The 144,179-nt window shown below is 44.5% G+C and overlaps 3 protein-coding genes, 1 long non-coding RNA gene and 1 pseudogene across 7 annotated transcripts in view; 2 read left to right on the forward strand and 3 right to left on the reverse strand.

Annotated features, from left to right (window-relative positions):
* Positions 1 to 8,525: 8,525 nt before the first annotated feature.
* LOC309370984 (polycystin family receptor for egg jelly pseudogene) lies at positions 8,526 to 16,447 on the reverse strand (annotated as a pseudogene). Its single transcript has one exon. The product of its transcript is annotated as a polycystin family receptor for egg jelly pseudogene (transcript).
* Positions 16,448 to 19,981: 3,534 nt separating this feature from the next.
* On the forward strand, positions 19,982 to 50,451 carry TTC38 (tetratricopeptide repeat domain 38). The gene is made up of 14 exons (XM_081913343.1): positions 19,982 to 20,045; positions 21,235 to 21,312; positions 26,838 to 26,919; positions 28,123 to 28,294; positions 31,554 to 31,727; positions 33,044 to 33,119; positions 33,951 to 34,070; positions 37,782 to 37,841; positions 39,963 to 40,001; positions 41,406 to 41,487; positions 42,366 to 42,531; positions 45,498 to 45,657; positions 47,011 to 47,084; positions 50,049 to 50,451. Exons 1-14 carry the CDS (start codon positions 20,022 to 20,024, stop codon positions 50,140 to 50,142), a joined length of 1,401 nt encoding a protein of 466 aa, XP_081769469.1. The 5' UTR covers positions 19,982 to 20,021; the 3' UTR covers positions 50,143 to 50,451.
* Positions 50,452 to 60,728: 10,277 nt separating this feature from the next.
* On the reverse strand, positions 60,729 to 89,633 carry LOC309370987 (protein mono-ADP-ribosyltransferase PARP12-like; the record flags this gene model as incomplete). Of its 2 annotated transcripts, none has more annotated exons than XM_081913298.1 (13): positions 60,729 to 62,058; positions 66,937 to 67,088; positions 68,233 to 68,363; positions 68,742 to 68,829; positions 70,021 to 70,114; positions 70,453 to 70,573; positions 72,342 to 72,513; positions 75,977 to 76,100; positions 77,901 to 78,002; positions 80,677 to 80,799; positions 80,913 to 81,165; positions 84,151 to 84,283; positions 89,353 to 89,633. In XM_081913298.1, 13 exons carry the CDS (start codon positions 89,631 to 89,633, stop codon positions 61,544 to 61,546), a joined length of 2,289 nt encoding a protein of 762 aa, XP_081769424.1. In that variant the 3' UTR covers positions 60,729 to 61,543. The 2 variants fall into 2 exon arrangements, with proteins under 2 accessions (XP_081769424.1, XP_081769423.1); XM_081913297.1 differs by lacking the exon at positions 89,353 to 89,633 and adding an exon at positions 86,937 to 87,373.
* A 35,538-nt stretch (positions 89,634 to 125,171) lies between these two features.
* Positions 125,172 to 129,283, reverse strand: LOC309371025. Its single transcript, XR_014168791.1, has 2 exons — positions 126,814 to 129,283; positions 125,172 to 125,637 (listed from the first exon to the last, which is right to left on the reverse strand). It is a non-coding gene; the product is annotated as an uncharacterized lncRNA (long non-coding RNA).
* Positions 129,284 to 134,094: 4,811 nt separating this feature from the next.
* ETV6 (ETS variant transcription factor 6) overlaps positions 134,095 to 144,179 on the forward strand; it is a 134,069-nt gene continuing 123,984 nt past the window's right edge. Inside the window, exon 1 of one of the 2 annotated variants that reach the window (XM_081913351.1) lies at positions 134,095 to 134,665. In XM_081913351.1, the coding sequence (XP_081769477.1) occupies positions 134,633 to 134,665 (33 nt within the window). In that variant the 5' untranslated portion in view covers positions 134,095 to 134,632. The remainder of the gene's footprint in view (positions 134,666 to 144,179) is intronic. The other variant, XM_081913350.1, reaches the window with a different exon arrangement.

Raw genomic sequence — 144,179 nt, forward strand, 5'->3', positions numbered from 1 at the left:
CTCCTTTCCCCCTTCACCTCCCCCTCCTTCAAGTTGAATTTATGTCATGCACATTCATGATACTATTAGAGGTCACTATTAGAATAAGTAAGTGGTAAAAATGGTGATATTTAAAACATGTATACCTCAGCTTTCCACAGGAATGGAATTCAAAGGCAGTTTACAAAAATGAACAGCCTATAATGAAATCTCAAAAATAAGGAATTAAAATACAGAACAAATGGCTTACAAATACACTGTCTGGGATAGGCCAGATTTACAGAAGCCCAAGGAATACATAGATAAACCACAAACTAAACAACTCTGCATATAGTTTACAAAACCTCATTAACAGTAATATACAGCATTCCAACAGTACTATACAGCATTTCAAGTCCATAAGAGAAACTCTCTGTGTGTAGACTTGTGCTGGTGCACTTCCAATGGAACTCTAACAACGAGATACTGTACCCAGATTTCAATCTCTGTTTCATGAATCTGTATATTACTATTAACGAGTTTTTGTAAACTATATACTGTACAGAGTTACAGTGGTACCTCGGGTTACATACACTTCAGTGGTACCTCGGGTTACATACACGCTTCAAGTTACAAACTCCGCTAACCCAAAAATATTACCTCGGGTTAAGAACTTTGCTTCAGGATGAGAACAGAAATCGCGCAGCAGCAGCAGCGGGAGGCCCCATTAGCTAAAGTGGTGCTTCAGGTCAAGAACAGTTTCAGGTTAAGAATGGACCTCTGGAACAAATTAAGCACGTAACCAGAGGTACCACTGTATTTAGTGTGAGATTTACAGAAGCCACTGTGGCTTCTGTTTGAAATCAAGGGTGTCTTGCTTCCGCTGTCTTGCCGCTGCCTCCTCCAATGTGGCAGCCATGAGAGCTGCCGCGGCCTCCATGGCGGCCTCCACTGCACTCCTGGAAGCGGGCACAGCACATCTAGAAGCACACTTCTGGAAATGCATGCTCCACTTCCAGCAGCCACGGTGAGGCCGCAGTGAGGCCAAGGAGACCGCAAAGAGGCTGAGGAGGCTGAGGTGATGTGGGGACAGGGGGACAGCATGATGCGGGAAAGGGGATGCCCCAGATTTGGGTGAGAAAATGTTGGAGGGTATGGCGGTGGAGAGGTGCAAGTGGAGGTTTAAACCTCACAATCCTGGTGCACTTAGGGTGAGTGCATACGTGACAGACTATGGCTATGTACATAACAGAGTATTAGAGCACATAGACAGATCCGATTTTTGCATGTGCACATTTGTGAATGCCTTCAGTTGAACTCTATCTCAATATTTCCAATCCACACTAGTGGGTAGTGCCTGATGGAATGTATTCACACTGTATGTCTCCCCATCCCCTCAGTTACTACTTCCCTATCCTCCCAGAGGGTTCTATGGGATGTTAGGTGAAAAACAGTGCCTCTAGTGGGGGGGCATGTTGTGCTCCTTCTGGGGTAGTTTGTCCGCCCTTGGTCCCCACTCTGTGGCTCTTAGAAGCTCTCAGCATGTGACAGCGTCCACACCCCAGGAAACAGCCTGACTGCCAGCTAAACCAGGTGAGGGCAGCCTGTGGGCCTCACCTGCATGCGAAGACAGGCTCCGGCAGATTGAGCAGACGAGGCCAATTGTGGGTCCAATAGTCAAGAAGGCAGCTTCTGCACATGCTAGAGAGGGAAGTGTGAGGCTGGTCAACCAAGTAAGATAGCCCGTCTAGGAGAAGGAAAACTGATCGTAAACAACCGCTGCTTTGCAGAATATCTTCAGGGGAAGAAAAGGCTAAGGAATAAAGCCTACACGAACTAGGAGTGAAGTTCCTAAGATGGTTGGATGGCACCTTGTAGACCTCCTTTCAGCAACACCTGCAGCCAAGCTGGTGCTAAACGCATTGCTCTGCTTTCTTTTGGACCATATCACCGAGGCCGAGAAGGAGGTCTTGTCTGGGCCACCCAGGACCTCCATATGCACTGCTCAAGCCACTTTGGTGCTGTTGATGCAGCAAAACATGGGAGGCAGCAGTTATGAGTTATTGATCTCTGCAGCCACAGCAAATGCTGTGATTCTTCAACAGTTTGACTTTGCCCCCAGTGGCGCACTCCACTGTCTCTTCAGACAGACGGATGGCAACAACAACAAAATCCTCTGAGAGTTCTGGAAACCCAAGGTCCCTTGTGGGCATGTGCACAAATATTTGTTTGCCTGGGCATTTAGCCATTCATTCATTTATGAGATACAAGTTTTCTGATATGCCAGACTTGGAACAAAATAGCCAGTTGTCTTTTTTAAAAGTGTGATCCTGTGCTCAGTCTCACCAGCAGCTCACCAGGAATGCCTCACCATTGAAAGTAGGAGAGTGTGGTGATAAAATGGCACCCACCCAAACATCCCTGAACATGTTAGAAAAACCTACCTGTGATGGGATAATGAGCTGCTTGTGCGTAAAAGCTTGATCCCTCCTGGCTTTGGCTGGTCAGCCAGCCTGAGTCACTAACGGAGCTCCCAAAGCATGACTCCGTTAGTCGCTGGTAGAATCCGACAGTGGGCGTCTACGGAACTTACTCCAACATAAAAGCTGTTTGACGGACATGCGCCTCCTGGACTCTCTGCGTGACAGTTTCCAGCGAAGGGTGGGAACTCCTAAAGGGGCCCTTGTTACCTCCTCACTGTTCTCACTGGAAGTATCCCATAGCCTCCCCTCCGACTCCCTTTCCGTTGGAACTCCTGCTCTCCCCCTGCTGGTTCCCTCTTCTGCTGCAGAGTCTCTCCTATGCTCCTGGAGCCTTTCCACCACCAGTCCTTCCGATGGCAGTTCCCTGACATCCACCTCCCCCCTAGGGCCCCCTTCACCCCCTCCCGCCTCCTCTCCCACTGGCGGTGAGGGCGGAAAGCCCCTGAAGGAACTCTCCTCGTCGTCCGAGGATTCAAACATTTCTAGCCACGGCGTACCGTCTCTTTCTCCGTCTTCCTCTTCTTCGTCGGAGTCGGTTTCTTCACCCACCCCTGACTCTGGGAACCCTTCAAACTCCCCTTCCTCATCGGTGGTCCCAAAGTGTTCCCTTCTAAATCGAGCCACGGGTTGCGGGTTTTTTGGGAAACGCTGATGAAATGTTTCTATTAAAACCTCGTCATTGACTACCTCTGCTGGTACCCAAGTATTTTCCGACTCTACTTCCCCCTCCCATTCTACCAGATATTCCACCTGATTCCCCTTCCACCTGGAATCAATGATTCCTGCCACGTTCATGTCGCGTTCTCTCTCTTCTATTACGGGCGTTTGGGTGACCTCTTTCTCACGCTCCCCCCACTCACGTCCCTCTCGGTGCGGCGACAGTAATGACCTGTGAAATACTGGGTGCAACTTCATATGACTGGGCAGTCTGAGTTTGAATGCTACTGGGTTGACCTGCTGTATGACCTCAAAGGGTCCCAATCTTTTGGGTCTCAATTTCTTACTCCCTCCCTTGAACGGTAGTCCTTGGGTGGATAGCCACACCCGGTCTCCCACCCTTATAGTTTCACCTTCCCTCCTATTTCCGTCTGCTTGCTTCTTATATTCTTCCTTGGCTTTCTCTAAGTTAAGTTGAAGCTGACGGTGTATTGCTTCCATCTCTTCAACAAAATGTTCCGCCGCCGGCACGCTCCACCTCTCCCCTCCTCCTGGAAATGCCCGGGGATGACACCCATAATTTGCCAGAAAGGGACTCATCCCTGTGGACACGTTCTCCGCGTTGTTGTAGGCAAATTCTGCCAGAGGTAACTTATCTACCCAATCATTTTCTCTGTCTTTTACATAACACCTCAGGTATTGTTGTAAAATCCCGTTTGGCCTTTCCGCTTGCCCATTCGTTTCTGGGTGCCGGGCAGTTGAAAAATTGATTTCTACGTGCAGTAAGCTCATAAGTTTCCTCCAGAACCTGGAAGTAAACTGCTTCCCTCTGTCGCTGACCACCCTCAAGGGGGCGCCATGCAACCTGAAAATATGCTCTACAAACAACTTGGCGGTTTCCTCCGCTGTGACCGCATGTGAAAAGGCTATAAAATGACACATCTTAGTTAATAGATCTACCACCACCATGACAGCTGTTTTGCCCTTGGATTTTGGCAGGTCCATCATAAAATCTATGGATACTGCCTCCCATGGCCTTTCTGGTGTGGGTAAGGGTTGTAATAGCCCCGCTGGCGCCACCCTCTCCCCTTTTGCTCGCTGGCACCTGTCGCAACCCCTGACATATTCCCGTACATCCTCCCTCACCTTAGGCCACCAAAACTCCCTGGTAACCAACCACATGGTTTTGTGCTGTCCAAAATGCCCCGCGGTGGGGCTGTCATGCAACTGCTTGAGTACTCTGCCCCTCAGTTCCCCATCGGGTATGTACAGTGCCCCTTTGTAATACAACGCCCCGTTCTTTTCTTCAAACCCCCCTGTGTTCTCCTCTGTCCTCCTGAGTTCTCTGAGTTTCTCTTGAGCGTAATCATCGTTCTCCGTACCCTCTAACAGTTCTCTCTGCCCCACCAATGCCGCCCCACACACCCAGCGGTCTTCAGGGATTACATGCCTTGCCTCAGGCGCTCCCTCCCCCTCTAAGTACTCAGGTTTCCTGGAAAGAGCGTCCGCCCTTATGTTCTCGGAGCCTGGCACGTAACGAATCTCAAAGTGGAATTTGGAGAACTCCTGGGCCCATCTTACTTGTCTCTGGTTCAGCACTCGGGCTGTTCTCCAGTATTCCAGATTTTTGTGGTCAGTTCGGACTTGAATCTTGTGCTGCGCCCCAATCAGCAAGTGCCGCCATCTCCGGAATGCTTCATGAATGGCGAGCAGTTCTCGGTCGTATACTGTGTAGTTCCTCTCGGATTTGTTCAACTTCCGCGAGAAGAATGCACACGGTCTCCATTCAGACGTATCTTTTCCCGGCTGGAGAAGCACGGCTCCCACCGCTCGGTCTGACGCGTCAGTCTCCACTCTCATTGGTTGCTGTAGATCTACATGCAAAAGTTGCTCTTCCGACGCAAACACCTGCTTTAAGTGTTCGAACGCCCGCTGCGCTTCTTCCGTCCAAACAAATTTTTTCTTGCTGCTAAGACAATCCGTGATGGGCGCTGTTAAATGGGCAAAGTTTTTGATGAACTTCCTATAGAAGTTTCCAAAGCCCAGGAATCTTTGCACGTCCTTCTTGGTCTTTGGTGTTTTCCACTCCAGTACCGCTTGAACCTTGCTGGGATCCATGGCCAATCCCTTGTCAGACAACCGGTACCCCAGGAATTCCACCTCCCTGGTATGAAACTGACACTTCTCCAGTTTCACCCACAGCCGATTTTCTCGCAGTTTGCTCAGTACTTCTCTTACATCTCGCACATGCTGCTCCTCATTCTCTGAATACACCAGGACGTCATCTAAGAACGCTGCGCAGTTCTTGTAGAGCAATGGCCCCAGGACGTGATTCATGAATGATTGAAAACAGACCGAGCCCGCTTGTAATCCGAAAGGCATAACCAAGTACTCAAAAGCCCCCAAGGGGGTGAACATAGTGGTCTTCCACTCATCCCCCTTTCTCACACGTATCAAGTTATATGCCCCCCTAAGGTCCAGTTTGGTAAAATTTCTCCCTTTTCTCACCCGTGTCAGAATGTCATCAATTCTAGGCATAGGGAAAGTCACTGGTTCTGGCACTGCATTTAGGGCTCTGAAATCACATACAAGCCTGGGTTTACCCGTGTTTTTTTTGTCCACAAAGAACACTGGGCTGCCCCCCACCGCGCGTGACTCTCTTATGAAACCTCGCTTAAGGTTCTCGTCAATAAACTCCCTTAACTCCTGCATCTCACTGTCTGACATTGCATACAGCTTGCCCACTGGCAATTGTGCTCCTGGGAGTAAGTTAATTTGACAGTCAAAGGGTCTGTGCGGGGGCAGTTTATCTGCTTCCTTTTCGCTAAAGACGTCAATCAAGTCAGCGTATTGTGGTGGCACCTTCCCCTTGTCCATCACTTCCATCCCTGCTAGAGTGGCCCTGGCCCCTGCCTGTGCCTCTCCCTCCTTGCAGTGTTCTAGGCAATGTGCTGATCCAAAGGAAACCACTCTCTGATGCCAGCCTACTAGCGGGTCGTGTAGTGCCAGCCAGCTCATTCCCAAAATAATAGGAGCTCCTCCCAAGGTGGCTACGTTAAACGCTATCAGTTCTGTGAGTCTTGCCACCCTCATTATCATTGGTACAGTCTGTTGGCTCACTTCTCCTCCCAACAGTTCCCTCCCATCAATCGTGGTAACCTGCAAAGGCTTACTTAATGGGATAGTCTGTATCTGGTGTTCGGCTGCAAACTCCTTACTCATGAAATTACAGGAGCTGCCTGAATCCAATAGCGCTTTTATCTTTAGTGGGTGTCCGTTTGACAGTTCCAGCAACACCTCTATCACAAGCGCTGGTCTTGGAGGTTCCGGCGTGGGCACATTCACTGCTCCCTGGCCTGGCTGCTGTGCCCTGATGTTGGCAGCCAAGCGTTGGCTTTTACTTGCTCCTGAATTTCTTCTTCCTCCTTCCCCCCAACAGTTCCCGCCATCCCTTGCCATTCCTTCCTTTGCGGACAGACTCTGGCAAAGTGACCTGGCTGTTGGCAGAGATAACATCTCTTGGCACTCTTTTCCTCCTTCTTCCACCCTTCACTGTTGTTTGAAACTGCGCGCGCGCGCGCTGTTCCAAGTTCCATCGGCTCTGCTGGCGGGAAAGGCTGCTCCGGAATCTCTGGAATGCGGAAGTCCTTCCAACGTTCCCCCTTTCCTTCCCGCTTTTCCAAAGCTCTTGCCTCCTGGCGTGCTCCTATGGACAGCGCAGATTTAGTCAGCTGGTCCATAGACTCCGCCCTAAGCGCCCGGGAAAGTTCATCTTTCACTGCCGGAGAGAGCCCTTCTTCAAACAGCATTTGAATGGGTTCACTCGCTAGATTCCACCCCAGTCTATGTATCAGCATGGTGAACTCAGTCCAGTACTCACGTACAGATCGGCTCCCCTGTTTACACGCCATTAACTGCCTGCGCACCACTCCCTGCTCAATCTCGCTGGAAAACATCAGGTCCATGGCGCGAAAAAACTTCATCGTGTCCTTTAAGATTTCATTGTTGGCTGCCATCAGGGGTCTAACCCAGTCCTTCGCCCCTCCCTCTAGATGGCCAATAACGTACGCCACTCTAGAGTTCTCATCGGGGAAGTCATCAAACAGTAGATTGAGAGCATATTGCATCTCTGTTCTAAAGGCTTGATAGTTCCTGGGATCCCCCCCAAATTTCTGCACCAATCCAGGCACCTTTCTGGCAAGTGGGGTGGTTTTCCCCTTATCCGCATCTTGAGCCCTCCTCTCCTCAAGCTTCGCCGTTTGCAACGCGAGCTGGACCTCCAACGCCCTGTACCTTTCTTCCAGGCTTGGACCCGCTCCAGCTCCAGCTCCTCCGGTTCCGGCTGGTTCGCTCATGATGCCCTCTGCTTGCACAAGCTGCTTTCAAAGTCTGTCGGATTGCTGTGATGGGATAATGAGCTGTTGTGCGTAAAAGCTTGATCCCTCCTGGCTTTGGCTTGTCAGCCAGCCTGAGTCACTAACGGAGCTCCCAAAGCATGACTCCGTTAGTCGCTGGTAGAATCCGACAGTGGGCGTCTACGGAACTTACTCCAACATAAAAGCTGTTTGACGGACATGCGCCTCCTGGACTCTCTGCGTGACAGTTTCCGGCGAAGGGTGGGAACTCCTAAAGGGGCCCTTGTTACCTCCTCACTGTTCTCACTGGAAGTATCCCATAGCCTCCCCTCCGACTCCCCTTCCGCTGGAACTCCTGCTCTCCCCCTGCTGGTTCCCTCTTCTGCTGCAGAGTCTCTCCTATGCTCCTGGAGCCTTTCCACCACCGGTCCTTCCGATGGCAGTTCCCTGACACTACCCATACAATGTGCTACAGTACAAACCAGTTGGGTAACATTCGATTCTATGCTGGATTTTTTCCCCTTACCACATTTCCCACAAATTGGAAGAATTCAAATTAAAGGGGGGGGCGGGGTAAAAGTGCAGTTTGCCACTTGGATGAGGACAATCTCATTTGGAGAATCCTTAAAAAATGAAAATATTGGATAGATCAAATCCACTTTAAAATGCCTTGTGTACATAGCCTGTGTGTGTATCTTTATGCATGTGGGGCTGAGTGCAGGAGGAGGAGGCTTTGTGATATGATCGACAGACAGACAGACAGACCTTCTGAGTGGACAAAAGCGGTGCGTGTATATGTGTGTGTGTGAGAGAGAGAGAGAGTGACTGAGTGGAAAAGGTGAGCTTAGCCTCGCCCCCCCCTCCCTTGGCACATGGCATCTGACCCACCCCTACAGGCTCTGCTTGGGATGACTGGCCTATTAAAGGACATTGAACTAAATATCCTTTTCCTAATTTTGTATAAGAGTTCATACGTACTTGAAACCCAAGGAGAATCAATTTTAAATTATGAGACAACCATCTGAAGTGGAAATAATTATGAAGGAAGAGAATGGAAACTGTGGAGATCAGCTTGGGATAGAAATATTATGCAATTTATTCACCGTTTACTCTGTCTTTCTCAAACAGAAAGGTAAACAATTTTCTTGCCATTTACTTGCCTGCTTCTCAAGCCGCACACATAGTCATCCTTGACCACAGATCTTCCAAATATTACAGTGCTGACATGATCACTGTCACTTGTGGGTGGTGTCTGACGGGTGATGGAAAACCAAATACTTTGTATCTTCAGAACCACAAAGTTTATTGCTTCTGCTTCATCAGAATGTTGTTCATAAGTAGGTTGTTTCATTGAGTTATAAGTAGAGATTATTAGGGCTCTCCATAAATTGATGAAAATAAACATCATTGTAAACATACATGAAGCCTGAAAAAATATCCCTAGCCACAGGTTGGATGAAAAACTAGCCAGTTTAACTGCTCCAAAACAATATGAAACTACAGTCTGGAGGGAAAGAATCCAAGTATGAAAACTCCACTCACTTTGGCCAAATGTTAGGTACCCAAATGATGTGAATACAGAAAAGTATACGGCCGCAAACAGAGTCAAATTAACAAACTCAGGAAAAGCTACTGACATTGTTTTTTCTGCAAGGCGCACATTGTACAAGAATCTGAAATATCGGTATGGTTTCAAAATCAGAAGGAAGACCAAAAAACCTGAAATCATCATGTAGAGTTGATCGATTTGGGAAACTACATGGAAGGGAACAAATTGTTCTGGATTAAGTAGATGAAATTCCAACAATGTAAATGCCAGCTTAAATTTCAGTGCAATTAACAACAGAAAAAACATAGAGGTTGTCTTTATTGCAAAGTTATTTACGTTAGTTGCTGTTTGAAGATAACCTATCCTTTCTTGACGTAGCATGTTAAATTCATCAGCAAGATAAAAGGCAAGAATATACACTATAACTCCATACACAACCCTCTTAGAGGTGGGTTCATACTGGAAAATAGAGAGTTTATAAGAATGAACTACCAAACTTGAATTAACGACACCTACATCAGTAGTCTCAAATACGATAGAAATGCTGCAGAATAGATCCACATCGGGATTAAAAGTTGTTAACTCAAAAATCACTGCCCAGGTCCGATTATCAAGCCAGTTGTTTCTTTGCAGATCATCCATCCTCATTGTTGTATTGGGTCGTTGCTCTCCAGGAAAAAAATAAAAGGAATATCCTCCAGGCCCGTATGAATCTACAACACCATATGATTTATATTCCCATTGGTCAATGTCTGACTGGTATGTAAATCCTTGAAAACTGCTGGAGTGCTTGGAAGTTGGTTGATCGGTTGGGATTGTCCATGACCCAAGATAGTTACTTTGATCTTCTGGATCACTGTTATATTTATAGCGGCAGTGGCTTTCACTAATCATATGACCTTGTGCAAAGTTGCGAGCAGGGAAACATTCCTTTTCAGTATTCTTCGCTCTTACTTGCCTCATTCTGGGCAAACCAAGAATTTTAGACCAAGATTCTGAAACATAGGTAGGGTGGTAGTCATTATGTATTAAGGGCAGAAAGACGTTGCTCGTCCACATGTAAATATGCTCCAGCTTATTTACATCTGATAAACCAAACGAGAATTGATTATATATAGCTTTATTGTAATAAAAAGTGGTGGTGGGTTCTGCGGAAAATGCAGCAATGAAAACACAGGATGAATAGACAAGGTGAATTACAATGTCCTTTACAAACACAAATGCTAAGTGTTGAGCCCTTACTCTTTTCCTCAAGACTATGACTTCATCCTCTGTTAAAGGTTCATATTCCTTGCTGTGTCTAAGTTTGGAAAGATCATGGTGAAGCTTTCTCAGATCTTTCTCATCCACACTTGATTGGATCAGCTTCATATTCTGGTACTGTTCTGTGCTTATCCAGGGGATGTTTTTACAGTATTTGAGACTTATAGTACTCATAGCAGATATGAGAGACAACTTCATGGTTTGCAGCAAAAACACACTCTCAAAAAATGATGTCATGGATGCTATAAACCACTCCATTGATGTTGTATAGCCATAGGTCAAACCATATAATATAATGAAAGATGAAGAAACTCCAGATATGAGAAAGACCAGTGTCCAAGAGACATATCTGCACCACCATGAAAAGCGTGGCATTTTATTAAAGAACATGAACTCTGGGTGCAGCTCCTCTTTTTCGAAAGCAGTACTTGTGTCCTTGTCTGCTGCATTATTGTTGCTAGCATTGCTTTCTGATAGTGGCAGGTGCTGGTCTTTCCCATTTGAAGATGCTGATTTGCCTTCTTTCTCAAGGGTTTCAGGCATAAGAGAGGGGCTTCTTCTTGACCCATCTCTCGTGTTATGCAGCAAAGGCTTTTCCTCGGAATATGTAAACAAGATTTGTATGGTCAGTTGTAAAGGAATAGAAAACAAAGCGCTCACAAATCCAATATACATGGATTTCAGATACCGTAGTTGCACTGAAAGAATCTCCCGATCGTCTGCACCGCTGAAGAACATGATGTTGAATAGCAAATTACACAGCATTATTACTAAGCAACAAGATACCCTTTGCACCCTTGTGAAAGAACCGGTGACAACCTGAGAAAATATTGAGAGCCATATATGATTGTCTTCCAAGTCCTTGGCAAAGCTTATCCAGAAGTAATCCATTTTATCTAAACTTGATTTTAGGTTTTTAGCAACAACTGATCGTTCTATTTTGCCATCAGCCTTGCCAAGACCTAACCAGTTTCTACATATAAACAGCCAAGATTTTTTAGTGTGCATATTTTGCACTTTGATTCTGCTTAAGAACCAGTTAGGGGAGGACCCCCCTGTATTGTGCCAGACATGAAGAGAAAGAAGGTCCCCTAAATCATATTTAGTAGTTAGGAGAAATGTGTCAACAGCTGCACGAAAGAGAGTTGGAAACTGTGGGTGTTTCAAGTGATGTACATCACTGACACCATTTTTACCTATCAATTCAAGAAAAACATCTGCTGTGGTTCCTGATCCCAAGCGACTTCCTGTGTATACAGTGACCACATAGCGCACTTTATGGTAGGGGTCATTGTCAGGTAAAACTAGTATTTTGTTTTTTCTTTTCAAATCAGCTTTATCTTTGATCATGGCCCAGGTAGTACACAAGATGTAGCCTGAAAAAATGAAAAACACAGCCAGCATTGTCACTGGGTTTGTGTCAAAGTCTGCTGAGAGGACCTTGTTTATATCCAAAGGATTAGGGTACAAAATGAAGCTGCCAGCTACAAATCTGACAGCATGAGAAGCCTCCTGTGATTGGCGTCTACTTCTTGTTGTGCTATGGGCTTTTGCTTCACAGATGCAGTGTATCTTGGACCAGGTGGTCTGAGAGCCCAGACGGCACAATCCTTCTTTCCACTGTTTCTGGATGCCATCCATACCTAGACAATTGGGTGTATAAACAGCAATGCGAACAATCTTTCTGGTTTGTCCTCTCACAATTGGGTGTGATTGTAGTACAACTGAAATGTTCCACTTGCTTGCTTTACTGCCTTGGAGTGGAGACTGAAGCAATGACTGAGGAAGACAAAGTATGCGCACAGCCTTAAATGCACAGTTAGTGATGCCAGGATTCATTTCACGTGGTGCTGGAGGTTTGTCATGGAAAACAATATAAGAAGCTATTGGAGAATGGCTGACATTGAGTCCCAGATAGATAGATATGTTGAAAGTAACTTCCATATTGCACAAAATCTGGATAAATACATACTTGAAGTTTCCTTTGACTTCAATACTAAATCCACCAGTTGTTTTGGAAAGCTTTTTATCTGGCCCAATTGTCAGATTAAATGTTGCAAAGTCCTTATTTTTCCTTGCCATGATAACTTCCACCACCTCGGGGGTAATCCCCAAGTTATCACCATTAGCTTTGACTCCTACCATTTTGAATCCAGTCACTACTGTATGAATATCTGCTGCCTCTGCCATCCAAGGGAAGGGATTCTCTTCAAACATATAATGCACTGTGGAAACCACAGCATCTGCTGGTAACTCAATGTGGTTCTCCTGCTTCAGCTGAGGATAAAAGTAGTTCTTGCATTGTCTTCCCTTAGAGAAAGTCCTAGAAACCTCCCACTTTTCACCTTTCCATAAGTGAATTGACCAGTTTTTAGCTTCCATATTAGTTTCATGTTCCCCAGGGACTTTACCTTGTAAGATGAGGTCAGCTAATATTCCTGTCACAGAAATTATTTCTTTAATTGCATTGACATTGACATTTCTATGGTTTAAGAGAGAAGCACTCAACACATTGGACAAGCCAGTAAATATACCATTGCCAAGGACTTCTGCTTCCTGAGACCCTAGATCTTTGTCCCTGAGCCTTTTCAGAGCTTCAGTGGCCTCTTTTAGTGTTCTGACCGCAAACAGTTGTGCTTTCCTATTAACTTCATTAGCATCCTGTGTCACTTGACAAATACTTGAGACCGTTTGGGCTATCATCTGTATTTCAGTCAAAGGAATCACTGCAGACACATTAAGGAGGATTTCCCGCAAATCACTTTTAGAGCCTTGACTGGTTGGCAAAGTCTCAATATTATTTAATACAGAGGCCACCATATAGGTAAGAAAGCCTATATTAAAGTAATCTTTAGTTTCAAGGAAAAAGGACATAGGGCCACTTTGCCCACTGATTAAACCATACAGTTCACGGAGAAGAACAGTTGGTTTACTTCTTGGATCATAAACATTTGCTTCCAAAGTTACTTCAGAAAATACTCCATAGGCATCATATACTTGAACATATATGTCTAAGGCATACTTTTTAGATGGAATACCAGCAGGGAGAAATGATGGAGGGGTTTTTTGCTGATGACCAATATACACTATTATTCCAAATGTATTATTTTGCGCAGAAGATATTGCAGTCATTTTTGTTAGATCTGAATGTGCTATCACTTTGTATGTAAGAGGTCCATTTTTTTCTTCAAATCCAGTACACTGGACAATGAATTTTGTACGGAATGCTATGCCTTCCCTTGGATAAATGATACATTTTCCAGTCTGAGGTGGAGAGCTAACATAAAATGAATGCCTATAAACAGCTGATTGTTTTCCCTTTGTGCTTACTTTCAGGCTAAGAGTATAGAATTTGTCTTCCATGTATCTGAATGCCAATGAATTTATATGCATGTATGGCTTTGATCTCCCAGTTGTAGTTTTGGAAGCCCAATCAAAATGTATTTCCTTAGAGTCTGCTGAAAGAAGTGACCAAAGGTAGACTGTTTGACTAGTTTTTGCACAATTTAGACATCTTGCGGACAGAATGAATCGCTCTGTTACTTTGATGGTTTTCCCACAATTTTCTAAACAAGTGGCGTCCAGTATTGGTACAGAACCAGGCAGCACATGAACTGTTTGGAATGCATGGGCTGATTTGTGCTGCTTCAGAATTACTAGAATAAAATAATATTTTGTGTTTGCCTGAAATGTATTAGGTTCTACTTTTTGAACTGGAGCACTTGAATGTGTCCAACGTATATCTACTTGATTTGGACAGCATTTTCCCTCTGGGCTCAACCTCATTGTTGAATAGTCCGATTCCCGTTTGGTGCAATACCAATTAAAGGTGATTCCTTCAAGGGGGTTGGCTGAATAAGGATCAAAAGAAGCAGACGCATCCAAAGTCCAATGATCAGAAACACCAACTGTCCGGAACAAACCACCAGCTATGATTGCTACCAGGTCATTTTCTAGAATTTGGAGAAATACTGAATCTGACTCCATGATTTTTATATTATATGCAGGAAGGTACACTGTCATGGTCATATTTACATGATGAAAGCCATAAAATAAGACATTTCTAGGTATATGAAATATGATTCCACTTGTATTTATCTCATCAGGGAGCTTAAGAGGATTTGGCCAGTCTGGAATAGAATATGCAGCTTCAAGGCTATAGATTTTCCACAGTATATCTATATTTGCACTTGTCCTGCACTGTGCCTTTGCAGTTGCTTGCAAGGTAATTGCTGACTCTCTCTTATAATGTATGATTGGATCAGAGAAATCGGGTTTATGGATTATAGCTGTCAGTTCATGACAGTAACTTTGCTGACAGGCCACTGTTGGGTGTAGGACCTTTGACGCAAAAGTATTGATACTGGCTTTTAAAACAGCACGTGCAAGTCCACTTTTGCTGCAATTCACTTTGGCTACAAAGCCCATGTATTGTGAAGGTCGGATAGATAAAACAGAGGGAGGGAGAAAATGGGCAGCATCTTTGACACCGTTACTGTAAGAATAAGTGCTGTTCCAAAGGAGGTACTCTTTCCTGGAATCAAAAAGTTGAAGGTCAAAGGCCCACTCACACTGCAGCAGTGGATGTTGCACGGGAATAAACCACACAATATAGACCAAACTTTTGTCAGGAGAATGTCCATTGAAAACGTGAACTTCAATATCTTTTTCTCCTAGAGACCTGAACAAAGTCCCTTTCCGATTCAGATACACATGAATGCTGAACTTGGACAATTGCAGCTGCATGAATTCAACAATGATCAGGTAACAGAGGCTCTGCTCTTCGTAAAAGATATAGTGGGAGCTGTAGCCCTTCCTAGTGGTAGGAGGAGTGCTGTCTTCCTGTGTAGAATAGTACAATCCCAGTGTGTGGCTAAAAATGTAGATGCCTCTTCTAGTTTTCTGTGGATTGAGTGTGAGATAAGTTGCGGCTCCAGTGCTTGCTCTGAAAATCAAAGTCTCATTAAAGAAATCAAGTTTTCCTGCCAGCTTTTCAGGCATCTTCTCATTAGTACGAAAATAGACACTGGCCACCACTTTCTCCCTGGAATTTTGTGGCTTGCGAACAGCACAGAAATCACTTTGCAGAGCAAAAGGATTATAACTGTAGGAGTCAGACCATTCCTCCATACCCTGCACATCCACCAGTGTGTAAGCTGTTATTTTGGAGCTGAGGGGTTGGAGAGTCCATGAAAGATTGAGGGTCCTGTGAGGAAGGCTGAGCAGTGTGGAGGAGGTGCTGAACACATGGAGCAGAGTAGGCTGCACATAGAAGCTCAGGCTACGTCCAAGTGGAGGCCCATTCTCAATATGGAGTGAAGCGGTGTAGAATCCACGGAGGTGGTAGCGCACAGTTATGTAGTAGCTGTAATATGATGTACATGCTTGGTGCATTTCTGCATGAGGATAAACAGTAGATGCAAGTGGCTCGCTATAGAGGTTGCTGGGGATGAGGAGGTCTTCAGGAACACCCCCTTGACTCTTGAAGCGGTAACTCCAGGTGGAACTCTTGAGGCGTGCACACCAACCCAGCTGCACTGGTTGCCACTCATGAATAGGTAAAGTACGTGGCGAGAGGAGGAAAAGACGGACATCCTGCCTGGAAATTTCAATTGTTAGGTTCTTATGAGCACATGTGGCTACATGGCACGAAAGGGATACACACTGCACTGTGACACGAATAAAAGCCCATGGTGGATGGAGGCCTCCCCGAGTCAGAGCTGCACCTAACACCAGGTCACCTGACCAGCGATGTGTATTCTTTACCAAGATGGAGTCCTGGTACCACTGACAGTGAGGAGGGGGTACGGTGTCCAGCTTTTCCTCCTTGATCTCTGAAGGCAGACTTTGGGCTCTTGAATACTTCAGGTCAATTCTCTCATCCCAGAAGCATGAAACACGAAGTTCATTGTCATGCTTCTGATAGACACGGTGTTGTGGGTTTGAGCAGGTGACCAACAGTGGGGGTGGTAGAAAACGAAAGGGTACAGCTGTTGCATACTGAGAAGAGTAACAGAAGAGGAAGACAAGAAGAAGCATCTTTGGTCTGATGGTTCAGGAGCAGCAGCTGACTGCCAGCATCAACAGTTCCACACACAATAATTGTTTTAATTCTAGAATCTTTTACCTGTTGCCCCAAGCAACTAAGGTTCACATGCAATACAGAAGTAACATTTCTTTATATATATATAAAGTTGATCCTGATCTTTTTAAATATAAAGCAATGATTATGTTTGTGCTGTACAAATGAATAAAAGGTTATGTATATTTACTTGAATAAATTGCTGGCTGTTTGCATTTTAGAAATTCCATAGGCTATTATTTTGCCTTCATTTATTTGAAAGTAGCATGCAGTAATATTGCTAGACTCCCACTGGGTCAGAAATTATAAACAGTAAATATAGTTGCCTATTTCCTATACATCAGTACAGTGGTACCTCGGGTTAAATACTTAATTTGTTCCGGAGGTCCGTTCTTAACCTGAAACTGTTCTTAACCTGAAGCGCCACTTTAGCTAATAAGGCCTCCTGCTGCTGCTACGCCGCAGGAGCACGATTTCTGTTCTCATCCTGAAGCAAAGTTCTTAACCTGAAGCGTATGTAACCTGAAGCGTATGTAGCCTGAGGTACCACTGTATAGGTTAAAATTACCTAGAAAATATAGACACTTGTTAGCATCAGCAAGAATATATATTGACATTTTTAAATTTAATTTTTATATGAATGATATGGTTAAAGTTTTAGATGAGTTGAAATTTGCTCCTGTTGCTATTTTGTATCAAAAGTTGTTATTACTGATGTATTTCTTTTATCCATGATTTGATTATGGATGAGGAAGCTGAGTTGGTTTGCATTATCAAGACCTGTCTGGATGAGCATGGTGGAGATGGTCTCACCCTTCTCACCCTGCTTTGCCCACCTGGGTATTCATTGGAGCAATGGGCACACTTTGGGGTCAGATAGAATTTACTGTAGTCTATAGGAATTATTTCTCTCCAGGCTTTGCCCTGCTTGAATGGAGACCTAGAGGGCTTGTGCCTGGTACTGGACAGTTGGTACAGATTAAGGATTCTGCCTCACTGCCCAGCAGTCTCCCTGCCTGAGCTGACAGAGATAGTCTTGGAGGTGGAATTGAGGACTCCAAAACTGTTGGTTCCATTAATTCTGGGGCGGCTCAGGACCTTATGGCTGCTATGTTGAAGTCCTGGCTGATTTGTGGAATACACAAATGCCCTTGGGCCATGATAACTCCTACATGCCTTCTCCTGCTTTACCTTCTTCGTTTTCTTCTTTGATCACTTGTAGCAGAGTAAGATTGTCTTCCATGAACACAGTATTAACAGTGAGTCCGTTATGGGGTTTTGGAAGATGCCTGTGCATGAATCAGATCAGTGCCTGCTGACCACTACACAGTCTTTGCAGTAAGGCTCTGTTACGATAGCATGCTGCAGCTTTCATTTGCCTTCACAGCCATTGTAACATGTCACTTATCTTCTGCCTATTTTGCCATTGAGGACTTCCTGGATCATTCTTTGTCTAGTGCAGGGATAGGCAACCTAAGGCCCTGGGGCCAGATGCGGCCCAATCACCTTCTAAATCTGGCCCGCAGATGGTCCGGGAATCAGTGTGTTTGTAAATGAGTAGAATGTGTCCTTTTATTTAAAATGCATCTCTGGGTTATTTGTGGAGCATAGGAATTCGTTCATTCCCCCCCCAAAAAATAGTCCGCCCCCCCAAGGTCTGAGGGACAGTGGACTAGCCCATGGCTGAAATAGGTTGCTGACCCCTTTTCTAACTCCTTCCCCTTGACCTTACCGCCTTGGGTGACCCTACCAGGAGTACAAGACTCCAGACGGCTTCGCTCACAAGAGTCATAGGAACATTCAAGCCCACTCCCCATGACAAGGTGATGATCCTGCTTTATAGAGCCCATCTGGCTTCTTGCTATACATCAGAGCTAGGGAAATTAAACAAGTTGAGGGACATGAAATATACTCGGAGTTGAGAGTGGATTTCGTGCTCTTTATTCAGCTCATAGTGGTGAGGAGGAATGAAAGTTCCCCCCAAAATCCGCTTCATATACATTATTTACACAATGGGCTGCACGTGATTGGCTAATTCCAGGATTCTCCTGTAGGCCAATCAGGTTGTGGATTCACTTCCACCTGGAGCTGGATTGGGTGGCTCCTGCGGACCAATCAGACTGCTGCATTCTGAATCCTATTGTTCTAGGACTGATCAGACTGCTGCATTTTGGATCCTATTGTTCTAGGACCAATCAGACTGCTGCATTTTGGATCCTATTGTTCTAGGACCAATCAGACTGCTGCATTTTGGATCCTATTGTTCTAGGACTGATCAGACTGCTGCATTTTGGATCCTATTGTTCTAGGACCAATCAGACTGCTGCATTTTGGATCCTATTCAACTCAGTACATAACAGGACAGATGTAAACAGGGCTTTTTTCAGCCGGAATATGCCAGAGCTCAGTTCCAGCAACTCTCAGGCAGCGTTCAAAATTAGCTGGGTGCCAGCCCTTTGTGAGGAAATGGAGGTGTCCAGGCGCCAGGTCAGTGCCCAATGTCTCCACCTGGCCAGGCTGGTGTGGCTGCAATGACATGCCAGTCCGCTGGTGTGCACAGCACCAAAAGACTCACTCCTGCTCCCCAGCTGAAAGAGCCCCCGTCCCGCTCCTGCTTGCCCGCCAGCAGCCTCAGGCAGCCCCACTCTGCAAGCCACAGATGGGGTGGCTTTGCACGCTGGGCCTTGCAGACTTCGCCCCCCCCCCCCGTCACACGTCAGGTTCTGTGCACTTGGCTAGCGCCGCCTGTTCCGTCTTGGGGGGGGTGCGAGTGGGAAGAAAGAGGTAGCTCACCTGCCCCCGTGCCGGCGAAGGAAGCCTCAGGAAGGAGCCCCAAGGAAAGAGAGATGGGCTGGCTCATCGGGGGAGCTGAGCGGCAGGCCTGCAAAGCGCTGGGCTGAAAGCGCCTCAGCTCCCCTGGGGAGAGCCGAGGTGGTTTATAGCCAAACCATGATGTTTGGCTGATGATACATTGGGATGTTGAAAACCTAACATTGCCTAACCCCCCCACCCCCAGCCCCCAGTTATGCATTGGCAGCAAGTCACACGGGCATCACACAATTCTCACAGCTTTATAGTTTCACCCTCAAAAGGCCACCAAGTTATGGGCCACCGTATTCCTTCCCATACTCCGATGGGGGTCTGACCTTGAAATCCAGACGGGTCAGGGAGAGGATGAAGGCCTTTGCGACTCTGCGACAGAATCGCAGGCCATTGCTACAAAAGAAGCTTCCCTAACACCATTTATGAGGTCCTTATTTCCATCAGAGCGAAGCCTGAGAGGAAGCCATGAGCTCGTCCCCCCCCCCCGCCCCAGGAATGCTGAGAGGTTCACGTGTATGCGCCACACGCGCACACCTACAGTCTCGGCACACTTAAGAAATTAAAGTGGCCCAAATCTAAATGCTTTCCGTTTAAGACACGGGTAATAAAATATGCACTTCCTCTAAAAATAAAAAATTGCGCATCCTCGCAAGCCACGCAGAACCCGTCAGCTCTCCCGCCGCCTCCCCGCCGCCCCAGGGTCCGGCCAGCGCCAGCTCCTTCCTCCGGCAAAGCCCCGCTTTCGAGAGGGAGTCGCGAGGGGGCGCCGCAACCTCGCCTTCCGCTACTCCGCGTTGGCTTCTGCTTTCCGGATTCGGGGCGGAGAGCGAAGCGTCTCTCTCGGCGGGAACATGGCGCATCTCCGCGACTGCAAGGTGAGTCGCGCGGCTCCCAAGCCATTTCAGTTCCGGGGTGAGCAATGGGGGCGAAGGCGCGGAGAGGGACCGGGGGAAACGGAGAAGGTTGCAGCGCGACTTGGTGGCCAGGGTCCCGCTGCGCTTGCTCGAGAGAAAGGGCGGAGGGCGCGTGGAAATGGAAAACTTTTAGCAGCAGCCCTTTGAAAATGCTTTCTTTGATGCGACTCAGAAGCAAGTCCTGTTGAATTCAACGGTGCTTACTCCCAGGGAAATGGGCCAGGATCGCAGCCTTAATCTGCTCAATGCAGTAGTGATTTTGAATCTTTCTAAGTTGTATAATCTACGTTCAGAAACATAAAGGTTTTACAATGCAGCTACTAACTAAAAAGGCAGAGATAAAACACAACATACTGGAAAATTAAACAGTGGTAAAAGTCCGTGGACATAAAATGTCTTTGTGTTTGGTCATAATTTCTTCCTCAAACCTGCAGAGACAACAGGATAATTGCATGAACCTTGTAAAAGGGCATTTTCACTTGAGGCTCAAAGCTCAAAGGTTCTCTTGTCATCCGGTTATACATTGACCGAAATGCTCACTTACACATTTCCTTCTCATGATGACACTGTAATAGCAGAAGAGAGGTTTTAGAGGCTCTGTGGGAAAATGCACTGTTGAACCTTAATACGGTCAATGTTCTTAAACTCCCAAGTCAGCATTGCTTTGGTGGGCGTGATGGTGGGCAGGCCTTCTTCCAGCCCAGCCCCATCTTCTGCCTCTTGCCCCTGGGCCCTTTCTCTGCCAGCTGGTGCCTGAGTTTGCTTCTTTCCTCCTCCCTCCCTGTCCCTTTCCCCTTGGCTGCGGCGCTTGTGGGATTGTACGCCTGCAGGACGAAGCGGTCTTGTTTTAACTGATTGTATTCAAGTTCCTCTGGGAGCCTTTTTCTGGCTGAAGAGCAAGGGTACAAATGCTCTAAATTATTTTTTTATTTATTAAATTTCAATACCACTCTTCATCTGAAGAGGACAGTTAACAATTCATGTATTTATTAAACTGCTTTGAGATTTTACTACACTCAAGTAGTATATAAAATTTAAGTATGTGTGTGTGTAAAAAATTTTAAGTGTTTTTCTGTTATGACTTCAGAGTTTCCAGAATGTTGATATTTCTACATCAGAGATAAAGTAAGCCGTGTCTTATGCCTTCCAGGCCTGGCAGGATGCGGGACTTGTTCTTTCAACCACAAGTAATGAGGCCTGTAAAATGTATGATGCTGCCCTGACTCAGGTAGGAATGAAGAAGAGATTATGGCACATAAAAACAATATTTATTCTAATGGATTACCTTTTGTAAATATTAGATACGTTTTCCCATATATTTTGGAGGGGTGAAATAAGAAAATTGCAATTACAAAGGGGCTGTGTTAGTCTTTCAGGTGTGAACGGAGCATTCATATCAATAAAGGGAAAATAAAGATCCCCTTTAATGATAAAATTCCCTTTAGTTTGCTTTTGCTATGCTCTCAAAAAGAATGAAGAAAGGTGAAGGCAATGGCTGTTTGATAAATGAATATTTTTATTACATTTACATACCACCTTAATCTTCCGAGGAACTCAAGGTGGAGCACCTGGTTCCCCTCCCCATTTCATCCTCTCTCTCTCTTTTTTTTATAATAATATTTATTAAAAAAATTTGTTTAAGCAGTAAAAGACATATAGAGTAACATATAATTTTCCAATATCCACATTTCATTCTCCTCATTGGACTTCCTCGCGACTCTCGTTCCTGCATTCCAAACTCTTAAATTTTACCAGCAATTTATTAACTTGTTTCAATTCTTATAGTATCATTTTCCAATATTAAATTTCAAATTTTAGAAAATTTAGATCACAATTCTAAAGACTTAGTTTTAACATAATATTTATCCAAAATTTGTCTTTTCTTTTAATAGCATTTAGATTCTTATTCCTTTTGACTAGTTTGTTGGTACCATGTTGTTGCTAATCTTACATCTTTCTTAACATTCATACAATTTGCAATATTTTTGTAGATAGTCCTTAAATTTCTTCCAGTCCTCCTCCACCAGTTCTTCTCCCAGGTCTCAGATTCTGTCAGTCATTTCCGCCAGTTCCATATAGTCCATCAGTTGCATCTGCCATTCTTCCAGTGTGGGCAAATCTTGGGTTTTCCAGTATTTAGCAATAAGTATCCTTGCTGCTGTTGTAGCATACATAAAAAAAGTTCGATCTTTCTTTTGCACCCTCTGGCCGACAATGCCCACAAGAAAGGCCTCTGGTTTCTTAGGGAAGGTATACTTAAATATCTTCTTCAGCTCATTATATATCATTTCCCAGAAAGCCTTAACTCTAGGGCAGGTCCACCAGAGGTGAAAGAACGTTCCTTCAGTTTCTTTACATTTCCAACATTTATTATCTGACAAATGGTATATCTTTGCAAGCTTGACTGGGGTCATGTACCACCTGTATATCATTTTCATAATATTTTCTTCCAAGGCATTACATGCCGTGAATCTCAGACCGGTGGTCCATAACTTTTCCCAGTCAGCAAACATGATATTGTGCCCAATGTCCTGTGCCCATTTTATCATAGCTGATTTGACCGTTTCATCTTGTGTGTTCCATTTTAGCAGCAAGTTATACATTCTAGAAAGTATCTTAGAACTGGGTTCTAACAGTTCTGTTTCTAACTTTGATTTTTCCACCTGGAATCCTATATTTTTGTCCAACTTAAATACTTCTTTAATCTGAGCATAATGTAACCAATCTCGCACTTTACCCTTTAGTTTCTCCAAACTCTGCAACCTCCAGTTATCTTTTTCTATTATTTCCCAATATTTCGGCCATTTGGCCTCCATATTGAGTCTTTTCGGGGCCTTAGCTTCCATTGGTGATAACCACCTTGGAGTCTTATTTTCCAATAAGTCTTTATATTTTGTCCAGACATTGAACACTGCTTTTCTGACAACATGGTTCTTGAAAGCCTTATGTATTTTAACCTTGTCATACCACAGATATGCATGCCATCCAAAAGCATTGTTAAATCCTTCCAAATCTAAAACATCCGTGTTTTCAAGAAGCAGCCAGTCCTTCAACCAGCAGAAAGCTGCTGATTCATAGTACAACTTTAAGTCTGGCAGGGCAAAGCCCCCTCTTTCTTTAGCATCAGTTAATATCTTAAACTTAATTCTGGGCTTTTTGCCCTGCCAGACAAATTTAGAGATATCTCTCTGCCACCTCCCAAAACACTCCATTTTATCCACAATCTGCAAAGTTTGAAACAAAAACAGCATTTTTGGCAATACATTCATCTTAATAGCAGCAATACGTCCTGACAAGGAAAGTTTCAGTCTTGACCAGACTTCTAGATCCCTTTTAATTTCAGACCAGCATTTTTCATAGTTATCTTTAAATAAATTCATGTTCTTCGCTGTTATGTTTACCCCTAGGTATTTTACTTTTTTAACCACGTTTAATTCTGTCTCTTTCTGAAACCTTTCTGATTCTAAAGAGGTCAATTTTTTTTCCAAAACCTTGGTTTTTTGCTTGTTAAGTTTAAATCCCGCCACCCGACCAAACTCATAAATCAGTTGCAATACCCTTTTGGTACTTGGCTCTGGCTCCTGTAAGGTCAATACTAGGTCATCTGCAAATGCTTTAAGTTTATACTGTTTCGCTCTGACCTGAATACCTTCCACCAACCGGTCCCATTTCATCCTCTCAACTACCCTGGGAGATGGCAGCTGGGCCTGGTCACCCAGGGAGCTGCATGACTAGCTGGGGATTTCCACCCTGGTCTCCCAGGTTCTGGATGAGTGGAGTGAGCAGGAGCATTGCAGTCCTCAGCTCTTTAAGGCTCTATATTTCAAAACCAACACTTTGAATTCAGCACAGAAACTAACTGGCAGCCAGTGCAGTCAAGCCAGGATTGGCATTCTATGCTCAAACCATCTTGCTCTGGTGAGCAACCTAACCCCCAAATTCTGCACCACCTGAAGTTTCTGAACCCTCTTCAGAGACAGTCCCAGTTTTCCTCCACTTGCATTCAGGCCTTGCTGTAGCTTGTCTCATTGTCCTAAGTTCTGGAGTATACCAAGGAGCCAAGCAGGCTCTGTGAAATGAGAGAAGTTGCTCATGAACTATAATGTCAGCAGCCTGAGCCATTCAGATGTTCCAGAGGTTGGTCAGGACTTTGACAAGAGAACCAGTCATAGTAACTGGAAAATCCCCCAGAATCACCTTGAAACCCACTGGATCCATCCGTCTCCAAGGGCAGACCATCCTAATAAGCCCCCTGGCTCTGCAGAGGAGAAAAGGTGCTGAAAAGACAGTGATCTGACCTTGACAAGGAACTGATCCTCCACTTTCAGATCAAATTATTATTATTGTTATTGTTATTATTAATTTATTTATACCCCTCCCATCTTGCTGGGTTTACCCAGCCACTCTGGGCGGCTTCCAATAGAATATTAAAAACACAATCAAACATCAAACATTAAAAACTTCTCTGAACTGGGCTGCCTTCAGATGTTATCTAAAAGTCAGGCAGTTGTTTATTTCCTTGACATCTCATGGGAGGGCGCCACTACTGAGAAGGCCCTCTGCCTGTTTCCCTATAACCTCACTTCTCGCAGTGAGGGAACCGCCAGAAGGCCCTCAGCGCTGGACTTCAGTGTACGGAATGGACGATGGGGGTGGAGACGCTCCTTCGGGTATAAAAACATTCCTGACCGGTTGAGAAATCGAGGTTCAGTGTGTGGCCTGCCACATGCAATGCACCAATGACATGTTGAACCAGCCCCATGATGGTCGTGGCAGCCATGAAGTCCTAAGCCACCCCAGAGACAGTAGCTTCAGTATGGCTGTTGGAAGTCCCCCAAAACCAGCAGTCTGGGAGTGCTCAATGTTATGTTGTGGGTGAACATATCAGACGACACAGCGATTCTTCAAACAGCTCTTGTTTATTCATAGGCCAGAACAGAACTGAACTGAACTGTTCAGCCAGCCTGCTTATATAGAGGTCCACTAGAATGCAACAGTAATCATTTTCTGTAACTATCCAATCACTGAACGTCACTTTCAATCCCTTATTTGCATATGTGGACCTGAGTGAAAACTATCTACAGTATCCCCCTGCTGGCCTAGGGTGAAAACTTCAGTACATAACACTCAACACTGCCTTTAAAACCATCTCTGTCAGCTCAGGCAGGGAGGCTGCTTGGCAGCGAGGCAGGTGGTAAACCAGCAGAATCCCCTTTTCTGTCCTGGTTGTCCAGTGCCAGGAACACACACTCTAGATTTCCCACCAAGTGTAAAAACAGCCTGGAGACAGAGGGAGAGAAAAATCTCTGGACCACAGTATCTCCTCCTCCCCAACACTCAAATCTGTCCTGATGCTGCTGCCCTAAGTACCCAGGTGGGGACAGCTGGGTGAGATCAACTCTGCTCTGTTCACCCGTCCAGGCTCAGTGATGCAGACCAGATGGGCTTCCTCATCCACAATCAGGTCATGGGTGAGGGAGGTCTTACTCCGAGCCAGCCTGGCATTCATCAAGAGACCCAAGGGTTGGCTGATAGGACAACCACCATTCCCCAGCTTGGAGGAGGAGCTGGCACGTGGCACAGTCACTTAACTTTGTCTTTTATTCTGTATGTATGCCAAGCACCTTATTTGAAAATGTAGGGTAAACATACTTAAATGAAACAAGAGGAGTCGTGGACATTTGTCCACCCCAACATAAATTTACATTTTTAGCCGTTTCTATTTTATCTGTAAAGGGACGCAGGTGGCGCTGTGGGTTAAAGCCTCAGCGCCTAGGACTTGACGATCAAAAGGTCGGGGGTTCGAATCCCTGCGGCGGGGTGCGCTCCCGCTGCTCGGTCCCAGCGCCTGCCAACCTAGCAGTTCGAAAGCACCTCTGGGTGCAAGTAGATAAATAGGGACCGCTTACCAGCGGGAAGGTAAATGGCGTTTCCGCGTGCGGCTCTGGCTCGCCAGAGCAGCGATGTCACGCTGGCCACGTGACCCGGAAGTGTCTCCGGACAGCGCTGGCCCCTGGCCTCTTAAGTGAGATGGACGCACAACCCCAGAGTCTGTCAAGACTGGCCCGTACGGGCAGGGGTACCTTTACCTTTACCTATTTTATCTGTAAGCTGCCTTGAGTCTAGGAAAAAGGCAGGATATAAACAAATGTAATAATACTAATAACTGCCTGTGCCACTTCCCCTCACCCAGCCTGCCCCACCTCCCACACCACACCTCCCCCTACCCTGAACCACGGCAATTGGGGGACCTCCCTGCTCTCCCCAACACGAGATCTCTCATTCAATAAAAAGAAACAACAACACACCCACCACACACATTAAAAAGAGTTAAAACAATTGAAGCAGCAAAGCTTCCATGTGCAGCAACAGGACATGCTGCAGTCAAGTCAGGAACAATCTTTTTGCCCTTCTTGCTTTGCAGGGAAATGCAGTGCTCAGCCCCCCCCCCCGCCCCCCACCCCCAGTAGTATCTTAGTTCCCGGAATCATGAACTCAACTCAGGAATAATTGGACTCATCTGTCCCAGAGACTGGAATAACAGAATTAAAGTTGGTTAGTAGTTCTGAATTCTGTATACTGGAACTAAGAAAATCACCTTAAGAATATTCCCATGGATTGCCACATGAGCTAGTAGCGGAAATATATTAAATTTGTTTTCTGCTTAATGTAAGATTCGCTTGCATGAGATGATGAAAATAAACTTATCTCTTCTTGAATTATTAACCAGTGTATTGTTTGTATTTGTTACAGTATGTGACCTGGAAAAATGATAATAGTTTAGGGGGCCTTGAAGGAACTTTCTCAAAACTACAGGCAGCTGACCCTAATTTTTGTAAGTAACAAAACGACTTCAGTGCATCTTTGTGTGCCCTAACGTTGTTTCCTTGTAGAAAATGTGAAGAATTGGCCAAAAAAGTGTGTGTGAGAGAGAGGTCGGAGGGGAGAGGGAGGGAGGGAGGGAGGGAGGTGCAATGCTTATTTTCTTTGGGACCATAATGGTTGAACTCAGACCCACTCTGGCCCCTGGGCTCACCTGCCTACCCATCCTCTCTCCTTCAGAAACTTATGCATTCCGCTTTTAGTTACCTGAGATTTGTCATTTCATCTGAACAGAAAAACGTCTCTTAACACTATATATGGTTACTTTAAAATAAACTTGCATTGTATGCCATGATTTGAATCTAGATTGGCCAGTTTCTCACCATAGTCGGATCTTAAGTTTTGTTTTTCTTTAAAAAAAAGAAAAGCTAATGTTTCTAGTATTCATGGGTTCAAATATATGGTGAAAAATACTTTGGATGTGATTCTTGGAGGTAAATGGATAGGACTTTTTTTTTTTACCTGGCCTGCTTCTCTGTCTTGACATCAGGCAGGTTCCCTTGCTTTACTCTTTTTGGAACCTGTCGAAAACATTTCTGTTTATGCAAGCCTATCCACATATGTAAAAGTTGAGGTTAAAACACATCTTTTAAACCTCTTGTTGATTTGAACTATCTTTTTTATTTAAATACCTGTTTTAACAGTCTTTTATGGATATTTTTAATGTTTTGTTTTTATTCTTTGTAAACCACATAGAGGTTCATTACAATTAGGCTGTCTGTATAGTTGAGAAAATAAAGAAATATGTTTGAGGAACAACCTATTATATAACTAAAAGATGACTATAGCTTTTATTTGTTGAGGGCCCCATTTTCTTGGGCAATCTTTTGAGGGCTGCATACCCGAGCTCAAAGCAACTGGGAGCGCTCCCTTCTCGCTTTCTTCCTCTCTCCCTCTTTCTGCCACCCCTTTCTCTCCCTGCCCACCAAGGAGATGCCAGTGGACACACAGATCACTCCTGTAATAAGTCTGAATTAATAATTTCCAGAGGGCTTGCCACCCTTTCTCATTCCATCACTCCATCAGTTTTGACCTTCTCCCCACTCCTCTCCTTCCAGGCTCCTCCTAATCTCCATGAAATTAGGTAAAGGACTGCAGGTTTTGTCCACTGATATAACCTTTTCCATAAAGTTTTTACTTCTGACTTTATCTGCAGTAATGGGTCATGTGATTTCTAATGGTTTGGTTCTGATTGGTACTGGGAGTTCCCCTCGACTTGACAGAAAACTAGATGGTGCAATAAAGAAAATGGTGGCACTGTCACAGTCTCAGCCATTGACTGAACGAGAGAAATTACATGTTTCTGCATTGGAGCTCTTTGCTAATGGGTAAGTCCTTGGTTTTGAGGCAGTGATGTTGGAAAGCTTTTTTGCCTTTTCTGTAAAAACTAGCTCTCAAAATCTGCAGAACAAGCAGTTTATTTTCATTTTCTCAGGGGCAATGTCTGTTGTAAAAAACTTGATTTGGTGTACCTGCCAATGCTATTTTTCTAGAAAAGGAGGTGCTGGAACTCACCATGAACACCTCCCTCATTCTCTTGCAATGACATTGGCGCCCACCTGAGAGGTGCCGGAACTGAGTTCTGGCTGAAAAAAAGCCCTGGTACCTGCCCTCCCTACTTTCCTTTAAAACATTTCTGATTTTGCTTTTTTTCCTTTGCCAAACAATAACTTTGCAACATCTACCCTTGGACCTAAGGCATAATGTTATATATATATATATATATATATATATATATATATATATATGTGCTTTCGTAGATTTTCACGGGTACAGGAATGCAGGTTTTGGTGTCCTCGGGTGTCTTCCCGTGTAAAAGTTGGGGTGTCTAGGCGACGTTTCGACGAGGTCTCACTCGTCATCTTCAGGCTGGTGCTTTCGGCTTCTTGTTACTGGAACAGAGCTCTGTTCCAGTAACAAGAAGCCGAAAGCACCAGCCTGAAGATGACGAGTGAGACCTCGTCGAAACGTCGCCTAGACACCCCAACTTTTACACGGGAAGACACCCGAGGACACCAAAACCTGCATATATATATATATATATATATATAAATTTTCCACATTTTTAAACAAACAAACAAACAAACAAACACAAATAAAAACTGAACTTAGTCCAATATTAATATCATAGTTAAATGACTTCCTCAAATTCCCTTGACTGAATTTCATTATATATCATTGTAATGCTTTTCCAAGACAGTTTCTCATAAAATTTACTTACTCCTTAACATCTTTGTCTCTTTTCATCTTCACTTTAAACATATTGTTGTATAATTTCACATATTTAAGTCCTTAGCCTATCTGTTATTTTGCAAGTATTTCTATTTAATTTATCTAAGCATATTTCGATAAATAGTCTTTAAATTTCTTCCATTCTTCCTGATGTTCCTCCTCCTTCTGGTCACTGATTCTTCCGGTCAGGTCGGCTAGCTCCGAAAAGTCCATCTTCATTTGCCATTCCTCCACTGTTGGTATTTCTTGTGTTTTCCAATTTTTGGCTAATAAATTTCAAGCTGCAGTTGTGGCATACAAAAACAGTCTAGCGTCTTTTTTGGGCAATTCCAAGCCTATTATTCCAAGAAGAAAGGCCTCTGGTTTCTTAACAAATGTATATTTCAACATTGTTTTCAACTCATTGTAAATCTTCTCCCAGAAGTCTTTTACCTTGGGACAGGTCCACCGCATATTGTAAAAGGTACCCTCCTTTTCTTTACATTTCCAGCATAGATTTTCACTATTGTGATAAATCTTTGCTAACTTTACAGGAGTCAAGTACCATCTATACATCATTTTCATTATATTTTCCTTTAACATTGTACATGCAGTGAACTTGACCCCTTTCCTCCACAACCTTTCCCAATCTTCAAACATTATGTTATGTCCCACATCTCTTGCCTAATCTATCATCACGGATTTAACTTGTTCATCCTTTGTATGCCACTCCAACAATAAATTATACATGTTAGACAAATTTTTAACAGCTTCGTTTCCAATTTAGTTTTTTCCAAAGCAAAACCATTTTTCTTATCTATTTTGTACAATTCATTAATCTGGTGATAATGTAACCAATTTATTTTATCTTTGATTTGGTCAAATGGTTTTAATTTAAATACTTCATTATCTTTCAATAACAAATCTGAATATCTCAACCACTTGGATTCCATATTTGACTTTTTCTGGGCCTTTGCCTCCATTGGCGAAAGCCATCTGGGAGTTTTCCTTTCTGGAAGATCTTTGTATTTAATCCAAACATTATATAGATATTTTCTATTCACATGATTTTTAAAAGCCATTATGGGCCTTTACCTTGTCATACCATAGACATGCATGCCATCCAAACACATTGTCAAATCCCTCCAAATCTAAAACATCAGTGTCCTCTAGTTGTATTCATTCCTTAATCCAGCAAAAAGCTGCTCCTTCAAAATAGATTTTCAAATCTATTTTCTCTTTCTCTTTCTTTCAAGTCCGTTAGTAATTTATATTTGATTCTGAGTTTTTCCCCCTGCCAGATAAATCTAGATAGTGCTTTTTGCCATTCTTTGAAACACTTCACATTATCAATAACTGGTAGGGCTTGAAACAGAAACAACATCTTTGGCAATACATTCATCTTAACTACAGATATCCTGCCCATTAATGACAATTTCAAACTCGACCAAATCTCCAAATCTCTCTTAATTTCATTCCATAATTTCTCATAGTTATCTTTATATAGATTCAAGTTTTTCACCGACAAATTGACCCCCAGATACTTAGCTTTTTTCACAAAGACTAAGGCCATTTTTTCTTGTAATAACTTCCTTTCCTCATTGTCCATAAGGCATAATGTTATAATGCTATTTGGTAGCCCTATATAATGAGTGAAATAACAGATGATGTTTCAAATTGAGTTCTTAAACAAAAAATATATTTTCAAGGGTCTAACCTGCTTCTAGCTTATTGTTGTTAATTGTATGGAATCTCTTCCACAAATGGTAGCTCTCAACACTTAGTGCCAATAGTTTTAGTTGTTCCCTTCAGACACAGAAGGATTAGAAACAGTTCCTTTGGGCTACTTCTTTTAACATATAGCTCTTAAAATTAAGTCATACCTGTGCTACTTGTGTCCCACGAGGACATACACAGCCCTCCAGCCACCCATAGGAGCCTGCTGGCAACTCCCCCCCCCCCCGGCACCTGGCTGGCTGCCCTAGGTGGTTAGTGGCCTGGGTCATAAGCTGTGCAGGCTTGAGTAAGCAAATAGTACTTCAGAAAAGAAAGTCACAAGTAATCAGTAATTAAATATGGGAGATCTCATTCACATTATTTTAGCAGCATTGTACATCTTATATATAAGAATACGGGTCTACAGTATGAAAAAGTCTTGCACACAAACCCACAAAAGTTACCAGTGGTGCAAACAACTTTTAATAACCCTCTTGTCCAAACAAGGTTATAATCTGTTGGCTAAAAGGGCGGGGGGTATACATTATTTATTGCAGCATTTCTTCCTGGTTATCTGTGCAAAATAGGCACTGACTAAGTGAATGGATATTTATACACCTTGAAGGGTATTTATATGCCTTGGGTTTTCCCCCTGTGTAGGCAGCTCCCAAAAGCTTGTGATACCTGGGATCAAATCCTGCAGAATCACCCAACTGACCTGTTAGCCCTCAAATTTGCACATGACACTTATTTCTACTTGGGACATCAAACCCAGATGAGAGACTCCATTGCTCGAGTCTATCCTTATTGGACACCAGACATTCCTCTTAGTAGGTAAGATCATTTAGCTTCTGCTGCACTCTCTGATTCTACTGCATGCTCAAATTCAAGAACCTCAGATAAGAAATATTATCAGATCTTGCAGTCCAACTTATTTGTTTATTATTTTAAAACATGTTTACCCTACTCTTCAGCCAAAAAAGGTGTCCAGATCGGTCTACAAGTGTATGATCTAAAAGTACATGTAAATCAACACATCTGGATTTTAGAGAAAGATTCATATTAAGAAGCTCAATTTTCAGAATAACTGTTTCCCCCCCTAGTACTAATATTCTTAAGCAAGTGAGACCTGTGACAAACTGGAGGGCTCCCATTCACTGTTCCCATCAGTCAGCTGCATCCTCCTCCATGGTAAACAATTCCATCCCCCATGGTTTTGTAAACCCCACCTGACAACTCTTAATCTGCATTCTGATCCCACATAATCCTTTCCTCATTGAGCTGTTTCCCCGCCTAAAGTGGTTGTTGTTTGAGGTAAACACAAATACAAACAGTTCCCTGAGCCTTACTCATACCTCCCTCTTGTGTGTGGTTGGTGCTGTTTGCCTACATAATGGTTGGCACTTGCCTTTGAACTTCAGAAATGGAGGGGAAGATTCTAGAAAGAGGATCTGAGGCTGAGAGAATAGAAGGCTTGTGTGTAAGGTGCCTGGCAGGCATTGTCAGTCTCCATGCAGCTCCTTGGCCAGTCGGATGCAACACGGAGGCCTTGGGACTGGAGAAGGACCTACATGCAAATGTCATTCATCCTAAGGAAGTAGAGGGCACCCAGCAGCTCTTTAAAGGCCAGTGTCAGCATCCAGCCCAGGTTCCAGCAGGGAAGAGGAGGACCATGAGAAGAGACGAGGAACCCAGGAGAGCAAGGAGACAGATATGAGGGGAGAAGGCATATGGAAGGGTCTGTGGCTGTTAACTGCAGAGAAGAGAGGAAAGACTGTCAGGAAAATAAACTATATAAAGAACCAAACAGAATAGGTGTCCTGTGATAAAAGGATGCGACCAAGTAAGGGACATCCTCAAGGGTCCTCTGAGAACAAGAGACCACCTGGGGTTCTGATGAACCCGGGACCAGAGGAGGGATGCAGCTGACACGCTTTACAGACTGAAGTGAAATTTGGACACATGCTCTCATGTCTTAAGAATAAAGTGTCGATTTCCTGAATGTACTAATTTCTAGTGAGAACCTGTTGCAAATGCTAGTTCTTAATGTAGTTTCATCAAGTAAAATTCTCTTTTTTATTTTAAGGTATTTATCAAGGTGCTATTAAGTAATCTCTCATTGACTGTCAGTTTTTACCTTTTCTGTTTAGCTACTTAAAAGGCATGTACTCCTTTGGACTGATGGAAACCAATTTCTTTGATCGTGCTGAGAAGCTTGCCTATGAGGTAAAAAATAAAAAGGCTGAAATATGGGGTGTTCAAGTTATTTTTTGTGTAGGTGAGTGAGAGAGGTAATTGGTGGTAAACTGGGTGGTTATTAGGGCGGTTCATAAAAAACGTTTTTTAAAAAATGCCTGCTCCAAAGATCTTATCTTACTACACTAGGGATTATATAGCTATATCTGAAATTTCATGCATATCAGTTAATATCTTCACCCTCCTCCACAAAAATAGCTGTTTATTTGGCCATTTCCCTATGTCGTGAAGGCTGAAATTTCAATTCAGTGCAGCAGGGTCAAGGTATTAAGTGATATGCATGAAATTTCAGATACAGCTATATAATCCCTAGTGTAGTAAGATAAGACCTTTGGAGCAGGCATTTTTTTTAAAAAAAAAGTTTTTTATGAACCGCCCTAGTAGTTCTAGTAGTTCTGCCAGTCTGGCCCATCAAGAGCTAAAAGGAATAGTTTTTTGGCCTCTTTTGAGATTTCCTGGCTTCCCCAGTTTATACTGCCAGGAAAAGGCACAGCTTGGGAGATATTGCAGACAATATTTTCATTTCCTTATCTCACGCAACCTCGTTTTGCTATTCTGATGTACTCAGTTTAAGTGACTTCCTCATAGGTGTCAACGGACTCTTCCAGAAACATTCTAGAATCCTTTTCACCTGCTCCTCGTTGTGGTGTACTAGTCTAATATTCTTCAGTTGCAGCTGGAATGACCTTTCCACCATGTTACTCAGCCAAGAGGAAACCAAGCCAAGTGTTATTTATGCTTTTCTAGCAACAGAGCACATTAGCTAACAAGTACAATTTTTTCCTCTTAACCTTTTGTTAGGCTTTAGCTATCAACCAAACAGATGCATGGTCTGTCCACACCATAGCTCACGTGAACGAAATGAAGGCGGATCTGAAGAGTGGGCTGTCATTTATGAAGCAAACTGAAAACAACTGGAAGGTAAAATATATTGCTTTCTGAGGTGGTTGCTCACACACTCTCACCCTGAAAGGCCTGCTCCATGGCACGTTCTTCCGCATAGCAAGTTATCTTCCTATATACATAAAAATGTAAGGCTGCCATCATGCAGTCCAGGTTGTAGCACAGTGGTACCTCAGGTTACAGACGCTTCAGCTTACAGACTCCGCTAACCCAGAAATAGTACCTCGGGTTAAGAACTTTTCTTCAGGATGAGAACAGAAATCGTGTGGCGGTGCAGCAGCAGGAGGAGGCCCCATTAGCTAAAGCGGTGCTTCAGGTTAAGAACAGTTTCAGGTTAAGAACGAACCTCCAGAACGAATTAAGTTCTTAACCCGAGGTACCACTATATTTGTGGTCCCTTGCCACAATCCTGGATTTGCATTAAGTCTGCATGGGAGAAGGGAGTAAAAGAGAAGGCATGTTTAAAATGGCGGAATAAAACAACAATAACGGTTTGAATCAAGCAGAGATTTGAATAAAGGAAACAAAGAGCAGCGAAGTGGTGATTTTAAACAATGGCAGAGGCCATTGTAAAGGGAACAGGGTTGTGTGCACAGCAGTTTCAAACAAGGTCTGTGGTGCTGTTCTGTATTTCTGAGCTGTTTACTGCCTTGAGATCTTCAGACGAAGGGCGGTATACAAATTTAATTAATAAATCATGATGATGATGATCCGAAGAAGGGACCTGGGGAAAGGTCTTGTGGCGATCACACAGGGTTCCCGGACGTTTGACGGTCTATTGATCCCTGGGCCACCACTGTGATTGCTTCTCCGCTGCCACCAACCCGTTTCTCTCGGGTACACACGGAGTACAGACAGTTGTTAACATCAAACCAAATAAACAAGTTTATTTTATAAGCATGAACAAGTTTATGATTTCAGATAATTTTCCTTGTCAGTTTCTTAATCTTAGTTTCTTTACTGGCCTATACCTTCCTAATAACTTCTAAGTGATTATCCCAACTGTCTATCTGACTCCTCGTAACAGATTCTCTCACTCTCTCACATCAAACTATCCCAACCCACAGACTTATCCTCGCTCGCTCTTCTCTAACACCCAACTGACTCCTTAACAACACTAACTCTAACTCCTCCCCCTGGGTTCCCACTTGCCAATCGCTTCACACTCATTTAACCCTTTCCTTAGGACCCTAGGAGGGCAAACGCCACAGGTCTGTTTTGTTCGCTTCAAATATTCCATAGTACCTTCGTACAATCTGGTTTTTCACTCCTGGTACCATGTGTTGTCTTCCACATGAAGTTCCAGATTCAGTGTAGTAATTAGAGATAGTTGATTAACAAGTTACTGAACTTGACTGAACTTGATCTTCTTCAACTGAATAGGTTAATTGACAGGCTTGCTCTTAAAAATCTATTCATCTTGAAAATACAGTAGCTTGTATAAGTGTGTTGTATGTGTGTTTGTGCAAAAGAGGCTGCATGGAGAAGGCATGGAAATAAGGGAGATCTGTGTGCAAGGGAGAGTTTGGGAAAAAGGAGGACGGAGGAAGTAGGAAATAGGGGGTGAAGGTGATAGTGCTTTGTGTGCTTAGTTATTGCATGTGGTGGGGGGGAAACTCTAGGTGATTAATGGGAATGGCATGGGGGGTGTAAATGGAGCAAGCCGGAGCACAGCCACTAGTGTATAAATATCAGCACATCTGGTGAGGCTACGCTTTGGGTGCCTTGTCATTCTGAGGTAAGTCAGAGACAAAAGGGCCGTTCAGATTGTAATTTGGGGTGCTCACATGTATCTTTTGAAAAGATGGCCAAAACCTTTCAATTTCAGAGAACTTCTGGGAAACCTGGTTAGTTTCCCTGTTCTTATACCTTGTTTGAAATGGGGCATTGTGTTGGAACATGTTTTTCATGGAATTTTTAATTCAAACTTTCCTATGGATTTACACTTTTAATAAGGAATTAAGCACCACATGTTTTGAGAACTGTTGTAGTCAAGAATTCTACTCATATTGATCCAGAGCAGCTTCCAATATATAGTTAACAGAGTAAAATTTTAAACACATTGCAGTTTTGATTCCCAAAAATATATACCGGGGGCAATTGTGTTTCATCCAGCAGAGTTTTGCTGCTGCCGAAGGCAGATGAGCATAATGGTCGCAAATCCAACACATTCAGGATTGGCACTGCCCATGGGAAATCCAGCTGCAGCAGACTTAACTTAAACTTACAATAACTTATAATAAGACTAAAACATTAACACTAAGCATACTATATACAGAACATCACACCAAAAGAAAAGAAAGATAAAGTGAAACCAGGCTCCTTCTGGCCTCGAGCAGGACCTTGAGTGAAAGAGATAACAGAAGCAGTTTAAACCAGCTGTTCAGCTTCTCTGAAGGAATAACCTAAACATCAGGAATCTTCTTCCTCTTTCTAGGCAGAATAGAACATGGGTAGGCAACCTAAGGCCGGGGGCCGGATGCAGCCCAATCACCTTCTCAATCCGTCCTGTGGACGGTCCAGGAATCAGCGTGTTTTTACATGAGTAGAATGTGTCCTTTTATTTAAAATGCATCTCTGGGTTATTTGTGGGGCATAGGAATTCTTTCTTTCTTTTTCAAAATATAGTCCAGCCCCACACAAGGTCTGAGGGACAGTGGACCGGCCCCCTGCTGAAAATATTTGCTGGCCCCTGGAATAGAAGCTTGCTTGTCAGCTAGAAACTTCCAGCTTGTATCACACAGAGAAGCTTCCAGAACTCCCTTGATCTGGAATCGATTAGAATGGGATCAATACTTTCTTCACCAAACAGTTCAATACTTTCTTCACCCAAAAATGCAAACTGACATGCTGAAGGTATTCATAGACAAGGCAGTATTCTCTCAACCTCAGTCCTTTCCATCAGTCACATGAAAATGGGCCTACCCTACAGGGGTGTAGGAGTGCCTGGCGTGCTCTGGTCCAGGGGGTCACGAAGAGTCGGACACGACTAAACAACAACACAGGGTTAGTGGAAAGATTATGGTTGCAGGAGGTCTGGTAGAGGTCCCCAGCTCCTCAGTGGGCCAGGCTGAGCCCCTGAGCATCTAAGCTGACTGTCCTTATTGCGCAGTTTCCTGTGGCAGCTCAGGACCTTGAGTCCCTTCTGTGTTTGCAGTTCTATGATTCTAGTTTGTTAATCCTTATTTCATATTCTCAGGTCACTGTGTTTGCCAGGTTCCAGTTCTAAGAATGAGATGCTTTATTTAAATTAGCTATTTGTTCCCAAATATAGGAAAGTTTTTTTCCTCTGGCAAGCTTTAATGTTTTGCTCTCAAAACCTAATTTTGATCATCATATTGGAGCTCTCTATTTTTTTCATTACAGTGGTACCTCGGGTTAAGTACTTAATTCGTTCCGGAGGTCCGTTCTTAACCTGAAACAGTTCTTAACCTGAAGCACCACTTTAGCTAATGGGGCCTCCTGCTGCCGCTGCGCTGCTGCTGCACAATTTCTGTTCTCATCCTGAAGGAAAGTTCTTAACCCGAGGTACTATTTCTGGGTTAGCGGAGTCTGTAACCTGAAGTGTATGTACCCCGAGGTACCATTGTACTAGCCATGTCTAAATGCTAGAGTTTCCCTTAGATAATCTATGATTAATTTCTGATGTTAACATTCTGTAACTTTTTAATGGTAGACCATTAAAAAACTATGTTTAACATTTATTCATCATTCTTTCATCTTTTCCAGGATAGCGACATGCTTGCTTGCCATAACTACTGGCACTGGGCTTTGTATTTTATTGAAAAGGTATGTGGATGCTTCTATAACTGTATTGAGTCTGCAAGAAAATCATTTCAATGCATTTCATTTGCTGCTATCCTTTCACCTTTCATCCTTTGACTACCCTTCCACTTAAGTTCCTTATCTCATTTTAGTTTCCTTAATATATTTGTTTCTCACATTCACACAAAAATAGTTACGGACAGAGAGCATTGACATTTTTCTTCGTATTGGATACCTGACTTGAAGTTTTCTCATACTTGGGAACAAGTACACTACCGCCTCATATTTTGCACTCTCTCATCACCTCTAACCAGTGCAGGAATGTGATAAATTATTCTTTACAGCTGGGAAAACCCGATAGTGATCCATGGTGAGGTCAAAATATTTGCTAGGGTCTTTAAATTCTTTTCTGCCCTGAATGCTCTGCAGAATGACAGGGTGCCTCTTGTTTCTGTCTACAGTTAGAGACTTTAATTACCGTATTTTTCGCACCATAGGACGCACTTTTTCCCCTCCAAAAATGAAGGGGAAATGTGTGTGCGTCCTATGGTGCGAATGCAGGCTTTCGCTGAAGCCTGGAGAGTGAGAGGGGTCGGTGCGCACCGACCCCTCACGCTCTCCAGGCTTCGCGGACCTCTTCGCAAGGAGCGGGAGCACTCCGGCTCCTTGCGGGGAGTTGCCAGCATGCCGAAGCCTGCGCGCGCTGAGCTCAGCGCGCCCAGGCTTCGCGGACCTCTCCGCAAGGAGCCGGAGCGCTCCGGCTCCTTGCGGGGAGTTGCCAGCATGCCGAAGCCTGCGCGCGCTGAGCTCAGCGCGCCCAGGCTTCGCGGACCTCTCCGCAAGGAGCCGGAGCGCTCCGGCTCCTTGCGGGGAGTTGCCAGCATGCCGAAGCCTGCGCGCGCTGAGCTCAGCGCGCCCAGGCTTCGCGGACCTCTCCGCAAGGAGCCGGAGCGCTCCGGCTCCTTGCGGGGAGTTGCCAGCATGGCGAAGCCTGCGCGCGCTGAGCTCAGCGCGCCCAGGCTTCGCGGACCTCTCCACAAGCAGCGGGAGTGCTCCCACGGCTTGCAGAGAGCTGCCTGTTTGCGGGCTGGGGTCGGGGGAAGCTCGAGCTTCCCCCGCCCCAGCCCCGCGCCTGGGGGGGGGAAATAATTTTTTTCCCTTTATTTCCCCCCCAAAAAATGGGTGCGCCCTATGGTCCGGTGCGCCCTATGGTGCGAAAAATACGGTAGTAAGAAGCAGTGAATTTGATCTCTAGGCCAACTTCCTTTCCATTTAAGTGCTCAAAGCAATGTATAATTATTTTATGAACATACAGAACTCCTTTGAATACAGTAAAACCAATGGCAACACAGCATGATAACATGTGATAGCCCATTTCTATAGTAAGGTTGTGTCTGCCTGCAAGTCACTTGCAATTATATTCGCTAAAATCAGCTGAATGAGGGTTTAGAAAATGAAGTGCTTCCATACCATTCTGCAGCACTGCTCAGGCTAAATAGGCATGAACCTTCAGTAGATGCCATGGGGAGCCCCATTAGAATAACACATAAAGAAGCAACTTGTGGGTATGCCTATAGATCATGGTATGGCTTTTCCTCTCCATGGGGAGCTGCACTCCCTTGGGGATAATCTACTCCCAGGGACTGCATTCTGGTGGCGGACAGTACCTTGGGTTGTATACCTCAACACCGAAGCAGCTGTTTCCCTGGGGGCAAAGGGTGGTGACTTTGTAGCCACTGTGCAGGGCCCCCACCCACCAACAAAACTACATTTTCTTTTACCTGCACATTTAAAACATGTTTCAGTTTGTCAGAAATCTGATACAGTAGTACCTCGGGTTAAGTACTTAATTTGTTCCGGAGGTTCGTCCTTAACCTGAAACTGTTCTTAACCTGAAGCACCACTTTAGCTAATGGGGCCTCCCGCTGCTGCCGCACGATTTCTGTTCTCATCCTGAAGCAAAGTTCTTAACCCGAGGTACTATATCTGGGATAGCGAAGTCTGTAACCTGAAGCGTATGTAACCCAAGGTACCACTGTAGTCTAATTTATTGATCCCAATGCATGGTAATTACAGAAGTTACAATATGATGAGTTGACTGTTTGCAAATGCACGAATAAAATGAAATCCTCCTTGGTCTTGTAGGGTGACTACGAGGCTGCTTTGACAATTTATGACACTCATGTAAGTATGAGCAGCATACTTAACGGACACATGAAACCATATTTGTGCCTTTCCTTCTGCTGTATATAGGCTGGCATTTTCACTCCCCATTAAAATAACTATAATTTCAGCACCAGGAAGAACATATTTTCTCAGAACTAAGTCCTGGCTTCAAGGGGAATTACACTCTGTTAGGTGTGTATAGGATTGCAGGCTCATGCTTGATTTTACAACATTAGCCAGATACAACATAATAGATGCAGATTTGATAATCCAACCTACTTTGTTGCAGAATTTGAGCCAATTTGGTACATTTTTTAAAAAGTGTTTTAGCTCAGAATATACATAGCTCTGCTTTACAACCTTGATTTTGTAAGATGAAAGCGTAGTTCAAGTGTTTGGGGGGTTGGATAGTTCATCTGCTTTGAACTCTCTTGAGTTTGCACTAAAACGTTGTTTCTGATAGTTGAGATGCACTCTTTTTTCTTCTGAAGTAAATTTGGAAGTACTCTTCATTGTTCCATTAGAAAGGTTTTCCCTGGGAGTATGTAACAGAAGGAAATAACTCCTTGTAGAAATTATTGCTCTGGACATTCATTCTGATTGAAAGAAGGCAAACTCAAGGTAGCAATTTACACAGAGGTACAACTGTTGAGTCTCCTCTGTGGGCAGGAAATGTTCTGTCTCGATTGGGAAGGTTAGCTTTCAGGCAGGGATTTTGCAGAATTGCAGGTTCCCTTCAGAGGCTCCTCTGTGGGGCCTTGGGCTCACAGAATCCTTTTCATTATTTAATTCATCTCTCACATGAGACTTCCCATTGTTACATGGGGCATTCCTATGGCCAGGTCACAATTTGGGCATTAATTGCACTATGGGTTGCTAAAGGAGGTGTGTTGCTGCCACATCCTAGCTTCCTGATACACATTGGCCCGGCAATCTGAGAAGTAGCTTTTCTATAGTTCTGTGTATGTGAAATAGAAAGTACCTTGTATCTTTATCAACACCCACGTCTTTCTTCCTATCATAAAATAGCATTTGTTGGGCTATTTCAGTCTTCCAAAGAAACATGTAACTTCTATTAATTCTGTTAATTTTTATATGTGGTTTTGGATCAACAAGAACAGCAAAGGTATGTGGTGCTCTCTCTCCCAATGAGACTTTCTAATCAGTTTTGTGAAAGAACATTCCCTTATTGAATTAGAAGAACTGGAGATGGAGAAGCAGCAGCAAAAAAGAGTCTGCGTAAAGAGAAGGAGGAGGACCAAACTCTTCTGACATGGATGCTGCTCAGAGGTTCACAAGGGGATAGAGGAAGTGCAAAGTGCAAGATAGCTGTCTCCTAAAGCACGGCTTAAGGAGAATATTAGAAATCTTAAATCTGGACTGTGAGGCCAATCCAAATTCTGAATGCTTTGCGGTTTACAGATTGCTCCCAGGTGCCAGTTGAGTGGAACCATGCTGGATGTTGTTGACAATTGCTCCATGCTGTATCGGCTTCAGTTAGAAGGTAAAAGAGAAACTCTGAAGAGGCTGTGCTCTTGCCTATTTAGGCTGGCAACAGTTTTCTTTTTATTTTATGCATTTGAATCTCTTTGCTCTACCTTTAACTCCCTTCCCTGGCTAAACAGAAGAAGGACTGAAAAAGAGCTGGCCTGATCAATACTGTGCATGAGCTACTATAGCAAATCTCACAGTTTTCTTGGCTACTTTTCTCTGCCCCTCCCTCCCTCTCTTTTGTTTTGTTTCAACGTATTGGGTACCCAGACCAACTGAATTGGGTTAGAGGCAGCTTCCAGTCAACAATGACTGAGACATGAATCCATATAGCCAGTAAAGGACCCTCCAGACATTGTTTTTATTGCATATGCCTAGTGATTTGTGTTCAGGACAGTCATATGTGATTCCACTTTCAAGACGTGCACCTGCAGATCTCTTGGGGCCATCATGCTCCTTCATATCCAATCCTGCATCGTCCTGCTGAAATCCCATAATTTTTCATACAACAAATATTCTGAGAGTTGTTGTTTTTTGTACTACTTTTGTTTTGTTGTGCTATAGTCCTCCAGACAGCAATAATGTGGAAGCATTGCAGAACAAATTAAAGCAGCCACTATTATCATGTCAAAAACATGTTACAGAATAATCTCAAAATCAAATACCACTCTGGAGAAGTCCTAAATGCTTATGCATGAGTATTATATTATAAAGTACATATAAAAAAGTGTTTTGCACTCAATGGCTTTGCAGCAAAAGCTATGCATCTTTACTCCAAAGTATGTCCCACTATTTCCAGTGGGGTCTCCTCTGAAGTAAATGTGCATGGCCATTTTTTAATATTCTAAGCTGCTTTTTAAAAAACGTGTTAACTTTTCTCCTTTCTCCTAGGTCTGAAGGTTGGTGACAGGTGGAAAGCAGTAAACCAGCTGACAAAAAAACATGCCAAAGATCACATCCTGGTTTTCAATGATGCTCATATTCTGATGTCTTCATTAGGGGCCCAGGACCACAAAACTACTGATGAACTCTTAGCAACTCTTCATGAAGTCGCCCAGTAAGCAGCAAACAGTTTTATGAATAGGCAATTTTTTCTTCTTAGCTTTTGCCCCCTTTCAGGGGACTGGGTGGGCACTGAATGCCATGTGAAATCCCCTTCTTAGAGTTTCTACTCAATGTAAAGATGGAGCTGCCAGACTTCAAGAAGATGCGCAAAGGGTTGAGGGCAACCTTGCACCTAACCCCTGCCCAACCTAGCTTCACGCTAGGAGAATCTACAAGGAGATCTTTTTTTGTATTTAGAGCCAAGTGGAGCTGAGTGAGACATGTCTACCCTCTCTATCTCAAATGGGATGCTTTCTCTGCTGCAGGAGGGGATAGGATTTGGCTGTTACTCTCATACTTGCTATCAGCGGGTACAAAACAGATGTGTTGGGAAATGGTTAGTTTGCTTGTTTTAGATGTATAGCCCAGAAATACCATGAAAGCTCAGCACAAGCACAAGAAGGAAAAAAATAAGCACAATACAGTAAGATGTCATCTAAAAAATGAGAGGTACAAATACAAGATGGGTGACACCTGGCTTGAGAGCAGTACATGTGAAAAGGATCTAGGAGTCTTGGTTGACCACAAACTTGACATGAGCCAACAGTGTGACGCGGCAGCTAAAAAAGCCAATGCAATTCTGGGCTGCATCAATAGGAGTATAGCATCTAGATCAAGAGAAGTAATAGTGCCACTGTATTCTGCTCTGGTCAGACCTCACCTGGAGTACTGTGTCCAGTTCTGGGCACCACAGTTCAAGAAGGACACTGACAAACTGGAACGTGTCCAGAGGAGGGCAACCAAAATGGTCAAAGGCCTGGAAACGATGCCTTATGAGGAACGGCTAAGGGAGCTGGGCATGTTTAGCCTGGAGAAGAGGAGGTTAAGGGGTGATATGATAGCCATGTTCAAATATATAAAAGGATGTCAGATAGAGGAGGGAGAAAGGTTGTTTTCTGCTGCTCCAGAGAAGCGGACACGGAGCAATGGATCCAAACTACAAGAAAGAAGATTCCACCTAAACATTAGGAAGAGCTTCCTGACAGTAAGAGCTGTTCGACAGTGGAATTTGCTGCCAAGGAGTGTGGTGGAGTCTCCTTCTTTGGAGGTCTTTAAGCAGAGGCTTGACAACCATATGTCAGGAGTGCTCTGATGGTGTTTCCTGCTTGGCAGGGGGCTGGACTCGATGGCCCTTGGGGTCTCTTCCAACTCTGTGATTCTATGATTCTGTGCTCTTGAAGGCTAGTCTCAGGACTGGCTGGATGAGGAAGAGTGGTGGCAGCCAGTGGTCCAGGTAGCACCTGAGGGGTAAGGGGACTTGGAGGTGATTTGCCCTGGTCTCTTCCAACTCTATGATTCTATGAAATTATGGGAATTTCTCTGTTGCCCAATTTAATGCTAAGCCCTAGCAGGCAAGTAATGCAGTTCTCTCAGAAAGGCACTCAGGCCATGCAGTGGGAGGAAGACCCAAGCTGAGGGGTAGAGCAGCCTCCCTTACATTGTGCCCTTGCTATCTGAACCCAGAACAGAGATTCAAAAGTGATAGCTTGTTGCTGCTTGAAGATACTGCTTGAAGATGCTGTAAGGTTTACTGTGGTGTCAGGGCAGACTTTGGTAATCTTCTGTAATACGGTGCCCTGTGCAAGGCCAAAATTTTGTGCCCCCAAATGGAACTTCTGTTATTGATCTTCTCAATTTTGCACCCCCTCGCATCAGCACCCTGTGCTGGGGAACTGCCCACAACGCCCTGAACCCAACATAAGCATTTTGGGCCAGAGCCATTTAATCAGATACATAAAATTATCACCAAGATGGGTAAATAATGAATACCTGGTCAAGGTGCCTTTAAAAACAAACACACACAATGAGGCCAAAATTCCAAACAATGCAAGAGTCAATGCTGTGCAATCTCTGCAAAACGGGATACGAAATATAAACAAATGAGTAAAATGTGCCCCAACTAGCCACTGGTGATAAATAGCCATTGCAAGATGGCTAGTATAAATAAGGGAGCAAGTCAAAGCATTCCAGTACTATTGTGGAACTGAACAATAACCATCGCATTACGGGCTTAATCATCTGTGCATCTTCTGATGTAATATATATCATTGTCTGCCAACAATGTCCCTCCAGAAGCCCAAGCAGGTTGATCTGTACAGTGATAGCTTGGGTTAAGAACTTAATTCGTTCCGGAGGTCCATTTTTAACCTGAAACTGTTCTTAACCTGAAGGACTACTTTAGCTAATGGGGCCTCCTGCTGCTGCCACGCTGCCGGAGCACGATTTCTGTTTTCATCCGGAAGCAAAGCTTAACCTGAAGCACTATTTCTGGGTTAGCGGAGTCTGTAACCTGAAGCGTATGTAACCCGAGGTACCACTGTATATGAAGATAGACAGATGCAGTTGAGATATTTGAAAAGGGAACACTCGGAAATCTGCTTGGGAAGCATTTCTTTCTCCCACAACATATTGCAGCGGACCTTAAAGTTAATTTTTAAAAGTTTCAGAGGAAGACCCCTCAGGGGAATTGGAATTGATTAGCAAATTAGATACTGTGGCATTTTGTCCCATAAGTCCAGGGGAGCTTCCCAGCATCTCATTATCTTCCATGTGTCCCAAGTGTGTGTCTCCGTGCGATGCTTTTAAGATGTTGTCAGTGCACACCACACCATACTGAAGTGTTGATTAGGTATTATTTTGTCAAACAAAATTGAGTGTTGCTTAACAGCTGTATATAAACTGCTTAAAGATATAAACTGATGCATCAGGTTGGTGGTGTAATACCATCCAGGTAAAATAAAGCAGCCCAGTTACAACACAATTCCTACAGTAATTATATTCTGGACCGTTTTGTTAAATAGGTCTTCAGTTTTCTGCCAGAGTTCTGAGTATCTGGATGTGCAAATTCACCAACAACTTATTGGTTTATAAATATTTTGATCTACTTTTTTCTCTTCTCCCTCTCTTTCTCTTCTCCAGGGAACCTGATGAAAACCATGAGCTAAACTTAGTTCCAAAATTAGGGCTGCCTCTTTTGAAAGCATTTGTAGAGTTTGATAATGGCAATTATGACAAGGCAGTGGAATTACTGTATCCCATTCGCTACCAAATTGTCGAAATAGGAGGGAGCAATGCTCAGGTGAGGGCATTTTTTAAATGTTCAGTTTGTTGACTGTTCTGTTCATAGTTGGTGGAGTGACATTAAAGCATGAAGAATGGAGGCCAGAGTTGTGGCTGAGGGCACAGTGAAGGCATAGCTTCAGCTTTGAAAACAAGTTCTAAAGAGAGTCATTGTATTAGGGTTAGTTGAGTACTCCATGTCAGAACTGTTCTGTGGCTCCATAGATGCCCAGAGCTTGACAGCCTGAGCTCCCCCTAGCTAAAGGTATGTTTTCCTGCTAAAAGCTGCTCCCATTCTACTTCATAGTCTCTTCATATGTAGACTTCATATGTCTACAAATGTAGACATAATAAGCAACCATTCTTTCACACTGGTTGAAAGATGATCACCGAGGGCAAATGCTGCCACCCTCTGAATGCTATGAAAAGGCAGTTATTAAGCCGCCTCTTAAAAAGCATCTTTGGACCTGGTCAATATGGCCCAGTCTCAAATCTTCCATTCTTGAGCAAGGTGATTGAGCAAGAGGGTTTTTAAAGGGTTTCCAGGGGTTTAGAGAGTATTTTCAGGCTTTTTCAATGGTGTTCCCAATATACACGATTTCACACGTGATGCCTTGGAATATAACCCCTGCATCAATGAGTAGTTGCATGAATGGTGCATTTGGAATGTTTGAGTATATAAAGCATTTTGTATTGCTTGCTCTCCTGAGCCATCTGGTGACCTGAGCCGGCACTTACCTGTTTCGCAGCTTACACCCATATACCAAATATAACAGATAGTTGATATACAGTCCGATCTTCCCCAACAATTTCCGTCTTACTCTGTTTCCCTATGATCAGTGGCAATAGGTATCACGTGCACTGCCTTGACCCCGCGCGATGTCAGCATGCAATGTATGCATTCCCCATGGAGTGTGCACATGACGTGAGCACACCCTGCTGTGTGCATACATGATGTCAGTATATCCTGCAGTGTGGTTGTGCCATGCATGCATGCCTCCTAGTGTGCTGACATCACCAGAACTTTGTGAGGAGTGTCCCCTTCATTGAAAATTTTGAGGGGCCCCTTCTACTTGGCATGCCTGACAGGTACTATATAACAGAAGCAAATTTGTATTGTCTGGTATTCATTGATGGCAAAATGAGCCCTTGGTGGCCTTTGTTAAATCACTTTACCAGCAATGTACTCAGGGAATTTGGGCTGCAATATTAATTTACTGTTCCATGTGGTATTTAAAGGAACTAACAGGGAAGTGAACACAAAAACAGTAGCAAATCCAAACTATAGTTATGGATAAATGGTTAGCAATTGGGATTTCTCTCCCAATGCCAATCCCCCATAACTTATCTTATGCTGTTCTCTTTTTTCCAGAGAGATATTTTTGCCCAGTTACTGATTCATGCTGCTTTGAAATGTAAATCTAAAGCTAACCAAAAACTTGCTAGGTAAGTGCCACCTTCTGAAAAATACAAATTTCTGATTATTGCTTGAATTAAGCATTGGGATGTATAAATGTGGGTGGTGGGTGGCAATGGCCAGTGAAGGGAGGAAGGATGGAATCTGCCCAGTTGAAGCAATTTTGTTCTATTGAAACTATGGCGGCCCTACCTGTTTGTATCCCCTTAGGGGGAATGTGAATATTCTGTTTATGTTAGCCATCAGCTGCAGACTTCTGCTATTGATCTAATAACTATACAGCAACACAGAATTGAGGGTCAGAGTAGGTTTAAATCAGGGGTCGGCAACGTGCGGCCCATGGGCCAGATCCGGCCCACAAAGACCATTTTACTGACCCACGAGCTGCCCGCTCATCAAGTCCTGTGCATGCTGTGCTAAACCAATGTGCGGCATGGGGACTCGCTGAGCGGCACCGGAAATCACATCTGTGCACATGCAGATACCAGAAATCACTTCTGCACATGCCCAGGTGCCGCAAATCACTTCTGCGCAGGTGCGATTTTTGGCGTCTGGGCATGCACAGAAGTGATTTCTGGTGCCACAGACATGCGCAGATGTGATTTCCAGTGTCGCCCTGCGCTGGTCCGGCCCACAGACAATCTCCGTGGGAGTGATCCGGCCCATGCCTGGTAAACCTTGCTGACCCCTGGTTTAAGTGGTGGTTTGACTGATGCTTTTAAAATATCACAAGGAGTAAAGCACAGTCACATTCTGGCTTCCACTCTCTTTAACTTTTATATTAATGATTTGGTGCCTTATTTAGCCAATGCAAACTCCCCCTCTCCAGTAATATTAGGAAGAGAAAGATCTCCATATTTATGTATGAAAGTGATTTAGTGATCCTCTCTCTTCCCAACTGAGTCTCAAAAATCTCTTGGAGGTGTTCAACATTTACTGTAAACAGGAAGGTCTGTCTATAGATTGTCATTTTTGGCAGGCACAATCCTAGTTACAGATGGTGCTTGGATCAGCAGTCTATAGAACAAACTTAGATATCTGGGTGTACTCTGCAATGAAGCTCAAAGCACAGAAAACCCTCCGGGGCATTGACAAAGTTCTATTACAATACGGGAGGGAAGCTGATAGAACCTGCCGACCAGGCACCAGGCTGGTGAAAGCTGCTCTCCATATGCTTATCCTGTAAGAAAACAAAACTCAACGCCCTTTCTCCTTTTCTGCCATGGGCTTTTTTATCATGCCTTCTAGGCAATTCAACACATTGCCATTGTGTTGTGTCTTTCTCTCTTTTTCCTTATGGATGATATATATGGAGATATGTTTCCAGCAGGAAACTAGGAAGAGTTCTCTGGTTCACACCTTTGGTTCCAACTTGCTCCATTGCCCCTGGTCTCTCAGGTGTTCCAGGGAGGGTTTTGTCCTCATCCAGCACAGGCTAGGTCCACTACTCAGTCCTGGCACCCAACAGAACTAGTAAGTTTTGATCTCGCTGACTCAGTGCACTGTTGTCTGATAGGGCTGGCTGTCCCCTGACTTGCCGGGAGAGAAGCACTTTGAGTGGGGAGGAAGCATCACTGTGAGCCATTCTAAACACTCCAAAAAAGAAGCAGAAGAGGAAAGATTGCGTGGTCTGCACTTCCTCCCTTCTCACCACGTCCCACTCAAAGCAGAGAAGTGTAGATCTTGTACATGACATTCTGACAACACACATTTCTCTCTTTTCAAAGAGACTTGGAAAGAAGAAGCTAAGCATTATATTTCGCTCACAGTTTATCTCGCCCTGCTTTTCTGGAACATTAAAAGTGGTTCTGTGTCACAATACCCTCAAGAACGCATTTTGTCATGATTACTATAATATTACAATTGCAAAATACTGGAAAAGCAATACAATTCCAACAAAAGGCGAATAGTTACTAAAATTAAGCAAATATTTTGAATTGGCGAAACTAACTGAAATAGTAAGAAATCAATCAAATGAAAAAATCAGGAGAGAATGGGATGTCTTTATAAATTATATGAAGAAGGTAGGTTCCTTAAATTACGATTGGCTCAGTCTAGATTAAAAACTCCACAGGTAAACAAATTATCTCTCCACAAAGTTTAAAATGATTACAGACAACCAAAAATATGAGATTATGGGAACCATGTAGTAGTTGAAGGAAGTCAATTTTTTTCCTCTTTTTTCTTTTTCTTTTGATATTTTTATTTTTTCTTTTCCTACTTTTTCTTTTTTGTATTTTTGTATTTTTCTTTTTATTATTCATTTTTGGGTACATGTTAGTTAAGGTAATTTGTATTATTTGTATAACTGTATTTCTTTTTGTATGTGTGTAATATCAATATTGCAAATAAAAATTATAAATAAAATAAATGTTTGCTATAATATACCAGAGGGCCCCAAGCAGCGGGAGACGCCATTAGTGAAAGCGTCCCTCTTGTTACGTGTGGTTTTGGGCTGAGAACGGACCTCCAGAACGAATTAAAGTCGTAACTGGAGGTACCACTGTAGTACATCTTCTACTCTTGAATTTAGTGTCATAGAATTGGTAAGTGCTTTATCATTAGTGGTTTTTGTTTGTTTCACAAATGTAGATGAAATATCGATAAGATGCAGTGGTAAGGTAGCACTGCTCCTAACGTGATTTTTATTACTATATAAATCACTTTGGAGCTTCTTATGGGATGCAGTTCTCAAAAGCATTAAACTAAGTAACTTGAGCTCTTAATGGAGAGGCTTTTACAAAAAACAGTAACAATGGAGTGGGCCTGTTAACTTAGATGACCATTGACCAGTCAAAGGATTCTGTTCAGGGAAGTTTTAGTGTTTGATGCTGTATTGTGTTTTTACTATTTTTTGTTGGGAGCCACCCAGAGTGGCTGCCGCACCCCAGGCAGATGGGCAGCAGATAAATTTATTATTATTATTATTATTATTATTATTATTATTATTATTATTATTATTATTTATTATTATTTATACTCTTCACCTTCAGGTGCCTCCTTCTAGAACGTGATGAGCTGAGACCAAATTCACCATTGACTGAGCGACTGTTGCGGAAGACCACAGCCCTTCATGCTCTGGGATAAACCTTGGAAAAGCCTTGCTGCTCAACAGATTCGTCATCAGCTTTACTAATCAACAATTTCCTATTATGGCAAGAAGCAAACCACATTGAGGAGACACTATGCTGCATTTTTTCACTTCAGCTTTTGCACCACTTTCATAACGTTGCTTTCTTGAACTGTTCAAAGTAAATGGCTCCCATATCTATTTAGAAAGGCAAAGGGGATAGCTGCAGGAAGATTCTTTTTTAAGGTTACAGTGGTACCTTGGGATGCAAATGGGATCCGTTCCGGTGTCCTGTTCACATCCTGAACAGAACGTAAGACGCATTTGCACGGGTCGCGTTTTGCCGCTTCCGCACATGCACATGATGTCATTTTGACCGTCTGCGCATGCGCGAGCGGCAAAACCCAGAAGTAATGCACTCCGTTACTTCCGGGTTTCCGGCAGAGCGCAACCCAAAAATACTTATCCTAAAGCGTATTTATTTATGACTGTACTGCTGTTTCCAGACTAGCATGGGATGAAGTTGTATGCAACTAATAGTTTGGGGACTACAGGTTGTATACAAAAATTTTGTAATACAAATTTTTCCACATGGTACCTCCAAAAGTGCCTTGGGTATGCTTGTGAATATATCTTGTGGACAACCTTGGAGTATGGAAGTGTTTTCTTTCATTTGGTGGGGGGTGGGGATTATGGCAATAGTTGCTTTACGTTATTTCCCTGCTCTCTTATCATTTCCAAACTGGAAAATGTTATCCTATAGCTACAATGTTCTCTTCTTAACTAAATTGTGTGTAAATCAACAAGAGCAACTGTGGATCGGATCTGATAGAATAACATTTTTTTTCATTAATGCCTGTAATTTCCAACAATATTTTTATGACTAGGAATTGCTGCCATGTAGTAAAAATAACTTGTTTTTCGCAAAACATTCAATACCCAGAATTGTAGTGAATGTTTGTTAATCATGCTTTGGCGGGGGAGCGGTACTGGAATAATTATGCAAACTATAATTTTATTAATAATTTTATCTTCTGTTTATGCATAAAAATTGTTTCCCATTGACCACAAACACCTCCATGTTTCCGTTTGAATGACATTACCTGTGCCCATCTTACCATACAATTTGGACAATGAACATTTTATGTAATTCATTAATGGAATGGAAATTTGTCACTATAATTGCTGCTTCCCAGGGTAGAAATGAAACAGTTCTTTAACAAAATTTAATTTTTGGATGTACAGTTCAGCAGCAGCTCTCATTCAGAGCAACAGATAAAATTTGATGAGCATATAAATATGATCTTCCAGTGGTTCTTTTTTTCATTTCTTTTTTTGCACCAGCTCCTCGCACTTTATGCGCTTCTTCCTACATCATTAGGTTTGTGGTCTGAGAACTGCCGTGTGCTGCCTTCCTGTGACGCATGGATAGCATGAGAATACTCAGATGATGTGGGAGCAGCATTTTACAAGTGCTCATCTGAAGAGGCCCAGAATTTCTTTTTTATTAACACTTAACACCTTGCAAAAACTAATCCTGTTTGGGCACTAAAAAATAATACTATATATATATATACAGTATGTAGTATATGTAGTGATAAAATCACCAGCATCTCTTTTGAATGTGGTAATAAGGACAAAGTACAGTTTCTAGAGGAAGAAGGGTAAGAGACAAGGCTGCTCTTACTGTCTAGTCTTGACTGTAAAGATACAGAGATTACTTGTGGGTTGGGATTTTTTTTAAAAAAAGAGATTTATTGATTTCCAATATATAACCATTACAAGAAGGGTTATCAGTATTTTATATAAGGATGCAAAAGTTCAACAAAATCTATATTAAAAAATTAACAAAGATATCACATATATTGAATAATACAATGCATGTAATCTCTTTAATTTTTCTCATACAGCAATAAACCATACTTTTTCCCCCAATGAGAAATACACTGGTGTGCCAATTGTTTCCCATTCTGTGCCACTAGTAGGCATGCTGCTACTAAAAAAGTAAATGGTTCTTTATAGCAAAGGTCAGATTGCCCTTCTTTAAAAATAGTTCCCAAACTTGTGGTACATTCAATATGTTCTGGTCCATGGGGTCACGAAGAGTCGGACACGACTAAACGACTAAATAACAACAATAACACTGTAATGGTGTCAAATGCCACCCATGTAATAATTTATATGTATTTTCTCATATCAGAGTTTAGATACTGATTTTAGTGGTGTTTTAGTCCACAAATTATTCCAATCTACCTCTGCTATCTCATTCCCACCGATGTTTCAAGGAGTTACATCCTCCAATTGTTAACTCATTATTTGATAAGTGTAGATAAAGATTTTTTGGTATGTTCATCAAATTTTCCAATAAAGTAAAAGGTACTTTGCAGTTTAACCTCAGGGTGTGATTTAAGACACTCCAGGTGACCCCTCCACTTATGCGTGATCAATGTGTGCATGACCATGTATATGTGCAGTGCCAGGAAATAGATTCCGACCTGGAAATGGAGGGAGAGCACTGGAGTGTCCTTGTGGCTTGTGAGAAGGCCCTCCCCAGAGCCCCAAGACGACTTCAGTGGGGCTGGAGGAAACCCCAGAGAGACCTGAGGGGCAGCAGGGCTTTCTTGAGGCTGCTCAGCTTCCCTGCCCAACAGCTGATGGGGGGGGGGAATAGCACAGAGACGGCGGCGGCAGCAGCAGCTTTCCTTCACGTTCTCCAGACGGCCCCAGAGCTTCAATTCTAGTTGAGGTGGGGGTTTTTTGGACACATTATTTTTGGTCTCGATCCAAGAAAGCAGCAGAGAGGGCACTTGGAGGTGTTTTAGTGTGTGTTGCCTAGAACGTAACCCCTGTGAAAGTGGAGAGTCGCCTGTATTTGTTGACTGTAAAGCCAGTTTACACCCTGCATTCCAATTTTTCTCATTTGTTCTCTCACTTTCTGAAGTTCTCTTCCTGTCATCTAAGAAAAGTGGATGCAGTACAAAAAGTATCCATGGTGAGATTGAAGGAGCTAATATAGGAGCCCACTGTCAGAGCTGCCTCCAGGTCCCAGCTCACAGAGGACCAACGCTAGCCGGTAGTAATGTACAAAAGTATTTATTGAAGTTCAGTTTCCATTTACAAGCTGCAGCGTGCAGCTCTACGTCTAGAAGCTAGATCGGCGAAGCTCCGTCTGAGTCTCCACCCCCTGTACACCAGTTTAAGACTCTAGCCTTACTCCACCTCTTCCGTCGCTCCTTTCTCCTCTGGGTCCTTCTGCCCCCCGGGGTCTCCTCCTTCCTGGACTCCTCTGACGCTGACCCCCCTGACTCCTGTCCCTCCTTTCGGCGGGCTTTAGGACCTGGCTCCCTATCCGGGCTACCCACTGTGCCGCTCGCCTGTACATTTGAACTTGGCGCGCGCGCCCAGCTTCCAACCTTCCTCTCGACCGTTTCCTCGCTCTCCGATGGAGGCGTGGCCAATCCTGACTCATCTCCTCCCGCTGGCGGTGAGCAGCCTGATCCCGATACCTGGGACTCCTCCCCCCTACTGCGCTCTGGTGGGGAAGCTGGTCCTGATTTCCAACTGCTGCTCTCTGAGTCCCCTCTGGCCCCTTCTTCCTGGGGTGTCCCCCTAGGCACCCCCCTTGCTCTGACCATGGGAGCCCCTTTCTGTGAGTCTTCCGATTCGCTGGAAAGACTCAGAGACCTCGGACCACTGTCATCGCTTACGTTTCCTTCGGACTCCTCCCCCTCGCTCTCCATTTCCTCCCTTTCCTGTGCTTCTGCTCCTGAGCCCCTGACATCCATCCCCCCCTCGAAGCCCCCCCTTCCCACCTCCTTCAGGTGTGGGTACTGGGCGCTCCATCGTTGTGGGGGTGAGTGCCGGATACAGTTCGTCCCCCGTGGCGTGCATCCAGCCGGATAAGTCCGGATTGTCCTCCATGTTCTCGTCGACATCGATCTCCTCTGCTTCCATCTCTTTGCCTCCGTGCTCGAACCCAAGGTCCTCTCCCAACGCGTCCATGTCCGTCTCTCCCCCGGTCTCCTCGGGGGATGTTGCCTGCCAGGGACCCTCCAGCCACTTCCTGCACCACTGCTCCTCCGGTCGATCGTCCCACCAATAAGAGCGGTCTGAGGCAAACCCCAAGGGTGATCCCTCCGGGGAACGTGTGTCTATTGCCGGTTCCTCGTCTGATGAGAACCCCTGGAACGTGCTGGCTGAAAGTGTGGGTGTGAAAAGATATTCGTCGAAATAATCTGCCGGCATAGGTCTGTGTGGGAAGAGTGCGTGGAACTCGTCCTTGAGGTAGTGCTCCTCCACCTCATAGTACGGCACCCAGCTGTTGGTGCTTGCCGGGGTACCTTCCCTGGCGAGGAGATACTCAACCCCCTCTTCCCCCCATCTCGAGTCTAAAATCTCTGTGACCACGTTGATGGGCTCCCCCCTTGGCGACCCCCCCTCTGTGGGCGTTTCCCTGAGTGGGTCTGGTGCCGTCCCTGGCTCCTGAAATCTGTGAGGTGCCTTGTAGGGCGTGAGCACTGATCTATGAAAGACCGGGTGCATTCTGGATCCCTCCGGAAGTGTCAACCGGAAGGCCACTGGATTGACCTGTGCCTCGACTTGGTAAGGCCCTAGCTGCTTATGTCCGAGCTTCTTCTTCGCTAACGATCTGGCCGGCACTGCCTGGGCTGCTAACCAAACCCAGTCTCCCTCCTGTATGTTTTCCCCAGCCCTTCTGTGTTTGTCAGCCTGTAGTTTGTATGCGTGCTTTGCTAGTTCTAACTGCCTTCGGAGCTGTTCGTGGACCTCCTGCAACTCTGACGCGAAGGCGTCCGCTGCCTGTGGCTCCCCCTCCCCCACTCTCTCTAATCCCGGGAAGGTTCTGGGATGCCTCCCATTGTTGGCGAAGAACGGTGTCACCCCCGTGGACACGTGCTTCATGTTGTTGTAGGCGAACTCGGCGAGCGGCAGGTAGTCCACCCATGTCGCAGGCTGCTGATTCGCGTAGCATCTCAGGTACTGCTGCATGATGGCGTTGACCCACTCCGCTTGTCCGTTGGTCTGCGGGTGTCTCGCCGACGCTAGGTTGATCTTGACGTTCAGGATGCCCATCAACTTCTGCCAGAAGTTCGAGATGAACTGTCGCCCCCGGTCAGACAGGATAGACCGTGGTAGACCGTGAACCTTGAACATGTGGTCTATGAACAGTTTGGCGGTCTGTTCCGCTGTGGCCACCTTCGCGCACGGAATGAAGTGGGCCATTTTGGTGAACATGTCCACCACCACTAGAACTGCTGTCTTGCCCCGCGAGCTGGGTAGATCCGTGACAAAGTCCAGGGCCACCCTCTCCCACGGTTCGAGCGGAGTCTGCAGCGGTTCCAGCAGTCCCGCCGGCGGTTTGTGCACTGGCTTGGCCCTTTGGCAGGTGTCGCACCTCGAGACGTAATCCGCGACTTCCCCCCGCATCTTGGGCCACCAAAAGTCTCTGGCTAGCAATTCTACAGTCTTCTCTTTGCCGAAGTGCCCGGCGGTGGGTGCGTCGTGCAACTGCTGCAGTACCTTCGCGCGGAGGTTGTCCCCCGGTACGTAGAGGGCCCCTTTGCGGATGAGCAATCCGTCGCGTATCTGGAACTCGTCGTCCTTCGCCTTGCCACTGTGCACCACCTCCATCTTGACTTGTGCGAAGGGGTCCTCCTGCAGCGCGCGACGTACAGCATCCAGGTCCACGGTTGCCGAAGCACACGCCCACGCTTTCGGTGCGAAAATGTGCTTGGCCGCCGCCGGAGCCGCCTCCTCGAGGTATTGCGGCTTCCTGGACAGTGCATCCGCCATGACGTTGTTGTCTCCTGGGATGTACTCTATTTTGAAGTCGAAATCCGCAAAGAACTCCGCCCAGCGTATGTGCCTCTGGTTCAGGAACCTTGCCGTGCGCCAGTACTCCAGGTTCTTATGGTCAGTGCGGACCTGCACTGTGTGTTTGGCTCCGATAAGGAAGTGCCGCCACGCCTTGAATGCTGCATGAATGGCCAGCAACTCCCTGTCCCAGATGGTGTAGTTCTGCTCCGACTTGCTGAGCTTCCTGGAGTAGAAGGCGTACGGCCTCCAGTCCCCATGCGGGTCTTGCTGCAACAGGACTGCTCCCACGGCCCTGTCTGAGGCGTCCGTTTCAACCCTCATCGGTCTGCTGGGATTCACATGCAGTAGCTGCTCTTCGGACGAGAAGAGACGCTTGAGTTTCTGAAAGGACTGCTCCGCCTGCTCCGTCCAGATGAACTTCTTCTTCTTGGAGCTGAGCGTGTCAGTAATGGCCGCCGTCTGCATAGCGAACCCCTTGATGAACTTGCGATAAAAGTTTGCAAAGCCGACAAACCGCTGGACCTCCTTCCGATTGCGCGGGCTCTTCCAGTCCAACACTGAGCGAACCTTGGCGCTGTCCATGGCGAGCCCCTTGTCCGATAATTTGTAGCCCAGGAAATCCACCTCCGTCATGTCGAACTGGCACTTCTCCAGCTTGGCGTACAGTCTGTGCTCCTGCAGTCTCTGCACAACTTCCTTGACGTCCCTCTCATGAGCCTCCTGCGATTCTGAGAATATCAGGATGTCGTCCAGGAAGCAGACGCACTTTTTGTAGAGGAGTCCCGCTAACACGTGATGCATGAAGGCTTGAAAACAGTGGGAGCCATTTTGTAATCCAAACGGCATAACTCTGTATTCATAGGTGCCCAGGGGCGTGAACATGGCCATCTTCCACTCGTCGCCCTCCCGTATTCGAATAAGGTTGTACGGCCCTCGCAGATCCAACTTGGTGAAAACGCGTCCTTTTCTCACCGTCGCGAGCAGGCCGTCGATTTTGGGCATGGGGAAGGCCGTGGGCTTGGTTTTCGAGTTTAAAATTCGATAGTCCACCACCAGCCTTTTTTGGGGCGTGTCTTTTTTCTTCACGAAGAATACGGGACTGCCCCCCACTGCCTTGGACTCCCGGATGAAACCGCGCTTCAAGTTGTGATCTATGAACTCCCTGAGTTCCTGCAGTTCGTCTTCAGACATGGAATACAGTTTCCCGGTCGGCAGCGTCGCCCCCGGCAGGAGGTCAATCATGCAGTCATAGGACCTGTGGGGAGGTAGCTTGTCCGCTTCCTTCTCGCAGAAAACCTCCAAAAACGCTGCGTACTTGTGAGGCACTGCTTGCAGCGTGCCTAATTGTAGCTGCGGGTTATCCTCTTCCCCTTCCGGGCTAGGCAGAATGCAGTGTTCTTCACAGTAGGAGGAGCCGAAAGTCAGTTGGCACTGGTACCAAGCCAATGCTGGGCTGTGCCTGTGCAGCCAACTCATGCCCAGTACTACAGGCGTGTCCGACAGTTGGGTGACATTGAAGCTGATGACTTCCCGGTGATTTCCAATCTGCATCACCATCGGCGGCGTTTGCTTTACCACCTGCCCCCCCAGCAATTCCCTGCCATCCACCGTGACAACCTTCAGGGGCAGCGTGGCTGGCAGGAGCGCTATGCTGTGTTGCTTAATGAAATCCAGTCCTATAAAGTCTGCGTTACTACCAGAGTCAATGGTAATGGGCACTTCCATTGTGAGTCCATTGGGTAGCTGGAGCGATGCAGTGAGTTGCACCACTGGTTTGGGCGGGAGAGGGTCTGTGGGCTGCAAAATTTCTGGGGACTGCTTCACTGACTCGTCTGGCTGGGCCCCAGTGCCGCTGCTTCCAGCCAGACTTCGTCATTTCCCTGCTGTGGTTCTCTCTGCTGAGCTGCTTCTGTTACTGTTGCGGAGGCTGCAGTGTGCTTGTGGAGCCTCTGGGGGCACTCTTTCGCCATGTGCTGAGCACTGTCGCAGATGTAGCACTTCCTGTTCCCTCTAGGAGGCTTCGCTTTGACTGCTCCCGGTGTTAGGGCTCTGGTTGCTGACTGAGCCTGGCGCCTCCAATCTCCATCGGTTCCTCTCCCCCTCCCAGCGGAGGCGTGGATTGCGCACGCGCTGCATCCCTGGGAAAGAGGGGAGGTGCTCTCGCTGGCGTGCGTCCCCAACGCCCTTCTTCCTTGCTCCAGGGACGCTCTTCCAGCCGCACCCCAATCGTCAGCGCCCTCTGAACAACTTCCTGAGTGCTCTGGGGTCTCTCCCCCCTTGCAATTTCGTCTTTCACAGCTCCATTCAACCCTTCCCAGAAAAGGTCTCTGACTGCAGCTGAATCTTTCTCCCATCCCAGCGCATTCACCAATGCAAAAAAGCGGGAATGATACTGCCTCACAGTGGCTCTCCCTTGTTTCAGCCCATGTATCTCTCTTCTGGCGATATCAATGTCTATTGTTGATAAAAAACACGAATCCATCGCTTTAATGAAGGCATCCGCACTTCGGAGTGCCGGATCCTTATCTCTCCACAGATTGCGCAGCCACGCTTTAGCTTCTCCATGCAAATGAGATAATATAAACCCCACCCTCTCCTGCTCATCTCTAAAGTCTTTATCCAGCAATTGCAGCGCAAACAGCACGTCTGCTCGGAAGTTAGGGTACTGCTGCAAATTCCCATCGAAATGAGACACAAGGCTGCCTCCTCTCTTCCCCAGCCCAATCCCCTCTGGTTTGGGTCCCGGTAGCCCCTGCTTAGTAAGCACTTCCAACCTGGCTTGGAGATCCCTGCAGGCAGCAGCTGCTTCGTCTTCCCTCTTCCTGGATGCGAGTTATCTCCTCGTTGAGTCGCGTCACTGCATTTTGCAGGGCTGCCATTTGCTGTTCGGTAGTCATCTTGCCTTGCTTTTGTGAGCTCGCGAAGCACCAATCTTCGCCCCTCGCTGCGTCCACTCACGTTGCGAGGTTCTTGGTGAAAGGAGACAGAGCTTACTGTCAGAGCTGCCTCCAGGTCCCAGCTCACAGAGGACCAACGCTAGCCGGTAGTAATGTACAAAAGTCTTTATTGAAGTTCAGTTTCCATTTACAAGCTGCAGCGTGCAGCTCTACGTCTAGAAGCTAGATCGGCGAAGCTCCGTCTGAGTCTCCACCCCCTGTACACCAGTTTAAGACTCTAGCCTTACTCCACCTCTTCCGTTGCTCCTTTCTCCTCTGGGTCCTTCTGCCCCCCGGGGTCTCCTCCTTCCTGGACTCCTCTGACGCTGACCCCCCTGACTCCTGTCTGACGCTGACCCCCCTGACTCCTGTCCCTCCTTTCGGCGGGCTTTAGGACCTGGCTCCCTATCCGGGCTACCCACTGTGCCGCTCGCCTGTACATTTGAACTTGGCGCGCGCGCCCAGCTTCCAACCTTCCTCTCGACCGTTTCCTCGCTCTCCGATGGAGGCGTGGCCAATCCTGACTCATCTCCTCCCGCTGGCGGTGAGCAGCCTGATCCCGATACCTGGGACTCCTCCCCCCTACTGCGCTCTGGTGGGGAAGCTGGTCCTGATTTCCAACTGCTGCTCTCTGAGTCCCCTCTGGCCCCTTCTTCCTGGGGTGTCCCCCTAGGCACCCCCCTTGCTCTGACCATGGGAGCCCCTTTCTGTGAGTCTTCCGATTCGCTGGAAAGACTCAGAGACCTCGGACCACTGTCATCGCTTACGTTTCCTTCGGACTCCTCCCCCTCGCTCTCCATTTCCTCCCTCTCCTGTGCCTCTGCTCCTGAGCCCCTGACACCCACGTATTCCCTACCTTCAGATCTGCCTTTGCAAATGGATTGGTTATAGAATTAAAAATATTTTTATTTTATATTGAAAATGGTAGATTTAGTATATTTCTACCAGACTCCATTTGCTAACCTTTTATCATGTGCATTATGTATTACTCCAATTATATTCTGAATATGGCTAGGTAATAGCCATATGAGGTCAAGCAAGACTCCAGAGAATGCTGATAGATCACAGCAAATTGTAATCTGGGTCTTTTACCCTGGTGTACAAAGTTTACTATCATATTTCCCCCTTTTTTGAAAGATCCCAGTTGAAATACTAGTGAACACATTTTCTTGTCATGCTCAATACATCCAGACTACTGCAAACAGATTCTCCCTTCAGGAATGAAGGCCTAATTTGAGCCTTGACTCTCCTATCATGTTGTACATCTATAAAGCTAGTGTTTTCCTGAAAGGACAAAGCTGTAGCCTCTGATGTAAAGTCATTTCCTCCCTCATTAAACTTTTCCAGAGGAAGGTTCTGATTTTTTGTTGACGATGACCTACCACGGAAAGCAGCATTGGGCCACACATGCTATAATGGCCTTTTTATAGAAGGCACTCTCTCTGGAGGTGTAGATGTAGGATTTGGGGTGGCCCAAGCTTATTGTGATATGGAAAAGATGGTCATGGGAGGCACTGACTAAAGCTTATTCATGTAGCATTGGCTCTGGCCAACCGAAATCTTAAGATCCTCATCTTTTTTTAAAGTAGAGTAAAAGTGGAATGGAAATTCAAAACAGGACTATATCTTATTCAGTGTTCCATTTTTTTATTTGTCACCACCCCACTGCCTCAGTTTTTACTAGGTTCGGGCTTTTCCGCACTAACCGCAAACAGATTTATACCACTCACAGATGTGCTGGGTTACAGAATTGTATAACAAACCAGTAACATTTCAAGTAATTTTATTAAAATCAAAAACCAAGTATAGTCTTTTTTAATGCATCCTTTCATGTCAAAAGTCTTCTGCTCTGCTAATTAATAGGAAACTATTTTTCATGTACAATTATGTGTATCAATCAAAGGCACGTAATAATATTGCTAAGCTAAAATACTAAAGAGAAGAAATCTTTTGCCATCCAACACCGCTTATTAATTTTCACAGCATATGCTAGGCCAATGAAATAAAGAGTATCACAACCAGCCTGGTCTTACGCTTGACAGGAAGTTGTACTGTGCCATAGTACACAGGAATATCTTTTGATACAGCCATTCGGAATATATCCCTGGTACAACGCAGATTAATATCAATCTAGTAGGACAGAAAATAATGTACCAGTGTGTCCTACCACATTTGACATATGAAACCTTATCCATAAAAAATCGTAAGACATTGAAATCTAAGCATTCCAATGGCTTTAAACTTATTTTTATTTAATATATGAAACCAGTAAGATACATTAAAAATGCTGCAATTTTACAGCTTCGTCTATAATGGACTATTCAGTTATCCATTTTTCGCCATGCAGTGTCATTTAGCACTGCCAACTGATAAAAACTGAATATCCAATTCCTATCTTCCTCAAGAGCAATGATTCATCATTTCTTATCTGAAGAGATCTATTGCTTCCGTAAAACCTTCATGCAGTGTATTTAACACTGCTACTTGATACAAACTGAGTATCTGATTCCTGTCTTCCTACAGCAATGATTCAACATTTCTTACTTATCCGAAGAGACCTATTGCTTCCCCAAAATCTGATTCATTACAAAACAAGACTTCAGAACGTACATTATACATAACAGCAATGAAAACGCCATCTAGTTGTCTATGATATAACACATTTCTTTTCTTCTTCTTTGTTGTTGTTGGCAGCCATCTGTCTCGGGAGGTAGGTGGGAGTGAAAGTTGCAGTGCGGGCTGTGGCTGTGACTGTGGCAACCGATACGGGAGGGACATAATTTGTTGCAGCTGGCGGAGATGAAGGCACCCACTGGTACTGGTGCTGCTGCTGCAGATGTACCCGGGTGGTGCTCCTCCCGGAGGACGTTCCTCTTGCGATGGTTACATAACCTGACGGTCCGTCTTCACGATAAGAGATCAGATATGCAGGATAAATCTGAGGCTTCTCAAATATGACAAAAATTGATGGGTCTGCCACATCATTCACGCAGCTGTCATAACAGTTGATCATGCCACTGGATTTTTCTGGGGGACGAGTATACGCCGCATTCCCCACAACAAAATCACCGACCAGAACCTGAGCCACAAACATTGCCTTCACCTTTGCATCCCGTGGACAGTAGTGGTGGGAATAGGATGCATCTCTGGCAAAGTAGCTTCCTAGGAAGAAGCAAGGGGCAGGGATTCAAAACGTTAAGTCCAGACACATATAGCTGAGTGCTGTGAACAGAGCTGACACAGGTTTTGGCAGCTGACACTTCATGCAGCTGAAGACATTTCAAACCACAAGCGTTTTTGATAAGTCTTTGGGAAAAAGTTAAAACCAAAAGGAAATGAGACAAAAGCTTTCCCTGTGTGGAGCATTTAAAAACATAAACACTAGAAGTACTTAGTACTCCATGCAGTAATAGTCCCCAGATTTTAATGAATATTTTAACATTGAATTAATAGATTTGTAAGCTGCCTTGATATGGTTTGAGATGGTATATAAAATAAGGTGATATCTAACCAAGCCATACTCAGATTAGATCCATTCCCAGTCAGGGCCATAGCTAGGGTATGTGTGAGGTGGGTCCCCACCAGGGACGGAGGTGCAAAATCGGCCAAAAATATGTCCATAAATAAAAATATTTATTATTGCCTCATAGGAAAAGGTTTTATATAGAGGGTGAATTGAACAGGGGGGGTTGGAGGAGAGGCAGAAAGAAGAGATAATTTGTCCCTGGCTGGGGCGCAATCTGGATGGTTCTGCCAGGGGCGCAAGTTCACCTAGCTATGGCTCTGTCTCAAAGAATGAAAACAATGAAGTTATTTGATTCCTTTTTGGTTTCCATGGGTCTATTCCAAGTACAACTAATGTTAGATTATCACCCATTTTAAATAAAGTGAATAAAAATACTAGTTGAAATTAGTCAGCTGGGTCAGTCCATGGTCAATGGCAACTGTATAGTGAAATATCTGAGAGCATTATGTGCTATATTTTAATAATCATTAAAATCATTGCATGAAGTGCTGAGTGAGACCCTTCCATAACTCCATATACTGACAGATCCAACCCAATCCTGCAGCTGAATGAGCAGATTTTGTGCTGGCCTAGGTTGAAATTCTCACTCATCCAGGAAGCTCACTAAAGGACCAGGGGTCGGCCAGTCACACTTACTCCACGGTTGTAGCGAGGATCCAAATGGTTAACAGCCATGTACCTGCCACAGTAGCTCACTGGCTACTTCAAGACTGGATGGCTGAACTGCCCTGGACGTGATGCAGAAGCAGCAGCACAACTGCTGGTAGGAGACCTAAGCCCTGTGCTCAGAGATCTGTGCTGCTGGCCACTTTGCTACTGGGCCAAGTTCAAGGTGTTGCTCTTAGTATATAAAGCCCTTAACAACCTGGGACTAGACTACCCATGAGCTCGCCTCACCCCATACCTGCCCACTCAATGGCTTCCAGAGGTGAAACTGGCATTACTATGGGTGCCACATAATGGTCATTCTGCACTGATAAGAACATAGAATCATAGAGTTGGAAGAGACCACAAGGGCCATCGAGTCCAACCCCCTGCCAAGCCGGAAACACCATCAGAGCACTCCTGACATATGGTTGTCAAGCCTCTGCTTAAAGACCTCCAAAGAAGGAGACTCCACCACACTCCTTGGCAGCAAATTCCACTGTCGAGCAGCTCTTACTGTCAGGAAGTTCTTCCTAATGTTGAGGTGGAATCTTCTTTCTTGTAGTTTGGATCCATTGCTCCGTGTCCGCTTCTCTGGAGCAGCAGAAAACAACCTTTCTCCCTTCTCTATGTGACATCCTTTTATATATTTGAACATGGTTGGGCACTTTTTTCAGGGCCTGCTAAAAAGCTTTCTTGTTTAGACAAACCTACCCAGATGCTTAGAAAGTTCAGGTAATTTAAATATGTTCTAGTATTTTAACTTTTGCATATTTTATAGTATGGTTGTGATTTTTTCTTGATTTTACAGTTTTATTTTTAGTAAAACATTTTCAGGCTTTTTACAATCAAGCGGTGTATAAATTTTATTTTTAAAAAATGTACAGCCACCTGGTTTCTTGGAAGGATAGGATACTAAAAAAGTATTTTTGAAAGGCATTGTGAAGTGCAACGATGAGCTTGTTAAAGAAATCCTGGAATCTTCCTTTACACCACTGTTGGGGACTGTGATTACCAATCAACTCACTAGGGAACATTTAAAAAGAATCCCTTCTTTACCATAAGATGGAGCATGAGGCGGTAGAACAAGTCTGTGTCAGTCAGAGCCTTGAACAGACTATGGTTTTTTCTCACATAAAAGCTATGAAACCCACGTCTGATTGATAGGCAGCACTTTCCAACATGCAGATAATAAAATCAAACTATATAAAAATGAGGTGACTCTCTGGTTTAAATCCTGCATTTGTTTCAAGGCACCTCACACCACCAGCCAGGAGACTAAACAAGGCCAGCTCATCAGTCTCATGGTTGAACAGAGATGAGAACCAATCGTCTCTCCACCACAATGGCAGCTTATCACAAAGTGTGACTTATCACATCCGTATGTTGTCCTTTCCACAAGGAACTGAGTGTGCCAAAACAGGACGCTCTCCCACTGCATCCTCACAACACCCATATCAAGGAGGTGAGGCAGACAAACAATGGCTGGGCCAAGGCTGAAACATGTATGCTGGATGGAAAGAAGATGAACAGTACAACCCTCAACTGTCTCTTGTTACATTTTAGAGTGTAAACGTCTTTGGGCAGGGACCTGTCTTGTGCAACTCTACATGTCTTCTCAGAGCAACTTACTCCTATGTAAGCGCTTATAGGATTTGAATCATCTTCTAGGAAGGGCTGCTGCCATGCTGCTTTCATAGTAATTACTTGTATAGTTTTAATATATTGGGGGGGGGGGGAGTGAAATACAGTGGTGCCTCGCAAGACGAAATTAATTCGTTCCGCAAGTTTTTTCTTCTTGCGAGTTTTTCGTCTTGCGAAGCACGGTTTCCCATAGGAATGCATTAAAAATCAATTAATGCGTTCCTATGGAGACCGCTTGCCAGGCTGGCGGTGCAGAGAAGGGCTTTTCTCCCCACCGCAAGCCTTCAGCACAGGTACGGGAACAGAGGGGAAGGCGCACAGCACTTCCCCTCTGTTCCCGGGGCTTGCGGTGGAAGGAGGGTTTTTCCTCCCCACCGCCAACATTCAGAACACCATTCTGAATGTTGGCGGTGGAAAGGAAAACCCTCCTCCCGCCTTCGGAGCAGCCTTCCGAAGCCTGGCGGGGGGAGGAGGGCTCTCCGCCCCATCGCCAGCCTTCGGAGGAGCCTTGCGAAGCCTGGCGGGGGGAGGAGGGCTCTCCGCCCCATCGCCAGCCTTCGGAGGAGCCTTCCGAAGCCTGGCGGGGGGAGGAGGGCTCTCCGCCCCATCACCAGCCTTCGGAGGAGACTTCCGAAGCCTGGCGGGGGGAGGAGGGCTCTCCGCCCCACCGCCAGCCTTCAGAGGAGGTCCGAGGACAGTGGGGAAGACGCGCTGCGCTTCCCCGCTGTCCCGGAGATTTCCCTATGGGCTTTCGTCTTGCGAAGGAAGCCCATAGGGAAATTCATTTTGCGAAGCGCCTCCAAAACGGAAAACCCTTTCATCTAGCGGGTTTTCTGTCTTGCGAGGCGTTCGTCTTGCGGGGCACCACTGTAAATCTTTCAATGCTTAATTGTTTCCCTCCCTAGGCTTTTAGCTGTTCTTATTTTTATCTGTAAGCCACTAAGAATCCCTGTCAGGGGGAAAGGTGGGGTATAAATTATAATGTAATGTAATGTAATGTAATGTAATGTAATGTAATAATATATCCTTTCATATCATATTTTAAAACCAACAATAGGGCACATGGAACTCATAATTTAAGCACTTTTAAAACCCACTTGTTTCAGTGAGAAAGACTGGTGTGTGCTAAGTGCCCCTGAAACCAATGGGACTTCACACCAGGTGGCGCCAGATGTTGCTCAGCTACAGGTCCTAACATTTCTGATCATTGCCCAGGGCTCATGAGAACGATGGCTCAGCCACCTGCTTTGCCATGACACCTGAACAGGTGACAGGGCTCCCAGCCATCACTGATGAAAAGGAGTTAAATTGGAAGAGAGTGAAGTCAGCACTCACCATAGCTGTCAACTTACAGATTTGAAAATAAGGGACCAGCAGCCAAAATAAGGGACCTGCAGCCTCAAATGTTTCAGGCACTCCAGTCTTCCTGTCCTCCTGCAGACTGGTCAAACTCATGCTGGTAGCTTCGAGAACACTGTCCAACCAACTTTGTAACCAGAGGTTCAACTGAATAGAATCTGAATCACACGCACCACAAGGCCTATGCAGTCTCAACGTAAGATGGCTCCCCGGCCTGGCTTTGCACTGCAAGGTTTGCAGCAGCACATGCAACAAAATGGCATCCAGCATTCAAAAACCCCCTCAGCTTGCATTAACTAGCCACACACAAGGCATTCAAGCTCCACCCCCCAGTCGTTCATAGACTTCTTATTGGGTGAGCAACACAGCCAAGCAACACAGTTGGAGCCTCCCTCCTCCCTGGCCGGCGGGGGAGAGGAATAGGAGCTGCTTCCTTTGAAATTTAAGGGACATCATTTAAGGGACATCCATCAATAAGGGACAGCAGCGGGACATGGCACAGAAATAAGGGACTGTCCCTTCAAATAAGGGACACTTGACAGCTATGGCCCTCACACCACTCTCCTCTTTGTTTTTGGGGTGGAGGGTGAACTGTATGTTGACAGGTTTTTAATCATACCTGGCCATCACAACTCCAAAATCTGCTCTTTCAGATTTTAATGTCCTCAACTTTCACATCAAAGACGGGAACAGATCCCTAAGGGAAATCATCATTGATCTAAAAAACATCCTTTCAAATGGGAAATACCCTTGTTTATCTCTCTCTTCCCTGGAAACTACTGAAGCTTTTTAGTTTCAGTTTTTAGCAGGGGTGGTGGCAGCTTCTACAGGGAGCTTGCTGGTATCTTATTTAACACTCTACATACCTTTTCCGTAGGCTGTTCCATTGGTTCCACAGATTCTCCAATCAAAGTTGTCACTGCAGATGGCCTCCAAGCTAGAAGGATTAGTCCCATGGAACAGAAGTCTCTCATCCACTGCCTTTCCCCCATTTTTCTTCTTCATCTGTTCTTTTTGCCTAGAATGAAACAAACGTTTCTCACTTCCTGTTGAAGTTTAGGCAGGCAGCAACCATTGCCCTCTGCTGGAGTGATGGGCCAAATCTGCCCCATGAATTTGGATCAAATGAGATTTGAAGGATTCCTAAACACTCTGGCAGTTTCCAGCTGGCCCAGCTGGCCAGTTTCTATCCATGCCCTGGTCTCTCTGTGGAAGGTAGAGGAGTCAAGCAGTAATCACTCCTCAGGGCCATCTTCACCAGTTTAGTAGGGGAGATAACCAGAACAAGTGGAAAGCGCCAAGGAAGTCCAGTACTGAGCTATCACGATGAGAGCAGATAGTACTTTGTTCATTTATTTTTACACAACAAATGTCTCCCCCATAAATTCTTGACTGTAATACAATGACACTTTCACATATGTGTTGCATTCTGCCAGCAATATGAAAAGATTAGCATTTATGGTACAGTTTACAACCCCTCACCCTGCACTGTTATCATCATCTGCATTATTATCCCCACCATGACTTAGGAAAGTGTCATCCCAGAGATGTCCTTGATAGGCATTGTGTTGATGACCTCACATGACGGATGCACTGATGTCAGACTGTGTGAAATGAAATGGCAAATGTTTGTGGAAACAGATTCTGAAATCTATGCCATATTCTGTGCTTTTCTTGTTTCTAGGGAATCACAGCACTGGAACTACATTTACTCTAAAGCAAGTGACTTACGTTTTGTCGTTTACAGTGTGCCCATGTCTAAAACCAGGATTAGTGAGTTATCCAGTTTTGTCCTCAAAGCTTTTTTTTTTTAACCCAAGCAGCTGAAGGTGCTAAGATTTAAGAGTCCATGCCAAACTTCATATGATGCAGGCAAAGCTATCAGCACCAACTAGGTGTACACGTGAGGTGCATGAACAACCTGACGATAGTTGGACTGTTGTAGTTAAAAAGAACAGAAGCAGTTAAAGTTTTAAGCTTCGCCCCCTCAGCTGTTTGGCATTCAAAATTTAATTCCCCAAGTTGAGAAACGAAGATTTTGAATGAGCCACGTGGGAAAGAAATTGTTGGATACTTTAAAACTCATATGCTGCTTTTCAGTAAATAATCAAACATCTGGTTTGCACTGTTGACTAGGATAATGTGAGAAAATGGAAACAAACCACTGGAAGATTTGCCAAAGGGACGGATTCTGAATTCTTTTTAGTTTATCGATGGCATAATTGCTCATTGTCTTTTGAAAGAGAGTCTCAATCTTAGTATATTCAGGAGACGTCTTGATGACTTCAACAGCCTAAAATGAAAGGTATCACAATGTGTTGAATGTATTCCCATACTGCCTTCAATTTTTTTTAAAAAATATATTATTAAACAGTTATACATTGTACAAAATCCTAATGTGATAGACAATATCATTTGATATATCAGTGGTTCCCAGTCTCCCACCCACCGATCAGCTGACAGAAATCTTCACTAAGAAATCCTCCACACCCTGAAGGTCTTGCTCCTTGTCAGTCACTGTTAGTTCAGATCCCACAAGTGTGTATGTTTGCGTTTGTCATTTTACTAAAGAAAAATGTAACTATCTTCTTTCTAGACATATACGGCATTAATGACATGTACAAGTGTCAGCCTAGAAAAATTATATCCTTTCCTGCAGTAAATCAGTTACCTTGTACCCAATTGCAGGTAGTGCTGACTTATCCCAGGTGTTTGGATAGTCTGTGAATGGAGTGGACGCTGGAGCCTGATTTGTGTGGCTGGAGGGAAGAGAGAGAAGATATTTGACGGCAGCTTCTTTTTCTCTAAATGCAGCAGCTCCTCATGGCTGCCGCCGCCTGCAATAAGAAACTGTTTTATCTGTAAACATGACAGCTGACGTTATGTTTGATTTGTATACGGCTCTTTTTCACAATACAGTGGTACCTCCAGTTGCTCACGGGATCCGTTCCGGAGCTCCGGTCGGATCCCGAGGAATTCGCAACCAGAGGTGCCTGTTCTGTGCATGCGTGTGGGGTGAGACCCGGAAAAATACTTCCGGGTTTGCTGCGTTCACATCCTGAAGGATACGCAACCAGAGCTGTGCGTATCCAGAGGTACCACTGTACTCACTTATACAAGTAATACATTTTGTCTTCAGCTGCAGGTGATTCCCCTGCTCATCAATACATGTACAAGTCATACCTCAGAGGTTGAAGTAGCTTCGGGTTGAGTGTTTTCAGGTTACGCTGTGCAGTGACCCGGAAGTAACGGAACACATTACTTCCGGGTTTTGCTGCTCACGCACGCGCAGGCGCTCAAAATGTCACGCGCATGCGCGGAAGCGGCAAATAGCGAGCCACGCACGTGTAGACATGGGTTGCGTTTGCTTCAGGATGCGAATGGGGCTCTGGAACGGATCCCGTTCGCACCCAGAGGTACCACTGTATATAGGTAATTTCCCATACTGAATGTTGTGTTGTATGTCAAGCAGCTGAGGAGGGAGGGAGGGAGGAAGAGAGAAAAGAGAAAGAGAGAAGAGACAGAGAGACAGAGACAGAGACAGAGAGAGAGAGAGAGAGAGAGAGAGAGAGAGAGAGAGAGAGAGAGAGAAGGTAAAATGCTAACACACAAGGATTTGTGGTCGTGTGGGGGCAGCCTGTCTCATCCAGGGTTCTTTATTTACCTCACTGGAACTATGTATCCACCATTCTCACATGTCTCATTCCAGGGACATCTTACCAAATCCTAGTTTGAGAAACTAGGCTCTAATCATCGTCTGGCACCATGGTCAGAAACCACATAAGCCAAACACTCTATGGTAGCATAAGGGGACTAAAAACAAGACAGCACGTTTTCCCAAAGTGTGTAATGAAATTATTCAGTCTCTCTGGGGTATAAGCATGGATAGATATAATTTCATACACTGGATAGTCTGCTTTTTAAAGCAAAAGATGATAAAAATGTTATACCCCTTCTTTGTCTTTACATCTTCAGAGGAAACAAACTTGGGGCGTCTCCGAACCTCTCTCTGGGTTTGATACTGCAGGTTTCTCTGTTTCATATCTTGAAAAAGAGGACACATGTTTTAATTCAGCAAGTCAGAGAACACAAGCCAACTTTCTGTTTTTCTAACAGGAAAGGTTGAAGCAGAGCAGCTGTTCTTTGGCCACCAAAAGCCAACTAAAAAGTCTTACACCTCCAAAGGAATTTGAGAGCAGAATGGCAGATTCTCTATGCACCCTTGCAATTCTTCCTTTGTGTATCATTTCTAAGCTTTAAGTGGGTATTTTCATAGTCAGCATTAAATGTTACAATGGAATACAAAGGTGGAGTCAGTTTCTTAGATGCTATGGAATTCTGGGAAACTTTGAATATACTGCAGGCCATTGTGGTTACAGTACCTTTAAAGCTGATCTCATATTGCTGGGAGCCAGCTTTGAACTGGACACTGCCCTCTGGAACTGCTAGAAATAAATTCTCCAGATCATCAGAACCTAAACTGGATTCCTGGAGTTGTCCACCCTGTAAAGGAAAAATGTGAAATGTGACAAGTAAAGCCACATGAAAGTCATTAGGATCAGCACAGCCAAGTGTTTTCCCAATTTAAAATGAAATGCTTATGTAATACCACTGGCATGCAAATACAAACACTGCTAAAACAGCTTACTGGATGCACATTAGTGCAAAGGAAAATTAATCAAAGTACTAAAACTGACTTTAGAACTTGGCAACCAAGCCTTACGAGGAACGACTGAGGGAGTTGGGTATGTTTAGCCCGGAAAAGAGGAGATTGGGAGGAGATATGGTAGTCATCTTCAAATATCTAAAGGGCTATCACATGGAGGAAGGAGCATGCTTGTTTTCACCTGCTCTGCGGAGTAGGACTCAAACCAATGCATTCAAATTACAAAAAAGGAGATACCAACTCGACATCAGGAAGAACTTTCTGATAGTAAGAGCTGTTCAGCAGTGGAACAGACTCCCAGGAGAGATGGTGGACTCTCCTTCCTTGGAGGCTTTTAAGCAGAGGTTTGGGTGACCATCTGCCATGGATGCTTCAGCTGAGATTCCTGCATTGCAGGGGGTTGGACAAGATGACTCTCAGCATCCCTTTCCAACTCTGCAATTCTATGATTTCTATAATACATCAGGGGTAGAGAACCTGTTTCAGCCAGAGAACTGCATTTCTTTCTGGGCATTATATGCCACTTGCGGATGAGAGTCAGAGGCAAGAGTGAGCAAACAGGAGGATTCAATTTTACCTTTGTACAGTAGAATAGTTTCTACACGTACCCCACCCCTCTATCCTCCATCAAGGAATGCAAGAAGGATTATCAGAATTCAAAGACACTCAAGGAATGTGGAAAGCAAGACCAGTGAGGCCTGGGCAGAGTCCCAAGAAGAAGAGGCCAGGAGGAGCACATTCAGCCCTCAGGCCTCTGCCTCCCACCCATTAACACAGATGCAGCTGGATAGCAGGCAAAAGACTATTTACACCACAAGAGCTTTGCTTTTTCCGGCCACCCATAAAAAGTATATTTGCCAAAAGACTCTTATGTTCTTAAGCGACACAATTTTGGCAGATCAGAAAATGGGAAACAGCAATAATTGGAGAAAGGGGTTTGGGCTCAGGAGTGTCAAATGTTGGCAATTCTTACCATGGTCTAAGTGCAGGAATGTCAAAATTCCCTCCTTTCCAGAACAGCTCGTAAGTGGTATGGGTTTTCCATAAACCTCATACCTTACTCCTGCATGTTTACCTTTGATTATGAAGCCTCCCAGAGAGAGAGAGGGAGGGGTGTGTGTGTGTGTGTGTGTGTGTGTGTGTAAAATAAATTTATAAATTGAACCTTATCTTCAATGAAAAGAATCTACTGTGTTGTTAAAATGAAAGTAGGGATCATTTAAATACAACTGCCCTAGATGCACACAGGGCTTTTATAGTGAAATCCTCAAATAAAAGATATCTTGCAACAACAAATAGAATATACTGACAGCCCAGCTGTATAATTCTAAACATTATTGTTGGGAAGGAAACCGTTAAGCACAGTGGGGCATAGGATTATAGTGCAAAGGAGCATTTTTGCATAAGTTGTTGGGGGGGGGTCACTTATGATACCAAACAAATAGAAGCCTGGATCAAATGTTACTTTATCTTCAATGTTTGCAAAAACTGGAGACTCTTAATGGGCTTGAGATTTCTCTCCAAGAAGTAATGTCTGAAGAGGTCCAGAGACCCTGGCAGCAGGCATTCTGCACAATACCAGAGACAAACAGAATTCATACTGACCTGTGTCCCATATTCAGTCCACTGGCCCAGGTCATTCTTCCAGTACCAAAGCCACTTTGTTGTCATTACAAACTTAGGAGGTTTGGTGACAGATGATGGGGTGGACAGACGTCGAACCCGGGACATAGAAGTGGTCATGGTGCTGAAATCGATGTATTCTGGATCTGAAATACTATGCAAATATGAAAGAGGGAACATGTCTAATTGTAAATGGGTACCAACTTTACAGATACAATACTGCACATTCTAATTAGACAATTAATGATCTTCCAATATATACTATCATCATACCTTCTAACACCCAAGTTTTCTGCCATGATGGAACTGGCATGGAGAAGACCAAGGTAAGCCCATGGGGATATGCTCTTTATTTCCTGATCATTAGGACTGGGAATGTTCTGAATAAGTTATTTTGTGAACAAGAAGGTGTGGATCTGAACTTATTTCTGTGGTTTATTAGGCCATGGCAAAACGAGACGGTTGACATTAATTCTAAGACAGGAGACCCTCCACGTTGAACCATTTTTGAACCCTGGTACCAGCCTGTTCTCAAAACTATCCTAAAGGCATTATATTATTTATTAAGTTTGTGTACCGCCCTATACTGATAGATCTCAGGACAGTTCACAACATTCAGGAATTGCCTCATGCCATACAAATTAAGTGCCCAAGTACAACCTCCCACTTGAATAGGAGGCTATCAAGACAAAGGCAAGGAATAGACAAAAAGATGACAAGGCTCAGTTAATCATTTACTAAGATCACAGTTTTTCCGTTAAAGCAAAACACCAGAGTGGGAAGCAAACAAGATGGCCAGTTTTAGTCATTTTCTCCTTAAGAAATTAAGAGTTCTTCCAAACTCCTAATTTGCAAGATGGAGATGGACAAGGTGAAAAATGAGCAGAATTTACTTATTTGAAAGCCCCTCCCTTCCCTATTAAAAGGCATTAGCTAAAAATATTACTAAAACTTTCCTGTAGCCAGTAGCTATTTTATCTCCTATTCCAGCTCCAAAGAGAAGAACTCTCTTTTTCTCAGTACTCTCAAGAACAGCACACACCCACTCTGCCTTAAGGATAGGTATATTCTTCCCTTTCCATTTCTTGCTCTTAGTATGGGTCCTGCTAGCAAAACCGTCACACCTACGTTTCTGTAGGCTTTTTAAAATAATCTTTCACTTTTCATAACAAGGGGTGGGTATTGTAGGAGTTGCTGCTTGCTTAAATTGTAATTTTTCGGTCTTTAGCAGCATTTATATATTCTGTCACTGCTATTTCATATAATAAATCAAGCTTTCTTTATTCCTTTGGTGTGAGATGTTCTTGTGGGCATTAAGGTTAGGGGTTAACAAATATTCATAACAAACACGTCTTAATTCCAGCAAAAGTTCCTAAACTTCTCTGTAGTACGGTATGTGGGTTCATAGCACATACTGTAACAATGTCCCCCAAGGCAAGTAGCTGGTCTTCCAACTTTGCCCCGTCCCTGTACTCCTGTGGTTTCTTAAAGCAAAAAGTGCCTTTTCTCAAAGTAACGAGATTCTCTCCTACGAGCTCTGCAGCCTCGTGCAATGACACTACAGAGGATGCTTCCTCCTATTCTCCTACACTAGGATTCTCAACGGGGGCTCAAGCTGTACATAGTAGTCAGCTCTGACATTTCCCACTCTTGGTCACACCCTCCCAGCAGGTTTTATCAAGCAAGCACTAGCGAACATTTCCCCAAGGCTTCATTCCATCTGTTCATGAACTGGGGAGGGGAAAGAGAACTTTTGGAGCTGGTACAGTGAGGGGGGAAAGTATTTGATCCCCTGCTAAATTTGCCCGTTTGCCCTCTGACGAAGAAATGACCAGTCCATAATTTGAATGGTAGGTTTATTGTAGCTGTGAGAAACAGAATAACAACAGGAAAACCCCCAGAAACCCAGAAGACAAAAATCAGAGATTGATGTGCATTATAATGAGTGAAATAAGTATTTGATCCCCTATCAACCAGCCAGATGTCAGGCTACCTGGTATCTTCACTGTATGTAAAGAGCTGAGATTAGAAGCCCCAGCTGTAAGGGAGGTACAGTTTTAGCTGTAATCTTAGCTGTAATCTACAGTCTTAGCTGTAACCCCAGCTCGTTACATACAGTACCTGTACAAAAGACACCTCTCAACAGAAGCAATCAATCCAGCAGATTCCAAAGTAGCCACCATGACCAAGCCCAAAGAGCTGTCCAAGGATGTCAGGGACAAGACTGTAGACCTGCACAAGGCTGGACTGGGCTACAAGACCATTGCCAAGCAGCTGGGTGAGAATGTGGTGCAATAATTAGCAAATGGAAGAAACACAAAATAACTGTCAACCTCCCTCGGTCTGGGGCTCCATGTAAGATCTCATCTTGTGGAGTTGCAATGATCAGAACTACATGGGGGGAACTTGTCAATGATCTCAGGCCAACTGGGACCATATTCACCATATTCACCATGAAAACAGCTGGTAACACACTACGCCATGAAGGACTGAGATCTTGCAGAGCCCGCAAGGTCCTCTTGCTCAAGACAGCACATGAACAGGCCCGTCTGCAGTTTGTCAATGCACATCTGAATGACCCAGAGGAGAACTGGGTGAAAGTGTTGTGGTCAGATGAGACCAAAATCGAGCTCTTTGGCATCAATTCAACTCGACGTGTTTGAAGGAGGAATGCTGCCTACAACCCCAAGAACACCACCCCCACCGTCAAACATGGAGGGGGACATATTACGCTTTGGGGGGGGGAGTGTTTTTCTGCTAAGGGGACAGGACACCTTCACCGAATTGAAGGGACGATGGACGGGACCATGTATCATCAAATCTTGGGTAAGCACCTCCTTCCCTCAGCCAGGGCATTGAAAATTGGTCAAGGATGGGTATTCCAGCATGACAATGACCCAAAATACACGGCCAAGGCAACAAAGGAGTGGCTCAAGAAGAAGCACATTAAGGTCCTGGAGTGGCCTAGCCAGTCTCCAGACCTTAATCCCATCGAAAATCAGTGGAGGGAGCTGAAGGTTCGAGCAGCTACACATCAGCCTCGAAATCTTACTGACTTGGAGAGGATCTGCAGAGAGGACTGGGACAAAATACCTCCTGAGATGTGTGCAGACCTGGTGGCCACCGACAAGAAACGTCTGGCCTCTGTAATTGCCAACAAGGGCTTTGCCACCAAGTACTAAGTCATCTTTTGCAAAGGGATCAAATACTTATTTCACTCATTATAATGCACATCAATCTCTGACTTTTGTCTTCTGGGTTTCCGGGGGTTTTCCTGTTGTTATTCTGTCTCTCACAGCTACAATAAACCTACCATTAAAATTATGGACTGGTCATTTCTTCGTCAGAGGGCAAACGGGCAAATTTAGAAGGGGATCAAATACTTTCCCCCCTCACTGTAGATAGCTTCCTTCCAAGCCACTCACCCTCAGCGAGAGACTCTTTCCCCCTTCATCCCACCCCCTTTTTGGGGGTGGGTGAGGAGTGTTTCCAGGCAAGCCCTCCCACCACTCCTCCTTCATTGCAGCAACTGCCCACTCAGCTTAAGCATGTCTGTGGGACCAGCTGACTGGCAGATGTCTGCACATATCTGTGGAATACCAAGACCAGCTTTATACCTGGCAATACTTGGGTCAGAATAAGCTTTTTCTATTTCCTCTCTTCGGGGCAAATCCTTCCAACCATTTGCAGTCTGTACCTGCCATCGATAAGGCATATCGTAATGAATCATGTTACAGTTAGCTGCAAAGAGAACAAGCAAAAGTGAGTCACAGGTTGCTTCAACTGATATGCAAGGTGATAAAACAAAACTAATCAGAGTCCAACTTCTGCATGTCTGTAAAACATTGTATGTTTTATATCTTCCTTAACAAAATGCTGAAAGTGGCTAACACAGCTGCTATTAAAAGCCATAAAAAGCCAAATTATGCTAAAAAGAGAGAAAACACAAACATATGAGCAAACAAGCAGAATCAGCAAATGTATACCCAAGAGCAGGGGTGACAAATTGAATAAAATACTGGGTATTTTAGCCAGGTAAGCTCATTGATCACAAGACGCGGCACACACAAATGAAGGAGATGGAGAGTTGATGAAGGACCTGTGGCAGAAGCAGAGAAGAGAAGCTCTCCCGGGGGGGAGGATGGGGGGAGCAAGGGAAGTTCCCAGGCGAGAGCTGGGAGGGTTCACCTTTCTCTGTGGGGGACAAGTTAAGATTTATCTGCAAAAGAGGACATTGTATTTTCACTTTCTTTTTAATGCTTTTGTTTAGCATAAACAAACAAACAAACCAACCATTTTTGATTGTAACGTATTATGAAAAAAGTATCAAAATAGGTTAAGATGCATATACATTTATTTTATAGTAAATGCATACAAAATATATTTTGTAAAAAAAGTGAATTTATATGTCTTCTTATTTTTGACACTGACATTTTGATATTGATGTGGAAACAGGACAGCAGACTTACAAATGAGCACGTGAACTGATGCAGAGCAGAAGGTCTCGACACAGATCCAACCCTGGTTTATTTTTGTAGGAAATGCCACAGTGTGGATGCCACTATATAGAAACTCTTGCCGTTTTATTTGAGGAAATAAGAGAACATCAAGCAGAGCCTCCTCCCCCCCCCCCTTTCTCAGGGAACAGGGCAGAGCATCAGAGCAGAGTCAAAGAACATTCATGGTCTGAATGACAAGGCACCACTCTCCTGAACTGGAAGCAAGACTTGAGTCAAGACTCAAAAGCAAACAAGTGACTTAAACTTTGGGCTATATGCTCCTTCCATCTCACACTGATCACAGTAATCTAGCAGGAGGATTCCAAGGGTGGAATTCTTATCTGAGAAGATGCACCACAACCAGAGCTGGTAAAGAGGTCTCCTGGTCCCCGCTGCCACTGAAGATCAGGCAGCAAGACAGGGCCAGGAAGCAGCTGCTTCAGGAGGCTGATCTCATCCATGACAAGCAAAAACACGGACTCCTAATTCCTAAGGCAGCCTGCCATCGGCAGTTAGGTCTTGCTCAGGTTCAGCTTTCACTGAATAGCCTGTAACAGCACCCGGTCACTCGTTCAATGGCAGCATCACTACTCAATTAAGATAAAAATAAAAAATAGGGTGGGCAGCCCAGGCTTACACCCCAGGGAGGTCACTTCAGTGCTGCTAACACAGCGGTGTGACTTAACCCCCCCCCCCGGTGAACACTCCACTGAGCCTTGAGGCAGACAGATGCCAACAACATTTACAAATCAATACCTGGCATATCCTTTCATCAGACAAATAATATGACCATCAAATGTGATGGTTGGGGGAGCAGAGAGCTCCAGCCCCCTCCCCGTCCCAGCATTCCAGTTTCTTTGACACCCTCACCCCTCGTTCTGATACACTGGATTCTGTTGCTGCACCCAAGGCCATTTCTTGAGTGGGCAAATGGGGAGGTGGAAGCAATGTAAGCAAAGTTGGCCAAGCAAATTAAAGCATTATTACTGCTGGGGAAGGCCTAAATGGAAAACTGGCCTTGGACTTGTCTGTTGGGACTTACTTTTATTTTTGCAGAACCGCCAGACATAGAAAAGACATATCTCATCACTTTTCTCCTTCTCTGCATTCTGAGGTGGTTTAGTACAAGGAGTGGCTTTGACACCTGTAAAAGATGGACGGGGGGGGGGGAGAAATAAAGGAACATAATCTTTAGTAAACCTTGCTTAAGAAGAATCACGTGATAAAACATGCAAAGAGGTATAAATATGTGCCTTGCTTGGAAGGCAACTATACTCACCACTATACCTTGTTTGGATTTCTTAGTTTATTGTTATATGTATTTTAAAAAATTCTGAATAAAAAATTTCATTTTTTGAAAAAGCCACATTAACATCGACAAAGAGCAGCCAGCAACACTGTCAGTTCAGGATAAGGCTAATGCAAATTAGGAGTACAGGGAATCAACCCTAAATTATGCTACAAGGCACAATGCATTGTTCCTAATTTTAAGACTGACAAAGTGTGATCCACCACAATCTTACCTGAAGTGGGCGTGGCACCAGGGGGCACCTTTTTCTCCCCCCCCCCGGAACTGTGTTGGGGTTGGGTGAGTGAGGGATCCCAAATAGAATTAAATCAGCATCAAACTAGTTTAAATAATTCTTTGAGAGGAAACAACAGCTACAGTGGTGCCTCGCAAGACGAAAATAATCCGTTCCGCGAGTCTCTTACTCTAGCGGTTTTTTTGTCTTGCGAAGCAACCCTATTAGCGGCTTAGCGGATTAGCGCTATTAACGGTTTAGCGGCTATTAAAGGTTTAGCAGCTTAAAGGCTATTAGCGGCTTAGCGGCTTAGAAAAAGGGGGGAGCGAAAAAAATCGCAAGACTCGCAAGACGATAGGGAAATTCGTCTTGCGAATGCGCATCAAAAAACGGAAAACCCTTTCGTCTAGCGGGTTTTTCATCTTGCGAGGCATTCGTCTTGCGGGGCACCACTGTACATTGTTATAAAACTGATATAAGTTGCTGCTCCAGAGAAGCGGACACGGAGCAATGGATCCAAACTACAAGAAAGAAGATTCCACCTAAACATTAGGAAGAACTTCCTGACAGTAAGAGCTGTTTGACAGTGGAATTTGCTGCCAAGGAGTGTGGTGGAGTCTCCTTCTTTGGAGGTCTTTAAGCAGAGGCTTGACAACCATATGTCAGGAGTGCTCTGATGGTGTTTCCTGCTTGGCAGGGGGTTGGACTCGATGGCCCTTGTGGTCTCTTCCAACTCTATGATTCTATGGTATTATTAATAAATTTTAAAATTATATACTGCCCTTCACCTGAAGATCACAGAACAGTTTACAATATAAAACCACAAAAATACAAACAATAACAAACAAAAACAATACCCACCCCTCGCCACACAGAGAGTTTAAAAGCCACAGATTGTTTAATTAGCCAAAGGTCAGGAGAAGAGGAGTGTTTTTGCCAGGCGCCTAAAGATATGCAACGAAGGTGCCAGGCCAGGCATTCCACAAGGAGGCCCGTCTCATATTGCTGCCCTCCAGATCTCTCGCCAAGGAGGTACACAAGTAGGGTTGCAGGGTCTGGGTCAGTTCACATGCAACAGAACTAGTTTATTGTGTGTGAGAGAAAGATATATACCAAATATGTGGTGGCAGCAGTAGTCATATGTAACTGCTTACCAGTCCAGAATAGGACCATCCACATGTAACAGGGACACATCGGCAGGCTTTGAGAACCCACCACTACCACCATTATGCGGGGGAGAACTGAGGACTCATAGAATGCTGGATGGGGTTGGTGGAAAAGATTAAAGTAGAGCAAAGCATGGCTGTCAAATATTATTTATTTGTGCAGCCAAACCCATTACAATGGCTGTCTGACAAAATTGGAGCAGTAGCACTCAGCACTGTAACATACTGTGGCAGTTTGTGTATGCAATCTACGCTGTTTGTGGGATATATTACAGTGGTACAATGGTACCTCGGGTTACATATGCTTCAAGTTACAGACTCTGCTAACACACAAATATTACCTCGGGTTAAGAACTTTGCTTCAGGATGAAAACAGAAATTGTGCGGCGGCAGCGGGAGGCACCATTAGCTAAAGTGGTACCTCAGGTTAAGAACAGTTTCAGGTTAACAACAGACCTCCAGAATGAATTAAGTTCTTAACCCAAGGTACCACTGTACCTCGGTTCTCGAATGTAATCTGTTCTGGAAGACCATTTGACTTCTGAGGTGTGTTCGAAAATGGAAGCCATTATAGTCATACCTTGGATCTCGAAAGTTTTGGCTCCCGAATGCCACAAACCCGGAAGTGAGTGTTCCAGTTTGCAAACATTCTTTGGAACCCGAATGTCCAATGCCGCTTCCGTAGATTCCGACTGACTGCAGGAGCTTCCTGCAGCCAATCAGAAGCCGCACCTTGGTTCCCAAACATTTTGGAAGTCGAACGGACTTCCGGAATGAATTCTGTTCGACTTCCGAGGTACGGCTGTACTTCTGGGTTTTTGGCATTCAAAAACTGAAACGTTTGGCTTCCGAGACACTCAAAAATTGAGGTACCACTGTATATTCTGCCATTCCCCAAATTTATCTGAGTTTATTGGCACATACCTATGAAAACATCAGCGTTACCCAAATTTCTGGCAACTGCTGTAAAATGTAGTTGGTAATTGATCAATGTAAGTTTAAAAGGGGACTAATACTGCATATTGGGGCTAAAGCTCATCCCTGTATCTTGCAATGAGAACGCAGATATTCTATCTTAGGCCTAATTCAATCAACTTGGATCCTTTGCTAAGAAAGTAAATTGGTTCACCTTGGTCAGGGCCGAGGTTGAGGTCCATGAGATTAGGTATACTAGATGCTTGCTCAAGTCTGGCTTCTCTCGGATTTCCTGCACTTGATTTTTCTCCACTTGATGCTAGTCTTGCAAAATTACCTAAAAGAATGGGAAAGGGCTTCAAATGATGAGGAGAAATGAGGTCCTTTCACACGCCAGAGTGATGCAAGCAGTACATGATGCCCACAAGCCCCTTCCTATAAATCACTCACCCTTGCGAGGACCCAGTTCTCTGGACAGCACAGCAGTTTTGTGTTCGCAGATTGTCTGGATGTTCCAGGCCACTTGATCATCCACTCCTCCTTCGAGCAACAGCTTCAGAGCATTTGGTTGCAAAAGGTTGTGAGACCTCTTGCACTTAGGAAACCTACATTCCCCTCTCAGGAAATACCGGCAAATGTGAAGCTTTGTGCAATTATCTTGCTGGGCACAATTCCCATCCCCTTTATTGTAGAAACTGCATACCTGGAAACAGGAAGTGAAAGCAAGAAACACACAAGAATTTCAATTAATACTGCACTGGTCTGAATTGCAGGTAATGTGGACAAATACACCAGTTTTGGTAATATCCTTAGCAGCTGTATCACATACAGAAGCTGAAGACTTCCTACTTATGTTGCAAAGATATATTTTTAAAATGTGTAGACAGCAGGGCCGGAAGATATCTGATTGTCAGCATCACAGTATTAGGGCTGGGCGATTTCAGCTTTTCAACGCCAGCCAAACATTGTGGTCTGATGATATGCCGCAATGTTGAAAAAACAAGCTGCATTGGCCTCAGCCTGCAAGGCGCTGGGTGAAATTGCCACAGCCCCGACCGAAGGAGCTGAGGCTGTTTCACCTCAGTGCCTAGTGGGCTGTGGGACAACACAGCTTGTTTGTACGGCTTAAGTGGGGCATGGGAGGGCTCCTGATCCCCAGCTGAGTCATCCCCTGTGCTCCCCTCCTTGTGGGGAGAGCAACGGAGCTCCTTTTTTGCGGCTCTGCCAGGGACGGGTGCACTTTTTTCTCCCTCTGCATGGTATGAGGACAGAGTGGGATGGCAGTTTCACTCAGCGATATATTGCTTGTAAAACCATCATCTCTCATGAGTCCCTCTGCTAGCAACACTCGCTGGAGCAAGTCGCTAGCAAAGGGACTCAGCAGTGGTGGTTTCACCAGCGATATACCACTGAGTGAAGCTGACACTGTGGTCTGCTCCTCATACCGGTCCTGGGCGATATACCCAGACATACACGAGGTAATATTGTGCTATACTGATATATCACAATGTCTGAAGTATGGATGGAGTTATGTAGAGGCATTGGTTGGCTTCAGTTTTTCCCGTGGCATGGTTTTTGCATAGCACACCTACACACCATGATTTGTGATGAACTGCCAGGTCGAAAATTCTGAAACCAGTATGGTGATATGAACTTCAAACTGGTTTTGGGCGATATATTGATATATCACCCAGCCCTAGTAGGTAGCATCCAGTGATATTACAGATTATATAGCAGGGAGAGCACAGGGTGATATTTGAAAAACACAGCAAGTATAATTGCAGATCAGCTGAACTCTTCTCTTCAACATGCCAATTTTGCATTTTGAGTTCCCTTCTTCCTATGGAAAAAGTGTTCAAGCAATTAATCAGGCAACAGAAACTCCACATAAGGAAGAAGGCAGGTGGCAGGGGTTATACTGACAGATTAGTCTGCAATTTGATTACAAACCCAAACTGTAGTAGCAGCAAGAGGAAGCCTCTTCAAAATTCCGGAGGGAGAGAATACAGCTTGTGGCGGAGGACTCGGCCTTCGCCTCTCTTGGGTGTGCATACATGTGCCTACAGAGAGTACCTTCTTCAAGGGGCACTGAAGACAGTGGAGATCTTTTACTGTTTGCTGTGAACATGCTGTTAGTTATTTCCACAAATTATGGCAAAATATTCTATGTTTGGATATTTGGGCCATCTGATTTTTTCCCTGGAAGAAATGTTATGATCTTGCTGAGTCACAAAAAATAAACCAGGAAGTTTCAGAAAAGGACAATTAAAATGATCAACAGGATGGAGAGACTCCACTTGGGCCTTTTCTGTGTAAAGGAGAGTAAAGAGGAGACACAACAGAGGTGCATAAAATGTTGCCTGGTATGGACAGAGAGGACACAGAGGCTTTTCTCCTTCTCTCATAACACTAAAACTCATGAACGCCCAAAAACTCTGAGTGTTTGAAGATTTAGGACAAACAAAAGGAAGTGAAGGATATAGTTAACAGGGGAATTTGGTCCTACAAGAAGCAGTGAGGCCAGCAACTTGGAAGGCTTTTATTTACCGTATTTTTCGCCCTATAGGACGCACTTTTTCCCCTCCAAAAATGAAGGGGAAATGTGTGTGCATCCTATGGGGTGAATGCAGGCTTTCGCTGAAGCCTGGAGAGCGAGAGGGGTCAGTGCGCACCAACGCCTCTCGCTCTCCAGGCTCCAGGAAGCTATCTGCAAGCCTTGCGTGCCCGGGGGGAACTCCCCCCGGGCGCGCAAGGCTTGCGTGCGGCAGCCGGCAGCGCAGAGCACGGGGCGCCCTCCGGAGGACGCCCTGTGCTTCGCGCAGGTATCCGCAGCCTGCCGCCCAGCAGGCGGGGCACCCTGAAGCAGAGCGCCCCGCGCGCCGGACAGACATCGGCCAGCCCCACAAGCTTGGGGGATAGCGGGGAGGCGCAGCGCCACCATCCCACTGTTCCCCGACCTGGTTTTGGGGGGGAAATAAAGGGAAAAAATTTTCCTTTATTTCCCCCCCCCCCAAAAAAAAGTAGGTGCGTCCTGTGGGACGGAGCATCCTATGGAGCGAAAAATACGGTACTTTTAAATTTAAATTTCTACGGTGTCCTTCTGAGGACCGCACGGTGGTTTTCAATATAAAAACACACACCATGGTAACAAACAAAAACAAGCCTGGGAGTGGCATAACTTTAAGAGAGGATTAGACAGATTCACAGAGGATGAGGCTAGCAAGGGCCGTGAGCCACGATGGCTCTGCTTTGCCTCTTCTGTCAGGGGCAGCATTCCTCCAGATGCTGAGAATCGCAAGTGAGGAGAAAGCTCTTTGGCTGAAGTCCTTCTTCCAGGTTTCCCATAAGCATCTGCTTGGCCACCATGAAAACAGGATGGTGGACTAGATGGCCTGATCTAGAAGGCTCTTCTTATGCTTATAAGTAATGTGTGACCTGTGTCAATGAATTTTGACCATGTTACACATGCACATATTTTGTAGTGAAGGTTCTTGACACATGAGTGGGACAGAAACGCGATTAAACAAATGTGGCTAACCCTGTCTCATCTAACTTCATAATGCAGAAATTCTACAAAAATTTCTTGTCATCATCCATTCTGTTTCCTCACCTTAACCTGTTAAAAAGGCAACCTATAGAAGAGGGCAAACAAACATCTAGGTGATGCTACAGTATTTTCATAACTTACATCAGGCCAGAGAAAATGATCATTTTGGAGGAGGAGAACACGCAGTTCATTCTCATTGAGCCCAGAAAGTTCATGAGCCTTCAGGACTTTTCGGTTAGCCTCTGAAAAAACTTCATGAGAATACTTGCATGCCCTGGGATAAAAGTAAAAGGAGAAAAATCATAATCAAGGTATCAGAAATACCTGGGAATATGCATGTGGAGTGAGAGTCTATATATTCCAAGGACCCTTCACTTTTTTGTAGGCTACAAATCCTGAATTTGTACAATAACCTGAGTTCCTTGAAATAATATACTATTTAAAAAATTGTATTATCTATTCTGTTCTATTGAACACATTTTCCAAATTCTTGCATACTCTACACCAAGGATGGGAAAACTTTGGCCTGTAGATATTTTTGGACTCCCAACAGCCCCAGGAAGCTTGACCAATAGTCAGGAACGATGGGAGTTGTGGAAAAAGGCATCTTAAAGGCCATAGATTCCCTACTTTAAAGTGACCAAGAAACAAAATGCCAAGGTGAGGTAAAACATTTGAAGATCCTCAGCATGGCAAACATCAATAATGGCAGAGAGAATGCTTAGCTTGTGCCACAACCGTGTCCTTGAGTGCCTCATTGAGGTGAATAGTTGCCACTCACTCTTGCAGCTGAAGGCAAAGCACTGCCTGGGGGTCTATTGCTGTGGGGAGGGAAGAGCCTGCTCTCCACCACTGTGTGGTCAGCATTGCACAGCATAGCTCAAGGTTGCTCCAAAATGCAAATCCTCCTCCTAGATACACACGTCAGTCACCACACTGATAAGGCTGGTAAATTAGTAATCACACTGAATACCTTCCACCCAATTCTCATGCTGTGAGATTTCAGCTTAAGGTACCATTTCAGTGTCTGCACCTAATGCATTATTTCTGGCAGATTCCAATCCATTGAGTCTACTCTTGGTTCTCCTTTTGGAATCTGATTCAAGGCCCAAACAATCCAGGAGCTGAATTTTTGCTCCTAGAAACAAATTCTGCTCAGTGTTTACTCTGAGGAACCGAGGTCAAAGTCTGACTGACAGGATACTTTACAAGAACAACCCAAGAGATTAGTGACGATGGTATTTAAAAGCACAAGCAAACAGCTCAGACTTTAAAAAACCACCTTCTTCATACAAGGGATGACTTGTTTTAGAATTGCTCCAACCTGACTGTTTAGATCAGGTATGGGAAGCCTGTGCTTTTACAGAATGTTGTTAGACTCCAGTTCCCACTATCCCTGACTATTGACCATGCTTGCTGGGGCTGATGGGACTTGGAGTCCAACAACATCTGGGTCACAGGTTCACCAGCCATGGCTGAACTGCATGATCTCTCTGCTTTGTCTTTCAACCCCTCAGGCTATGTTGTGTTTTTCTCATTCTAGTCTTAAATTAAGGAAGCGGAGAGGATTTCCCAGTGCTTCTTTAGGACAATAGAATGTATAACATTGCTTGGATGGATCAGCAGAGGGGACTCATGAAATCTTCCTTGCAGGACTGGTTATATAGGTAAAAAAAATAAATGAAAAGGCTTTTGTACAAAACAAATCAACCCTGGACCAACAATATTATGAGTCACACAAAATCTCCACCTCAGAAAAATGAGGAAAAATTCATTAACTCTGACTACAAGGGCTTGTGTAGTTTGTGCCTTTAAGTTGCACTCATGAAAAAAATACAAGTGGGGAAAAAACAGTTGTTACCTAGTAGTCACCCAGACAGCTAAACCTCTGTTGCTGGAAGCACATAGGAACTTGAAACTGTATTTGGAATCCCACGCAATGCTGACACTAGAAAATCTGACACTGTTTTCAGTAGTACCAAATACTTCACAAAATCCTTTGTTTTGCTCTTCATTAATACTATTCTCCTTCTTTAGAGCCCATCATTTTAACCTCTTAAGTCACATATATATCCTTAACAGTTTTCCAGATGCACCCCAATTCCTCCCTCCCCCAATACACATTACTTACTGAAAACATATGAGATATGCTCTTGACTGTATTTGGGTTATTATCATTGTAAAACCTTCTGATGTTAAGACTGTAGAAAATTAATTGTTTTCAAATAAAAAGAAAGAAAAAGGGAAAAAATCTGACACTGGTGCCGAAGGACTGGGCATCCCTTTCTGCTTCAGGGCAAAATTATCTAAATACAATTCATATAGAAATTACTAGTAGTACTTCTACTGTGGCATATCCAGGGTTCTTATATGTTGCAATTCCGCAGGTATACATAAAAGTATAGAATGTGGTAGTGGGCAAAGAATTCAGTTCTCTTGAGAACTTCACTTTTCATTTCTTCTCTCAAACCCCTCACAAAACTCAGGTGTTCAGCACTTTATAGTCGTTTAGATACTCTTGAAGGTAGCGTGTAGGCCAGTGTTTCTCAAAATTGGATCACCAGCTGTTGTTGAACTAGACACCCATTATCCCTGATCACAGGTCCCGCTAGCTAGGGATGATGGGAGTTGTAGTCAAACAACAGCTGGAGACTCACATTTGATAAACACTGGTAGGCAATGCCTGCTGAAATCCGAGAAGCCAGAGTTCACTCAGTAAAAAAAAGTCAGCAATTTGGTGTATCCTCAAAGTTGGAGGATTTTCTTGTCACAAATCAGTTTGCCTAGGCACATTTGTGTTTGTGGCGAGCAAGGAGGGGGACTGACAGACCAAGCCACAAGCTTTCCCTTTGTAAGATGCTGATTTCCCTGCTATTCAGTTTATCATTGTGCCATAACAACAGATTCTCTCATTCCTTCACACTCACCATCTGCCACAAGCCGGCCTGAAGCATCTGCCCTTGGTGTAGTTCTTGCAGATATGGAGGTTTTCGCACCCCCCACAACTGTTCCTCTGGCAGAGCCGCACTGGGGACACAGCCAGCACCTGGCGCAAGGAGTCCCGGGGGACAACCAGAAACTTGTCCTTCCCTGCATCCTGCAGGATCTCCTCTAGCTGGCGCTCAGGCAGCCCCGAGAGCGAGGGGAGCTCACTGAAGCCCAAGCCCCCTCCTTTAGAGCAAAGGATCTTTGTGATGAAACTGCACACAACGGCGTCGGACATGTTCCTTCTCTGATCTGCCTTCCTTTGTACTTACAAGGCTTGTTTAGTTTCCAGCACAGATTAGGCTCCACCTTTCCCAGTCCAGCTCACATGAGAATCGAAACTTAAGCCAAACACAGCAGCAGCTCCCTAGCAACTCAACACCTGTAGACTCTGCCCTTCGGTTCCTTCCTGCTAGTTCTGTTGGCCTTCAGTTTCGCTTCTCATGTGACTTGGGGGCAGCAGGATTCACAAATGATGAATCACCAGACCCTCACAGAAGCTACATGGGTGGTTCCTCACCAAGTTTCCATTCAGATGAAGGTAGCCATTTTATAAACTTAATTACAGTGCTACCTCGGGTTAAGTACTTAATTCGTTCCAGAGGTCTGTTCTTAACCTGAAACTGTTCTTAAACTGAAGCACCACTTTAGCTAATGGGGCCTCCTGCTGCTGCTGCCGCGCCGCCAGAGCACGATTTCTGTTCTTATCCTGAAGCAAAGTTCTTAACCCGAGGTACTATTTCTGGGTTAGTGGAGACTGTAACCTGAAGTGTATGTAACCTGAAGCGTCTGTAACCCGAGGTATCACTGTATCAACTATTTTGAATGTTAAATACTATAAATACTATTTTGAATGTTAAATAAAGTATTATATGCAGGAGTGCCAAAGCAGAGTACATGTCCAGCCACAAACTCTGTTTGAAAACAGGCTTGATTTTACAATTTAAGACATATTTCCATCCACACTAGACATTAAAAGCACCTGCCTCCCACACAAAGAATCCTGGGAATTATGGTTGTTATGGGTGTTGGGAATTGTAGCTCTGTGAGTTCCCTGGATACTGTATTTACTCAAATGTAATGCGTACCGTTTTTGGCCAAATTATGTCATGAAAATTAGGGTACACTTTAGATTTGATGGCGCCAGCAAATACTTTTTTGGTTTCAAGGTTTTGAAATTTGAGGTGTGCATAGATTTGATGGCCCATTAGCTTCACATAAACACAGTACTGTAATGTGTGCATGCCATCTTATTTTGCCTAGTCAGCATCAGTCTTCCACCCTCAGGGCTAAACTAAATAGCCCAAACACTTTGATTTATAAAGCACGGCATGGCATTATTTTTCAGGATAGAGGATTGTTTCTGAGTGGGTATGGATAAACATTACAAGTTGCAACTCAAGTATTGTCAAGAGCATTTGACCCCCATTTTAATCTAGTTCCAGAAAGGCATTTACTGGAAGCACTTCCAAATCCCTTAGATTTCAGTAAGATGCTAAAATCCCTTAACTTGTGGGTGGCTTCATCTCATCATTATAGCACTGTTGGCTCTCATTATCTACAGAAGATATTTAATATTTTAAAGAAACACAAACGGTTAGAAAGGAGAACGCCATGGGGGGGGGAGAGTTAAGCACTTTTAACTTTCTGGGATTTAAGTACAGGATTAACTCTTAGTAACAGTGGAATCCAAAGCACTTGGATTTAATCATTTATTGCATTTACATCTACACCAGGGGCATAGCCAGGATTTTTGTTTGGGGGGGGGGAGGCTTTTGTTAGGCAGGCAGAACCTCAGATTTGATTCTGTCCCCCTGCGCCCCCCGGCTACGCCCATACACCCCCCTTTTCCTCCAAGGAGTTTCAGATGATGTGCTTGCTCCTCTGCCTCCTGGCAACCAGCCTGTGATCCTTGGGTCAAGGGGGGCATATAAATTTTAATAATAACAGCAGGTGAGACTGAGCCGCGCAGCTGGGTGGGGATCTGGCCTCCCAAGTCCTACCCCAAACCACCTTTATTTATTGTTAAGACAATAAGCGTTTTAAATAAAGCAAGAGACGCGTCAGGCATCTGGGATGGCCAGTGCCGGATTTATGCATATGCTTAAACAAGCTATAGCTTAGGGTTCCGCTCTCTTGGGGGCCCCCAAAGAACTTAGGGGGGGCTGGATGTGCATTTCCAAAATATAAGATAAAAACAAAATAACACCTCCATCCAGCCCGAGTGTTTTGCGTTGTGTGGGCTCCTAGGATGGGAGTCGCGGGCCCCGCCTGCCAGGCTGCTTGCCCTTCCCCGGGTCTGGCCCCATCCCGAGAGAACTTTCTCCGACGCCCCCCCCCCGCCCGGAGCCCCCTCACCTGGCTCGGCAGCGGCCCTTGAGGTTGAGCTTGCAGAGGTGGAGCTGCGGGCAGCCGGGACACTCCTTGCGCACGCAGAGGCGCAGCGGGGAGACGGCCAGCACCCAAGTGGCGGCTCCTTCCGCGCGCACCAGAAACCTCTCCTGGCCCGCCTCCTCCAGGATCTGGCGCAGCTGCTCCTCGGGGAGCTCCAGCTGCTGCCCCAGCGCGCCTCGCTCCAGGCGGCCCCCGTGCGCGCACAGCAGCTTGGCCAGGAAGCCAGACACGGCCGGGTCCGACATGCTCGCTCCGCGCTCCGGCCAGCGCCGCGCCAACGCCAGGAAACGAAAGCGAAGGCAGCCGAGGCGGGGCCTGCCCGCTCCGCCCCGGGGAGGCTCCGTCACGGCGCACGTGGGAACGCGGGCCGTGGCGGGCACCTCCAGCTGCTCCCAGAATGCCAACTGGCCAGCAAACTTTTTTCTCCGGGCCACCCTCTCCGCACCCCCATTTGCGAGGGCCGGGCCTGCCTTTTTACTGAGAAGAAATACATGGAAAGCAAAAAGGAGCAACAGCTCGCCGGGCCCCGCCGGCCTTGGATGGAAGCCACTGCATGGGGCTCTTCCGAGGCATTGAAGATTTTGCATTTGTGGGGGATCTGACCCAACTGGGGGAGGCAGGGGGAGAGAGGGGTGCCTGGCCCGCTCTGGTCCAGGGGTCACGAAGAGGCGGACACGACTAAACGACAACAAACAACAACACATTAGTGGGGGAGGCGAAGGAGAAGATCTTTCCCGTTACATACTCAATTGTAGGCTCTGTCAAAACCCCAGAAAGAGATTTTTGGAACAGATGTTGGCACCGCCACAAAAACACAACCCTGAAGTGAAAATGTGTTGGCTGTTAACTGACTGCGACCTGCTTGTGACATATAAAACAGCCTTATTTGCAAAAACCGCTAAAAGTATTTGTGTTGGCTATATAAAAGACAATGCTGTAGATTTTGCAGGGGATTCATTCATTTGATTTTCTTGTAAATGGAGGTATATTTCTGGATTTATTTTAATTGCTTTTATTCGACTTGCAGTATATGTAACTGGATTTGTAATGGCTTTTAGTCACATACAATAAATAAATGATTGATGGATGATACTTGATTTATAACATAAAACATCTTACCGATGGGGGTGGGTCTAAACCCTAGAAATAAATGGTATCATGGAGAAGAGAAGCTGCAGGGAAATTCCTGCCAAAGACCAGCTCAAGCCAGGCAGGGTCTTTAAGCAGCAATACAGGGCATTGAGAGTCGTTGACAATGCAAGAGAAATGTCCCCCCCCCCGGCCTGGAGGTGTGATCAGAGACAGGGCATTTAAAAAAAATATTTTTAATTGAATTTTAATTCTTTTATTATTATCACAATTACATCATATCAAACATTAACAGATTGAGTTCCCCCCTCCCCCTCCCCCATGACTTCCCTCAACTTCCCCGTCTGGTTTTTTACATAAGAACTTGTCCTCCTTGCAATACTATACTTCAGTATTATATCCTTAAATTAAATGTTGTTATATTCTTATCATTTTAACCTCACCTTTATAGCTTCTATGTTTGTAATGTTAATTGTGAGTGTTTACTCAAACCCTGCTAGTCCATTTCTTTACATTGATTCCGAAGATACAGCATAAACTGTTCCCAATCTTCTCTGAAATTTCTGTTTGTCTCAAAGTCTTCCAGTTAACTTCGCCATTTCAGCATATTCCATCAGTTTTTCTTGCCATTGTTCTTTGGTTGGTATTTCATCATTTTTCCATCTTTGGGCTAGTAAAATCCTAGCCACTGTTGTAGCATACAGGAACAGTTTTTTCTTCTCTTTTGGCATATCTTGACCTGAAATGCCTAATAAAAAAGCTTCTGGTCTTTTAACAAAAGTTATCTTAAACATTCTTTTCATTTCATTATAAATCATTTCCCAATACTTTTTAATTATTTTACAATTCCACCACATATGGAAGAACATGCCTTCTTTTTCTTTACACTTCTAACACTTATTGGAGCCTGTTCTATACACTTTTGCAATTTTAGCAGGTGTAACATACCATCAATACATCATCTTCATGTAATTCTCTTAACAATATACTATCGGTAAATTTTAAATTTACTTTCCATAATTTTTCCATCTTCCATTTGAATATTATGTCCCAAATCTTGTGCCCACTCGATCATTACCCTTTGACCTCTTCATCTTTAGTTTCCCATTCTAATAATATATTAAACACTTTCTTCAGAAGTTTAGTATTATTGTCTATTCTTTCTCTTTGGAATCTAGATATGGTATAGCTAAATCCTTTTTTATTATCTTCTTTAAAAACCTCATTTAATTGACAATGTTGTAGCCAGTCATAAACATATTCTCTTATCTTGTCAAAATGCTTAAGCTTTAGCTTTCCTTCTCTCTCTATATGTAGGCCATCTTCCTTCCATATTTATTCTTTTAACTGAAATTGCTTCTGTTGGGGATACCCACCATGGTGTTTTTTGTTCTAATAAATCTTTATATTTTCCCCATACTTTTACCAATGATTTCCTAATTATATGATTATGGAATCCTTTATGTACCTTCCCTTTATTACAGGCATAGGCAAACTCGGCCCTCCAGATGTTTTGGGACTACAACTCCCATCATCCCTGACCACTGGTCCTGTTAGCTAGGGATGATGGGAGTTGTAGTCTCAAAAAACATCTGGAGGGCCGAGTTTGCCTATGCCTGACTTTATTATACCATAAATACGCATGCCATCCAAATCTGTTGCCATGTCCTTCCAGATCTAACAAATATATGTTTTCTAGTTTGATCCAATTCCGGATCCAAGTAACAAGCTGCTTTATAGTAAAGTTTGAAATCTGGCAGGGAGAATCTTCTCTTTTTGTTATCTGTAAGTATTTTGTATTTTATCCTTAGTTTCTTCCCTTTCCAGATAAATTTAGAAATATATTTTCACCATTTCTTGAAGCATACCATGTTACTTATTACCGGTATTGTGTGGAATAAAAATAACATTTTTGGCAATGTGTTCATTTTAATTGCTGCAATTCTTTCTAATAGAGATAAATTCATTCTTCCCAATATTTCTAGATTCCTTTTAACTTCATTCCAACATTTTTCATAGTTATCTTTGTAAATATTGATATTTCTAGTTGTGAGCCATATTCCTAAATATTTCACTTTTTTATGAATCTCTATTCCTGTAGCATGAGATAATTCCTTTTTATCTACTGCTGTTAGGTTTTTGACTAATAACTTTGTCTTATTTTTATTTAATTTAAGACCTTCAACTTGCCCAAACTCCTGAATTTTTTCTAACACTATCGGAAGAGAACGTTTTGGATCTTCAACTGTAATTACCAGATTGTCGGCATATGCTTTCAATTTATATGACTTTTTCCCTACTTTGATTCCTGTAATCCTTTCATCTGCCCTTATATTTCCCGTCAGGACTTCTAGAACCAAAATAAATAATAAAGGTGATAACTGACATCCTTGCCTTGTACCTTTCTGTATTTTAAGTTCAACTGTTACCACCTGATTAACAAATAATTTTGCTTTTTGATCTGAATAAATAGCTTGAATTCCTTTTCTAAAATAATCTCCAAAATTCATTTCTTCAAATACTGTACTTTTTTCATAAATTCCCAAGAGACATTATCAAAGGATTTCTCTGCATCTATAAACATCAATGCTGCTTGCTTTTTCACTTCTAGGTATTCTATAACATCTATAATATTTCTTATGTTATCCTTCATTTGTCTCCCTGGAAGAAATCCTGCCTGGTCAAGACTGGGCATTTTGAAGGTTGCCATGGTAACTGGGTGTGAGCTGACAGGAAAAGAGAGGCTTGAGCAAGGGTTGCTGGGAGGAAGAAGAAGGAAGGAAGACTGGGATCCATCTTGGGCAGGCTGGCTGAAGGCCGTTGGATCACTTCCAACTCTTAAGATTCTATGATTCCACTCTGTGTCTCAATTCTCCAAGCTATCTGCGACACGATTGGTCAGTTCGCAGAAGCCACACCTATGACTGTTGGGTTGCCAGTTGCCTTTCTAGAATGCACCACAACATAGAATCGTACAATCTTAAGAGTCGGAAGGGACCCAAGGGTCATCTGGTCCAACCCTCTGCATCCATGACTGATGGCCATCCAACCTCTGCTTGGCTCGAGTCCTACCCTTCAGAGCAGGAAAAAACAAGCACGCTCCTTCTTCCATGGGACAGCCCTTAAACTGTTTGCAGATGGCTAGTCTCAGTCTCCTTTTTTTCCATCATCCAAGTGACCTCAGCAAGCATTTCAATTTCAGTTATTCTGATTATTTCTACATTTAGTTAAGTATTTTTACTTAATTACTTGATATGGTGGGGCAGCTACGGCCATGTGGAGTGATGCTCTAGCAGAAAGAGTTGTGAACAATTAACCACTTCATTATAACAAGCTGTGCAATTTCTTAACAAAATGTCTTGACAGCATGTCTAGACAAAAGAGCTGCATGAGCAACCTGCAGAGGAAAAACTCAGGTTTACATACCTCACATTAACACTGAGTAATTGTACATGTCACCATCACCTAGTATCCCCTTGTACAGCAAACTTTCCATGCTTATAAACCGTGGATTTGACACCACCCAAAAAATAAGCTTTGGGTCACCCCAAATTACACAGTTGCCCCACCTAGAAGCTGTGCCCTGTCTCCATGCTGCCCCCATGCCAATGTAAATGCACAAAAAGCAAACTTGGGCAAAATATAGCGCTGATGCATCGTGATGATTAGTCCTCCAGTAGCAGCTGGGAACCCCAGAGCTTAGTTTGTGCCTAGGCCCATCTCCTACTTCCTTATTCCTAAGTATTCACTTGGGGGGATTACATACTAGGGTTGCCATATTTCAAGTGGTAAAAATCAGGACACAAAAAGTGTACTGTTGAGCTTTTGTAGGGAAATTGCCTGATAGCCCCTCCTTCGCCACTGAACCCGAGCTGCCCACGCCAGAGCCAGAGGCCCAGGTCACCACAGCCACCCCCACATTAAAAAAAAACAAAACAAAATCCAGGATATTTGCTTAAAAATGTAAAATTCCCCCCAGATGGGGATGGAGGACCCCAAGGAGGACATGCCCAGGAATTCCCAGACATGGCAACCCTATCACATAGTAATGTGTGTTGCACAAAAATGAAACTTTAGGCCACTTATAACGCTAGTGCATCTAAGGCATACTCCTTTCTTTAAGGGGGGGGGGTGTATCTGGTGTGGTCCAAAGCACACATCACTTTCAGATTCTTTTCCCTGTAGCCCACTGTTAAGTTGTGGGCGAACATAGCAGACGACACAGCGATTCTTCCAAAGCAGCTCTTTATTTGTAAGCTGGAACAGAACTAACTGAGGAGCTCAGTCAGCCTGCTTATATAGAGCTCCAGAACAATTGTAACTGTTGCAACTTTCTAAAACTATCCAATCACGGAACGTCACTTTCAATCCTTCATTTGCATACAAACTATCCAATCACTAAACGTCAGTTTCAATCCTAAATTTGCATAACTATCTACAGTATCCCCCTGCTGGCCCAGGGTGAGAACTTCAGTACATAACACCCCTCCCCACCGAGATAAGGCGTTAGTTACAATCGTAATGGTTTCCTTATATACAGCACTACACGTAATGGTTCAATTAGGCACAGAAGCCTAATTGCGGTTACATTTCCCATACTTAGACCAACAGTGATACATGTCCAACAACATAGTCCTTTAAATAAGTTGGGCACTTGGAAACTCTGTCAGACCGCCGGGGAATGGTAGCCAAGTCCGGGGGGCCACACAATTCTTGCTGAGGCTGTGGTGCGACCCTAGGAGGCGCTGAAACCAAGTCCCCTGGATCCGCTGCTGTGGGTGGAACCTCCGCAAGTGGAGTTGGTGGAATGTCAGGCACGGCAGTGGTCTGAGTCTGTGGTAAGTCTGGCAGACCCTCTGAAGCAGCTTGGTTCGGCTCCACGCCTGCAGTTTGCGAGAGAGGTGTAGGTGGAGCCTCACCATCTGTAAATGTCTGTTCCGGAGCCACGAGCGCAGTTGGGGGCACCACGGTAGTGTCCAAGTCCCCAACCCTGCGCCTAAGCTGGTCTATGTGCCAGCGCCACAAGCGTCCGTCTTCGAGTGCCACCTGGTATGAGCGAGGTCCAGTGGCTCCCACTACTGTGGCTGGCACCCAAGGAATGTCCCCCACAAAGTTCCCGGCAAAGACCTGGTTTCCGGGAACAAATGAACCCCCTTTGCCTGGGGGTTCGGCCACGGCAAAGTCTGGGTGCAGCCGGTCAAGTGGGGACCTGAGGCGGTGGCCCATAAGCAGTTCAGCAGGACTCCGCCCTGTGGCCGCATGAGGGGTGATGTGTTGTACGAACAAGTATTCGGCGATCCGCTCGTGCCAGTCTCCCCGGTCCAGGCACGCCAGTGCCTCTTTTGCCAAGCGCACCATTTTCTCTGCCTGCCCGTTGCTGGATGGATGAAAAGGTGCCGTTAGGGCATGGCGGATGCCCAGTCCCAAAAGATACTGCTCAAAAATGCCTGACGTGAACTGTGGTCCGTTGTCGGAGACAAGGACATCAGGACACTTATGCATCGCAAAGAAGCCTCGCAGTACCCGGATGACGGCCTCAGTAGTGGTGGAGGGCATCAGGGCCACCTCTAGCCATTTGGAATAGGCATCCACAACTACTATAAAGGTCCGGCCGTGAAAGGGGCCGGCCAGATCGATGTGCACCCTCGACCAGGGTGTCTTGGGCGTGTCCCTTAGCTGCTGGTGGTGCAGGCCTCGATTCTTGGCACGCTTGACAGGCGGACACCCAGGCAGTGATAGCATCGTCCATGTTAGGCCACCAGACGTAACACTGAGCCAGCACCTTCATTTTGACGATTCCCGGGTGTCCAACGTGCAGAGCCTCCAGGACACGTTGACGGAGTCTTTGGGGAATCACAACGCGGTCTCCCCACAGCAGACAGCCGCGATGAGCTGAGAGTTCATGTTTGGTTGCGAAGGGCTGGAACTCCGATGCAAAAGGCCCTTGTGGCCTCCCCCTCCACACCCAGTTGAGCACACGGCTGATGGTGCGATCCTGGGCAGATGCGGAGGCCACAGTGGCAGCCGATACAGGCGCTGCAGGAAGATCCTCCATCAGGAGGAGTGATGAAGCAGGAGCCGGGTCTTCCACAAACACTAGAAGAGGGCAACGGCTGAGGGCGTCGGCATGGCCCATCGATTTCCCCAGGCGATGGACGAGCCAGTAGTGGTAGGCAGCCAGGAAAACATTCCATCCCAGCATGTGCGGCGAGAGGACTGGTGGAGTTGGTCGATCACTGGCGAGGAGGCCCAGGAGCGGCTTGTGGTCAGTGATGAGGTCGAAAGTCCTGCCGTAGAGGTATTCATGGAACCTCTTCACTCCAGCCACAAGAGCCAGTGCCTCCTTGTTGAGCTGGCTGTAATTCCGTTCCATCGGAGATAGTGTCCTAGAAAAGTAGGCGAGCAGTGCTTCTCTTCCATCTGGAAAATGGTGACTACGGACAGCGCCGATGCCAAAAGGTGAGGCGTCGCAGGCAAGGACCAGTGACCTGGCTTCACTGTACTGTACCAGCACACTGTCCGATGAAAGAAGAGCCTTGACCGCGTTGAAGGCGGCTGTCTCCCGATGACCCCAGGCCCAAGGTGTCTTTGTGCTGAGAAGTCGGTGAAGTGGCTTTGTGGGGCAGGAACATGTTATAAAAGTTCAGCAGTCCCAGGAACGCCTGCAACACCGTCTTGTTCTTTGGGATTGGGGCCTTCTGGATAGCGCGGATCTTGGATGTGGTCGGGTGAAGGCCGGAGGCGTTGATAAGATAGCCCAGGAACTCCACCTGTGGAACGGCAATCTGGCACTTCTCCCTCTTTACCTTGAGCCCGGCCTCCTGGAACCTGGTCAGCACGGCGCGGAGGTGCTCGAACAGCTGCTGGTGTGAGTCTGCAGACACCAAGACGTCATCAAAATATGGTACCACGCCCGGAGGTCCTTGCTGGAGACGCTCCATAAGGCTTTGGAAGATGCCCCACTCACCCCGAATTGCAAACGGCGGCAACAGAATGCCCCTCGGTGGGTGACGATCGTCTGGGCTTCAGCAGTGGCATCATTGACGGGCAGTTGTTGATAGGCTTGGGCAAGGTCCAGCTTAGCATAGACCTTACCCTCACCCAAGAAATGCAGCAGGTGTTGAACAACAGGAACAGGGTAAGCGTGCTGCTGAAGTGCCTTGTTGATCGTGCACTTGTAGTCAGCACAGATTCTCACCGACCCGTCTGGCTTGACAGGTGTGACGATGGGGGTTTCTCACTTGACGTGGTCAACCGACTCCAAAACTCCTTGGGCGATCAGCTTGTCCAGTTGTTCGTCCACCTTAGCCTTGAGAGCAAAGGGAACCCGGCGTGGCTTTAGCTTGATGGGGACAACTTGTGGATCAAGGCTAAAGGAGATGGGCGTACCTGTATATTGCCCCAAAGTGCCGTCAAAAACCTTGGCAAAGTCTTTGACCAGACGCTCAGTCTCTGCGTTAGAGATGCAGTTGATGCCGGTGACTTCCAAGCCGAGGGCATCAAACCAGTCTAGCCCTAGGAGGCTTGGCCGCTGACCCTCGACCACCACCAGTCGGAGCAGACCCGAAAAATCCTTGAAGGCGATCCGGAACCGACCAATGCCTACCATGGGAATGTCGTTTCCCTGGTAGTCTCTCAGGTGTACACGGTGAGAGTCGAGTTGCCTTTTCGACACTTTGGGTACCAGTCTTTTGATAGTGCTCCAAGACACAATGGACAGGGCAGACCCGGTGTCGATCTCCATGTCACATGGAGCTCCTTCAATGAGGACCGTGAAGTTCAGCTTGCGTCGTGTAGGCGAGGCGGTTTGGCCAATCGTGGTTCCAGACGGGCAGCGGCAATTGGTGAGAGCGAAACAACTTTCCTTGGGGTACAGGAGTGAAGACTTGTACTTGCGAGTCGGTGAAGGGGTGTGTCAGACGGAGCCGATCGGCAGACCTTAGCAATGTGGCCCCTTCTGGAACATGTCCGACAGATGGCGTCTCTGAATCGACACTTGGCATGGGAATGGTTGCCTCTGCAGCCGGCACATTCCGGTTGGCCCTTGGACTTCTGTTGGAACTTCCTGCGCTCCCGCTTTGTCTGGTGCACGTCATCGTCTTCACTGGAGGATGCCTCATCACTGCTGGCCTCTTCATGATGCACCGGAACTGGCTTCCTAGCAAGATGCGGGGCAGCTTCTGAGGCCACAGCCTCCTCAATGGCTTTCTGCAGCGTGAGGTCTGGAGGAGCTTAGTCAGCCTGCTTATATAGAGCTCCAGAACAATTGTAACTGTTGCAACTTTCTAAAACTATCCAATCACTGAACGTCACTTTTGATCCTTCATTTGCAAAATCCCACCCCACTTTTATGCAAAACCATGGCTGCTCAAAGGCATCTATTTTTATGAAAGGATATTAGATCCCAGAGCTGGGAAGAATCTTTCCAACAGCACAGCGCACAAAGTCATTGAACAATATTGGAACCCGAAGCCTTCTTCACAACAAATTGAGCTGACTCAAAGCCATATTGTCATGACAACCATGTAAACACACATAGCACTGAAATCCAGAGTGCCAACTGATTTTGAATCAAATCAAGTATGGCAGTTCTCTCGGGACCCATTGGTGATCAAGCAGGCGGGGTTGCCAGATATTTTAGGGCCCTAAAGGTAAAGGTAAAGGTACCCCTGCCCGTTCGGGCCAGTCTTGCCAGACTCTAGGGTTGTGCGCTCATCTCACTCTATAGGCCGGGAGCCAGCGCTGTCCACAGACACTTCCGGGTCATGTGGCCAGCGTGACAAGCTGCATCTGGCGAGCCAGCGCACCACACGGAGCGCCATTTACCTTCCCGCTGGTAAGCGGTCCCTATTTATCTACTTGCACCCAGAGGTGCTTTCGAACTGCTAGGTTGGCAGGCGCTGGGACCGAACGACGGGAGCACACCCCGCCGCGGGGATTCAAACCGTCGGCAAGTCCTAGGCGCTGAGGCTTTTACCCACAGTGCCACCCGTCTCTATTTTAGGGCCCTACTCCTATGCTAAAGGCCGATCACCCAGAAATTATGCTTTTCAAGCCAGATAACAAGCTGCTATGAATTATCACATGCACCAAACCTCTTGCCAATTTTATTTCACAAAGAGCAAACTTTGGACCTGCCTTCAGCTGCTCCCTAGGAGGATCTCCATCTCCCCCCACCTGCTGAACCTGTGGCTTCTTGAGGGACTTCCAGACCAGGACCTGCCTTCAGCTGTGCAAGTAGTGCAGGGAGCAGGACCCTGGGCAGGCAGGCAGCATGGGAAACCCCTGCTGCCCCCGCTAGGTGTGCACCAGTTGCTATAAAGCCTGGCTACCCGAGGGGCGGGGCTGCCCCCAAAGTGGACGACACCAAAGGAAGTCGTCTTTTTGGACTTGTCACGTCGGGGTTTTAACAGAGGATAGAGTTTTAACTTGGGCGGAGTTGTTTTAAATTGTTATACAGTGGTACCTTGGGTTAAGTACTTAATTCATTCCGGAGGTCCATTCTTAACCTGAAACTGTTCTTAACCTGAAGCACCACTTGAGTTAATGGCGCCTTCCGCTGCCACTGTGCCGCAGGAGCATGATTTCTGTTCTCATCCTGAAGCAAAGTTCTTAACCTGAGGTAATATTCCTGCATTAGCGGAGTCTGTAACCTGAAGTGTATGTAACCCGAGGTACCACTGTATGTTAATTTGGATTTTTGGATTTGTTATACGTTAATTTGGATTTTTTGTCTTTATATTTATTTATTTTTGTTTGTATATTTATTTATTTATTTATAGTTGTATTTGTGGGCTGGGGGATTGTTTAGGGGCTTTTGTTGGGGAGTGTATTTTGTATTAGTTGGTATACGTTAGTATTGTTAATAGTATATATGCTACCGAAGGGAGCACTAGTATTGTTACTTCCTGGTTTGCTGCTCACGCATGCGCAGAAGTGCAATCCGCTCCATGAGTGTGCGCAGATGCAGCGCTTTGCCCTGCGTCCTTTTCAGCTAGTGACCAGGGCTCCAGAATGGATCCCGGTCGCAAAACAAGGTGCTACTGTATAGCAAATCATTTTGGCTTCCACTTTTCCAGCTGCTCTGAATTGAATCAAAGGGTGCTATGATGTCCAACATGTCAGTAACTATGGAAATAAACTTTGTTCTGCTAAAATGATGCATGTAATATCATTGGAAGATCATTCACGGAGTATGTGAGTGACTTTACAAATATCAGTTTGTATAATAGTATTGTCTTCTTGAGAAGCTGTTCAAATACCTAAATGAGCATGGCAAAATACTGTACAGTCAGAATTAAACACATTTAAATTCTATTGATTTCTCATATGAGATGTGTTTAACTCCCCTATTGAAATAGATGGAGCTTAATTTGCCTTTTCTTTAGGTGACTTGTACTCTTTATTTTCCTTCTCTTGTATTTAATCCTGTCTTGAGCCCAACCCAAAGAACCATAATTATTCAAATTGACAAACGGCACCATCAACAACAGATTATATAGACAAAACCACAAAGATATCATCAAGTTCAAGAACACTCTCCCCCTTCTCCCAAGGCCTAGATGTGCTAACAAAAGTCTATGTTCTTTGCCCTTACTCATACAGTAAGGATTCAATAAGTGAATTAGGGTCTTTTAGGAACAACTGTTCCAGCAGGTGGCAGCAGCAGACTGGAGGCACTGCAGTACTGGCGCTAGTAGCGAATGGTAGCAAATTTCTACTCCAGGCGGCAGCAAAAGGTTCCTATAGGATCTCTGCAGCTTCAGCCAATAGGATCCAAGTTGCTAGTGTAGTTCACAATTCTCCTGATTGACGTTTGTTCCTATTCAACGGTAAGCAGTGAGTTTTCCTGGAGGAAAGCGGCAGGACAAGTGGAAGAAACATGGGACAAGACAGAGTATGGACGAGCCCTGAGCTGCTACTTGGTGACTTCAGCTGATAGGAATTATGGCACAAGACCTCTGCTGCAATGTTTAGCAAATCCTGAGTTTCAGGCATTTGGTTGATTGAGTTTATATACCACCCTATACCTTGGAGGTCTCAAGGTGGTTCAGAGAACAACATTAAAATATAAAATCACAAAACACATAATCAAATTAAAAACAACAACTCAATAACGCCCCCAAACCCCAGATTTTAAAAGGGCACAGGATGTCAATCAAATCAACCAAAGGCCTGCTTTAAAAGGAACATTTTCGCCTGGCGCCTAAAGATGTATAATGAAGGTGTCAGGTGAACTTCCCTGGGGAGAGCATTCCACAGACGGGGAGCCACTGCAGAGAAGGCCCCGTTCTCATGCTGCCACCTTCCGGACCTCTCAAGGAGGGGGCACATGAAGGAGGGCCTCCAAAGATGATCTCAGGGTCTGGATAGGTTCATAGGGAAAGAGGTGGTCCTTGAGGTATTGTGGTCCTGAGCTATTTAAGGCTTTATAGGTCAATACCAGTATTTTGAATTGGGCCTGGAAACTGATTGGTAGCCAGGTGCAGTTGGCCAGGATCAGTGCAATATGCTCAAACCGTCTTGCTCCGGTGAGCAACCTGGCCGCTGAATTTTGCACTAACTGAAGTTTCCGAACCGTCTTCAGAGACAGACCTACGTAGAACGTGTTGCAGTATTCTGTCTGGTTGGATATAACTAATTATAATTCTAAAATCTGTCTTGTTGGATATAACTACTGGTAGTTATAATTCTATCTAGTGTTCATATATATATTATGGCAATAATTCTATAAACTTGATTTAGCAAGAATACTGGTCTGTAAGTTGCAGGTAATGTTTAGTTTTTTCCTTTCGTATAAATTAGTGTTTGTTTCCCAAGACTCTGGTATGGCTTTAGTTGTTCTACATTCTCTAAATAAGTTTTTTATTGCTCCTGTCTGATAAAGTTTTATAAAATTCTGCAGGTAATACATCCAGATCAGGCATTTTAGTATTTTTAAGGGATCATATGATGTCATATATTTCTTGGGTGCATTCAAAATATATCTGTCTTCCACTATATATTGGAAGTGAAATTTTATCCAGACAAAGTTTTTTATATATATTCTGCATTTGTATTAATTGGTATGGTTTAATAAAAACATTGCAAATTTATTAATTTTCGCTTCATTATTTTCAGTTATTCTATTCTGTTCTTTCAAAAATACCTGTGGGATCAGGGCTTTTTCACATTCTCTTGTTAATTTCCATGCTAATACCGTATCAGCTATATTCCCTTTCTCAAAATATTTTTTTGAGTAAAATTCAAGATGTTTTCTGCCTCATGAACATTTTGCAGATCTAATGTATTTCTATAGTCCTCAATAAATTCTCTCATAAATTTATATTATTCCATATCCATGCATCAATCAGATATAAAGTTTGGTTCCCTTAAAGTAGCTCTGAGGTAGAATATTATTGGAATTTCTGGTCTCATGTTCAACTTTGGGTTTATAATCCTATTAAAGTCCCCCTCCATATATCACAAATACATAAAATGTTAGGTATCACTCGTCACGAAACAGGAAAAGGGTGCAAATAACTTTAAGGACATTTTCTGTGAGTACTGGGTGTGGTTTTCCTGGCTAATTAGGCATAGCTGGTGATGTGTATAAAGAGAGAAGTTGCAGTTTGCAACTGCCTGCAGAAAGAGAACACCCACATGCTTTGTGTTTGTTGTTTGTATAGTTGTAATAAAACTCTTTTACATCAGTCTCGTGGTTCTGTCATCTGCCGCCAGGGAAAATTCACCTCCAATATAAAAGGCCATTAGAAACCTGTGTTTCTGGGCATGCACATTAACCAAAGTTACTTTTTTTAATCAAACATATTCCTTTTAACATAATATATCCTCCTGTATTTTTCTCTTTACATTTAATAATGTGAACAATGGTTGGTTTAATGTATATAGCTATTCTTTTTGTGTTGATGTGGGTTTTTAAACTCCTAATGTATAACTCCTTTTGAGACTTAATATGGGTCTCTGGTAAAAAATAGTTTTCTTCTTCTTCTTCTTTGTTATATCTGGCTATATTGTTTATCTGAAGCACCATTAAGCTCATATATCTATGAACAAAACCATTCAATAATCCATTGTTACATCCATCAAAACTTATTTACACTGTTGAATTTATCTTAATGCTACCAGTGTTTTTAAATGAACACAATTTTCACCCATATATTCAGTAAACATTTTCCAGTCTTTTTTGAATGTACATTCTTCTTTCCTAGTTTTTTTTTTTTAAATATTTTTTATTAAGGATTTTCTTGTTTTACAGGAGTGTAGTGCCTCGTATTTTTTTTTCCCCTTCTTCTTCCACGTAGCGTTTTTACAAATCTGTTTCATTTGTTGAGGCATTAGGGGGAGAAGAAAAAAGAAAGAAAAAAGAAAGGGGGTGGAGAGAGGGAAGATGGATGGGGGTGGGGTCAGGTGGCGGTGTTTCTATTATGTTTAATGTATGTAGAGTTTGGTGTCAGCGTTGCTTGTGTTGTTCACTTGTGTTCCTTTGGTGGTGAGAGAGGTTGGGGTTGGCCTAGGGTGTGATTGTTTGCTTGTGATTGGCTGTGGTGATCTTTGTTTTCGTGTGTGAGTGAGGTGGGTGGGTGTTTTGGATCAGGTTAGCCATATTGAGTTGTATGCTGTTGGTGGATTATTGTCATTGTCCTGTTGGGCTGTGTATGTGATAAAGGGGAGCCATACCGGGGTGAAGGCATCTTCTTCTGTTTGTCCCCGTGTCAGTTTCAGTTTATTAGTTAATTTTTCTAGTAGGGCTGTTTCCCATACTATTTGGAACCATTGGTCCATGCTTACTCCTGACAGGTCTCTCCAGTGTCTGGTTATGATGTTTCTGGCTGCTGAGAGCAGGTGGGTTATGAGTTCTTTGTGGTGTAAATGGGCATTGTTGTCTTGGAAGATGTTTAGTAGGGCCAATTCTGGGGTGATGTCTATTACTTGCTTAGTTATTTTACATATTTCTTGTATGGCTGTTGTCCAGAATAGTTGAATTTTGGGACACTCCCACCACATGTGGAGGTATGTGCCTGTGGAGGTGCACCCTCTCCAGCATTTTGGTGAGGTTCCTGGGTGTATTAGCGCTAGTTTCCTTGGTGTTAGGTACCACCTGTAGGTGAGTTTCAGTGTGAGTTCTTTTCTTTTCGTTGATATGGATTTAAAGGGGGGTTTAGACCACATTCTGGTCCATTGAGTGGGGTTAATCTCATAGCCTATGTCATTCTCCCATTGTTTTTTGATTGCGTCTAGGGGATTTGTGGGATTTTGGAGTAGTATTTTGTATATTGCGGATACCGTCCCTTTACCGTTTCCCTTTGTTGTTAGGAGGAGGTTTTCGAAGGTTGTCAGGGGCCTAGTTGCTGCTGATTTTACTGTTGGGTTGTTTAAGAGGGTATGTAGTTGGTGTTGTGTTAACCAGGTCATTTGGGTGTCTTCTAGTTTGTCTTGTATTTCTTGTGTTGACAAGGGTTTGTTATTTTTATAAAAGTCTATTAGGCGATATAAGCCTTTGGTTCGCCAGGTTTTTGTCTGGAGGTTTTGTGCTGCATGGTAGAATAATGGGTGGTGCGCCAGGGGGATTAGTGGGGATGGGCTTGGGGATAGTTTGCCTATTTGTGTTTTCCATGCTTTGAGCATGGTCTGTGTGTACCTGTTAAGCGTTGTGGGGATTTTCTTTAGTTTGTTTGGGAGGAGTGGGTATGTTGTGGTGCAGGTGTTTTCAATTGTGTCCCTCTCTAGGTGTACCCATTGTTTTGTCTCATCTTCTAGTATATATGGGATTATATGGCGTATTTGGTTGGCATTGTAATATGCTTCTATGTTGGGGATTCCCCATCCTCCTTCTGAGGTGGGGAGGTGCAGGCATTTGGAGCTTATTCTTGGTTTTTTATGTGAGAAGATGAAAGAGTGTAGTTTTCTCTGCCAACTGCGAAGTTGGGTTGAGGGGATCCAGATTGGGAGGGTTTGGAATAGGTAGGTTAGTTTTGGGAGTGTGATCATTTTGATCATGGCTATTTTGTCTGAGAGAGTGAAATTCATGTTATTCCATCTCTTTAGGTCTTTGTTAATTTGTCGCCACAGGGGCTTGTAGTTGTGGAGGTACAATTTATTGAGGTTTCTGGTTATTTGTACCCCTAGGTATCTGAACTTGGTGTGGCAAAGTTTTATCTTGGTGACCTTCGTGAGTTCTTTTTGGGTGTGAGGAGGGGTGTTAAAGCACATAGCTTCTGACTTTGTAAAATTTACCTGTAGGCCCGACACCATTGCAAATGTGTTGAGTTCTCTGATTAGGGAGGTTGCTGTGCTTATGGGGTCTGGTGTTGTGACCATTAGGTCATCTGCAAAGAGCCCTAATTTATAGGTTCTGCCTTTTATTTCCACTCCCTTGATGTCTGTGGCTGCTCGGATGCGGATTGCTAAGGGTTCCAGAGCCAGGATAAATAAGAAGGGAGACAGTGGGCATCCTTGTTTCGTGCCTCTTTGGATAGCTATAGTATTAGAATCCATATTGTTAGTTCTGCATTTTGCTGAGGCTTGGGAGTATATTTGTTTGAGGATTTGTAGGAAGTTGGGGCCAAATTTCATGTTAGTTAGTACTGCTAATATGTATTTCCACTCCAAGCAGTCAAAGGCTTTGAGGATGTCTAGGGACATAATTGTCAATGGGAGTTTGGTTGCCTTGCTGTGTTCGATCAGGTTCAGTAGTTTCCTGATGGGGTCTGTTATATTGCGGCCAGGGACAAAGCCAGTCTGGTCTGGCGCTATTAATTTGTGTAGGAAGGTTTTTAGGCGGTTGGCCAAGATTGATGTGAATATCTTGTAGTCTTGGTTTATTAATGAGATTGGGCGGTATGATTCTACTTTGAGGCTATCTTTTAGTGGTTTTGGGATGGAGACTATTTTGGAGTGGGTCCAGGTTTTGGGGATGGGGCCCCCTTTTATGATGTCGTTGAATAGGCGGGTCATGTAGGGCATCAAGGGTTCTTTGAATTTCCTATAGAATTCTGCTGTGAAGCCATCTGGGCCTGGGGCTTTGTGTGGTTTCAGGTTTTTGAGGACCGCATCTATTTCCTCTGGGGTGATAGGGCTGTCCATGAATTCCTGTTCCTCATCAGTTAGGGTAGGCATGGTCAGTCCTGCTAGGAATGTTCTGATTTCCTTCTCTGGTGGGTTATGGGAGGTGTATAGGTTGGAGTAGAATTCTGCAAATTCTGAGGTTATTTCTTCGGGGGAGAATGTTATGTTGCCGTCTTTTTTGGTGATGCAGTGTATTCTTGTTTTGAGTGCTTTTTTCCTACATCTATTTGCTAGTAATCTGGAGTTTTCCCCCCCATATTCGTAGAAACGTTGTTTAGAGTATAGAATGTTGATCATTGTTTTGTTAATTTCTAGGGAGTCTAGTTCTCTCCTTTTTTGTTCTATAAGTTTGAGGAGTTTTTTAGATCCTGTTTGTTTATAGCGTGATGAGAGGGCTGTGATGTCTTGTTCTATTTTGCTAATTTTTGAGGAGGTTTGTTTTTTAAGGAATGTTTTCTCTTTTATGCAAGCTCCTCTGGTGACCACTTTCATTGCGTCCCATAGGAGGGGGGTTGTTATATTGTTTACATCGTTTTCCTTGAAGTAGTTTTGGAGGGTTTTTGTGAGACTCTCTCTAATTTGTTTGTTTGTAGTTAGGATGGGACTGAAGGACCATGAAGGGGTGGTTTGTGTTCCTTCTCCTATTTTAACAATGACTTCTACTGGGGCATGATCTGTGATTTTAATGTTACCTATGTTTGTTGATTCTACTGAGGGGGTCAGACCCTGTGTGAGTAGAATGCTGTCCAGTCTGGACACTGTATCATGGCGTCCCGATTGGAATGTATGGCTGATGTCTCCCGGGTTTTGCTCGCCCCAAATGTCGTAGAGACCCCTGTTTTTTAGCATTTTTAGTAACTTGTAAGAGTTCCTAGTTGTTGGGGGTTTCCTTCGGAGGAAGGTTGCCCATGGGGTTGTGGGGTGGATATCTTTCAGGGATAAACCTTTCATATTTAGATTGAGGTCCCCTCCTAGGATTGCTTCCCCTTCAGAGAAGGAGAGGAATTTGTTTAGTATCTTCTGGAAGAATTCTAATTGTTTCGTGTTTGGGGCATATATGGAGCCGATTGTCAGTTTGATTTTGCCATCTAGTGTCCCTTTAGCGAAAATGAATCTGCCTTTTTTGTCCTTGAGGACTGTTGTGGCAGTGAAGTTCAGGTCTCTGAGTATTATGGCTACACCACGAGCTTTCCCTGAGCCTTGTGCGACCCACTGTTGATTGAAGCGGGGGTCGCTCAGGAGTTTGCTGCCTTTGGGTGGGTTGTGTATTTCTTGTAGGAAGGTGATGTGTGGTTTCATGGTGTTTATGTATGAGGTGATGCGTTTTCTTTTGATGGGGTTTCCCAGCCCCCTCACATTTAATGTAATTGCTTTAAGTTAGCCATCTTGCTTGTCTATTATGTGGGGCGATTCCCTGCCAACCCGTTCGGGTTGTCTTGTCTCTCTCTCTTCGTGTTGTTTAAAGAACCAGTGGGGTTGCGCTGACCTAGGGTGTGGAGGGTGGGGGGCTAGTGGGATTAGAGTGAGATTTGGGTTAAAGAGTAGGGGGTAAGTTCTAGGGAGTTTCCTATATGTAGTCATATAGGCGTTTGTTTGGGGTATTTTGGGCCATCTGGCATTTAGCCGGTTGGTCCTAGGTCTCAGCTGGTGTGGAAGGCCATGTTCAAGGACAGGCCATCCCCCCTGTTGTTTGCGATGGGGGGTGATCAGCGAGACAGTGTGAAGTGACTTTGTAACGTCGCTATCAGGTATAAGGTTCGTAAGCAATGTTGCCAATGTTATGAGCAACATTGTTGGTGTGTTGGGGTGGGGATGTGGGTGCTGGTACGCTCTGGTGCCACCATATTGCTGGTTGGGTATCAGATTTTAGCCTGATTGTGGGTTGTGTTATTAAGGTTGGAGTTGTTTTTCCTTAGTATGGAGTATGAGGATGTTGAAGGTGTGGGTGGTGGGGAATGTGGTTGAGGTCGTCTGGACTGGTGTTGGGGTGGGGGTTTCTGTGGGGGTGCGGGGTTGGGGGGGATGTTGATGGTGTTAACTAAATCTATGTTTTGGGGGGGGAGAGAGGGGGAAAGGGGGGGAGAAATCACCAGTCCTTCGGTTTGTGGTTTTTTCCTGGTTGCTTCATTCAGCTGCGGTTGTTGTTGTTATTGTAGGGTTGTCCATCTACGATGAATTGGTTTGGTTAATCTTGGTCTGGTTTCTTGTGTCGTATGGCCGGCGGGACGGTTTTGAGCATGATGCTTGCCTGTATTGGTTTGCGTTGTTCTGCCGCTTCCTCTGTACCGTCGTCCAGTTGTTTGCTGTTGTTTCCTCATGGTTGGGGCTGTCATTTGGTGGGTTTGTCGGTTGCCATTCTGGTGGGAGGTCGAGTTCGAGGTTCTTTAGTAGTTGCAGGGCCTCAGGTATGTTGGTAGCCATGTGTTGTGTTGTATTGGTTGTTGCAATGAGGCGGAAGGGGAAGCCCCATCGGTATTTGATCCCTGCTTGTTGGAGACGCTGGGTGCATGGGCGCAGGCTTTTCCTCCGGTTTAGGGTATCCTGAGATAGGTCTTGTAGGGCCATAATGGGGGTTTCTCCATATCGAAGGTTGCTTGAGTTTCTGAGGTGGTGCCATATCTCTTCCTTCTTTTTGTAGCGTGTGAAGCATACAATGATGTCTCTTGGGGGGGCGCTGGGTTTTGGCATAGGTTTTAGGGCTCTGTGTGCCCTCTCCAAGTCATCCGCCTCGAGTTTCAGGCTTGGGATTGTGTTTTTCAGCCAGCGTATAATTAGGTCTGCTGGGCTTTTCTCCTCTGTTTTTTCAGGAAAGTTGCGGAAGCGGATGTTACAACGTCTGTTGCGATCTTCAAGGTCAGCTTGTTTAATTTTCATCTCTCTGTGTTCTGCTTCCATTTGGTTTACCAGTTCGTCCAGTTTCTTGTTCACACGTGCGTTCTCCTCCCGGTATTGCTCTATTATTTTTTCTTGCATTTGGTTTTTGTTCTCTAGAGCTTCCACTTTGGAGGTTAGATTGTTGATTAGTACCTGCATGGGAGCCATTGTGGCCTTCAGTGTTTCTTCTAATCTTGCTGCCATTTCCCTCAGATCTCGTTTCGTTATTGGGTGGTCATCATCTTGAAGGGGAGTTGCCATCTTAGCATTGTTTGCCATCTCCCTGGTTGGTGTCATCTCAGTCTCCCTGATAGTTTTGGTTTGAGGTTGGCTTGGCGTCCACTTGGGGTAGGGCGTGTGGTGGTTAGGAGTTGTGGCAGTGGTGATTCCTGGGTACTGTTTGGTTGTTGAGCTGATCAGGCTTTGTTGGCTGGTGGCTTTTACAGAGCGTTTGGATTAGGTGGTCATTTGTGTCACTTCTAGCCTGTGTTTTAAGAACTTCTCTTGGGTTTTCTGTAGTTGCCTCAGCGATGCCGCCGAGGCTGGGGGGGAGGGCAGGTAAGCAGAGATGGGTAGACTAGCGGACAGACAGTTCATATAAAGGGAGGGGGGTTAGCAGGTAGAGATGCAAGAGATTAGAGGGGTGGGGCCAGGGGAAATATGTGTTTAGGAGGGGGTTGTATATATCCAAAAGGGGTACTGGGGTCCAGTTAAGGTGGAAATTGGGGTTGGGAGTGCGCTTAGAAACCGAGACAGACAAATAGGCTATATGTAAAGGGTGGAGGGAGAAAAGGGAAGAAGAAGAAGAAGAAGAAGAAGAAGAAGAAGAAGAAGAAGAAGAAGAAGAAGAAGAAGAAAGAAAGAAAGAAAGAAAGAAAGAAAGAAAGAAAGAAAGAAAGAAAGAAAGAAAGAAAGAAGGAAAGAAAGGGGGAGGCAGGGGGAGAGAGGGGAGGTTGGAGTAAGAGAGGAGAGAGAGAGAGAGAGGGAGAGAGAGAGAGAGAAAGAGAAAGAGAAGGAGAGAGAGAGGAGAGATAGTACAGTAATATCAGTGGTATTAGATTGCAGCAGTAGCTTTAGCTATAGTATGAGGGGGCAAATTATGATAGGGTGATATGAATGTGTGTATGTGTTTCCTTTAGGGGAAGGGGGGATGGAGAGAGGGAGGAGGGAGAGAAAAGGAGAGGAGGAGGGGGAAGGGTGGGAGAGGGAAGGAGAAGAAAAGAGAGGGGGAGAGGGGAGGAGGGAGGGAGGGAGGGAGGGTGAGCTGCTGCAATGGTGTGGGGGAAAGTCTTATTTTAAAAGAGGGGGTGGGGGGAAGGGCTCCCCTCTCAAAAACAAACTGACAGACAGGCTAAAACAGGGGGGGGGTTGATTTTAAAAAAAAAGGGATAGAAAGCAAAATTGGGGATGGAAAATGAAAGGTGGGATAAAGGGAAAAAATGAGGAGTGGTGAAGAGAGAGAGGGGAGAGAAAAAAGGGAGAGAAAAATAAAAGGGGGGAGTTGAGGGGGAGAGTATCAATAACAATAACAGTGATGTAGAGGAATTTTTTGTTTTAAAAGAGAGTGGTGGTTGTAGCTGGGGGTGAAAGATTCCCCCCTCAAGAACAAGCCAACAAATAGAAAAGAAAGGGCTTTAAAAAGAGAGGGGGGGAATGTGTGTGTGTGTGTGTGTGTGTTGTTTTTTTTTAAAAAAAAATAAAAAATAATAATAAAAAAAAATAATATTTCCCCCTAATTATTGTTCTTATTTTTTGTTTGTAAAAAAGTAATTAAAATTGTACGGGTAAAAGATAAAAATGAGAATTAAAGGTAAAAAGAAAGAAAGAAAGGGGGGGTTGTCTTTAGATAGATAGGTAGATAGATAGAGCTTTTTATTTAAAAATAAAAACAAAAAGGTATAGGTAAAAGAGAGTGGAAAGTCTGGGGCGAAGTGGCAGTCCCAGGAAATGGTCTGTGATGGTTCAGGGCTGTTTTCTGGGTACTGCCATTTTAATTCTTAAGAGGGGAGTTTGAGGTGAAAATAAAATGAGGTTTAAATTGAGTGTGTGTGTGTGTGTGTGGAAAAGTGTGTCTTTAAATAGTGTGTAGAAAAGATAGAAATAAAAATAAAGATTCAATTAAAGGGTGGCTGCAGCAGCAGTGGCCCCTCTTTTAAAAAGAAAAATGATAAAAGTAGGTATATGGGGGGGAATAAAAAAGTATTTCTTTTTTTTTTAAAAAAAGGGGGGAAGGAAGGGGTTAAAAAAAAGGATTTTGTTTGTTTGTTTTTAGAAAAAAGGAGAGAGAAAAAAAGGGGGTAGTTTCTTCCTTTTTGCGATCTCCTTTGTCATGCGGCTTTGCATGGAGAGGTAGGCTCCGGTCGGCTCAGGTCGGCTCAGCCACGTGTTTTCGCAGCGTCTTTTGCCTTCCTGTGTTCACCTAGCTCCCCTCTTCTTTGTCGGCAGAGATGGGGGCAGCAGCGGTAAAGTTAAAGTTAGGGCTCCTTTTTCTTTCTTTCTTTCTTTCTTCTTCTTTCCCTCTTTTTCTCCCTTTCTGCGTTGGCTCCACTGTCTTCCTGGGTTTGGAGCTCCTCTCGGCTGTTGGGGGGGTGGTCGGGTGCCTTTCCGGCTCAATCAAGGTCGTGGGGGGGTGTTTTGGCTCCTTTGAAAGACACCCCCGATTCCTCTCCGTTGGCAGTGTGGCAGCAGCAGACCTGGGAGCCCGGGGATCGGCCAGACAGAGCCTTTTACTCTGGCTGGCTTCAGGAGCTCTTTTCTGCTGCTGCAGCCGCCATGCTGCCTAGGCGGAAGTCCTCAATGTACATTCTTCTTGTTCTCTCATTCTATATGTTAAATCTTTCATTTTTCCTTATTCAAATTACTCAATAAAGTAAAAAGAAAAGACTTCAGTAATAAACTTCAAGGAATGCAGAAGATGAGCAATAACCAATTTTATTTTTCGAAGTATTTTTTTAAATCAGGGTTATAAATCCTAAGAACAATAATAACTTATTCCACTCAGTTATTGAATTATTTTCAATTTCAGAATCAATGGATAACATGTTCTTGATAGCGATCTCATCTCTTTAATTTTCTTAACTAGCACAGGAGAAGCAAACGTCGATACTCTGACATAAGCTACTGCTCTTCACTTTAGCTTTTGCAGGAGGGTCCGCACCCCCACCCCTTTCTTCCCTTGCAACATTTTCTGAATCTGCATTGTACTCCCTCAGTCCTATCCGGAAAACATATGCTTAACTCTCTTACAGAAATGAACAGAACTTTAAAGTCCTTTGCTGTGCCTGAACAATAGCGCATGTGTGTTTAATGGAACAGGTTCATTTCTCACTATGGGAGGAAATGGTTTGATTGCACACATAAGATAATTAGGAAGTAGATCCTACCTTTGCAGGTGCAGTATTACAACAGAGCATGGAATCAATAATTAGTCCTTAAGAGAAGTAAATAGCATGCTTAATTAAGTCCTAGATCCATACGTGGGTGGGGATCCCTTGCTGGATGACAGCATATGAAAAATATGAACAGCTGCCCTCGGGTGAAATGGAGCGGCTAGGATTCCATCAAAATGCCCTGAAAGATACTACAGCTCAGCTCAGTGCCATGGCAGGTCAAGATGTTTTGATATGTGGCTCCTCCGGAGAAAACCTCATAAGATCTTAATCAGAAACTAGTTTTGGCTCAGCAATGCACAAGCCTCATCCCACAAAACCTCTTCTAGGGCTTTGTTTTATAACAGGTGCAACTTATTCCAAATCCCTCTATCAGCCTGGAAACTAGAAGGCTGGGCTCAATGGGACTAGGTGTGGCCCAGGGTTCACAGCTGCCAATCCCTCCTATAAGACAAAACGTAGTACAGTGGTACCTCGGGTTACATACGCTTCAGGTTACAGACTCCGCTAACCCAGAAATAGTACCTCAGGTTAAGAACTTTGCTTCAGAATGAGAACAGAAATCACGCAGCAGCAGCGCAGCAGCAGCAGGAGGTCCCATTAGCTAAAGTGCTTCAGGTTAAGAACAGATTCAGGTTAAGAACGGACCTCTGGAATGAATTAAGTACTTAACCCAAGGTACCACTGTATAAATGTGCAATGGGAAAACTGCTCCCCAGTCATCTCAGGACAACTGGTACCAAAAACAAAAAATGGGGGATATAGCTATCTGAAAATTCCTGACCAAAATTTTACATATTTCCAGTCTGACAAAAGCTCTCGTTATGTGGTCAAAAGTAAGCATGGAGGCTTGAAGTGGAGAGGGCAAGGTGGACAAGCGTGCTCCAGCCACAACATCTCCACATTAAGCAGGAAAGTCTAAGGGGGTTCATAGGTGTGGAAAAGTCTGAGTCAAACCTAGCAATGCATCTCTGTTTGTAAAAGAAAGGTTAAAGACCACAGAGCTAAAGATTTCAGGCAATTGGTCGGGGTTTTTTGTAATTTCCCCCACATGTGGGACTTCAGGATTAATTGTTATTCCCCTTTTATTTTCCAACAATATGCAATTCAGCAGCAGGGTTCGCACGAGACATTCTGTGTCCCCTGAAGGAGAGATACGGCTGCTGCCCCCTCCCCCCTCACATGCATGACATTATCCTCCCTCCTCATCCTTTTCTGTTTCCTTCTGTATCAACAACAGTAGTTTGTGTGTGAAAAGGCTTTCCAGAAACTCCCACCTGGCATAAAACCCTGGGGAACAGGGGTCTTCCCAGAGAGGTGAGCCATTGTGGATGAGGGGACCTCAGAGAGCACCTGCATTGCTTTGCTGCTGCCAGGACAATTGTTATTTAAAGCTTAAAAGCAGCAAACTGGTAGACCTTAACAGTAGTAAGATGTTAAACTTGTAAATTTTAAACAGCATTTGATACACCAAAGCATAGCAGTGCAGGCGTTATCCGAGGCCAACTTGCCCACAATCCCTTGCTCTAAGGACGTACAGCAGCAAAGTTGTGGCTGCACCCCTGGAGTCCTGCATGCTGGCAGTGGGTGGGTGGGTGGAAAGGGTTCTCAAATCCAATGCTGTTCCTGTTGTGTCACCTGAGCAAATGCCTAAGTGCAGGTTGACCCTGTTTGAATAGATACCCTTACAAGCCTTCTCATGACTGGGAACTCTGATAATGCAGGGGCCCCAATCACAGGGAGGCTTGTAAAGTTCAGCTGTCATGGACATGCTACTGACTCCTTCTCAGTTTAAGGCTGCAGTCCTATAGCCACATACCTGGGAGTTAACTTTGGAGTAGATGCACATAGGATGGACCTGAAAGCCCCCACAAAGTATTCTGAATGTGTGAATACAGCTGAACTTTCAAAGCAGTTGTGAGTCCTACTGAATTCAATGGGGCTTGCTTCCAGGTAAGTGGGAACAGGATTGTAGTCTTAAGCCATACAGGAGTAAAGCTGGGAAAGGTGCTGGTTTTGACTAGGTAACAAATTAAAACTGTTAGCTAATCACCACATTCTGTTCACTGCTATAAAGCATGTAGATGGAAAATACTACCACTGTTAGATATGCATAGACAGATAACTGCAAATAATGGCTAAGTATAGTTCTTTTTCTAAATAAACTGACCTCTTAAAAAGAATCATATTGCAGTACAAGTTATATTCTGAGAATACTTAATGATCATAAAGTTACCACTGGATTTGTAGCAGCTTTTGTAATTTTCCTCTCTCCTTCTACTACCAGAGTGACCTGTGTGTACAAAAGCAATTGGTGAGGGGGCAGGAGCTTTATCTGTAGATATAATGACAGGGAAGGAGTGAAACCTCCCTATTTAGAGGCAGCATACTCCCAGCGGCCAGGTAGTGGGAACTGGGAACAGGACTTCCCTTCCTATTGCTTTATCTTAATCACTGGAAAGAATCTTGCGCCACCTGTTGTAGCCACGATCTTTGGGACTTTTGGAGTCAAGGCTAATCTAGAGCTTCTTATCATTGATACTCCATGTGACCTCAGTCTGGAGGAGGAGGAGGAGGAGGAGGAGGAGGAGGAGGAGGAGGAGAAGAAGGAGAAGAAGAAGAAGAAGAAGAAGAAGAAGAAGAAGAAGAAGAAGAAGAAGAAGAAGAAGAAGAAGAAGAAGAAGTAGTAGTAGTAGTAGTTTGGATTTGATATCCCACTTTATCACTACCCGAAGGAGTCTCAAAGCGGCCAACATTCTTCTTTCCCTTCCTCCCCCACAACAAACACTCTGTGAGGTGAGTGGGGCTGAGAGACTTCAGAGAAGTGTGACTGGCCCAAGGTCACCCAGCAGTTGCATGTGGAGGAGCGGAGACACGAACCCAGTTCACCAGATTACGAGACTACCGCTCTTAACCACTACACCACACTGGCTCAGAAACAATTGAAACATCACTGGAGACTCATAACTGGTGCCCAAGCTTTGCTGATGCTATCATGGGCTTCTGCGTGAGGGCAACAATTACATCAGGAGTGCCATCAATGAATGTATAAATATACAATGTGCGGAAAGTGTTGACATCACAACCCCCTTCCTCGTCTCACACACATTTTGAATTGTAGTTTGACAAGGTTACTGAGAATTCTCTTCTAGAGACTTCCTAGCCCCCTCCCAGAACTATAGTTCTAGAGTTTTCTGATGAGTGAAGATGACTATTAATCAAACAATTATATTATACACACACATATACACACAAACACACACGTTCTCAGAGTCTAGCAAACTTACCGTATTTTTTGCACCATAACACTCACTTTTTTCCTCCAGAAAGTAAGGGGAAATGTCTGTGCGTGTTATGGAGCGAATGCCTACAGATGGCGGGGGGATCTGCTGCAGTCGTGAGCAGAGGATCCATGGTTCCCCTTCCTTCCTTCCTTCCTTCCTTCCTTCCTTCCTTCCTTCCTTCCTTCCTTCCTTCCTCCGTGGCTGGCTTTGAAACAGCAAAGCGGGAGAAGAGCCACTGAGTGGGGAGGAGAGAGGGACAGAGAGCCTGCTTGCTTTAAAGGAGCAAAGCGGGAGAGGAGAGGAGCCTTCTCCTCTTATACCCCTCTTCTGCATTATTAACAGCATCCTTCTCCACACACCCCACGCGTGCTCCTTGTCGCTTGAGTGCTTTTCCTTCCCTCCCCACTTAAAATGTGGTTACAAAGCATAGATCCACATGGATCCTCAGGATTTTTGCACTGGGTCACCCCAAATTCACCATCAGATCACATAGCATGTCCATGGCTACAGCTTGCACCAAAAAAATCACGCACCCACTGTTGCCTGGGGCCTCAGTGGTGCAAAAACATGGTTACAAAGCACATGGATCCTCAGGATTTTTGCATTGGGCTACCCCAAACTCACCGTCAGATCACATGTCTGTGGCCACAGCATGAACCACAAAAATCATACATCCGCTGTTTTGTTTAGAATATTTTTTCCCCTTGTTTTCCTCCTCTAAAAACTATGTGCGTGTTATGGTCGGGTGCGTGTTATAGAGCGAAAAATACGGGTAGCTATTTCACATACCCCCACAGGAGTAGAGCAGTCACAATTTGCTACCCCAGAATAATCCTGTGGGAGGTTGGATTGCAGGAAAGCAGGCCCCACCTCAAGCTGTGAGAGAGGCAAGAGCCAACAAGCTCACAGGAGACTGAGCTCTATGTCACTGACAGTCAGAAGCACAATGTTCTGATTGCCTGGATGCTTGCATAAGAAGACCTTGAGATTCCAGGGCAAATCACCTCCAAGTCCCCTTACCCCTCAGGTGCTACCTGGACCACTGGCTGCCACCACTCTTCCTCATCCAGCCAGTCCCTGACACTAGCCTTCAAGAGCACAGAATCATAGAATCACAGAGTTGGAAGAGACCACAAGGGCCATCGAGTCCAACCCCCTGCCAAGCAGGAAACACCATCAGAGCACTCCTGACATATGGTTGTCAAGCCTCTGCTTAAAGACCTCCAAAGAAGGAGACTCCACCACACTCCTTGGCAGCAAATTCCATTGTCGAACAGCTCTTACTGTCAGGAAGTTCTTCCTAATGTTTAGGTGGAATCTTCTTTCTTGTAGTTTGGATCCATTGCTCCGTGTCCGCTTTTCTGGAGCAGCAGAAAACAACCTTTCTCCCTCCTCTATGTGACATCCTTTTAGATATTTGAACATGGCTATCATATCACCCCTTAACCTCCTCTTCTCCAGGCTAAACATGCCCAGCTCCCTTAGCCGTTCCTCATAAGGCATCGTTTCCAGGCCTTTGACCATTTTGGTTGCCCTCCTCTGGACACGTTCCAGTTTGTCAGTGTCCTTCTTGAACTGTGGTGCCCAGAACTGGACACAGTACTCCAGGTGAGGTCTGACCAGAGCAGAATACAGTGGCACTATTACTTCCCTTGATCTAGATACTATACTCCTATTGTTGCAGCCCAAAATTGCATTGGCTTTTTAGCTGCCGTGTCACACTGTTGGCTCATGTCAAGTTTGTGGTCAACCAAGACTCCTAGATCCTTTTCACATGTACTACTCTCAAGCCAGGTGTCACCCATCTTGTATTTGTGCCTCTCATTTTTTTTGCCCAAGTTCAATACTTTTTACATTTCTCCCTGTTAAAATTCATCTTGTTTGTTTTGGCCCAGTTCTCTAATCTGTCAAGGTCGTTTTGAAGTGTCATCCTGTCCTCTGGGGTGTTAGCCACCCCTCCCAGTTTGGTGTCATCTGCAAATTTGATCAGGATGCCCTTGAGTCCATCATCCAAGTCGTTGATAAAGATGTTGAATAAGACCAGGCCCAAGACAGAATCCTGTGGCACCCCACTAGTCACTCTTCTCCAGGATGAAGAGGAACCATTGATGAGCACCCTTTGGGTTCGGTCAGTCAGCCAGTTACAAATCCACTGAGTGGTAGCATACTCAAGACTGCATTTTACCAGCTTCTTTACAAGAAGATCATCGGGCACCTTGTCAAATGCCTTGCTGAAATCAAGGTAGGCTACATCCACTGCGTTCCCTTCATCTACCAGGCTTGTAATACTGTCAAAAAACGAGATCAGGTTCGTCTGACATGACTTATTTTTCAGAAATCCATGCTGACTATTGGTGATCACAGCATTCCTTTCTAGGTGCTCACAGACTGTTTGCTTAATGATCTGCTCCAGAATCTTCCCTGGTATTTCCCCTTTTTGAAAATAGGGACAACATTTGCCCTCCTCCAGTCTGCCGGGACTTCGCCTGTTTTCCAGGAATTCTCAAAGATGACTGCCAGTGGTTCTGAGATCACATCTGCCAGTTCTTTTAATACCCTTGGATGCAGTTCATCTTGCCCTGGAGACTTGAATATATCTAAACTAGCCAAGTATTCTTGTACTATCTCCTTAGTTATTCTGGGCTGTGTTTCCTCTGCTGAATCATTTGCTCCCTGGGCAAAGGGGAGTCAGCAAATCCATGGCCCCCCCAAATAAGCAGAAATAACAGCTAAGAAATAATAAAAAACATGCAAAAAAGCTTCCCCTTCACCCTTTAGCATTCATAGGCTCTCACTCCTCATTCATTAAGGAACAATGTGCATCTGACAATAGGCACAGTGCTTTTTACCAGCCAGTAAGTAACTTAAGCTGTACTCCAATACCTGGGAGTAAACCCTTTTGAACTTGATGGGATATCCCTTTGAGTAGACATGTAGATAATACCACTGCAAATGCCTTACCTTCAAACACACCTCAAATTAAAAGCAGGACATACAGAGTGAAAGCATCTATCCCATACAGACTGAGGTTCCTCTCACTGTTGCAATCATCAGGGCTTCAGCCTGTAAGGAGGGAGTCATCCAAGTGCCACAGGCAGTAGAGAAGAGAAGAATCCTGGAAGAAAAAGAACCTCCCCAGAGCTTCTGATGCAAAGGACAAGAGAACCACTGTCCCTCCCTACCTCAGTCCTGTGAACAAAAAGCTACTGGATGTTAACCAGTTCTGAAGATTTCTCTGCCTGCCCGATCCAATTACTATGGACTCATCTGATGAAGAAGTGTTCCTTGAGGTTGATGACATTACCGTCTCCCCTAGACCTTTTCTTACTCCAGGTTTCTAAAGTTTTGCACAGTGTGAAAATAATTTTTCCTCCCTTCCTCACAGTGCTAAATCTCAGGGTTTACCAGACATCTGTAGCAGATTAGGGGTACAGTTGGTAGAGCATGAGAGTCTTAATCTCGGGGTCGTGGGTTTGAGAACCCATGTTGGGCAAAATATTCCTGCATTGCAGGGAGTTGGACTAGATGATCCTCCTGGTCCCTTCCAACTCTGCAATTATGTGATTCTATCTATAGTAAAATCACTTGGCAGAATGATATAGACCACCAACATAGACATCCTGGGCAGGTGTAGTGTAGATGATCTGTAAAGGCTCCTCTTCCAGCAGATTCCGGTCCTTGGGAAGAGGTTGAGCAAAGAAGCTGTAGGTCTGGATCTGTCATCTAGGCTTGTTTAGCTAAGGCAAGAGACATAGTAATGGACAGTAATTTTGTTATTTGTATGCCGCCCATCTGACTGGGTTGCCCCTGCCACTCTGGGCAGCACCCAACAGGATATTAAAAACACAATAAAACATCTCACAAACTTCTACAGAAAGAGACTTGTGGGATCTGAAAGATTAACAATTTTTATGGCATTAGCTTTTGTGCATCTGATGAAGTGGGCTCTAGTCCACAAAATCTTATGTTATAATAAAGGTGACATGAGCATGTTGTTTTGCTGCAATGGACTAGCACAGCTACTACCCATCTGGAAATTGTTACGATAAAGAGCATCACAATTACTGCTTTATATTGTCTCTTGGGTGACTAATGCCTGGCTTTTGCAAGGATTTCCTGTGCTTTGTAGAGCTGCACATTCTGCAGAGCTTTTGTGTACGTCATTGTTTGCCAAGAAGTAAAACAATTTTATTCCACCAAAATTAACATTGAATATCAATTGGGTGTTTTTAGGGCACAGAACATTTGATAATGTTATGGGTTTTGCAGGGCGTAGGCTGTATGCTAGGGCCCCTTCTAATTCCTGGATACAGCATGGATTCAATTCCTGGAACAGCCAGGCTAGCTTCCTTGTGAGGTAAGAATGGGCCATTAAGGTAACAAAGGATGAGGCTCTGTGACAGATTACAAATGCCTCCCCCCTCAACTCGCTGGCAGTTAGAAAGACAAAGGCCAGAGTTGGGAGCTGGGTGGCTGCAAGTTAGAACATACCCTCCAACATTGCTCCTATGAAAATAGGCACAAATCAGAAACCGGGATGGGAAAGGGATTGGTGGGGGAGGACAAGCAAAACAAGCAGGGCTTTCAGCCTCTGGTATTCACAAAAAATTATACTGCTAACATTAAACCTTGTTGAACTAAATAGGGCTTAGGAGACCTATATGTGCAACTACTGCAGCCCAGATTCTATATGCTCACAAATGGTGGGAGGCGGCAGTTCCCACGAAAGTGGAGTGGCAGTTGAAACTGATGGAGTATGCAGAATTAGCAAGTCTAACCAGTAGAATTAGAGGCCAAGACAAAACAGCTTTTATGGAGGATTGGAAAATGTTTGTAGACTGTATGAAGAAGTATTGTAAACAGGTTAGATTGTTAGTAGGTTTAGAGTAAATTCAGCAGTAAAAGGGATTTTGAGAATAAAAGGAGAAAAATAAGGTATGGCTTGATTATAATATGCAGCAGCATTTGGCATTTAGAAGGAACCATGGAAGGGTGGAAGGGAAGTCAATGGTTAACGTGATTTTTTTATTAACATGTGAATTACTGTATTATTGGAAAATTATAAATAAAATATTCAAAAAGGGCTTAGTAGACATCACTGTACATCATTGTACTGCTGCTGATTATTATTATTATTATTATTTCAAATTAAAGGTTGTCAATCTTTACACACTCTTCGGTATTCCATTTGGAATTTGGAATTTTTGTAAAGTATGAAATGTCCAATGATATCATCACCAAACACATTCTTGATAACAAATCTAATATTTAGTATGATATATTTGGTGGTGTAGATTTCCAAAGTTTCCCAACTATTTCGAAAATGCAATTGTACTCTAGGAAGATATTAAGTAGCTGTCCTAAGTAGCTTTCAAAATTCTCCAATTCACATTGAAACTAATGTGAATTTTCTCCCTCCATGCAAATGGCAGGTGTCTATGATGCAATTTGGACTGCAACAGAGGACAAAGGGTTAAGGTCCCTTTGCCTCACACACAGAGATCAAGGCCCCAGTCTGGATTATTTGTGAAAGCAAAATCCTGTACTGGAGAACGGGCGGTGGGATTAACATCATGTGTAGTTTCGCCATCTCCACCTTTCTCTTGTGGAGTTCAAAGCTGCTGCAAAACCCAAGGGCAGTTCTGTCCCCCATCGCTTTAGGCAACACTAATGGGACCAAACAATATTGGCCATACCAAGCAGCGCACATTTACCTGCACATTTTCAAACGTCATATATGCCAACATTTGCCACCAATGCCCTTCTCTTGTTGTGCGGGTCAAAACAGGTCAGCCTCTGTCTGAGAGAATAAATGGACACAACACAGACATTAAAAGAGGGCGACACTGAGAAAGCAGTGTTTCCCCAGGGACTTCTAGAGCTAGCCTTCAAGTGCCACACTTGGAAAATGAGCATTTCGCAAAGAGACTGCAACATGCAAGCTGCTGAATTGGAATTATTTGACACTCTGGAGATTGGTCTCAACACATTCTGGGAGCGGCCAGCTCATTAACGTAAGTAATTGTCTCTCTTGAGGTGTGTTTTTATGCTATTGATCTTGCTGTGCCTATTCATCACCAGCGGCTGCTTGTGGGGAGTGGATCACTCCCACACTGCTCTAGATGTAGGGTGACACACCTGCTGTTGTCTTTTGCGGTGCTTGACCTCTTGACCTTACTTTGTGCAAAAAAACCCCCAGTGATTTTATCTGATTTTTTCCTTTCTGCTTGGAATATTGTGAGTGTACACTGTTCTGTTTTCTGGGTGGAAGCCTCAGCAGAAGACAAGGCTAGAGTAGCTTGCACAGCTTTGTGCAGGACGACATGAGAGCAGAACTCAGGTGTTGCTTCAGCAGTGGCCGCCCTCAGACTGCTTGAAAGAGCAGCTGCACCCCCCCCACCCCGTAGCGAGCTCTGCCTTCAATAAGGGTTGAGAACTCCCTTGCTTAAGCAGCCATTGACAGCAGGGGAGAGAGCAGTTGCTGGCACCATGAGTTCTTCTTGCACAAGCATTTATGAGGCTGGAGCTGTGGGCACGTCCCTCTCCCGCTCCAAATCTGTGCCCCCATTCCCTGAAAAGGGGTGTCTGGGCCAAGGTCATTTCGCATGTGTGTGCACCCCATACACGTGTAACTACTTGATGGATCTGAAAGTGGGCTCTTGCAACTAGGCTAATTGCAATTAAATTAATTAAATAGGCTGGTTAAGATTTAACTCTAGGTAGGGTTTTTCCTGTCTGTACGGCTCTTGGGGCTCTCCTTGCAGGGTCATGCTCCTCGCTGACCCTGCTCTGCCCATTCATTGAGTGCTTCTACATGGCCAGCATGGATCCTGGGTTGTGATAATGCCTCTTGCTTGGAAGGATGGAGAAACTGCATGGATGGGGGCAGCAATGATGGTGAGGGGCAAGACAAAGTCTTAGGAGGAAAGGTTGAAGAAGTTAGATATATTTTTGTCTTGAGAAGGGATTCTTAAGAGACAATGGCAGTGAAGCAAATGTGGGGTTTTTTGGGATAAGCAGCCTCATGTAACTAACATGTTTAAGTCTAATTAATGCATGAAGGGGTTAATGCCATAGAGTAAACTGTCCTGTGAGGCTGACCTAGGTCACTCCTTCTCACCTTGGGAGGAAGGTATTCAAGCCTCTTACTCCAGTCTACCAGAGAAGCTCAATGTCTGAGGAGATCTGAGCTGGTTGCTCCAAGTTCAGATCACATGACTCTAACAACCATTCTTGAGTTCCTGTACCAATAATTTGGAACTTTCACCACTTTGTGACTAAACTAAATGCCACTTTATTGCCTGTGCAACTTTTTATGAATGCTGTATGAAAAACCACATGAACCTGACCTTTGGAAAGTTTGTAGGTAAACCATTTTTAACTTGCCAAAGGTGGTCTTTCTATGCTGGGGAAGAGGGATACTTTAAAATATGCCATTCTAAGTTCCTTCCAAAGTTCTAACAGCTTATATTTCCACTCTTTACTTAGCTGCATTTTTTGTTGTTTTATATCTGTTGGGGTTCTCTACTTGCCCCAGACCTTGTTCTTGGCATCCAGGGAATTCTCCTTGAAATTGTTGCTCTGAAGGCAAAACAGGCCACTATTTTTAGAATAAAGGGGGACCTGTCCCTTAATAAAGACTTAATCAATACCCAGACAATCTCCCAGTGGACCCTGAGATCATCTCCTGAGGCTCTTCTTCATGTACCCCCTCCACAAAGAGCTTCGGAGGGTGACAACATGAGAACAGGCCATTTCTGCAGTGACTCCGTTTGTGGGATGCTCTCCCCAGGGAGGTTCGCCTGGCGCCTCCATTATACACCTTTAGGCTCCAGGTGAAAACATTTCTCATTAATTAGGTATTTGGCTGATTGACATCCAACACCCTTTCAAGATGTGTTGTGGAAGGGGGGATTTTGGGGTTGTCTTTGTGTTTCCATTATGTATTTTGTGTTTTTTATATTGTAATTTTGTGTTCTGAGATCTACGTATACAAATTTAATAAATAATAATAAGTCTTTGAACAAGACTGCTCTTCAGTCCTTGCGGTTTGGGCAGACTAGTAAGTAGTGGGTAAATAAATCTTCAGGCACATCATCACCACATGGGCAAACTCTCTTTTCTTCAGGGATCGGACGAAGGCACCCTTCAACTATGGCTGAGTGCATAGGCTGTAGCCGCAGAGCTGTAAAGGCTTGTCTTCATTTGATATTTGCGAGGAGTCTGAATGGGGAGTTTGCCATAGCAAGACAGGCAGGCAGGTAGAAATGCAATCAGCACAGAAATCTTTTCATGTGGTGAGATGCCATCTCAAAGTCTAATGAACTCGGAGTGTCCGAAGAAAGGCCATACTTATCAATAACTTGTGGCATTTCCTGATTCCTGATTATATGCTTGTAGAGCACTTCATTTTTTAAAGAAATATATATATATATATATCTTATCCCAGCCAAACCAGTCCCATTTTGTTAACTGATCTGTTTTGCTGAGTTGGTGTTCATTTGCGTCTTCTGCTCCAATTGCCCCAGGAGCAATTCAGTCTTTTTCATAATTGCCAGTGCTGGAAAGTGGGGCAGCTGATAAGATCTCTTTTTCTGGCCTTATCCAAGATTAATCGCAAACAAGACTTCCCTCCCATTTTTCTCACTGGCATATTTGCCTGAGATAATGAGGCATCATGAACTCTATTTGAGGTCATGAGAGTGAAGAATAATATTCAATGAAATTTGAATTGAACAGTAGTTAAAGAATATTAGGTGAGATTAATCAAGAGTTGCGAGCTACTGCTTGTTTTTCAGACCTGCCGTGAAAGAGCTTTAGCATGATCTGACATCCCAAGGGAGAAAGGTGTGTGAAGTTATGAATGGTGTGGAAAGTATGAGGGGTGGGAATTTGTTCTCTCTCTGATAATACTGGAGCTTGCTGGGATGGGCTGAGTGGGTGTCATCCAACAAAACCAACTGGAAGTAGGTTCAGCACAGATAAAGGAAAAAAATTTCTCGCACAAGGCATAATGCCCCTATGGAATTTATTGTCAAATTATATGGTGGTCACTAGCTTGCAGATGCTTTAAAAAAAATATTTATATTTTTCAAGTTTATACATTTCACTATTTTTATAATCATTTTGACATTTCAAAACTTGACTTCCTTCCCCCTCTTTCTCTGGTTCCTTAAATTTATTTTTAATATCTTCTGCATATCTCACCCAAATTAACTTAATTTGCTTATTTATTCATCTTCTTTAAATATATACTCTTATGAAACTGCAGGTTATTACAATAGTCCTGCCAATGTTTTTATCTGTTTACAATATATGTGTTAATATTCAATAAACCACTTCCATTCTTTATTTTAAAAATGTTATATTGATTTCTTATTCTTTTGGTAAGTTTTGCCATTTCTGCATTTTCCATAAGGTTTTGTATCCATTCTTCCTTAGCTGGGACTTCTGATTCTTTCCATTTTTTAACATTCTTTGCAACATTCTTGCCGCTGTAGTGGCATACATGAATCAGTTTCTATACAGTTTAGGTAGTTCTGTCCCTATAATTACCAAAAGGAAATATTCTGGTATTGGAAAGACCCAGTTTTCTGAGTGCATGTTCTGGAAGCTGGGCAATACGGGCAGTACAGGATTCCTTTTGGTGTACCGACCTCCCCGCTGCACCAAGGATTCCCTGCCCACGCTGCTCCAGGTCGTGGCAGATGTTCTCCTGGAGACACCTAGTCTGGTTGTCCTAGAGGATTTTAACATCCATGCCAACATGACCGTACAAGGGGCCGCTTAGGACTTCGTGGAAAGCATGGCATCCATGGGGCTGTCCCTGAATAAGTCTGGCCCAACCCATAGCCGCGGACATGCCTTGGACCTGGTGTTCATCTCTATGGATGTGGGTGATCTGACACTAAGTAAAAGTGAAACAAAATAAGTGTCATGGTCAGACCACTTCCTGGTGCAACTGGACTTCTCTGCAACTCTTCCCCTCTACAGGAAGATGGGACTGATCTGGGTGGTCTGCCCCTGCCACTTAATGGATCCAAATGACTTTCAGAGAGTGATAGAGGTTGTTATATCCTAAGTTGATGGCCTTTCAGCTGATTCCCTGGTGGCCCACTGGAATGTGGAGTTAACCAGGGCTATTGACTGTCTGGCTCTGAAGCGCCCTCTCCGATTGCATGGAGCCCAGACAGCCCCATAGTTTTCCCCAGAGCTGAGGGCAATGAGACAATTGCTGAGATGGCTAGAGCGCTGGTGGTGGAAAACTCACTCTGAATCTGACTGGACACAAGTTAGAGCTGCTCTTTTCTGCCATAGAGGCGGTGGATAAAGTCCTCTTCGCCATCGCTATCACCACTTGATAGGCTTGACATTGAGCACTGTGGTCTAAACCACTGAACCTCTTGCGCTTGCTGACTGGAAGCTAAACAGCATTGCTGTGTGCTCTGGTTTCCATCACGGTGTCCCGTTGCACCAGAAGCAGTTTAGTCATGCTGGCCACTTGACTTGGAAAGTTGTCTGCAGACAAACACTGGTTCCCTCAGCCTGAAGTGATATGAGCACTGCAACCCCATAGTTGCCTTTGACTGAACTTAAGCCATCCAGGGGTCCTTTGCCTTTGCCTTTTACTTAACCCCTGCCCAATGCTTTGGTCCTGATGAAAACTATGACCAAAAATAAGGGAAAAACAGAGTTTATTATGTACTACATTTATATCTCACCTTTCGTTCAAGTAGCTCCAACATGGTTCACCTTCTGCTCCATTTTTATCTTCTCCCAAACCCTGCAAGGTATTTCAAAATTCTCCAGTTCACCTTGAAACTAATGTAGGGCTAAGTAGTTCTCCATTTAAAGATTATAAGTCCTAAACTTATCTTGGCACTTTTGTGCCCAGTCCCAAGGGGGGGTGGGGCGCGGAGGAGTGGGGTGCAGAACAGTTCAGGGTAGGAGAGGGGCAGGGAAGCTGCTCTCTGCTGCCACCGGGTGTGGGATGTGCCATGGCTGAGGAGGGGCGGTGGCAATGCTGCCACCCACTTGCTTGCTCACCTTCAGGCCAGACCTGGGGGGTGGGGTGGGCAGAACTTCACCAGGCACCAGGCACAAGCACCGCAGCGAAGGAGCAGCTCCTCCTGGCATGGAGCTGTACATTATCAGCTTTTTAGCTGCATTTTGTGTTCAAGTGCACACTAACAGGAAAAAAAGCACTGATCAGAAATTGGCTACCACAAAATGTGGTGTTGAATGTTATTTTAAATGAAATTCAGGGTGGGATGAATCCTTCCCTAATAGCGAGAGCTTTCAAGGCAGTCATAGCAAGTTTTCTTGTCAGGTGTTTAATTCTGTTGCTGTAGTATCTGTTTCTGGAGAAATGCACTAGTCCATAATGTAAGCCCTTAACAACTCGGGTCCAGTTGATCTTCAAGACTGCCTTACCCAATATGCACCTATTCAACGGCTTTGATTGATGGAACTGGAACTTTTTCAGGTGCCGCATAATACCTGCACTGCATTTGTCGATTAGTGTGGCGGCACGAGTACTTTGGAACTCCCTGCCACTTGAGATCAGGCAGGTGTCTTCACTGTATTCTTTCTGGTGCCTGCGAAAAACATTCTTATTTAAACAATCCTACTCAGATGTTTAGAAAGTTTGTATGAGTTTTAATTTGTTTTAGTCTCTTCTGTTGTGGTTTTAACCTTTTGTATGTTTTAAATTATGGTTGTAATTTTTTTAGTGAGGATTTTATTGATTTATTTTTTTGTAAACTGCTTTGAGGTTTTTCTGCAATCAAGCGGTGTATAAATTTTGTGAAACAACAAATAATACTAGTTGTGCATGAGAGACAGCAGGTAGGCAACCAATGTCAGGAGCTGCTGGGGTTAGAACCAGGAACCCTCATCTTTGTGCACAGCTGCCCCATGTGGTGAACCACCAGAACTGCAAGTGGAAGCATCTTCGGCAGGGGAAGGGTGTGCAAAATTTTCTCAGGCTTTGGGTTGGCCATTGAGCCCTCCTGGATAGAAAAGGATATAAAGGGCTTCCTGTTTGAGCTGGCGCTTGGCCTGAGCAACTCCAGTTTTCCTTGCTCTCATGTTTCAGTGTGTTCTTCAGCTCTGACTCCTGGCTTGGTCCCTCGCCTCAAATTCCCTGGCATAACTTGTGGCATCCCTCTCTGTCCAGCCCTTGTCTTCAAAGCAGTATCAGTTTCCTCAAAATAGTACTCTGATACTGCCTGATGGTTGGGAATGGAATGTACAAGGAGGACCACTGTCAAGTAGGTACTGCTGGCCATGCTGTTGGCAAGTGGCTGATGGGCCATTGGCCAGCAGGGGCCTCAGACACAGCTTTCGTCTTCATTTTTTTAAAGGCAAGTGCCTAGCCCTCCTCGAAAGGAAGCCATGAAGCAAAATGTGCATGTACCCTTCTAGGATTTCAGTGAGATGAGCCAGCCCTTCAGTCCTTCTTTCCAATGAGTAAAGTCAGAGATGTGATTGATGAGTGAGTTGTCTGGACACTAAGTGAGAGGAATGTCTAGGGTCCCAAAGAGCTAATGTTCACCCCCCTCCTTTAGTGCACTTCTCCTCGTTTTCTAGTCCTTTTAATTTCTGTAGTTTGTCCTTCCTTTTCCCCCTAACAACCAGGATGCATATTTTCTGTGTGGGTTCGTCTGAGGTCTGGTACTCCCTGTAAGTTATTATCTGCAAATACCAATAATATAATATAAGTTATTATCTGCAAATATAATATATATATATCTGTAAATACCAATAAGTGTGAGTGGATGTTAAAGAAAACTGAGAACTTTGCAGAGAGGCTTAGCACGTCTTCAGCTGTGCAGGAACTGAAGACTCATTAAGAATCCACTGTACAACCAACTTCCAGTGCAATGGTGAGCATGTTTATCTGTCTCTAATGGGTGCACTCCCAGGAAGGCGGGCACTGGATTATAGACTAGACTTTGGTTTAAGATTGGCATTGGGGGAAGGTAGGGATCAGCTATGTGGCATGCAGAAATTAAGCTATTTCTAGTATGGAAATGCAATTATTGGGAAAGCTTCACTTGTTCACATTTTTTATGTGTGTAGCTAATGATTTATTTTTGGGACCTCCACACCACCTGCAAAGAGGGCATAAATTTGCACATGCAGATTTTATGTAAATCTATATCCTCTTCTGTGAGTGGGTCAGAGAACCCCATCTCTGACCCACTCACAGAAGTACAAAGTACTGGACCTGAAAATCCTGTCCTCCCCACCCTCATGTACACCAGCCATCAAAGCCTGTATAGTTGGTAAGAACTTTTAGCTAGCATATTATTAGAAAACATATTAACTAATTGAGGATAAGTATATCAACAACCATAGTAATGCTCATGAAAGTTAGATTGCCAGCAGCTAAAAATGATTATAGTGCAGCCACGAATGCTTGTGGAAGTTCAGTTTCCAGACCAAGCGTCTTATTTCCAGGCAATGCACACAGCAGTTGTGCAAGAGTGCTGTGCAAGAGTACAGAATGAAGGAAGGCTGTACTTGTAGAAACAGAGTTGTAGAACATCCAATTCTCTAACTGCTGGCTCACTTGTAACAGAGAACATATTGTTTCTCTCCTTTATTGGTCAGACAATATAGCAGTAGCTGGAGAAATTCTGCCCGCTTTTGCATTTTAAATTAGCAAACATTTTCTTAGTAAACTTGCACAACAGATTGGTAAGACAGTCTTTCTGTTGTGCCTATAGTTTAACATTCATTTCTATAAGAGTTGAAGAGTTTCACAAAATTTCTTTATTTTGCAGTTAGTTTTACCCATTTATAAGTATATAATTCCAGTATTTGTTTATGTATGCGTATCTATCTATTTTCTATCTGATTTGCATTATAATATTCCCTTTATTATTTATTTATTTGTTCACTCTTCTAAAATATCTCCCAAGTAAAGGGAGTTCACTATTTAAGCCTCATTGCCTTCAGTGAGTAAGTTAAGCACATCTCTCGCTCCTATCTTAGTAAGTGGAACTTAAAAGTGCTCAAATTTGGCTGGGTCATTACTGGTAAATACTGGATTTTGAAATAAGCTAAGTTTCTATTATGTGATAGAAACTTCTCCCTGCACAAATTGCTACTAGGTTGACAGACAGAGTGTGATTCTTTTGGTGGATTTCACTGTCCTTGACCATGGCATCCTCCTGGACCTGGATCACCTTGCAGGATAGTGGGTAGGCCACTCTACTTACCTGCCTCCAGTTATTCCTCGAAAGCAGGCCCCACACAGACCAGACCAGAGATCCATCTCGTTAAACATCCGCTTCTCCCAGTGGCCAACCAGACGCCTATGGAAAGCTCAAAGCGGGACATGAGCAAAAGAGCACTCTCCCAACTTGCGTTTTCCAGCAACTGGTACTCAGAGACATCCAGTACTGGAGATAGTACACCATTCATCATGGCTAGTTGCTATCAGAGGCGGAGCAAGGTGGGTGCAGTGAGTGCGGCCTGCCCCAGGTGACATCCCTGGGGGGGGGGTGACATCGCCGGGCCACCCCCCGGGACAGTGCTTGATGCAGGCAGCACACCCCCTGGAACACACCCCCTACCGGGATGCTCGGTGTAGGTGGCGCACCCTCTGATGTTTAGTCAGAATATCATTTCTTGTAACCTGAATTCACTGTTTCAGGCCCTGTCCTTCAGAGCTTCCTCCATCCTCCTTGTAACAGACCTTTAGATATTTGAGGATGGCTGTCAAATCTCCTATTACTTCCCTTGATCTGAACACTATACTCCTGTTAATGCAGCCTAGAATAGTGTTAGCATTTTTTGCTGCTGCATCACACTGCTGACTCATGTTAAGCATATGGCCTACTAAGACCCCTAGATCCTTTTCACACGTACAAGTACCAGTTACAGATAGGTAGCCGTGTTGGTCTGCCATAGACAAAACAAAACAAAAAATTCCTTCCAGTAGCACCTTAAAGACCAACTAAGTTAGTTCTTGGTATGAGCTTTCGTGTGCATGCACACTTCTGAAGTATCTGAAGTGTGTATCTGAAGAAGTGTGCATGCACACGAAAGCTCATACCAAGAACTAACTTAGTTGGTCTTTAAGGTGCTACTGGAAGGAATTTTTTTTTTGTTTTGACACGTACAAGTAGTAACCTAGGTGTCCTTCATCTTATCTTTGTGAATCTAGTCCTTCTTGCCTAACGGTGGAACCTTTCATTTGTCCCTACTGAAATTCATTCTGTTAGTTTGGGCCCAGTTCTCCAATCTGTTAAAGTAATATTGAAATTATGCCAATAAAGGCTGAATGAATGAGTAATCTTGAATCTCGATTCTGTCTCCTGCGGGACTGGCTACACCTCCCGGTTTGGTGCCATCTGCAAATTGGATGAGCATTCCTCAACACCTTTATCCAAGTCATTTAGAATGACATTGGACAACAAGGGGCACAGGACAGATCCCTGCAGCGCCCCACTTGTCAGCCAGCAATAAATCCACCTAACAGTCAACTAATTCAGCCTACATTTTACCCAATTCTGTATCACGGGGAGCCTCATTTCTCTTTCTTTCTTTCTTTCTTTCTTTCTTTCTTTCTTTCTTTCTTTCTTTCTTTCTTTCATGGCGTAACAAGCTGGGTGGATCAGGAGAATGTTGTGGACATAGTGTATCTTGATTCCAGTAAGGCTTTTGACAAAGTCCCCCATGAGATTGTTGTGAGGAAGCTGGTAAAATGTGGACTGAACAAGGGAACTGTTGGGTGGATATGATGCTGGTTGGCAGGTCCAGTGGTGTAGAGTGGGGGGGGGATAGAGGGGGCCGTTGTCCTGGGCACCTTTTTTGGAGGGGGTCTTAGTAGTCATAGCATACTTTTTCAAAGTGCTCACAGACCGACTGTCAAATCTGTTCTAGGACCTTTCCTGGTATTGATCTCAAGCTCACAGATATTTCCTTGGGTCCACACACGCCCGACTTCTAGACAGAATAATATTTTCCTGCATTTATTTAGGACTAGCTTAAGATTGCCAGAAGAAGTATCAACAACCTCAGATATGCAGATGACACAACCTTGATGGCAGAAAGTGAGGAGCAATTAAAGAACCTTTTAATGAGGGTGGAAGAGGAGAGCGCAAAATATAGCCTGAAGCTCAACATCAAAAAAACCCAAGATAATGGCCACTGGTCCCATCACCTCCTGGCAAATAGAAGGGGAGGAAATGGAGGCTATGAGAGATTTTACTTTCTTGGGCTCCATGATCACTGCAGTTGGTGACAGCAGCCACAAAATTAAAAGACGCCTGCTTCTTGGGAGAAAAGCAATGACAAACCTAGACAGCATCTTAAAAAGCAGAGACATCACCTTGCCAACAAAGATAGTTAATGGCATGGTTTTCCCTGTAGTGATGTATGGAAGTGAAAGCTGGACCATAAAGAAGGCAGATCGCCGAAGAATTGATGCTTTTGAATTCTGGTGCTGGAGGAGACTCTTGAGAGTCCCATGGACTGCAAGAAGATCAAACCTCTCCATTCTGAAGGAAATCAGCCCTGAGTGCTCACTGGAAGGACAGATCCTGAAGCTGAGGCTCCAAGACTTTGGCCACCTCAGGAGAAGACCCTGATGTTGGGAAAGAGCCCAAGGAGAAGGGGATGACAGAGGACAAGATCGAAGCTACCAGCATGAGTCTGACCAAACTGCGGGAGGCAGTGGAAGACAGGAGGGCCTGGCCTGCTCTGGTCCAGGGGGTCACGAAGAGGACCAAACGACTAAACAACAAGAAGCAGCTTTCAAACAGCAGCCAACAGGTTAGATACAGTAACTTGTTTCCCCATGTATAAAGATAGTAGTAAGCTATGGCCAAAAAGGCAATGGAATGCTGCATGTAAAAGTTTTGCTACCTTGTGTCAAATTTAAATCCTTGTTTGCACTTTCTGAGCCGTAGAACAAAGCAAGTTAAGGGGATCAGGGGAGCCCTGGCAGCGCGCAAGAGAGCAAGTCCACTGAACTGAATGGGACTCCCATACGTAGTATTGGTCTTAACTTCCCTTTCCCTTTCTTCTTTAAATGGAAGCAGATGGAACTTCCATTCTAAGAAAAAAGCACACCTTCTAAGAAAACACCGTTTCACAACTGCAAAGAGACTGAAGCAGCAATAAAGCTACTCCCCCGGACTCCTTCCCTCCTCCTCCCTCGCTCCTCTGACCCCCTTCTTGCCTTTGTCTCCTTGGCGGGTGAAGGCAGCTCCCCCCCCCCCCGCTCCGTTTGTGCAACCAAAGCGCTCATTTCCTGGTCGAATCCTCTTAAAGAGGCAGCGCAGAGCAACCCCAGACAAAAGGCCCTTGTGCCGCTTCCCTCACCTTCCCGCAGCTCGGCGATGTTTAAGCCGACCACGTGGTGCTGCTGGCTGGGGGGGGGGCGCTGCTCCGCGACTCCTTCCTTTGAAAGGAAACCCGGATTGTGCGGAAGTTGGTGCGAAGTCCCCCCCCCCCCGCCAGGCTGAGCCCGGGCGCATTTTCCTCGGCAGGAATTTCTGCTTGCCCCTTTCCCGCCCTCCGGCTTGCAGCCCCCCCCCCCGGAGCCCAGAGGCCGAACTCAGCGGGCCTTACTCCCAAGTAGTAGCCGTGTCTACACGTCGGGGAGCTCGGAGCGCGCCCTCCGCCCCGCTCGGCGGTGTCTGCGCGATCAGTCTCGCGGAGTTCCACAGGCTTGCTCCGTGTTCAATGCGCCCGAGGCAACAGCACCCGGTAACCTGCTAGCCTAGCTTTGCAGCCGCAAACTGACCAGACCAACCCGGCGCGTCTCCTTGCGCCGTTTCCTCGCTTCCTCGCCTGAAAGTGGCCGCCTTGTCATTTTGCTCCCATTTCCATGCCAGTCTGGCAATGTGAAACAAGCCCGCCGCTCCCTCCAGCTGTTTTTTCCGCGCACGTCAAGCGCGCTTTTGTGCCTGCCGATCCTCCTCTCTCTCACAAGATCCCTTTTATTTCTTTCCCTGTAACCTGAGCCAGCCCCCCCCCCCCGCGCTCTCCGTTTCCTGGTGGATCCGGCTCCTTTAAGAGGCAGAGCTCAGTGCTGGGAACTCGCGTCACTTTGCAACCCAGAAACTCTCCAGATCAATGAGCGAAGAAGAGCCGCTTTTCGCAGTTCTGCCTTTCGGTTTCTCTCTTCCAGGAAAGGGAGAATTCCCACCTTCGGGGGCAGAGAGAGCGAGAGGGGGAAGGGGCGGACTCGGAGGAGCGACTGCAGCTCTGCGGGAGCACAAAGCACTTCTTTTTTAAAGAATCAGAAAACCAAATTCCCGTCCTCGTCTTTTGGTGTCTGCTGAGAACCCAGAATGCCCAAGTGAGCCATGCAGGGCGCATCTCCCCGGGCAGATCGGCTGCAGTCCTTCTGGATTTGTCTTTCTGGAAAGATGATCGGAGGAACTTCTTAAACCGCCTGCGGTTGGCTGGGAAAGGATTTCTGCGGGGGTTGGAGGAAGAGGAAAGGAAAGAGGAAAGGGGAGAAAAAAAAGAAAGACGAGAACTTCCTGGTCTCTTGATTTCCTCCTCTTCTGAGACATGTCTGAGGGTCCTGGCCAGTGTTGTATCAAGGTAAAAGCTCGTTTTAAAAACCCTGCTTTAAAACGTACTTAGAGCTGATCATGTATGTTCCAACCCCGAAACTAAAGATGCAATTGTGTATTTAATCACTGGTCGCTTTAAGGAGTCGCCTAGAGCGGAAATAAGCGCCCGGGTCTCCTAATTTTCTTCCTCCTCCGGCTTTGGCGAGGCTCCCTTCCCTATAACCTTGGGTTTCTTCGTCTAAAAAGGAGGTCGACCCTGATCCGTCGGGAGAAACGGAGGAAGAAGTCAAGCTTGTTTTCTGTTTATTTGCAGGGGAGTTCTGGCTGTAAACCCAGAGTGGGGTTTACTCTTGTTACACAGCTGGTATGTTGCTTTGCACAGGGATCTCTGAAGTCAGCCTGAACTTTCTGTAGTATTCAGAGGAGAAGTTCCTCCACACTTTCAAACTGGAATTCTTCACTAAAGCTGCTGCAGTTAAAAAGATGCCGCTCTCCTCCCTTTCAAACTATAAAGCCGTTTATGGCAGGCTCCAATCCTGAGCAGCCTGTGCATGTTTACTTGATAGTAAGTCCCACTTACTCCCAAGTACATACAGAGTTAATTGTAACCTTACTTCTGAGTGGCTGTGCAATGTGATCCTTTTCCTATTTACTCAGAAGTAAGCCCCATTCAACTCAGTGAGACTTGCTTCAGAGTAGAGGTATGTATGTGTGCATAAGTAAGGGGAGCTGGTTCTCAAGAGCTCTGTGTTTTATAAATATTGAGCTTAACACGTTCTATAGGCTGACTTACTAACGTCCAGCATCAGGTGATTAAGTCTGAGTGACATTCTGACAGCTAAAAGGCTAATGTCAAAATTATTTTGAGATCGCTATACAAAGGAGGGAAGGGAGAGGAGAGGGTGTGCATCATGTGAAACAACCTTTGTCAGCAGCTTATTTTTAAAATGTCAATTGAGCACTGTGGTGCTATTACTACATACATTTGCTACTTGATTAATTTACTTATTGGTTGCCTAGAATGGATAGAATTGGCACTGCTGCACATTTGCAAGAATACAATTGTTTAGTATCGCAGCGCCTGCACTTTGGGACAGCCTGCCCAGTGAGATCAAGCAGGCACCTTCACTGTACTCTCTTCAGCACCTGCTAAAAGGCTTTCTTGTTTAGGCAAGCCTACCCAGAAGCTTAGAAAGTTCAGGTAATTTAAATCTGTTTTAGTATTTTAACTTTTTAATGTTTTGAAATAGGGCTGTGAACTTTTCTCAGTTTTATTTTTTTATCTTTTTGTAAATGGCTTTTAGGCTTTTTACAATCAAACAGTGTATAGATAGGAATCTAAATAGAAATAAATAGAGGGGGCTGTTTTGTTGTTTGATATTTCTGATGCAAAGTTTCTTTCTAACAAACTTCAAACTTCCTTCAAAGTTCTCTGGAACATTTGATAGAATTAAATAGGTTGCTCTGTGTCTAGTGGCCAAGGGATTCATTCAGATTATGAAAAAGAAAGCGTGGTTTCAGTGAGCTAATTCCAAAATTTGCTTTTGAAAATTTTTGAATATGCATTTCCATTTAGCCAGAAAAGGTATTATCACATCTCAAAAACTTTTAACTCTCTGTACTTTTTTTTTATATAATTCAGCAATGTATTTCTCTCAAAATTACTGATGCTGTGATCCAATGAACTCTTTAGCCCATTGAGACTTACCTCTAAGTGAGCATATAAGTTGCTAGGCTGGTTAGGGAATAGGTCCCATATAACTTGGATGGTTTCCCTCTGAGGAAATATGCTTCAAATTGCAAAGCAGCAATTTCAACATACAGTAGTCCTTCCTCTGTTGTGAGATGCATTTCCCAGGGGACACTGATAGGGTTGCACCAAGGTCATGAATACAGATTGAATATGTACCACAAGTTTGTACACAGTTTTATTTCAGGAATGGCACAATTTCTCTCTTTTGAGAGCTGTTTTTCTGCAGTGGCCAATTCAAACCTTCCCCAGATGGCCTTAGACAAGCCATAGTTTTCAGCCTCCGTTGTCTCATCTGTAATATTGGGCTACATCTACTTTCCTACCTTTTAGAGGGGTGGCTTTAAAAGATTACTGAAATAATGGAATGTAAAGCACTGAATATTCTAAATGCTCCATAAAAATGCTTAGTATTACTGTTTATCTCTGAACATGTTTAGTAGCATTACGTGGGAAATTTAATTGTGTAGCCTGATCCTATCTACATTTATTGAAAAGCAAGTCTTACTGTTTTCAGTAGGACTTACTCCTAGCAGGTATGTATAGGATTGCATCCCAGTGAGCGCTCTGAAGATGGTTATTTCTTGGTCTGTTGAACAAGCTTGTGGTGAAATGTCTCATTTTAAGTAGCTCCTACAGGCCCTTGAGAATCTTCCACCCCCCCCAACCCCACCCTGCTTGCTTCACCCTGCAGTTATGCCTAATAATTGCAAGGGTCCATATACAGGCAGCAAAGTTCCTTTTTCATTCCCCTAATTTATATTTTTATTCAGGACAAATTGTGTTGCTTCACACCCAGTATTTCCATTTCAACATGTTCACTCAAATAAACTCAAGGTTCTATGTAATGTGGCATTTTAGGGATGGGTGATCAGCACCAATGAAGCTTGAAAGGGTGTTCAGTGTGTGAGGTATATATTGCTTATGGTGGCTGCTGACTGAATCTTCACAGTATTACATAGCAGCTGAAAGTTTGACTTTCAAACTGTTTTATGTTCTCCAACTGTATTAAGTATTAAGTGGTGTATTAAGTGGTGCCTCGCACCCTTTCGTCTAGAGGGTTTTCTGTCTTGTGAGGCATTCGTCTTGCGGGGCACCACTGTACATATTTCCCCTTATCTTTACCATTCTGGGGCACACAGTACATAGTTTGTTTACAGTAGGTTTATGGTAAACTAAGATCTACTAACCTGTGAGTGAGTAGACATGTGTAGGATTGCTCTTTGAGTAATGTGTTCTTTTGTACAACTGTAACTAAGCATTTCGGTAGGGTTATGGATCTGACTGGGACGCGGGTGGCCCTGTGGGTTAAACCAGAGAGCCTAGGGCTTGCAGATCAGAAGGTTGGTGGTTTGAATCCCCGCTACCGGATGAGCTCCTGTTGCTCTGTTCCTGCTCTTGCCAACCTAGCAATTCGAAAGCACGAAGTGCAAGTAGATAAATAGGCACCGCTCCGGCGGGAAGGTACACAGCGTTTCCGTGCGCTGCTCTAGTTTTGCCAGAAATGGCAAATGCTTCTGCTGGCCACATGACCCGGAAAAACTGTCTGTGGACAGACTCCGGCTCCCTCGGCCAGTAAAGCGAGATGAGCACTGCAACCCCAGAGTTGTTCGTGACTAGACCTAAGGGTCAGGGGTCCCTTTACCTTTTTATGGATCTGACTGTTTAAAACAGGATTTTCTTCTTGTTTGCTGGTCATTGGCTTTCCAAGTTTCCATTCCAGAAAGGAAGTATAGGGAACTCCCCATGTACACGGGGGTTATGTTCTGAGCACCACACACATCAGTGAAATTGCGTGTATTTGAAACACCATTGGAAAAACCATTAGAGGGGAAAACACCCTCCAAACCCATTGAACCCCTTGGAAACCCCTTTAAAAACCAGCAGCACTTACCAGATGCCAAACTCTGCCAAAGCACACCACAACCGCTCCCTGCAAACCTCCTTGCTCAAACGCCAACTCCCCAGAAGCCTCAGCAGTCAGTGCCAGGGCTTGTGGGATTGCTAGGCGCTGTGTTTATGCCTTTTTGCCCTTTCTGGGCTCTTCTATTTATTTTTTAAAATATATTTTTATTGTGTTATACAAAACAAATTTAAGTTCAAACATTAAATATCAGCATAATCATTTAGCATTCCCCTCCGCCCTTACATGGTTACCATTATCAATCTTTTTCTTTCCAACTGCTTCCCTTATTTTCTCTCTCTTTTTTTAATCACCCATTTATACCATAGTTTTTTTGTACATTACAAGCATTATTCAAATCCTACCAAGTTTTTAGTTGTTTACAGTGTTCTCTTAGGTACATCATAATTTTTTTCTATTCCTTCTTAAAGTTCTTCCTGGTTTCTGATTTTCTCAGTCATTTCGCCGTTTCAGCCTAGTCCATTATTTTCATCAGCCATTCGTCTCTGGTCGGGACTTTTATCTTCCTTCCAACTCTGGGCCAGTAGCATCTGTGCTGCTGTCGTCACGTATGTAAATAGTCATTTCTGCTGCTTCAGAATCTCTGCACCTAAAATACCAAGTAAAAAAGCCTCTGGTTTTTTCACAAATGTTATTTTAAACATTTTTTCCAACTCATTGCAGATCATTTCCCACAATGCTGTTGTTATCTTGCACGTCCACCGCATGTGGTAGAATGTGCCTTCTTTCTCCTTGCATTTCCAACAGACATTTGAATCAGTTCTATACATCTTTGCTAATTTTACAGGTGTTAAGTACCACCGATACATCATTTTCATATAATTCTCCTTCAATGCACAGCATGCTGTAAATTTTAAATGCTCCCTCCATAACTTTTCCCAAGATGAAAATTGGATATTGTACCAAATATCTTGTGCCCATTGTATCATTACTGATTTAACTTCTTCGTCTTTGGTATGCCATTCTAGCAACAGTTTATACATTTTAGAAAGTAACTTCACATTGTTTTTCATAAATCTTTTTCAAACCTTGAAAATTCTTTACTAAATCCATTTTTGAAATCTATTTTAAACACTTCATTTACTTGATGGTATTGCAGCCAGTCTGTTACTAACTGTCTTATGTCCTCAAAACTTTTCAATTTCAATTGTTGTTCTACTTCCATGAGCAACTCTTTATAGGTTGCCCATTCACTTTTTGCATTAGTCCTTTTCAATGATGTCACTTCCCCTGGGGAAAGCCACTTTGGTGTCTTCTGCTCTAACAGGTTTTTATATTTTCCCCATACACCATAAATTGCTTTTCTTACCAAGGTCTAAAATATCTGTATTTTTTAAGATTATCCATTCCCGTAGCCAGCAGAGACATGACACCTCATACTATAATTTCAAATCTGGCAGAGAGAAGCCACCTTTTTCTTTGGTATCCGTTAGTAGTTTATATTTAATCCTTGGTTTCTTCACCACCAGATAAATTTAGAAACATATTTTTGCTATTGTTTGAAGTGTCCTCTTCTACTGACTATGGGTATTGTTTGAAATAAAAGTAACATTCTTGGGAATACATTCATTTTCATAACTGAAATTCTTCCCCAAAGTGATAAGTTCATCCTTTCCCAGACATCCATATTTTTCTTTATCTCTTTCCATGTTGTTAAATAGTTATCCTTAAAAATATTTATATTCTTAGCTGTTAACCATACCTCCAAGTACTGCACCTTTTTTCAATTATCAGTTGTGTTGCTGGTTGTAGCTCATTTTTTCGTTCTGTCATATATTTAACCAATACTTTCTTTTGTTTTTATTTAACTTGAATCCTGCTACCTGTCCGAACTCAGATATTTTATCTAATACCCTTGGTATACTCACCAACGGATTTTCTACTGTTATTAGAAGGTCATCTGCAAATGCTCTCAGTTTGTACGCTTTGCACCCAACTGTTACACCTTTTATTTCGTCAGATCTTATGTTCTTTGCCAGGGTCTCTAATACTAAAAGAAACAATAATGGCAGCAGGGGACAACCCTTTCTGGGCTCTTCTAAGGCCATTTTTGCATTTTTAAAATTAATTTCCAGATTTGGCATGTCTAAATGGGGAGTTGCCTGTATTTTTTCACTTTTTCAAAAGAGGTGACTTTACATGTACAGGAGACTTGGTTGAATAGAGGAGCTCTAGAGCTTATGTACAGTGGTACCTTGGGTTACAGACGCTTCAGGTTACACACTCCACAAACCTGGAAGTAGCACCTTGGGTTAAGAACTTTGCTTCAGGATGAGAACAGAAATCGCATGGCGGCAGCATGGTGGCGGCGGGAGGCCCCATTAGCTAAAGTGGTGCTTTAGGTTAAGAACAGTTTCAGGTTAAAAACGGACCTCCAGAACGAATTAAGTTCTTAACCCGAGGTGCAACCGGATCTTCAGCAAGTAAAATGAGAAATCGAGTCTTTTTGGCATTTCCGTTAAAAAACAAAAAAAGCTCAACAGCTTTCAGGGTGCCCTGGAGCCCTGCAAGATAACCCAGTCTCTAGTTGCTCCTGACATCCCATCCACCTCTTGGCCATCCTGAGCAGTGGTGAGGCTTCTGACCTGTGCCAAGGAATTCCATGATGTCATTTTCTTTGCTTTGGAATGATGTCTCTGCTTGTGTACAGGGGGGCCTCTCCCCTCTGAGGGGTGCAGAGTCAGGGATGTGTTCTACACTGTAGAATGGCTCCTTATATGAAGGTTACAGTCACCCAAATGGAATGTCTGGTTGCCTGGGCAAGACAGCTCTCTTATTTTTTGAATGATGGACTGACTGCAATTGATTCTCAGTTAAACATCTGGCTAGTTCAGATGACAACCTTGAGCCAGGTTAAGAGCTTGAAGAAGAAAAGTCACTTTATCCAGGAACAGTCCACATATCAGCGTTCAAAATTTGCCAGGTGACAGGCACATTTTGCACCTGGCAATTGGCCACTTGCGACCAAGCAGAGATGCCCAGGCACCAGGCATGCACTTCTCCACCACCTGGAGGTGCCTGCTTGGGGGTCCTTGGATCTTGCCTGCTTTCACACACCAGCAACGCATCCTATAGTATTTTATCTGTTATATTTTATCTGCACAATCAGAACGAATTTCTGATTGGAACCAAAAGCTTGTATTGAAAAATATGACTTTTGAGCTGTCTGGCCCCAAAATTACAACTAGGCATTCCGTTTTGGCGACTGTAACCTTGGTTTAAGGAGCCATTTGGGGCCTAGCTGATATATCTGAGTTTCTAACACTGCTACATATATTCCAACCACCTCTTTTTTGGAGATTGCTCCTGCTCAGGCTGCACAGAAAGCAGTTTGCTTCCAGAAATTCATTCCAGTTGTGCAGATAAAATACAACTAATAGAATTCTACAGGCTGGGATATTAGTGTGTGAAAACAGTCCAGATCCAGGGATCCCCAGGCATGCATCTCCAGATGGTAGAGATGTCAGGCCCCATCCTGGCACCCAGGCATCTTCACTTGGTCGCAAGTGGTCAAAAACCAGGTGCCAGATGCGCCCAGTGCCTGGCTAATTTCAAAAACTGCTGCCATACAGGTCAGTTTCAAAGTTGTAATTAGCCCCCTCTCCCCCCGCCTCAGATGACTGTATCTAGTAAATACCTAGTGCATAGCATTTTGATTATACTAAAATTAATATGTTAAATGGTTTTTAATGACTCCATATTTCACCTGCTTTAAATCTAAATAATATAAGGGAAGTCCATGCTGTTGAATTATCTTAAAATATTTACAAGTGTTGTAAATTTCTGAACCAAAACATTTGATCAGGAAAAATAAGGAATAAAGCACCCTTAGTATGGCTTAAATGGTATTTACTGGAAGTTTTCCAATAAATATAATTTTCAAGTATATAAGTTTTAAAGCACGCTAAGGGTGCTTTATTGCCTGTTTTTCCTAATGAAATTGTTTGGCTCAGACAAACATGAAAAATTAACGTGCCACACTTACCGTTTACTAAATTAAAAGTTATATATGATCAATATGATCTCAATCTGTTTAGGGGATTCTTTCAAGTTTTTCCAGAAAACCACATCATTGTCTGGAAGTGACACTGGCATAGTTCTGTGGGCAGTCACTGCTTCATATTCCTAAACTATTACAGTAGGAGCAGGATATGACCAGGGCAAATTCGAAACTGTTTGCCTGAAGGGCATCTATTTCAGTTGCTGTTGAATGTTTAACTCAGGGTACGTAAATCCTGCTGCTCCTGTGTGGAAGCCAACACCCCACTTGGTCTGATGTTTGGACTCACATGTGTGAATCTTGCAGAACTCGGCATCCCCTTGCCACCACCGGCCTCAAAATTGGCCGTGCACGTGGTAAGGGATTGTCAAACATTACTACCCTTTGTGTGTTTTGCTACTTGCTCTTAGGAATCGTATATTTGTTGATAAAATTTGTATACTGTCTTTCATCTGAAGATTTAAGGGCAGTTCATCTCTCCCTGCTGTTTGTGTGTGTGTGTGTGTGTGCGTGCAGTAATATGTAAATTGTCCCTAAGATTGCAGCTGTAAATAGTATAGCAGGCCTCCATAAGGTCCTCTTGTAAGTCTGGTGTGCTGTTACTGCAGCAAGCGGTAGCTTCACATCTGTGGAATGGCCTCCCCATTGAAGTGAGTCTCACCCCAACTTTATATTATTTTAGAAACTGGGTAAAAGCTCACCTTTTAGTCAGGCTACTGGAGGCTGATGAGTTAAACCAGTTTAATGATGCTTATGAAAACATTTTATTTTTTTTTGCTGAAAGTCTGCATAGAAATCTCTTAATTAATAAATAAATTGGTATGAATTTATTGAATGGCTCGTTTTTGTCTACATTTTCAAAGTGGAGATAAATGATAATGGCTTGCCATTCAGGGTTGTTGTAAGAATTATTAATTATGATGTTTGTGAAGATCTTCCACCACTTAAAATACTAATGTCTAATTGATGTGTTGTGTGATGTTTGACATGTGTAGTATATAAATGATAAAGTGTATTTCTTGGATGAAGTTGATTTAAGAAACTAAATCAACAGGTTCCACTTGAGAGCTTTCAGGGAAGCAAGTTAATAAAAAAAAACTTCTGATCTGGGATATCCCAATTAAATGGAAACCTTCAGTTCTTTATAGAACTCTTTTTTTTATCTCAGAGCAATGTTACAAATTATAAGCGGTACACTCCCGTGTCCCAAACACTGTTTATCTCTGTGCCTATGTTCTCTGAATGGTATGTGGAATATACTATTGAGATTAAGATTTCTCGGGGCTTTGTATTCCCAGCATATCAGCAGCTTTTCCTAAACCTTCCTCCCATCCTTAAGGAATAGTAGAGGTGTCTTGGATAGCAGCTGTCTTCACTTAGGGCACCTGAGATTTCTGAACACTGTTAACTCTGGCTACACATAGTTTCCCTGAACTGGGGACACCCAACTTTTGCACCCTTGGGGTTCAGCTCTGCTTTCCAGTGAGCAAAGTGTCTCCATGTTCATATGTGAAGGGCAGGTGTTGTCACCTGTGTCTTTTCTGCAACCTAGGACAAGATGGAGAGCACTAGCTCTCTTCCTGCTTATGACAGCTTTTTTTTTGCCTGGAGGAGATTCTTATTTGCCACAGGCAATTGTAGCTATTTACAAGTCTTCAGGAAGAGCTCTGTGGCTACTGGGCACCTGTTATCTGGTGTGCCTGGGGCATTCTTGAACATGAAACCCCCAAAGAGCTGTGATGTTAAGTATAGTATATTTCTTGCTCCATTGCGTGGTTTTAGAGAACCATTTTGTTTTTCCTTTCTAGTAAAAATGTTAGTAAGTTTTTTACCACTCATTGATTACAATTGTGTGGAATTGTTAGCTA

This window comes from Podarcis melisellensis, assembly GCF_964234715.1.
Source record: "Podarcis melisellensis genome assembly, chromosome: 5".
Lineage (NCBI taxonomy): Eukaryota > Metazoa > Chordata > Lepidosauria > Squamata > Lacertidae > Podarcis > Podarcis melisellensis.

What these genes read in the sequence shown, in the direction of transcription:
- TTC38 (XM_081913343.1), top strand. Translation starts at nt 20,022, where the DNA reads ATGGCGCATCTCCGCGACTGCAAG. An exon ending in TGACAATTTATGACACTCAT is followed by an intron (nt 40,002 to 41,405) that starts GTAAGTATGAGC and finishes TGCGGTTTACAG; the next exon opens with ATTGCTCCCAGGTGCCAGTT. An exon ending in ACTCTTCATGAAGTCGCCCA is followed by an intron (nt 42,532 to 45,497) that starts GTAAGCAGCAAA and finishes TCTCTTCTCCAG; the next exon opens with GGAACCTGATGAAAACCATG.